A 121,896-nucleotide genomic window follows, 5' to 3' on the forward strand; every position below is an offset into this window, starting at 1 on the left:
TTTTTTTATAAGTCCAGACGAAGTTACAGACGTCTGTTAAACGTCAATTACAGCTGAATAAAGACGTCTGCTTGAGGCTTAGTTATGGCTCCTTTCAGCCACCGAGATTTTTCCAGGGCTGGCCCGGGATGCCTTCGGCAACCTAATTTGGAGATTGTAACTCTATAAACAGGCTCTGGCATTAATCAAGGCTGGTGAAAATGCAAATGACGGCATGGAGGGGTCTTGGGTACAGGACGGGGTCCTGTGCCTTGCAACGCAGGGCAGGGAGTAAAAAGAGGAAAGTAAAGGGGAGGAAGAAAGGGTCCGTGCAGAGGAGTGGGGATCCATAAATAGAGAGCTTGATGGGGTTTGCTGACGTTCCTCCTGGTGCTCTGGGAATCTGGTCCCATCATCTGTATCCGACTCTGCTTCCCGCTGTTTAACCCTTGTGGCGCTTCTGGCTGTACAAGTCTGTTTTTTCCCTGCAAGACCAAAGCCCAAACACCAACAAACCAGGCATTTAATGGTTCAAAATCCTGGAGGATTCCTGGGTGCTTTAGAGAGTCCAGACTACATAAGAGAGGGTGTCAGAACAGTGTGTAGACTGCAAGGAATCATTCCTTTTGGAAGGATGGCTCATGCTCTGCATGGCTCCCTGTTCCTTAATATGCCTTTTGTTGATGTCTCCTTTTGTCACAGGGGAAAGCCCCCTCACCCCTCTAGCTGGGTGAGAGGAGGATGAAGCCCCAGGTCAGTGTTTTCCACACCATTAAAAGTCATCCTGGTGACCATAAAGACCAAAGCACTCTTCAGACTGGAAAAGGTACCTAGGAAACTTCTTCCCCCTTGGATACATCCACGTTGAGAGGCTGAGGGCAAAGGGATGGAACTTCCTTTGGCCTCACTGGCAATACTGCATTGTGTCCTGGGACAAGTCAGCAACTGGTGAGGAGAACCAGGTCCTGTCATATATAACCATGTAATAGCCAGATGTTGAAACCCAGAATATAAAGAATAAGCCTGAAAGTCAGAGTGGAAACAGTGCTGATGCTGAGGGCAAACTGTGTCTGATGTGTACTATGGAGGAGGCTCACTCCTCACTCCCCTGACTCATGGAGTATCCTTTCCATGCTCTGCCCTGGGGCTCAGCAGTATGCTGAGCCATGCAGTGACTGTGGGATGGATGGTCCAAGGGAGCTCCAGTCTCCCTCCCTTCATCAGATCTTCTGGGAATCTTCTCTTTTGGAAACACTTGAGAGGACGGGTGAGGATTTTAGGGATAACAGTAACAAAGGAAGCCCCTTCCCATTCCTCTTCTTTGCAAAAGCATTTTCTCCTTCCATTTCCACTTTGTGGGGAGCATTCTCTTCCCATTCCAGCCTCTCTTTTTTTCTTCTCTATCATTCCCTTTCCCCACCTCATATGGGTACACATTTCCCTATATCCTCTCTATTTTCATATCAGAAAAATCAAACTGGGAGAGAGACACAGAAACTCTAAAGATACCCCACAGCCATTTCCTTGGAGAAACTGTATCTGTTGTACCTAAATTCAATAGACTCAGAGTACCAGGCTCTTCCTCAGTCCGCAGGGTTGGGGGTTGCAGTCACATCCACCTCACAGACCTTCATGGGACTGTTTTGAGGGGGTGACAGTAAGGGGGATTTATTGCAGAGCACTGAAATGTCAGAAATGTTCATCCCAGGTGCTTCCCCTTCAGGCCATGATCAAGAAGGAGCCTACCCTTCCCAAGCCATTATCCCAGCACTGCTGGAGACTGAAGATGTATTTTCCATCCACCCATAGCTTCACCACAATGGGCTGAGAAACCAACAGCATGCTTCTAGAAAACACCTGAAGGATTCCCTTCAACCCAAAGAGGATCTACAGGATGGATTTAGGACAGAAGACCTCCTTTTGTTTGTGGTTTCTAGATAGCTGAGCAGTTTTCCTGCTGTAGCATCTGAGAAACCCCTAGTTGGTCCTTGGGAAGTGTGAATGAATGAGGTGCTATGCCGAGGTTATGGGGATCCCTTGCAGGGATGTGGCACATGTTCACGGGTGTCTTTTGCAGGATTTGATTTTTTGCAGGAGGATGTGGTTCAGGGCAAAGCCAAGGGAAGGACAGGAGGATGCAGCTTCAGAGGGCTACAAACACTGGCTTAGACAGAGATGAAGAGCAGTGGTACCTGAACAGGCATCTTGTTTTATGGGCTGAACTGGGATTGCTGGCTCTCCAAGGCATTTGGCTGATGTTACTGTGCATTCACATCCTTTCCCCTTTCACCTGGGAAGAGGTATACAGGCAGCTTTTTGGGAAGCTGTCCTTACTTCCAAGGAAAGGAGGGCCAGACTTTGCACTGAAAAAGCATCACTGAACCCAGAAACCAAGAGACAAGAAACCAAGAAATCAAAAAAAGAAGGGATGGAAGTAGGAAGGAGGATGGAGATGAGAGGATAAAAAAGGGGAATGTGGATCAGGGCACAGAGCCAGCCCGGCAGACAACGCCCAGGGCTTCCCAAAAAAAAAAAAAAAAAAAAAAAAAAAAAAAAACAACAAAAAAAAACCACCACCACGGAGGATGGGGTGGACCAGCGACAGCTGGAAGATTTAATTGCTCCTCTCCACAGACCTGCTCGGCTCCCTCCCTCTCAGATCTGCATTTCAATATGAGAGCAGCAGTAAGTGGGATGCCGCTGGAAGGGGTTAGAATGATTAATCATTTAAAAAGCAAGATCTTAATTACAGGGTGCAATTTTTGCTATTTAAGGAGTCCATTAGTTTCCAGAAAGGAAAAAAAATATATATATACTGCAGGTTATTCTCCTTTTGAAGAAAAGGGGAGGGGGGGGGAAGTGGGGGGCCGTGGCACCCAGGCTGGCGTGGCCGCCCCTGCCTGGGCGAGGGCGTTGGTGTGCGAGGATGGCGAGGGGGAGGTGGTGTCATTTGTTCCCCGAGTGATATTTTTGAAGGGTGCTGGCTGCGAGCGTTCGCCGCGTTCAACCACGCGTTGGCACAATCTGTGCCGGAGCAGGCAGACGGCTTGTGCTCAGCCTCCCCCGGCACGGCTCCTCCTCCACCGGGAGGGAGCAAAGGGAGTATTCGGCCGCTGTCAGCGCCACTGACCCCTCGGCCAAAATAGCTCCCAAAGGATGTATTGTGGGGTAATTGCCATGATAACATCTTGTCTGCTGAGAGCCGGGCGGAGACCTGGGACGGCTTATCTTGCCCGCGGCTGGGGCAGCTCCGACCATGCCGGGGGACTGCAGAGCGCCATGGGCCACAGTGCTACCCCTGATGGGTGACACGGGACGTTGCGACACAAGGGGACACCAGCTCAGCTGATGCCCGGCCCGGCGGCTGCGGGCCCGGCCCCGTCACTCCCCGCGCCACAGCCTGGAGGGAGGTGACGGGGGTTAATCGCCCACCGCCTCCCCTCTGACCCCTCTGTGGGTTTTTCTCTTGTATGGTCATTTAGCCGTCCCCTGACACAAAAGGGAGCGATTAAACACAGCTCAGGCCCTTCATGCTTTAGTGGATTAATTTGCTGATCCCCCATGGATTAAAGGTCTCGACAGGATCAGCGGGAGCAGCGGGGCAGACCCCGGCGGGAGGAGGCCAGCGATAGTCCCGGGCAAGCCCCAGCCCGCAGCAATCCCCCTCTCCTGGGACCTCGTGGTGTCACCGAGCCGTGTCAGGGTTCAAGGCATCGGAAGCTCGCCTAAATACCGCACGCCCCAACCCTCCTGCTCGCGTTGCCGACTGCCGAGGGATGCAGGGTCGCTATCTCCCACCTCGCTCCAGGGAGCTGAGCCTGTTCCTCTGCACCCAGCAAAGGCGAATGGGGGCAGCGTGACCGGCTCTTCCAAAGGAAAGGGGGAACAGTGGTGACTTTGGGGGGCCGCACCGAAACGAGGCGGGAGCGCCGTTGCCCTCCCCAGGCCTGCGGGAAGCAGAGATTGCATCTGCCTTTAATTACTCCCTCTCTGCATATCAGATGCTCGTGCACCTTCTGCACATGAATGCTGATTAATTGCAGGGTTAGGCTCCGAGGCAGGCCGGACCACATTATTTCTGATGTTTGCTCTTTTCACGAGGAGAATAAATGCCATGAATCCACAGTAATCAGTGGCTTTTAGCTTGTCACTCTTATGACACTCTTTACTTAGACCAGGAAATGGCAAATGTGGTGGAAATAAGAACTTTATTATCTTTTTTTTTTTTTCTTTTCTCCCAAAAGGGAGGTGTGTGTGGTGAGGAGGGGGAAGAATGTGGTAGGGGCATCTTGAGGCAGAGGGAGAAAGCGGCTCCATTTTCCCTGTGCCTGAGGAGCTGTGCTTTGCCCTGTTCCATGAGGGAGAGAAGAAAAGCAGCAGCATCATCTTTGTGAAATGAGGACAGGGTGGCCCATCAGGTTGGGGCTGTCCTGGAGCAGTGGTGGCACTCTGGGTACAGTAGAGCTGCAAGGCAGAAGGGTCTCTGCCACCCTCTGTAGGGCCTGTGGCCTGGCCTGAAATGCCGAGCTTGGGCATGCCCTGTATGGCCACATCCCAGGACAGATGTCCACGTGTGCTGTATCCAGCCTAACTAGAGAGGAGGAAGGCCGGGGAAAAACCCAGAAGGATCATCTTAGAATGAGTTGGGTAGGAAGGGACCTTAGAAATCATCTAGTTCCAACCCCCTCATTCCAAGGATTCTGGGACTCCTGGCAGGAATGGGCTCTGGGGGACAAACAGCAGCATCCCACAGCATCTCTCACCACTCATCCCTTGCCTTCCCTTGCCAGCAAGCCCCGTTCTCCTCCCAGCAGAGCCCCATCGGCTCAGGTGGGAAACCCTTTCACCGCCTCCCTCAATGCCCTGCTACCGATCTCATTGCCACCGCTTAGCTCAGTGCGAGGGCAGCCCTCGGCTTTTCAGCAGCGAACATCTGGCGTGCGGCGGGCGGCTGGCCACCGGCCGCCCCAGCCCCCTCCCCGCGCCGCCCCGCCGGGGATGCCCGCAATTAGGCAGCCCCGAGCCCCTGGCCGTGGCCCCACTCAGGTGAGTGCCCGGTTCCGAGGATGGAGGTGTAATTAAGGTTAATCAGAGGGCCGGGGGTCAGGGTGGTGGTGGGGAGACCCAGCGAGCCTAATGGCGGCCATAATTAGGCAGCTGTGGAGAAGCGGTTAATGAAGACGGCAACCGTTAATAAAGCTCTTCCTGAGCAGCCTTCTGGCCCGGGTAATTGAGGGATTTGCAAGTGCCATCTCCCCCTTAACCCTGTAATGAGCAGACCCATGGCAGCCCGCGTTAACCCTTCCAGGGACAGAGGCGGTGGCGGCGGGGCCATCAGCCGCTTTGCGGGGGTGTGCCAGCAGGGCTGGGGTCGTGGGATGTGGGTTTGAGCATCTCTCCTTGCCACCGGGTCCCCAGGGCTCCCTCTGCCCCGTGGCTTCCCTGGGAGCCCTTTGAGCCATGCTCAAAGCGGCTGGCAGAGACTTTTCTCGCAGATGCTGTGGTTTCCCACGCCTGCCTCGGCATTATGCAATCCCCCAGCCCTCGCCGCCCCCCCGGCCCCACCACCCACCAGCGCCGGGATGTCATCATCAGCCCAGGCCCTGGGAACCCACATTGTTAGCTTAGTAAATAGAGAAATCCCCACTCAAGCATTGCAAATGAGGGCAGAGGGGGAGCCGGGGAACCGCGCCGGCCACGGCGGGCCGCAGGGTCTCTCCCCTCTCTCTCTCTCTTTGAGTTGTCAGATGAATTCAGTGGTTAACAAAGAGCAAGGGAGGGAGCTGAGCTGCCGTCGCAGCTGGGCAGGGCGGTAAGAGGAGGCAGGACTGCAATGCCACCACTCCAGCGAGCAGCTTCGGCCCTGCAATACCTGCTGCAGATGGGCAGGAGCCCGGTGTACCCCTGAGGCTGTGCTGGCCGTGTACCTGAGCATCAGTAACTCCTCACCCTGAGGCTTGTACTGCAACAGGGGGTGACATTTCAGGGCATGGGACAGCGGGGGAAAAGCAGAGGGGCCAGGGACACATCCCATCCTTGCTTTGGTTCTCTGCTGCTGGTTGTACCTGCATAGCTGCAATTCCCCAGCGAGTCCTGGGGACCCTGATGAGCTATGGGGACCCACAGTACCCAAATGCTTGTGAGCATCCTGAATGTGTCAATAAGGAAGTGAGGCAGATCAAAAGACACAGAAATGCTTTTATTTTGGTCTGAAATAGAAAACAAGCACAAAGAGGTTGTTTTTACAGAGTGGTGATTCTGCTTCTCTGAATGGGGCATGGAAATTACTCAGTGAGTGGCCCGGTGACCAGTGCCAGCTCTGGCAGCAGTGATGTTACTTTGACTGTAACACAGCAAAGCCTCCCTTGGCCCTACCAGGAGTTTTCCTTCATCTCTTACCAGGGATCCTCCTGTTTCCCTCTAGCTCTGGGTTTCTGCATACACAGGGAGGTGTTGAGAAGGGCACACCCCCGCCATGCAAGGTGCTCAAGGGCTGAGACCTGCTGTACGAGTACATCCCACTTGGCATTAGTGTCTGGAGCCAGAGTCCATGCTGACATCACTGCCTACCTGACTGCCCTGCAGCAGGCAGGGCAACCTGGGGGGAGTGGCGTCTTTAAAATCTTTATTAAGATGTGGAGCTGAGGGTGCCCTCCTCTGCCAGTTGCCTTAGCCTAGAGCTGGTGAAGGTTGTGGAAACGTGTCAGCTTCACAGACTTTCTGGTGCTGTGAGCAGCGGTGCCATTCCTGATGCCAAGCAGTGCTTGAGGTCCCACAGAGCCCACAGAGCTGCTGTCCAAAGGAATCCCAAGGGTTGGCACAGCCACAGGGTCAGGAGGAGCCATGAGATCCTGGCTGGGAGTGGACACCCAGAAGTGAGTGGGTGAGATGGAAGCACAACTTCAGGGCACTTCTCTCTCCTAATAAAAAGCTTTTGCTTTTTTCTGCATCCGTTACTGGATGGTCAGGGAACTCTGCCTAGAGGGCATGTTTTTCCAGGCCATGGTGATTTGTAAGGGGTTGGAGGATCTCAGTCTTTGGTTTCTAATGTTAATCTGGCTTTATTGAGCTGTTCTGTTAAACTCTTCAAATTGTGTGTTTCTATTTTAATAACGTGGTGGGGTTAAAATAAATAAATAAATTTTTAAAAGAGCTTTCTGAAAGTGGTAGAAAAAATGTTTCATTCTATATCTCTGCCCCTGGTTTCTGCTGCTGCAGCTGGACTAGCAGTGGATTCAGAAGGCTTGAGGAGCCCCTGAATACCTACCAGGTGGTTTGTCAGAGCAATGGCAGCTTGGCCACCCTGGTAACTTGTGCCATCAGCTTGTCAGGACCAAATCTTATCCCAGCATAAGCAAAGGCAATTGCTACAGCAATGAGGCAGCCAGAGGCAGAGCTGCTCCGATCCTGTACTTGGGAGTGAACCCCACACTCTGCCCTATTTCCAGAGGTACAACTGGTATCTGGCACCACTGTACCAAGGGTGCCAACCCTGTGCCTGTCCCCAGGCAGGAACAGCCAGGCGGGGAGCACATTAGCCCCTGTCTCCAGGGCTTTCCAGGATGTCACATGGTGCTGCAGCCTGAGGCTTGCTCACAATTCCGACCTCTCCCCAAATCTCTTGGACCTGGCTCAGGTCATCCTCTCCCACCAGATTTACTGCTGGTTATATTGGGGGCATTGGTAGAAGCCAAACCCAACCCCTGAGACAAACCCAAACAGTGGAGAGAGGTTTTCCCTGCCCTATACAACAGTGTGTATGGAGGGCTAAGAAAGAAGATGCTGTGATGAGAGAGCAGCTCCCAGGAATTTAGGGTGGATTTTCTTTTTTTTTTTTTTTTTTTTTGAGGAGAGCAAATTCCTATTAAATCATAGATAAATAAAGGGGAGGAAAAGACTCAGAGGAGACCAAGTGGTCTTCAATAGCTGGTGGCTGCTGGTGTTGAGCATCTCCAACACAGCCTGGTAACAAATATATCCTCTCACCAATAATTTACCAGAAAACCTGCTTTGGCAGATCCCACATCAAATAAAATACATAGATTTTTCATGAGACGGTTTATTTATTTTTTTTTTGGCTCTGTGTTCCATAAAACACATTTACTCAGTCACATACAAAATACATTTATCCAGTTTCTTTAAAACAAACAAAATAACCTCTCCTCTCCATCTGGCCCCTCTCTCTGCTCCTTTCTAGCCTGGTCTGCTTCCCTATTCCTCGCAATATGGAACATGACAGGGTATTTTCAATGCTATTTTTGTCCGTTGTGTCATAGCTTATATTTAAAATAGCATTTAAATCTGCCAAGTAGTGCGGTGTTTTAAACTGCTGTCAGACTGAATTTCTCCTCCTACATACCGCAGATTTCAGCTACGACTTAAAGACAGCTGAGGGAAGCTTTTGAGGAAGGGGGGAGGTGGAGGTGGTTGGGGACCAGATTGTCTGCAGGTGTGAGGACAGTCAAAGGATATTAATAGGGTAAAGGGAGGCTAGAGAGGGGACACAGCCCCAAAGAAAACCAGGGAAGGTGCATATGGGAGTGAAATTGCCTTCCCAAAGGCAGATCTCACTTGGGGCAAAAGGCTGTGGTGGTGGGACCAGGCGTGTGCACCCAGAAGCTGTGCAAATGGGGGCTCCCTGGTCTAAGGGCAAAATGAGAGCCCCCCTAGTATGGGGCATTTGCTCTGCTTTTGCTCACCTTGCAGGTTCCAAAAATAGGGGGGCCAATAGGCTGAGCCTTTAGTGAGAGAGCAGAGGAGGAGGCTGTGCTACCTTGCTTACATTGGGGTTTATTCTCCCTTTCTTCATCATTTATTTTTTGGGACACAGTTGATGTCTGGAAAGCCCTGTGGTGAAGTATTAGAAATGATTCAAGAAATTAGAAATGGTCCAAGGTCAATGCCTGGGAAAGGGCCCATTCCCTCTCTTTATGCCTGTGGGGAATCTAAAAGTCTGCTGGTCCCTTCCTTCCCCACCGTGAAAAAATATCACAGACATCCCCAGCAGAGCTGCCTTGGTTGCAATCACGTTAGAAACATCAGCCTAACTTCTCCCAGCCAAATCCTTGGCCAGTTCAAACCCCCACGGTCCCTCTGAAATCATCTCCCACTGGAGGAGGTCCCCCAGAAATGGGTCTTCTCTTACATCTGAGCCCAAACCACCTTTGCTTCCTATGTTCAGCCTTCAGCCCTTTACTATGGGTGTTGTTGTGCTCCCTTGGTGCCCACAGCTGTCCCCTTCACATGTCCCACTCTACCCATGGGAACATCCCAGTAACATGATGAGTCCTGAGTGACATCTCCCACCCTCTCTGCCTTTGCTCTGCTCTGCCCCATGAACATCCTGCTTGCGTGTCCGTGTCACAGGAAGATGCACCACGTCATTGTGCTCCCAGTTCCTGGCACACAAACAGCACAGGGATTCCCAGGCTGTGGTCCCTGTTACTGCAGCCTCTGCCACCTTCCTTCCTTTTCCACTTGTCTGGGCTCGACTCCCTGCACGGGAATTGTGGATAGCACAGGAAGGGCTAACGGGGGTGGGAGCAGCCCCACACCAAGCCTGGTGGGCATGAGTCACACCACCCTGCTGCAAAAGAGTTCAGTATCTCTTCTTCCCCACATCATTTTGGGCTGCAGTGGAGGTTTGGTGCAGCCCCACCAGAGCAGCTGATGTTCAGGAGGGGTCTACTCCTGCAACCCTCTCTGCTGGAAGATCTCCAGAGACAAGCAGTGTGAGGTCTCTCCAAGCTCTTTGCACAGCCCTGCACCTTCCCCAGTGCTGATGGGGACCACACCAGGCCCCAATGGCCACTCAGTCCTCTCCAGTGCCTGTAGGGATGGATGTTTGATGGGGTGCCTCCAGCCTGCAGCTGCCCTCCACTTTCCAAAGAGGGTTTGGGTTTCTCTCCTGCAGCCGTCCAAGGCTCATTTCTTGCTCCATCCCTGCTGGTGTTTCACCCTCTCCTGGGACACATGTGCCTGCCATTGGTATCTCCTACTCATCTTCTTCTGTCATCACCACCTAAGGAAGGGATAGATTTAATTTTTAGCAATGTGTCCTTTGTGTCAATAACTCCCCCTCGTCCTCTTCTGGGTGCCAGGGATATCTACTCACCCATCTTCTCCTTCCTGCTCTGCACGCAGATTTCACCTCCCTCTCCACCCTCTCTCCCCTTCACCTTTTTCACTTCTGCCCGGAGTTTTCCATCTCTCACCCTTGTTCCCAGAGGGAGAGGTGACCCTTCCCACTTGCTGTGTCATGCAGTGCCACATCCCTCAACACATCCCTGTGCGAGCCCCAAAACCAGCTCTACCACCCCTGTGACAGGATGGCAGAAGCGTCTCCATTACACCCCACAGCGTCAGGATCACCTCACACCTCCAGCTTGTTCCCATTCCCCAGCTCAGTTCAGAATACGATGATGCACCATGAGTGGGGGTGCCTAGTTGGGTTTGGTTATTTATTCCCCCAAAACGCAAGGCTAGGGGTACGACTGGCTCCACGATTGCATCGTGGCGCGTTAATCAGCCGCATTAAAATTCCGAGACAGCTCCTGCCAAAGTGGCTGCGTGCCGTGCAAGGTGGCTGGGAAACGCCGGGAGCCGTGACAGGCAGGCGCAGGCAGACAAAGAGCTCGCTCCGTCACTCCGGGTCTGCTCCTGGAGGAGAAAACCAACACGCACACACACACACACACACACACACACATACACACATCCCTCCACGCCACCACACAGCCCCACGCCGCCCGGCCACGGGGATGCCACCAGAGAGAGCTCACGGCGAGCAAGAGTGCAATGGCCAGCGAGCCTGCCAGCATCCCAGCACCACCCCAGGGGGATGTTTAAGCTGCTTGAGCAACCCGACTGACCCCACGGGGTTGCATGGTACCCATCACGGGGGACTGGCGTGTCACGGTGATGGGGACTACCCCCTGCTTGGCCCCCGGCATCCCATCCCTGCATGCGTGGAAGCGTGTGTCCCCGTGGGATGTGAGCCCCCAGGACGAGGGTCTCCCCAAGCCATGTTCCCCACCAGAGCCCCTGCCAGCTGTAGTAATGCGTTTTGCCACAGGGTGCCACTATGGCAAAGCTGTAAGGCCGCCGGGCCCTCAGCCCTGTTGTGTAAGGATACCTGGCGTTACCCGCCTTACTCGTGGTTTCCTTCTTCCCCTCTGTTCCCTTCTCTCCCCATGCCCCCCGCAAGGAAGCTGCGTCATGAGCCCCCCAAATATTCATCCGAAGGGGACAGTGCTGCCAGGTGACCCCTGTGCTGCAGGACAGAAGAGGGGATGCTGGATCCCCTCGGAGTAGTCCTGAGAATGACACAGTGAGGACTGACACATCAACATGGCATTGCTCTGTCTCCAGCAGAACTGGCAGGGAGGAGAGATTCTGGAGGCTCTGTGGGACCATGTGCAGTGCCCGTGAGTGAGGGGGGTGCTGTGTAACCCAGACATCCGGGAACAATGTGCTGACCCACCGCTCCTCTCCTTCATCTGCGGTGCTGCTCTCCGAGGATGCAGCTCCCCAATAAAGGGGGTCTGGCTCCACTGTTGGGAAGAAAGCAAAGGGCCTGGCAAGCCTACAGCCATTTATTTCCTCCAGCTTTCCTCCAAGGATGGATCTGGTCAGACCTGTCCTCCCACAGCCGGGCCTGTGAACTGCCCGCGGGAAAGGGGATGCTGCAGCTGGGGCACCCCATCCCACCCCAAAGAGCCAGCACTCTGGGATCAAGCAGGCTGGGTCCTACACCCTAAGTTTCTCACCTGCCTGGCACACTCCAGCCCCTTTCCTGCCTCTCCCAAAGATGAGGAGATGCCACAGGGCAGCTCAACCTTGCACCTGCAGCAACATCGCAGCAAACCCACTCTGCACCCGTGCGAGGGGGAGAGCACAGCTCAGCCCAGAAAACAGAGGTGATGAGAGCTATGCAGGATCAGGGCACAAACACAAGATTTTTTAGGGTGAAAAGTGCTCTGCAAATGGCAGGCGGTGGGATCCTGCGTGCTGCATCCGCCGCGGGCGGAGAGAGAAAGAAGATTCGCTTCTTCCCTCGCTAATAAAGTCTGGCTGAAATGACACAGTATAATCAGTGTTTACCTGGGAGTTTACATATGGTTTGTTGTAATTATAGTTTCAATTCCTGCTTTTGCATTTTTTTTTTTATTTTTTTTTCCTAACATCTATTTTTCAATCAGTAAAAGTAAATACTATTTTCAGCCCAATGTAATTCTTCCACTCCCGTGGCCACAAACACAGCGAGGAGAGCGATTCCATTTGCGCGCTGTGCAATTGAGCAGAGAGAGGAGCCCGGCGGCTGTGGGGCATCAGCGAAGCCACGGCCGAGCAGGGACGTGGGGACGAGACTCCCCTCCCCACCACCAGTCCCCCAGGGTCTCCACCCCACCTGGCAGGGCTACCTTTGCTGGTAAAAACCAGCACCAGGCCCAGATGCTGCTTCCCATCGCATCGGCATCGTTAAAACCCTAAAGCTGCCTGGTCGGAGGCAGCAGGGGAGGGATAAGAGCCATTAGGTGAAGCATCATTTTTTTCAGGGCTGGCAAAGCTTTGTTCCAGCTTGGCGACTGAGTTGGCACTAAAAGCACTGTGATCCCCGAGATTTAATTTCAAACCCCTCCATTTTTATGTGTGTGATTTATAACAAATCAAGGATGCCGGTGTCAGGTTCCCTTCTTCACCCAACTATTGTCACACACATACATGCTGATTAAAACCACCCGGCCCCTGCCGTTTCTCCTTGTCCATCCATCAGCTACTCTGGGTACAAACTTAGACATCCCAGTCCTAGCCCACACCTCCATGTTCTGGTGCCCTGGGTTTTAAGCCAATATTGAGTAATAATTTGGTTTGCTCATACACACATTAAATATATACAAATAAGTTTGTTTATTTATTTATGTCGTGCACCTAATTCCTTGTCGAAATAATCGGGAGCTCTGTCTTAGGGACGAATTGGGTATTATTTGGATACAGAATAAACATGTTGCCCTAGAGACACACAGAGGGTTTCTGCCTCGGCCACTCCGGTTGAATATTTGCCGGTTCAGACGCCGTCTGAACTCGGTGCCAAGGCAGAGCCGCTGCCGGAGGCCAGTGGGCAGCTGGGCAATGAAGAGGACTGAGGAGGGGACCCTTCTCCTGCTCAGAGCCTCAACCCCTCAGGGGCAGCTGAGGCCAGCAGTCCTGCCTGCACCCCATTACACCCCAACATCCTCATCATCCTCATTTTGGGGGTAAAAAACAGATGATGAGGATGCTTCTTCTGGAGCTGTGTTCTCGGCCTCCACCCTCCCACATGCCCTGCTGCCAGCCACAGGAATTTATTCTTTTTTTTAACCATCCCCAAAAAAGGGCTGTTTTCTCAACAGTGGCACAAGCTACCCTGAATATCCCTGGAACCAGAGGGGAATGTTTCAGCAAGGGGTTTGGGAGGGGACCCTTGCCCCCAAGACCCCAGCACGGCACGCAGGGATTTGGGCTGTGGCTGTGCAGGAGCAGAGCCTCCCTGCAGCAACCAGGGCTCCCCGGGCATTCAGAGTTTGGCTGCACCAAAAACATCCATCCCAAAGCACCCACAGCTTTGGCCAATGCATTCCAGAGGGGCTGAGTTTGGGTTTTCCAAAGATAGGAGGAAGGAGGGGGAATATTCACTGGGTCAAGAAAAGGATCCCTCTCCCGCCACTGCCTTACACTGAAAAGAAAATTAAAACCCAAGCAGTTTTAAAAAGATAAAATAAAACAAAATTGTTTTATCTCTCCCTTCCACAAAAAAAAAAAAATGCTCTTCTCACCAATCTCAAACATGAATATATTTTCTTAGTATATTTCTTTAAAGCCTACCACACTCAGCCTTTTTCCCCCCAAATTAAGAATGAGCTGGTTTAAACTCTCACCCAAAATATTTATTGCAAGGAACAAAGATATTGGAATTGTCTCTAGCATTGGATTTCAATTCTCCCTTTCAGGCTTTTATCTTTTCAATCCAAATTTCAGTGACAATAATCCAATTTTGATTGACATTAAAATTATTTATTGTCACATTGTAGCTGTTTAATAAATTGTGCCTGCTTTATTTTTTGGCTTATAAATACTGTATCTTTACTACCTTGGTGCTTAATTCAAGGGAAGAAACCACTTCTGAAGGTAGACAGCAATAGTCTTCGCCCAGGCAAGATATATAAATGCCTTTTTACACACATGAACCTGAAGAAAGAGCTGATTCCACCTTTTAACTAATTTCTGTATTTTAAATCTCTCTGGTTTATACAATTTTGCTTTATTTTCCAATGGTAAAATATGCTCCTGTGAGCTATGTGTAAAACGAAGATTATTTTAATCTCCTTTCAGATACAGAACAATTATTTGCCAGGAACACTTAAAAAATCAGGAAAACAATTCATGACACTTTCATGATCCAGATTTGAGAGATTTTTCACCATTCTGGGAGTGAGTTCATAAAAAAAAAAATTAAAACAAAGCCAGGCGACATCCATTTCAGAGTGCCATTAAAATCTGGGTCGCGTTGCAAATGATTTTCTTTTTTTTTTTTTTTTTTTAATTTCCACAAATTACTGAAAGTTAAAAGAACCATCATCCTCTTTTAAAAAAAAAAAAGAGAGACAGAAAATTAAAAAATAACATAGAAAAATGTAGCCCTTTTAGAATAAACCAAAAGCAGTTCCTTGACAGAAATATTTCCCTGGGTGGAAGATTTCAAGCCTGTGTCCCAGAGATGCTTTTTCCTGGAGGGGGGCCTGCCTTTTTGCACTGGGTGCCAGGTGTTGCTGAGGGGTGCCGAGGATTCCAGTGCCAAGGGGTGCTACAGGGACACAGCATCTCACTCCGTGCTTGCAGCAGGAAGAGGAGGCTGTTTGCTCAGTGTCTAAAATGCCCTGAAAACCCTTTTGGGGGGAGCCTGTTGGCAGATAAAGGAGGTGTCTGCCAGGGGAGGTGGGTTTGTTCCCTGTGCAAATCAGGGTGGAGGGGCCAGGGCCCCGGTTGGCCTTGTGGGACCCGGGAGGGATGCAGGGTAAGGCAGGGAGCAAGGATGCTCCGCAGGACTCAGTCTTGGGCACCTCTGCACCCGCTCCCCAATGCACAGACCCACTGCCACCCTCCCCTGCAGCACCCTCCCCTCCCCAAAACTATCCCAAAGCCCAAATCTACATCTTCTTACATCTACACAGGTTAGGTCCCTGCTCCATTATCGACGCTGCTATTTCAGGGTGGTGTTAGGGCGAGGCCTTCCCCACAGCAATGTGGGGTGTCCTGGGGACACAGACCCTCACCCAGTGCCAGGGGGGACAGTGGAGTTGCCCTGGGTCTCCCTGCTGATGTCCTGCACTGCCTCTCCCGGTGCCAGGCAGCCTCAATGGCTCTGGCAGCCACATTTGTTTACGGGCTGAATTTGTATTAGAACGGTTCATTATTTTCCTGACTGGCAGGTTTCCAGGGTCCGTGCTAGTTAATAATTGCTGCCAATTAAACCTTCACAAAATATGCATTGCAGGGATGGGGATGGGGGGGACACAACACGCGAGGATTTCTCCCAAGCCCACGGATGGCTCGTGCCGCCGTGGAGGAGCCCCATGGAGGGTTGGGGATGCTGTGTGGCATCGCTGCTCACCACGGGAACCTCCCGGGGATGGGACAGCTGAGCTCCCCAAGATGGGGATCCTTTCAAGGCTGTCACTGCAAAGGGGTTTTGTCTCTTTACGGGGTCCAAATTTGCAGCTGGTGGAGGGAACACAGCAGGATCCAGCCCAGCCCTGTGGATTGCAACCCCCTCGACCTTGCAGGTACCAACTTGCCCATCCCAAGCCTTGGCATGCCTGCTTGCCCTGGGGATGTATGTCTGCAGGGTGGGCAGGCAGGGCTTGGGACATTTATCCAACCCTAGACATCCCACTGCAGCTGCAATAACGTTTCTTTCAACGCACAACTCCCTCTTTCCCTGCCTTTCTACTTGTTCCCTTCCGCTGCTGGAACACCCTCTGTCTCCGCAGGCCAGCAGACCATCTCCCCCACATCCCACCCTGACCCCACTTCGCACCCAGATCCAGGCACAGCCTGGGAATAAAGCATTTCTCAGGGGTGAAACACAAACAAATCTCCATGGTCCAAAACCCACCTGGGGCTGGGGCTGCCCAGCTCCTTCCACCTGTGACTTCGGGTGTCTTTTACAAGCCGTGAAGACGCAAGCACGTTTCCCGACCACCACTTGAAAAGCAGCCAAAGAACAGGAATTCTTTAGAATCATTATTTAGCGAACGCTCACCCCGCTCTTTGAAGCTGGGAAGCTCGGCAGAGAGGCTGGGTGTTCAGGCGGGCTGTGGCTACGGGAAGGCTGGGGGGAATGTTTCTTGGATGCTAAAATCGCTCGGAGAGATGCAGGAGCGGGAGCGCGTTCGTGGGGAGGACGGCTGATGGGGAACCGCTGCCTTTCAGAAAGGCAAATAATCGCAGCCTAGGTTAGCTTTTCTGTCGAGAGAATAATTGTGCTTCTAAAGGCCCTGATATGATGAGCAGCACTGCTTTGAAATAGAAATAAATACATAAATAAATCAGGGATCTTGGACTGATTAAGGCAATTGCTTCCCTTGCTTTTGCAACCCCTTTGGGTCCTGGTTCCCAGAGCCAATTACATATTTAAAAAGTTTCTCTCTGGAAAAAAAAAAAAAAAAGAGGACTTGCAACTCTAAAATAAAGTTTCTTTGTGGTTGCCTAATGAACGGCAAGGGCCAGGGCAGTTTACAGTTATTAATTGGTTTTAAATGGCCCTAGCTCTGTCTCGGAGCATTATTTTGAGCTGGCCACAATGTGCCTGTGTCCTCCTGGCTGCCCGACACGGGGTCAGGGCACACTGGGCACAACTGGCCCGAGCCCCTTTGTGTGGGTGAGCAGCCAGCCCGCCTCCCCCATGGCCTCTCCTCCTCCTCCACCCCATGGTCAGCACTACAAAACCTCCCTGGGGACCTGGCAAGCTCCCACTGCATCAACCAGGGTATGGATGCAGCCAATGGGAAGAGGAACTAGGAAGATTCTGAGGATGCTCAGCCATTGCTTTTCCAAATGAATTCACAATTTCTCCAGCTCCCTTCTCCCTCCAGTATGACTATGGGGAAGATTTGCTTTGCTACCCACTTCCCACTTTATCCCCCACCTCAGCACACCACAAAACCCTCCTTGCTACCCAAACCCCAGCTTATTTCTAGGTTCTGCATGGCCACAACACATTGGGGCTCAGCAGCCAGCAGCAGCCCAGGCACTGCCTAAGCATCGCTTGGCACATCACATCTAACACCACCGTGCACCTTCAAGCATCAAGCAGGCAGAGAAAAGGCTCTATTCCTCACCCAAAAAACTCCCAGGAACTGAGCAAACAGTTTCCTTGCCATGAGGATGGGGAAAATAAATCTTTCTTCCAGCCCAAGGAGGTGCAGAAACCTCAATCCTAAAGAGAGGCAAGGCTTGAGCCATGGGCCTTCTTGGATGTCTTCTCCATGAAAATATTCATTATTGACAGCAGAAGTTATATTGGATTGGGTTTGGGATGTAAGGAAACTCTGGAGATTATTGATATTTTCCAGAGATGCTTCCAAACCTATTCTTGGGCTTGAACGCCGTTGCGTGTGTCATCTCCAATGAACAGTTTTAAGCTTTAATTCAAAAAATAGCATTATGTTTATAATACTATATAAGGTTTTCTCCTGGCTGTACGCACGGGACTATATATGTGTCGGTGTGTGGGTGCGGGTGTGTGTGCAGGGATGTAATGAGACAAACAACTCAATCTGGAGCCGGTGGGGAGGAGGAGCCGCACACGCAGCCCCGAGCAGCGGCTGGTTCCCTTTGGTACCAGTTCAGTTTCTATTTTACCAGCCAGGCAGAGTCATCTGAATAAACATGTTATCGTTGGGACCAATCTGTAGATAAACAGTCGGTGATGTTGTAGGTGCAGGAATACACCTGGGGGTGTGTGGAGGGGGGGTGTTCTCCAGCTGTTGAATGCTGGAGATGGGGCTGGTGCGTGACAAGATGCCAGACGGCTTTTCAGCACGTCAAATCCGTATCTCAGCATTTTTCACGGCGCAGAGAGGAAACAGTAATTAAGCGACAGGACTTACACGACTTCTGCGTTGGAGAACCCTTTCAGCCCTGTGCACGTGTGTGCTGACGTGCCCCACCCCACCAGGTGTGGCCTCACCGCTTTTTAAACACAATCCTGATGGGTTTGTGTCATAATGGATAAATTATTCAGCGGAAAAAGTGTTTCCCCTGTTCTGGGATTTTCCTGCTAACACCGCATTGGTCATTTCTGTTGGTCCCTGCCCAGCTCTACTGGTTTTACAAAATGCTCTGGAATAATACCGGGAATAGCAGCGTGTGGGAAGGAGAAAGGTTTTATCTGCATGGGGTCTTCCATCTCCAGCTCTGTTTCTATGGATATCTGCATGGAGTTTATATTTATCTCTCCCATTTGAGCCATGTGTGCAACTTCGGAGGAGGAGGAGGAGGCCAAGAGCAGAGCCGCTCCACTGCTGGCTCTGCTGAGCTCTGAATCCTTTGGGTCAACAGGGACAGATCACCCAGTTTGCCAACGCCAGCCAAAATGTCACTGAGAGGAGGAGAAGCTGCAGAAATACTTGGGCTAGAGCTTAACACAGCAGCAGACACTGTGTCCAGCAGGGAAGTGGCCCTTCTGCAGCCCCCAGACACCGGTCAGGGAAGTCAGGGCAGGAGCATCACTCCTGGTCCCCAGTCCCTCCCACAGCTGCCCTGTAGGTGTCCAAATTTCCTGGTAGCGAGAGATTTTCCATCTGTCACATTGTCCTTTGCTGTCAGGAGAGGAGTCGGCACAGCCCTGGTGCCGGGGGGAGCGTGCCGGGTGCCGGAGCAGGTAGGAGTGGGAAGGCGAGCACATGACTCGGCCTGGCCCCGGTGCACCAGCTCCCAGAGCATTACCATGATGGCTCCATCATTAATTGATCAATCACTGGATGACAGTTAATTAAGTAGAAAATAAAGCTACTCTGCCCAGCCTGGCATTAGTAGGCAGCGGCATTAAGATTTCTGGAGTACAAGGGGGAAATTAAAACACAAAGACACAGCTGGAGGAATAACCCCATTGCTGGTGGCTGGGGGTGGCAGCCTGGCATGATGCTCCCTGGGCCAGGAGATGCAGGCAGACCCTGCATGGCAGCAGTGGCTGTTCTTGGCTTCTCCCCTTCCCCAGAAGCTGGATCTCACCCTCCAGGCATAACCCCCATTATCCATGTGCCCCTTCCACAATGGCTCTGGTGCTGGGCACCGGCCACCAGCCGCTTACCAACCTACAGATCTGCAAAGGGGCTTTTCCTTTCAATCCTGTTTTCCCATCTCTCAGTCCTGCTCTGTGGACTAACCCACAGCCAGGTTGAGGAAAGAGAGAAAGCCAGATAGAAAGCATCCTCTTGCCCCCCGCCTTGTGTGCCTGGGATTGTCTTGATATGAAGAATTATGGGTTTTGTTAAAAACTATTACTAATGAGGCGTCTTTCCTGCCCTTAATTGTTGCCAAGGCGATGACCCCAGCCAGCCATCTTTAATTAACTTAGACTAGATCTCCTGAAATGAGTTCCTCGGGTAAATTGCTCACCACAGCTTTCAGGCACGGAGCCGTGTTTGCCAGGGCCACCCGCTCCGGCGCGCCACCACAACCACCGGCAGAGGTGATGGCATGGGCTGGTGTCCCCCCCTCTGCCTCCCCCTGCCACCACCAGGCCAGGCAATCCAAAAGCCAACGGGTAGAAACTCAGAGTAATACAGGGACAAGATGAAGGAGTGACTGATGCCTGATCACGGAGAGCGGGATGAATGTGGATTTCTCCATGAAAAGGGAATTCTCCCTGGCTGCTGGCTGCTCCCATCATGGGGGCTGTGGGACCAGCCGCATGGTGGCTGGCACCTCTCCAAGCAAAAATCACATTTCCTGCCTGACAGATAACGTCGGTCAAGAGAATGCCAAGGACGATTCCTGAAAATGCCATAATTGTTTTAATCTGATGGCGGATAAAAGATAATGATGCTAACAATATTTAAACGTAATTATAGTTTCCTGCGGCTGTTGGGCTCTCTGAATCCTCTCCACTCAAGTGGCTTTGTTTACGAGCAGCTCCAATAAGGCAGCGCCCGTTTTCCTCTTCTATCGCCTTCACACCTGCACCTCCATCGAGGCAGGGGGTGGACACATGCCAAGAGGCTGGATCTCCTCAGGAACGAGTGCTGGCCAGCTCTGCAGCCCCCCCGGCTCTCCTGGTTTTGGCCCACTATCACCCATCCTCTGTCTCCTGGGATGTGATGCCTGCCTTGGGAAAGGGAATGGGATGATGGTGCTTGGACCATGGCAACCCCAGAAGAGTAGGGATCTGTATGGGGGGTTTTAGGAACAGGTGGTAGGAGTAAATCCCCCCTCATTGGGATGGGAGAGGCATATGGTGGCTGGTTTATACCAGTCACCTGTGTCAGAGCTTTGCCCTCCCTATAGCCCCCAAATCCCATCCTCAGCTCCCCTCCAAGGTAAAATCCCCAATATCAACATAAAACAACAAAGCACGAAAAAAGGGAATTTTCAGGAATGATTTGCTGATGGCAAACAAATAAAAGGCACCGGAGGTGGATGTCTGGGGGCTTGCAATCTGCAGGAGAAGAAAATGGAGGAAGAAGAAAATGGGATGAATCCCTACATCGGAGACCCTCCTACATAGGGTACTTCTACCACCGTCTCAAAGGATTCCCCCCAGTCTTTGGGGGGGCTGAATGCGCTGGCAGCCCAGGTAGGGATAGAAGAGGTTGCAAACAGAGCTTGATCCAGTGCACAGAAACAAGTAGTGAGAAAAGACGGGATTTAGGCAAGGCTTTTAGAAGAACTTAAATATGAAATGGCTATTTCAGTAGCTGGAGTTTAGCCTCCTGTGTGAATCGGTCTTTGTAAATAGGAATGGAGGATAGCCAACTTCCCGAAAAGGGCTCTATGGGGGGTCCGGAAAACCACAACATCCCGAGTTTAATGGGGAAAACAGATAGAAATGGTAACAAAGAATGGGGAGAAACAGCAATAAACCTGATTGTTTGGTAAATAAGGCCGAGCCTGTTGCCGAGAAGTGAAGTTTGAAAAGCAGCTGGGGAATGAATAACCAGTTAAAAGTTAGGAGACAAAGTGGCATAACAAACCCAGGGGGTTCCCAGTGCTGAGGGGTCAGTGCAGGAGCCCTCGCAGCAGGCAGGAGCGCGAGCCTTCGGAAGTGCCAGGGAGGAGGGAGGAAGCAGCAACAGGACAATATCCACTGCTGCTCCAACACAGTAAAATCTGGCACTGTACAGAGGGGAAGGGTCTTGCTGTGCTGATGGACTTGGCCTTCAAATGAAGGAGGAATTCAGTGTTGAGTACAGAGAAAATCCACTGTAGGCACACAGCAATGAAACAGCTACGTCTGTTGAGGAAGAGCACTCCAAGGCATGGATATGACTTTGAAAAGATTGGCTTGGTCACTGGCAGGGGTAAAGAGGCACATGGCATGTCAGGAATGACTTGGGATAGACCAGAGAAGAGGGCATGCGATCGGTGAGGGAAGGGCAGGGATTGGCTCACCCTATGCCACGTGAGTCCCTGCCTCGCAGAGGGCATCTCATGAGACTGGGGAGACAGAGCAGCAGGAAAAGGAGGGCAGTTGGAATTGTGCAATAGGTGCCATCTGAGGAGGGATTAAATAGAATAGGACTCCAGCCTGCAGAAAGAGGGGCTTGGATGTGCCAGATGAATGTCTGGCACAGGGAGCTACTTTGGCAGCCACCTGGGAGAATGCAGGGACTAAAAGTTTGTAGGGGTTTGAAAAGTAATGGGGAAAGAGTAGAGAGGTGCCTGGCTGCTGGGAAGGCTGTGAGCCAGCTGGGGCTGAGGGCTCTGCAGAAAGTAAGGCAAGAGCAGGCAAGAGAGTGCCCTTTCCCTGCCACTGTCCCGTGCCTTGACCTGGCCTGGGACACCTCTGGGGAGGGAGTGACCCATCTCCGGAGCTGCCATTGCATTGGGCGTGGCCCGTGGTGCTCCACTCGTTCCTGGAGCATCTCTGCCCCGCAGAGCCGGGGATGCACCTCGAGAGGGGACCTCTTTGCTCTAGCACCAGGAAGGACGTCCTCCTTCCCAAAATGCACCTCCAGCTTTCCCAGCAGCTCGTTCCCACCCAGCCGGGGTGGGTTCTCACTAGTTAGCTGTATCTCCGTGGAAATCCACGAAAGACAGACAGGGACAATAGGGACGGGGACAGTTTAGACAATACCCCTTGCAACGATGCTTGCCCACCCTGCTCGCCCACGCAGGATCGAGTCGTGGATGGAGGGGGTGGGTCCCGGGGAAGCCCGGTCCCCGCCCTCCCCGGCCCCGCAGCCACGGCTCCAGCCAGACCCGCGGCCGCGGCCACGCGTGGCCGGCGCAGCGCGTCTCCACGGGCTCGGCGCAGCCCCGACGGGGCGCGTTGACATCTGTAACCAACACGCCGGCTCCGGCAAAGTCAGGGCTGCCCGGCCAGGCGGAAAATTAACACTGACATTGAGTTTAATTAAACAAAACAACCAGGCTGCGAGCTGGAGCGGGGACGTGGCGGCAGCTGGAGGAGCCGGGCTGGGCGCGGTTCGGGATCGACACCCGCCGCCGCCCCGCCGGGACGAGTCCACGTCGTCCGGACGGAGCCTGGCGAGGCTCGGGAAGCCGAGGCTGGCTGGGCGGCCCGGCTTCCCCGCCGACACTGCTGTCCAGGGCCGGGAAACACTGCTTTCCCTCCTCGTTTTGCCCGTCTCTTTACAAAAAAATGCGCGGGGCGCAGCAGGGCGGCCGAGGCCCACGCGTGTCTCTCCCCCGGCGTGGAGCAGGACGAGTGCCCAGCGGGCTGAGGCATGGGGGCGAGGCGAGGGGCTCTCCAAGGGGCGGATTTCGTTGAAAGGAATTTGGGGTGATGCAGACCGACTGACAACCATCCCCGCGTCGGCTGCTGCCCCGCGCCTATCCCCGGCCCTAAATACAAGAAGTTGGAAAAGCTCTGATGAGGGCAGGTAGAGCCTGACAGAGCATCCTGGCCCAGGTACTCCCCGCCAGGCACCAGTAGCACCAGTGACAGTGGCGTTTGCCGTGCCCTGGCGGAGGAGCGCCGGGCAGAACCGGCAGGGGGGAAGCCGTGCCCGAGGGGGCCGCTCTGCTTCGAGTTTGGTCGGACGAGGCAGAGCCTCCGTGCCCGCCCGATGCCCGCCGCCGACCGCTGCTCGCACCGCAAATACTCCGCGGAAGAGCTGAAATTAGGGCGCAGCCCCCACAAACCGAACCGGGGGCCGGGGGCCGGTGTTTAGGGCTGTTTCTGGCTGACCCCCTCCATCCCTCCGCCCCCTCCGAGAGCTCCCTACACCGTCAAAGACCCCTCGTGTTCCATCCAGCCCGCTGCGTCCGGGTCCTGGAAGCGAGGGGTGATCCCTCTACCGTCGGCCTTCTCCTCCTCTCAGTCCACAGCTTTGGGCCTTTTAGCCTGGTCATTTTATTTTATTTTATTTAACTTTTTTTTTTTTTCCTGAGTGGGGGGAGGGAGGGCGTGAAATGTCGGCTTTGAAGGATATTTGTAATAACATAACCAGCAAAATGAATGTCATATTTTTGCTCCAATGAATTGGATTTCCTGAAATATTGTCTCCGTAATGATGCCTTTAGGCTCCTCTGGATTAGATAACTCTCCAACCACATCAAGGAGGCTAATTATCCCAAAGCCACTTTTCCACATCTATTTCACACACCTATGTGTATCTTATGTTCAGAGACACGATACTCTCCCTAAACGCTGCAGGGACACTCACCGGGAGGGGATAGACACCCATCCCCGCGGTGTCCCGGAGCCGGGGGGAGCCCCGTCGAGCATCCGTGACGCCACCAAGCCCAAATCCCCTCCCAACCAATCCGGGAGGCCCGTCCGCACATCATCAGCCCGCGCTGGCCAATGAGGGGTGGCCTCGGTGGTATCCCCTCGACGGCTCGAGGCGCCCGCAGGGCTCTAAAGGGGCTCCACGGGACCCCCCGCCCGGTCGGGCACCCCGGGGTCGCACCCTCGGCAGGGGGGACAGGGTGGCAACCCCCGGGGAGCGCTGGGGCAGCTGCCCCCGAGGTCACACAGGGGGTTGTGGGAGGAGGTGAGACCCTCTCAGGGACGTTGAGGTGCAAGGGGCAGAGACCCAAACAAGAGGTGGGGGTTTGCCCCGACTCCAGCGAAACCCCAACGCCCCCGGGGGGGGTGTGGGAAAGTCACCCCCGCACACTTGCGGGCAGAGCCGAGGCAGCCCACGCGTGGGTGCCCCCTCCACCACGCACCCCCGCCCTGCTCCGCCCGGCGCGGGTCTCCGTCCCGGCTCTTTGGTTGGGCCGGGGAGTCTGTACTTCGGGATTATTCATCTCCTGCAAGTTTTTTGTTAGGCGGCCCTGAAAGGCCTCAAAGGCTGGGAACACCATTCTAATTACGGGGAAGCACAGCTTATTTAGAAGATAAAAAGAGACTTGTAGTCTCATAACAGCTTCTTATATCCGTCAAATAAGGATCTCTAATGACGGGGTGAGAGCCAGTGAATGCCTAAAACAAACTAAAAAAAAAGGAGCGAAAATAAAGCAGCCAGGGGCTTAAGATATATTAAATTACCCTGATTAGGAATTTAGGCCGTGGCTCGAGTCTGCTGGAGAGGCTGGCGAGGGGGGGGGACGGAAAGTGCTGCTATTCATTTCTGGGGAGAGGGGTCAGTAGGTCGGAGGAGTTCACAGGGCCTGGCTCTATTCTTATGCTAACAGAGAATACAAGCGCTGGCCTGGAAAATAGAAATGAATTTGCAATAATCCGAGCCCCTCTGTTTGCAAGGCGAGCGGCTCTATAGCTAATTGCAGCCCGGCCTCCCCCGCCTCATTGCGGACAGTTGTAACGATGCATGGGAGATTAGAGCCCGAGGGGCTGGGGGGGGGGAGATTTAAGCCGTCTCCCCCCCCCTCCCTTCCCTCTGCCCGACGGTGAAATATTCCGGGGCAGGCGGTGGTGTTTGGGCTGGCTCTGCTCGCAGCGAGAGGGGCCAGCCAACTTCTTGAACTTCCCCCAAGCCGCGCAGGGGAGCGGCCGCCGGGCAGCGCGATGTGCCGGGGGAGGGTAGGGGGTCGTCTCTGCGCGGCCCGGGGCCGGGGGGGGGCGAGAGTGGGGGAAGGCAGCGCAGGTCCCAGAGACGGGGGACCCCCATTGAGCTGCCGGTGACAAGCAGTAAATCGGGGAAGAATAGCGCATGGAAACGCGCCGTCGGGGCCGCTGGCCGGCCCTACAGCTGCCGCCCCGTCTCGCTGCCATCAGAGTTAGTCTCGCCGGTGGGATGCACTGCACACCAACGCCTCCCGCCCCGCACCTGAGGGGTCCCTCCCCGCACCCGAGGGGGTCCTTCCCGCACCCGAAGGGGCCTTTCCCGCACACGAAAGGTCCCTCCCGCAGACCACGGGGTCCCGCCGCCCCCCGCCCCGTCGGCGGCTCGGCGACTGCAGAGTGTTTCAGGACCCTGGACAGGGGCGGGGCCGCCGTCGGGGCGCGGTGCCACCGGGTCCCCACGCGTCCCCCGGCCACGTCCCGCCGAGCCGAAGGAGGGGGTCCTCCCTGGTCCGGCCCGATCTTGGCCTCTCGCCTCCTTTCCCCTGCATTACTGGACTGGGATCACCCCCACAGTGGGCGCCGAGCCCCGGGGCCGCGGGGTGGGCACGGGCCACGGTTTGGCAGCGGGTGGGAGCCCACGCTGACACAAACACACACGCCTGTGCTGGGAAACCGTGTACAGGGGACGAAAATGCAGCCGAAGGGTTGTTTTAATGAATATCGAGTGGCTCGGCCAGCCTACGCCGCCCTCGCCGGCATGCGGGCTGCTCCCGGGGCTGGGGATGGTGAGGACTTCCCGCCGTGCCCCGACGGTGAAACCGGGTGGCAGAGCCCGGGGGTGTCCCCGCCCGGTCCCACCGACAAAGAGCCGACCCTGCTGCCAGAAATAGAGCCCTCTTTCGTTAACCGACTCTTCCCCTTCTCCTCCTCGCCTGTGCCTGGCCCCATAGCTGGAACCAGAGATGCTCCGGGTAAGGGCTGTGCCTGTGGCTGGCGGCACAAGGAAGTGGCGGCACAAGGTGGTGATAACCCTGGACCTAGACTAGGACCGGCTCCGCAGAGCCGGGCCGGACCCTCCGCCCCGCAACACCCTTACAGCAATTCTGCCGAGCTCTACAAACTTTGCCCGGCAGCTCAGGGCTGTCCCCGCCATCCCGATCCTGGAGGAATCGGGCACAGGGGGATGGAGAGCGGATTCGGGGGCTGCTGTGAGCCGGGTCCGGGGCTACCGGGTCCGCTCCAGCGGCTGCAGGTCTCAGGGTCCGCATAAATCACTTTTTCAGACTCTTGAAATTCTCTCACTCGAAACTGAAATTAAAAGGATGATTCCCGTAAGTGGCACACGCCGGACAGAGTCATCCCTGCTCGGCATTGTCCGTGCCACGGGGATTCTCCTGAAGCCTTCGCTTAACACTTGTCGTTTTAAAAGGCAGAACCTCCGAATTTTATCCAGTGGGCTGTTCTGAAGGGCTGCCTAAACTTAAGAAAATTATGTTTCAGGAACATGTGAAAAAAAAAAAGAAAAGCTTAACACCCCCCCCACACACACACACATACACACACAAAACATACATACAATAATAATAATTAAAAAAAAAAAAAGACCAAACAACGATGTTTCTAGTTTCCAATTGTATATTGAATTGCTAAAAAAAGAGGCGGCATTATTTGCAATAATAATCTATTAACTGGATTTGGGTGGAATTTTCAGCGGAAAAAAAAATCATAACGGGGCTGCTCTGAATTTTCTCTCTCCCGAAGACATACGGGGAAAAGATATACCCGAGGTTTTAAAAATTATTTTGGAAAACAAATTCACTGATGCTTTTATTTCCTCTGCAGTGGGACACGGAAATAATATAGCGCGATTTTATTTCTCAGCGCTGGACGCAGTTTGGGTTCCCCCCTCCCCAAAACAATGCCCGGACCGGCCCCGCACCCTCTCCCTGCCTTGTCTTTCCCAGCCAGAAATAAACCACCGAGGCGGAGAAAAGCATGCTTTTTTTGCTAGAATAAAAATCGGGTTTATTTACAAGAGAAAAAAAAAAAAAAAAAAAAGGAAAGAAAGGGTTTATTTGCAAGAATAAAAAGTGTGTTTCTTTTCAAGAATAAAAATCAGATTTATTTACGAGACCAAAAATCTGGTTTCTTTGCAGAGCAGGGACCCGCTGTTCTGAGAGGTGTGGGACGAGGGGCTGTGGCGCGGTTCCGGGGCACGTAGAAGAAAGGGGGTGCTTTCCCTGCCGAGTGCACCCTAAATGGGGCTGGGGTTCATTCCCCAGCGGGTCCCCCCGTGCTGCGGAGCGGCTGCTGCGTGGGGCGCCGGGGGCCCGCACCCAGCCCCGCACCCACGGTGTCAGGGCGCTTCCCCACTGTCTCATGGCAGTCGTGCGGGGATTTGGGGGGCGTGGGGGGGCAAAGGTGCCCATGAAGTGTCCCCTCTTTCCCACTGAGGGTGGATTGCCCCACGGATGCGTTTTGCCCTGCCCGTGGCCCGTCGCAGGCTGTTCTCCTGCCCTTCTCGCAAGGACGGGAGAGCTGTTCCCCCTTCAACGAAAACCTGCGGGGGTGACAGCGGGGCACCCTGCGGTGCCCCCATCGCCGCAGGGCGGTCGGCGAGGAGGGGAAGCCCGGCCAGGGTGGATCCCTCCGTCTCAGCTGCGAGCGAGGGGCGGCGGCCTTCCCCGCACCCCCCGGCCGTGGGTGCTGTGCCCATCCCGCGGTCGGCTGCGCCCCAGGGATGCCTGGGGGGTGTGTGAACACCCCCCACTCGGGTACACACACGCGTGTGCGGGACACACACAGATCCCACTTACAGCCCCCCAGGTAGATTCCCCGCAGCGTGGCACACCCGCCCGGGCACGGTTCGGGGATGCAACACGCGTGTGCGGCACATGCAGAGGTCGCGGACACGCCCATGTCCACAGACGGACACGGACATGGGGTTCACACACGTCGTCTACAGACGCACCCCCATAGGCTGCACCCCGGCCGCCCCCCAGCTCCGGGAGCCGCGGGGACCCCTCAGCCCGAGCCATGCTCCCTCCCTACATTTTCCCTCCCCAAATCCACCGATTTTCTCTCTCCCTTTCCCCACTCCACCCACCCCACGAATTAAAGGCGGCGGCGGAGCGGGGCTGCAAGAGGCGGTGGCCGAGGGCCCTCCACCCACTCCCTTCTCTGCACCAGGTGAAAGAATATAGAAATAGGTGGAAAAAAAACCAGAAATAGCCCCAAAAGAACACTGCCCGAGGTTTGTCTTTATTTACTCCTGTGTGTCTTTGTGCCCTGCAGTCCCAGGCAGGGCTGGGCGACCCGGGTACCCGGAGGGACAGCCAAGGGCGGCCGCTTGGCGGGTCGGGGGATGACAGAGGGTGATGGGGTGCCACTGTCCGCGGCGGGGGGCGCGGGGAGCCGCAGGTGCTGCTGGCGGGAGAGACCCGCAATGGCTGTTTGGGTGTTGCATTAAAGCACGCTGCAGTGCGCACACTGCGGCCCCTCCCCCCGCAATCTGCCTGTATGCTAATGACATGCAAAGCGACTCATTTGCATGTTTATCTCTGTCAATGGGCAAGCGTGGCGGGCGCGGTAATACGTTTCCCACCGTGGCGTGGAGGCCTCCCCCCGCCCCGAGCCCCTCACGGCCCCGCCGGGCAGGGCAGGGCCGGGCAGGGCGCTACTCCAGCCCCGCCGCCCAGCCCTGGCACCACGGCAGGTACTGCCACAAAATGGCTGCCGGGGGGGCCCTGCAGCCGCCCAAGCGCCTAATTCTGCCCCCCAGCAGCCCCCGGCCCATCCGCGCCCCCTTCCCGCAAACCCATCGCCGGATTTTGTGCTTAGGCAGCCAATCGGGGGCGCGGCACCCTTCCCCCTCCATCTCTCCTTCCCCCCTCCATCCCTCCTTTTCCACCCTCCATTCCTCCTTCTCCCTCTCCATCCTTCCTTCTCTCGCCTCCATCCCTCTTTATCACATCTCTATCCTTCCTTTTCCATCCTTCATCCCCCTTCTTCCAACCTCCATTTCTTCTTTTCTACCCTTCATCCCTCCTTCTCCCCCTCCATCCCTCCATCTGTCCTTCTCCCCTTCCATCTCTCCATCCCCTCCTCCTGCTCTCCCTCTCCCGCTACATCCCTTTTTCGCCTCCATCCCTTCTTTTCACCTCTCCATCCTGCCTTCCCCACAACCAGAGCCAAATCCTGGCGGTTTCCACGAGCGGGGGTATTTCTTATTTCCCACCGACCGGAGGAAAAGTCTTTTCCCTCCTTCCTGGGGGCTTCAACACCTGCCCGGGTGCTGAGACCCCAGCAACTTGTGACGGCTGTGCGAGGTCCCCATGGGCGCAGAGCCGCGGGTGGGCTCCCCGGAGGGGCTCGCCTTTGGTTCATCTGCTGAGGGGGGTGAGGACACTAGCAGGGAGATGCAGCCGTGTGTACACACGCGTGCGGGCCCACGGAAAGGACGGACATAGGCACCGGTGCCGGTTTTTTTAAATAGCCACCAAAAAAAAAAAACAAAACAAAAAACAACAAAAGCGCGGCCTCTCCCACGGCCCCGAGGTGCGCCCACGCCGCTATTGTTAAACACGCCTGTGGGAGCGCAGGACTCTGTTTTGGGGAGAGGGGAGGAGATCTTGCTGCGACTCCAGCGCACCCTCGGCACAGCAAGGCGTGACCCCACACACACACGCTTCAAGGGGCCGTTTGGACGGGGGAAACCCGGGGACGGCTCACGTCTGCAATGCAATAGAATATACGCTCCATTCCATATATATATGTATAGAACACATATATTCTATGTTAAGCTATAATTTATGGCTTTGTATTATACTCCAAGATGCTGCGTGACGCGATGCGACGTGACAGCCCCGGTCCCGAGGCACGGCACGGCCCCCCGGTGTCCCCGTCCGCGGGGCCGCCCCGCCCCGAGGCGCTGGTGAAGGGCACCCGCCTCGCTGCGCTGGGCTCGAGGACGGGTTTGGGGGGATCCCCTCCTGCTTCCCCACCCGGTATCCCACCTCTTCCCTGTGTTTTCTCAGCCTCTTATCCCCTCCTTTCTTTTCCCCCGTCCCAAACCTTGCTCCTTTCCCCAGAGAAGGTGTGTTCGTTCCTTTCGTCCTTTATCTCTGTTTTAACAGCGAAAGGTGTGGGAGTGTTTGTGTTTACGCCTCCTTCTTCACCCGAAATTGTCTTCGGGGAAAAAAAAAAAAAAAATCAGCCGAACCCCCAAATCTGTCCGATGACCCCGGACCCGCCCTACCCCAGTTTATTCCAGCACTACCCAGCTGCAGGTGCTGGGAGGGGGTTTATTTGCGGGGTCACACAGCCCCCTCCCAGTCATCCTATGGCCTCCCCAATCCCATGGATCACACCTGTGCAGAGGGAGGTGTGACCCAGCTGGGATGCTGCTGCTGACCCCCGGCGCGGGCTTTGCCCCGAAGCCCCGTCCCGGAGGGCAGCGGACCCGGAGATGTCGGTGCTCGGGAGCCCCCGGGGCCCGCTGGGGTCCCCACCGGCCCGCTCCCCGTGTGGGTGTTCCCCTCGCGAGGGGGGCGGAGAGAGGCAGGCCGGGGCAGAGGCAGGTTTGGGAAGGCCCCCTCCCCTGGCTTTCGGGCTGCCCCCGCCAGGCAGTGTCCCCGTCGCACCCCGGCTGGGGGAGATCTGCACCCCCGGGGGAGGCCAGCTCGGGGCTCCGCATCAGCTTGCCCGAGTATGCGAAAACCCTTGCAGAGAGACCCCCCCATCTTTACTCTGAACCTGCTATGTCATCACGCCCCGCAGCAGAGGCAGCCCCCCAAAAGCAAATGGGGGTGTGTGTTTCCTTACCTGAGCGCTGGCCCGGGGGAGCCCCGCAGAGCGGGGGCTTCTGGATCCGGCTCGTTTTCTCCTGCCGTGTCCCGCAGCAGAAACTTCCTCCGGCCGGGGCCGGGGTCGGTGCGGGGGAGCCGGGCTGCGCCGGGGGGACCCCGCGGCCGGGGAGAGCCGCACACCCCGGGCCGTGTTTATATGTAGAAAGAAGGATAATTTGAGTGCTTATACCAAGAACTGGGGTTGTTAAGTTTGCAGGCAGACAGCTAAACGGTGCCAAGTGCGGGCAGGGAGGGGGGCGCCGGGGGGAGGCTGGGGGTGTGTAAGAAATAAAGAGCAATTGTCAGAGGCGAACAAAAGGCGGAGGATGGAAAGGAGCTGGGAATCCCGGGGCAGAGCCCCTCGGCGTGGACTTGAACTTGGGCTTTGACACCGTCTGCCAGGCGGAGAGCGGCTCTGGGCCGGGCGAGGCGGGCTGCGGGGTGAGTGACAACAGCCCCGGCGGCGCAGTGAGGGGGCATTACCCCCCCCCCAAACACCCACCTTTGCCGGGGGGGCACTTTGCTTCAGGATACGAGTGATCCGGGGAATAACCCAGACGGGCTGAGACCCGACAGGCTCAGCGCACCTCCCGGTGCGGAGGGGGGGCGGCGGCGGGGGGACCCCGTCGGGGCTGGCCGGGGCCAGACGGTCGGGGGGGCCGCCCGGTTCTCACAGTCTGCGCCCGAGCCTGGATTCTCTGCACGTCCCGGCCGGTCCCCCCTTTGCTACTATTCAGCACTTAATTGAACATTAATGGCAGCTGGGGATGAGGTCATTGGAGCCGGCTTTTCTCACACATTTTTCATGCAAATCCGCTAAACTCTAAACAAATTTGAATAAAACCCCCTTTGTGCGGGCCCTCCATGGTGTTTTTCCACGGGGCGCTCCGCCTGTCTCCGCACACTTCATCCGGGGAGGGGGGAGCGCCGGGGAGATGAGGGAGTGGGGGGGGGTCCCTGCTTGGGCCTGGAGCGCCGGGCAGACCCAAAGAGGCAGTGTCCTCTGCGAGGCTCCCAAACCCAGATCACCCCCTGGATGCACACTGCACTATCAGGGCCCTGTACTCTGCCATCATCCCCATTTGCAGCGCCCCCCCCCCCAGCACCAGTCCCCCCAGTCATACCCATTAGCAACACCAGTTCCCCTGATCCACCTCGATAACACCAGTCCATCCCCAGTAACACCAGTCCTGCAACTCACAGCAACCCCCCCACCCCGCCCCCAGCAACACCAGCTCCCTAAGTACCGTCAGCCCTCCAGCAAACCCAAGTTTCCCAGTGTCACCAGTGCCCCCAGCACCCCTCGCTGCACTGGGCAATCACGTCCCTTTGCCTCTCTGTGAGGTGGTTTTTGGGTGCTCGTGGCTGCACAGGATAACGGCACGCAGAGCCCCTGACCCCCCTGCTCTGCGGCCCCCGCGCAGCCCCCATTAGCATCCCCGCGCGCCCGGCCCCCTGCCCAGCCTTGAACTTGGCCATGCCGGGCTGCGCTCCTTCTGCCTGCCTGGGCTCGCACAATGCCGGCCTTGACCCATTGTTTGCTTTTTTCGGATTTCAGCTGGGAAAGCGGCCACCTCGCGCAGCCTGCCCCGAGCACGCCGGGAGCGGGGCACAATGGGGAACCCTGCTCTGCAGGCAGAAGGGCTCCAAATCATTTGAGAGACATATTCATTATATTCTTTCACGGGGGTCTGTTTGCATTGGGTTTAGCGGTTACTTCCCAGACGGGGTTCAGACCAAATAAAGATCATTGAGCGGCGAGGGATTCGCTTGGGCTTTCAGGGAAATGTGCCTGATGCGGGGCACGGCGCAGCCCGGCCGCTTGGCTCACGGCTGCTCCCGCTTCCCTGTTGGTTTGCCTGGGATTATTTTGTGCCCATTGCCGCCACCATCTCGAGATTGCACCAAATCACACGGCTCACTTTTTGCAAAAGGGAGAGTTTATTTTCAACAGTGCATGGGGGGGCGGGATTTGAATGGGAGATAAGTACAGGCAGTTCGTTTCTCTTACAGGAACAGAGAGGGTGCAGTACAACAGCAGCAGGGCTGTCTGGCCTGGAGAGGCTCATGGTCCTCCGAGCCACAAGCACAGCGCCTTCGGGAAGGCTGCGCTCCCACAGCTCCACAGACCCAGGGATTAAGAGCAGCAAGGGCCAAGCTCTGCTCCATGAGCAAAGCTGGGGGCTAAAAGCTCCCTCCAATCTTCACACACACCTGGTATTTCACCAGGTGTCACAGTGACTGGCTTGGGTCTCTCTGTCTAAGCGCTTTGGTCCTGCTCAGGGGTATTGAGGGCACTGAAGGCAACGTACAGGAGTGATGTGGGATGATCCCTTGTGTTTCCCTGGCTCCCTCCCCATGGGTGGACTGGCGTGATTCGAAGTGATGCAGAAACCCGCTGTGCTCATGAGTCAAAGCTGCCTCCTCTCTGGGGTCAATGGAGAAGCAGTTGAGACCCTCTTGGAGAAACTTGAAGAAGTCAGGTGGCAAGTCCGGGCAGGTAGTAGCCAACAGCGAAAAGGAACCCACAGGCTTGAAAAATCCCTTCTCCACTCACTGGGATCTAGGAAGGAAAGAAAAAAAATGGAGTGGTTACGACCTCTGTCAGGGAAACGGTCCAACAGCGCTCAGTTGAGAACAGACCAACTTGTCTCACTGATGGTGTGAAACTCCAATACTCTTTCCCTCCTCACCACACATTTCTCACAGCTCTGGCCCACTTTTCCCCCTTCCCAACTGGGAAAACCATGGTCCTCAAGACACCGAGCTTACCCTGCGCCCTCCTCAACCCTCTACCTCTGCCTGCCCCGCACACCACCAGCCAGGGGAGGGCTCACCGCTTGTCCTTCCTCCCTAGGCTTTGGGGCATGGGATTACTCTGCATGTCAGAGCCACTAAAGGCACAGCCCTCTGATGTTTTAATCTTCGTGTTAACTTTCCCTGCCCTCGGCGCCCTTGCCTGGCTGGAGAAAGTGATACCAAGACACCGAGCTGGAGCCAAAGCTGTGACACTCAGCAGAAGTCCCCTTCTCAGCTTTCCCTGCACCTCCCGTGCTTTGCCCCACACACCTCACACCTTGCAGCACGTTCTCATCCCTTTTTCCTGATTTTTTTCTCCATTTCCTTTACACTTTACTGATGTTGAGGGTATATTCCCTAGCCCCCAAACCAGTCCCATCCTTTTGCTGTTCTTGCTTTGCTTTGCCTATAAACTGTTACATTGGAAGGGGTAAAGAGTAATATAACTAATCCTTGAGCACACTTGGATCCAGAGTGCAAAAGGAACCATCAGCTGGCTAATTTATTCTTTCTATTGCACCAAATTGTAATTTTATAAAATATTGCAAATTTTATAAAATATTTGCAAGCCCATTTTAAGAGATAAATCTTCTGTGTGGCTCTCTAATGAGCCGCCCTGGGAGTAGCCGGCATGTGATCTGCTGTAGGTCGCACCACGACATTCCCGGGCTGTGACTGGATGAACCACCGTAACTCTTTGAACTGTGCAAATACTCTACACTCTGGGGTCCAGGCTGCAATTTTCATGGGTATTTTTTCTCTCTCTTAAAAATAGATCTTCTGTAACCCCTTTATTGCAATATTCATAAAGCACTTGATGGAAATCCAAGGAAAATCCCTTCCTTTTCGCAACTTTGAAGCAAGTCTAAAACTTAAGAGAGGCAGAGGCCAAACCCACTCCATGTGCATGTGTTTGGGGAAGGACGAAAGACTGTCTCTGGAGAATTAGGGTGCTGAGAGGAGGGACCTCATGCTGGCATGCGTGTAGGGAGACGCAGGCTGCAAGAAGCCAAGGCTCAGCACCTTCTTTATCCTATGTGAGATCAGGAGTCATCCCCAATGTCACCCCAAGGCTGGTAAGGATGCTGAGGTCAGGGCAGATGAGATCTGAATGGTGGTGGGTGCTTTTGCAAGCCCAGGAGAGGAGGAGGAGGCTGAACCCTTGTGCTCACCAGGGAAAAGCCTTTACCTGGCAGGTAAAGCTCCTTGCCTTCTGCAGGCACAGAGTGAGCTGGCTGTGGCTTACAGAGAAACTCCACTGTGGTGAAGATAGAGAGGATGCTCCTTGGTACCAGATACCAACCCACTCTGGAAATTACCCTTTGCCTGCCTGGTGGGTTTGCAGCTTCTGGCACTCAGTAACTGAGGGAAGGAGGGGATGGTCTGACCCAAATGATTTGACATAAGCTTTAGGAAAGCCCAGATCTCCTGCACGCACTTTCTCTATAGTCAGAGTTCAGCCTAGCACTGTGGGTGCCTGCAAAGATAGGGCTCCATCACGACCTGATCCCAGCCCAATGCTGCCTTCCCTCCCCAATGCCCAGCGCAGGGAAAATATCCCACAAACTAGCATGTGGAATTATTATCACTCTTTTTTAAAAAAGCAATGCATAAATAATTGAAATTACAGTTCAGCCTCTGCCCCAAGACTTGCTCCTGTGCCTCCTTGTGTCCTTACAAAGCCAGCACTGAGGTTTATAAGCTGACAAACTGCCCCGCCACAGCAATTCTGGACGGTGGGAAGGGGAAAAAAAACACCCTCAAATAATGGTAAATGGATGCAGAACACTCTGCCTAATCAGATTCCTATCCCCTATTGAGGCCAGGAAGGAGGGACCCCGCTCCTCCCCTGCCCTCAGCCCAGCCTCCGCTTCACCGGCTCACACGGAGAAACTTTCTGGACAATTTAATCTCGCCAGGGTGTTACTTAGAAAAACCTTTTTCACTGTCAATTTCCCCACCCCCCCCTTCCACCCCTCCCTTTTTTTTTTTTTCTTCCCTCCCAGCCTTGATTGAATTTTGCAAGCCCCTGATATCTTTCTTTTTTGTAGGGATGCACGCTGCTTATGCAAATACCAGCCTTTCATACCAGCCTCCCTGGCTCAAGCCCTCCAACTTGAATGTGACCAAAAGCTGTGCTCTCCCCTGCTAACTCCTTAGCACAATTACACCTCCATTCTGCTCCAGGGGCCCGGGGAGGGGGAAAAAAAAATCATTTTAAACTAATAACACGTGCTGTTTGCTTTGGATAATTACAAGGGAGCTTCGGCTTCTAAGAGCTATGAAATATTCCGTTCAGCGGGGTGGGAGGGAGGCTCCGTGTTACGCCTACGCTGCGAGTTTTATCTCCTGGCGGAGATGCTCACACGGCCTCTCGAGGCTCCCTCCATCTCGTGCTCATCCTCTGCACCTGGGCAAGCATTTACATTTCCTACGGAGGAACTTCCCAGCGCTTTGGGCTACAGGAGAGAGGAGAAGGCGGCTGACATTTTCCTTATCTCAAGTTACAATTTCCTGCAAGCATCAAGATAATAAAACATCGGCGATGGGCAAGATGAGTGAAATGAATGCGTCGGCTCTCCCGCGGCAGCGCAGGAAGGACCAGGGAGAAAGGACACCCGGGGGACGTGGCTGCTCCGCTGGTCCTCGTTTGCATCGTGGCCCTGACGTTATTGTCCTCCTGCCTTGTCTGCTGGGGAAGTTTATGTGGAGGGCTTTTGCTTGGGCGAGGAGGAGGAGGGGAGTTTTCCCCAAAAGCACCCAGGAATCTGTCAAAAGAGGGACAGAAAAGAGAAGAAGAAGAAGAAGGGAGACAGAGAGTGGGAACGTCAAGGACCCCTGACTAATGAATAGCAAGTTTGCCCTTGAACCTCCCTGGGCTTTGCCATTCCCAGGCTCCAAACAAGGGCTGATGCATGCTTGGGCCCAGCTGCAGGGGGACCGGGCTATGGTTCATCTCAGACACTTTGACAGCCCGGGCCTTTTCCCCACATAGCTCAGACTCGCCTAACTACTCCCCTGGCAACAGCTCAGTGCAGGAACCTGCGCTGAGGCCCTGCCTGCTGCATACAGAAGTACGAGGAGGAGGAGGAGGGGAGCTGCTGGGAGAAATTAGCTGGAGACCAGCTTAACCCATCAAATGCTGGGCAGCCATCACCAGCCCCAGCGCTGTTTGCTCAGCCCCGGCACCCTCCACTCAACCCTGGGTGCTCACTGGCAAGTATCCATGGTGGAGCTGGAGAGGGGCAGTGGTAGGTTAGATGTGCAGAGTCGCTCTGTATCACAAATCCCATGACCCGCTGCTTCACCATGACCCAGCCTGGTGAGACCTGGTGAGACTGAAGGTCCTCATGGCACCAAGGATGTAGGAGGGAGCCAAAATAGCCAGCTGGAAAAGACCACCAGACACCGAGAGGAAAGGGCATGGCCTCTCCCTGGTGCAGCAGGAGAGGGCATCTCTCCCTGCCAGCCAAAATGAGGGCAAGGGTGGGATGAGAGGCACAAACTTGCCCCAGCCACTCTTTCTGCATTGCAGATCAAAGGCTGGGGACGAGATGGCCTTGGGGGTCTGCACTGAATGGCCGGAGAGAACAAGCACGAGCACCCGGCGGCTCTAAAATGAGACTCAGAAACGTTCCCACATCCCAGCCCCATATAAATCAAGGGGGAAAAAAAGGGGGAGCTCTGTCCCAGCCTCTATTTTTACAGAGCATCTTTCATGTGCAGCCCCTGAGAGAGAGGGCTTTGCCGAGCTTGTTAAGGATGGCTCCAGCGCCAGGCAGAGAGGGGGACGCACCATATGGAGAGGAGAGAAAGAAAAGGGGACACTGAAAATGGAAAATTATGCAAAGCAGGAGGAGAGGCGCTGGGGGAAAAGGGGGAGGGAGGCAGCGAGGAGGTGGGGGATGGGGAGAGGGGAGGATGGAAGGGAGCCCTGACTTGGGGGACACCACAAGCTGGCATGGGGGCAGCAGGAAGGGACAGAAGTTTCCCGTGATCAGGTCAGGATAGCCCTTGGCACCCTTGGGTGCTGTCACCAGAGGCAGTTTTACAGCCTGGCCTTTCCTGAGCAGATTTGGGCTATGACAGGGTGATGCCTGGCTGGACTGTGGTGGGTGCACCCTGCTTCTGGAGCCATGCCATGCTGGGAGATGCAGCAAAATGGGGTCCATGGTGACCTACTTCAGAGGTGTCCTCAGGACCTCCGTTACTATGGCAATGAGGTTGCAAGCAAACGTGTTTTTTGGTCAAGATTTTTGCTTTTCATCAATCACAAAAACTGGATTAGCACACGGAGGTGCCAGGGCATTGTATGAAACAGTCCTGGCCAACAGCAATGATAGCAAGGGCCCAAATTGGCCCTGGGTCTCAGACACCAGTGGACACATGGTGGATGCTTGGGTGAGTCTAAGGAGAATCTGAATGCAGTTGCGAGAGCTCTTCCCTTCCTGTTGGACCCCACAGAGTCTGGGTGCCGCAGGGTGAGCTGCAGGCCCAGTACTGTTCAAAGATGCTGTGCAAGCATTCCAGTCCCTTGCATGTGTTACTGCCCAGCTTGTGCTCAAACTCCAGCACGTGGCCTAACACAGTGTTTGGAGAAAGGACTCAGCTCTTCCCAACCCAGCTGTGGAGCTCCTTTTGTCTATCCTGGAAACCTTGTTCACCTTTGGGAAACCGCCCACCCTGTCACTGTGACAGCTTCTTTATCCCAAAGCCACCCTGTGCCTCAAACTTGCAGGACTCTGCTGGCTCCCTGTCATGGGCCACGACCACCTTGCACATCCTCACTCAGTGCAAGCCTCCTTCTCCGGCCCATCTTTCAACCAGCATGGAAAGCCACCCAGTTGGTCCTCCAAAATCCCTACGATTCATGCTTGTTGTTCTGTGACCCCTGCTTCGTTCCCTCCATCCCATTCCCCTCTTCTTTTGTTCAGAGCATCCAGTGCTTTTCATTCACCCTCTTCAGCATCACCCGACACCCAGGAACAGAAGCTGCTCCTGGCTCCAGCCTCTCCTCCGACTTGGCCCTGTCACAGCCTTTGATCTCACACCCATATGTACCACATTGCTCCTTTTTTTAGCTCTTTGTTTGTTGCATCAGGTAACCTTCTCTTGATGAGAGAAGGATGAATCTTGATGAATCTCGAATGGATCTCTCCATTAATCCCATCTACTGTGCTTCCCTTCGTTTACCATTGGGAAATTTGCCATCAGCCGTCACAGTCTCCCCACGGCTCCAAACCCTCATTTCGGGCAGGTATGGGGCAGATTCACGTGGGGCCAGTGCACAGAGATGGGCTGGTGCAGAGACAGGCGTGGGACTGTGCCTGCAGAGATGGGCACGCTTGCCCTGGCATACACGTGTTCCTGCCTGCACATGCCAACACCTACATGTTCCTGCCCACGTTCCCGCTGCCGGATCCAAGGCTGTGGGGTTTCAAGGGAAGCTCTTGTTCTCCACTGGGGCACGGGCAACACGGCTGCAGGTTGGGATTTGGGCTGTTTGGTCTTACAGTCACCAGACTAAAAAGATGCTGTGTCCATCTAGTTTCTTCAAGAGCCATGCCCTGGAGTAAGGTTACATGTGCAGGCCAGATCCTCCGTAAAGCCCTGGAATAAGCTGTAGGCACTGAAGAGGATTCATCTAAGCAGCATACAAAGAAAAATAGCAAAAAATAAAGTTCACGGGGGCACAAGGAGAAGAGAGCTTCCACCCACAGAGCAGCTGTGTGGGGCTCCAGAGACAGGCAGGCAACGTGGGAGATGTTTCAGAGCTTGCTCTCAAGATGATGCATTTGCAACCGCTTCCCTTCTGCAACTACTGGAGGTAAACTGAGCTACTTGCCCTGCAGAGACACATTCTAATCCTCAGGCACAGGTACATGTCCTGGGCTGCTTTAAGGCTGGCTGGCCACTGTGGCAGAATGATGCAAAAATGAGATGTGCCTTCATGGGAGAGGAAGAAGAGCAAAATACTCTCTCCCTCACTATCCTGACACAGGCAAGAAACTGCCCCTCCAGGAATGAGCCCAGCCAAAGGGGCTGTTTGGTGTTCTTGCTGCAAATTACCCCCTGCTAAGAATGGGTGGGGTGGGGGGAGCAGATGGGATTCAGGGTGTCCTTTGGATCAGGCTGGCTTCAGCTGCCGTGCTGGAAGCTGAACCATTTCCAAGGAGGATACGGCAAGAACAGTGAGTCCTGCCCAAGTGACGGTCCAAAGAGCTGGCACTTCGTCCTGATTCAACCTTGCCCCAGATTCCCGCCCTTGGCATGCATCCAGGTTTCTTTCTCCTTGACCCATCTCCATCAAAAGAAGCGCTGTTACAAGTCTCTGCTCTGAGTTTCTAGTCTACAAATAGAAGCAAACCAGTGCCTGCTCCAGAGCTGAACATTTCCACTAAACCCTATTTTGATGCCTGTCCCAGCCAAAGAAGTCTTTGGGGACAGTGTCACTTGTAGGAGATGTTAAGTATTTAGGCCTCCAGCAATACAAGACACCGATATGATATTAAACTACACAATTGCTATATGTCCCTACACGCCTGCCTTGGCTGCAGAGATGCCCTGCAAGGGCCCATCTCCAGCAAATATTTCTCTGGACAGGGACAGGGAGTTGGCTGCCTTGAGTGCTGGGGCACGATGTGTTTATCGGGCAGCAAAGCTGGCCCTGCCATCTCTCCCGGGGGAAACTGTGCCATGGGAGCTGCTAAAACAGCATTTCATTTCCAAACAGGACCCCAGAGACCTCTTGTGTGAGGGATTCAACAGAGCGAGGCGTGGTAGCGCAGAACAAGGAGACACGACTCCAGGCTAAAAATAAGCCAGACCCCAGGTTGATGGACCCTATTGCTCTACACCAGGGTTCAGGCTGGCCTGTCCCCTTGAATCAGTGCCAATGTCTCCTACACCACCACTGATGGGGAAATGGTAAATTGGGATTTTTTCACCTCCCTCTTTCCCCCGTTTCCCTCCCCTAACTCCTTTTCCGCATCATAAGCAAAGTCCTAATAAAGCTCCCATCCCCACTGCCAGCCCTGCACCATGCTCCCAGCAGAAAAGAGATGCAAAGCCACGCTTGGAATCTGATTCCCCGGCTTTAAACGCTGCTCTGCCAGCAAAGTGCGACTTGAAAGCTCCCCTGTCACAGTTACAAAGCTCCGAACAGCCCTTCCTCGGATAATCACGCTTATCTCCAGATTAAGAAAGAGAGACCTGCAGCTGAGGCTGGTCACATGGGCTGGGATGTGGGCAAATCTCTTTTAAACAATCCCCATATAGCTGTGACCTCCACCGCAGTCCAAATACACTGTCCCTCAGTCCCACTCAAAAACCAGCTCTGGAGACATGACGGAGCATGTGAGAGAAGACCAGGCTGGAGGAGGGGGTGGGAGGGAAATCAGGGAGGAGGAGTGAGAAAGCAATGGAGAAGAGGAGGGTGAGAAAGACGGAAGAAGAAATAAGTAAAGGGAGGATGTGGGAGAGGGAGAGGAATAGGATGTGGTGGAGAGGGAATAAGAGTCCATGAATGGAGGGGGAGGATGATGAAGGACAGGGAGGTCTCTGCTACTCTTCCTGTAGGGGATTAGTTGTCTCTGCACTGTCCTCAGTTTAACTCTTCCCACTCTGTCCCCGGCTGGCAGCCCAGCCTGATTACGTGACTCCAGCTGTGCCAAGCAGCCTTGGCAGGGCGAGCATGTTACCTACTTTGCTGCCACGGATTCATTAAGAGGCTTTGCTGGTGTGGGAATAGTCCTCCCAACGGGGAAAGGGAAAAAACCCCTTCAGCAGATCAACATGGCGAAGAGCTCTGACAAAGCGTTTCCACAGCCCTGCCCAGAGTTTGGGAGCAGAATTAAGGAGAGATAGGGATGTGCAAATGGGAGACGAGGGCCAGAGCTGGAGGAGATCAGCTAGAAGGGGTCCCTCAGCTCAGGGACAAGGCAAGCACCAGACAGGGAGAGAACTGCAAGCCCTTTGCCTGGTTCTTCTTTGTGATTAAAGGCCACCTTGCATCTGGGTCAGGCACGAATGACACATTCACCCTCTGCATAAATGAAAGGTCCAAGCAACCACAGAGAGACTTTTTCTGACAGCAGGTTCCCCGCTTGCATCCATGTGGGATCAACACAATTACTTTGCAATGGAGGAGTCCAAACAGCTCTGAGATGGGCATAGAGGAAGAGCACTCGGGCTGCACCTCTCTGAGGATGCCCATGATCTGCTGGCACTGACTTGGGGCTTCCAGCCACGGCCACTGGCTGCAGCTCACAGAGGGACCGCAGTGCTGCCTCCCCGGCTGCTCATTATTCACCCTGAGCAATTAGGCACCGCTGATGTCACATGAAATTGCCTTTGTTCTCCAACTGAAGACCTGTGTTTCATGGGAGTCCCTTTTTCTTGCACATTAGTGATGAACTGCCCACTGTACCTACTGCTGGAATGGTAGTGAGGATTTTGGGGCACTCTTTGGGCTCCCTCAGAGATGCCCTATGCAGGTTGACGGGGAGGTGTAGCCTGGCCCTGACAATGTTCCTGGACTTCTCTGAGCACAAAGCAGAGCTGCTCCTCCTGCAACCCACTCTGTCCTGCTGCTCTGACCTGCTGGGGACTTGTCAGCTCTCCTCCAGACAGCTAGCTTTGTCACTTCCTGGCTACTCTACCATCTCTCCATGTCACCTCCCAGCTTCCCTCCCAGTAGCAGAGGAAAGCCCAGTGCAGCTGCAGAGCCACTAGGGGAAGAGGTGTCAGCCCTTCCCAATCCAAACCCTGCTGATGCCAATCATCACCTTACCTTGTTCATCAGGACCTTCCTTCTCCTCCCAAGCCAGCCCATCAGAAGGAGTCAACCCTGTGCTCTGCTGACCAGACCAAGCCATCTCCCACCTGGGCCATCTGCAGGACAAGCCCTGCTCTCCATCCCTTCACTGCACTAGGACCCAAGTATGGAATATAAGGCAAAGCAAATAGGAGCAAAGGTGAAACTGCGTGCCACCAAACTCCACAGCAGGCAAGTTGTGTTCCAACAAAACTTCCCAGAATGACCTCGATTTCAGAGCAGCCTTGGGCCATCTAACTCCCTCTTTTGGCATCCAGCAGCTGCTCAGACACAGACAGGACCACAGACAGAAAAGACATCTTGGCCAATTAAAGAGTTTTTTCCCGTTCTGCTCAAGAAATGTATGTGGGCCCTTAAGTATTGTTGATTTAAGGGAAAGGATGCAAAATTAATTTAGAAAGGAAATTAATTAGATGTGAACTGGTGTTTACATCCCTATGCATACAATGATTTCTTGTGTGAACCTACAGAATGCAGATGGATGGATGGATGGATGGATGGATGATAACAGCACTCTAGGAATGACATTATGTGCTGGTCCATACGCTGGGGATGTAGAAAGACTTTTCTCTGCATTGGTAATTAATAACTCTATCCTGAGCAAATGTTGATAAATCCTTTATAGCGCACGTTATCTCTGTCTCTCCAACTCCTGTTCTGCATTTCCATTTGCCTGTTTCCACTGCTCCACCCCTGGCACCCACACGCTTCACTTCCCTCCCGTATTTTGTAACTGGTAGCAGATTTGACTCCCTTGCTGGAGAAGCAGGCAAGGGTTTTGTTACTGGGGCTTTGTGTGAGTGATTGCATGTGTATGTGTGTATACAAAGATGGATATAAATCCAATGGAAATAAACACCTTTTAAGGGACTTGAGAGACAGACACCCAGGGCAGAGGAGAAGAAAGAGCCTACAGACCCTCAGCCAGACAATCAGCCAAGATGAAGAGAAAGAGCCAGTGAACCAAAAAAAGGCTCAGTTCTCTTTTAAACCCTCCATGATTTGCAAGGAAAGCAGCAGATCCCATTGCTGGGAAGCCCAGCTCTGCCGATGCAACCCTCACCCCTTCTTCTCCCAGCTCCACACAGCTCAATTACCCCAGGCTGCCAGGCTGCACTGAGCACACCCCCACCACCCCGCATCTCCCCCGCCGCTGAGACAGCTTTCGCCAATGGAAGGAGTACAAATATATTCATTGGCACCTTATCAGACATGCATGCAAAACTAATTAACATGGGGAGACATGCAAGCTGCCACCCAGCCACAAATACACACCCACGAGCATGCACACACACACGCACGCATGCACAAGGCAACCCTTGTCTAGGGGGGACATTCAAAAGGCTTTGTCACTAATTTAGGCATCTGTCTCAGTCTGGTCTGGTCCTCCTGGCTAGGCTGGAGTTGTGGTTTTTTTCCCACTCTGTTTGACAATGCTGGGAACATGCCCGGAGACCCCTCATTCAAATCACCCCTTGACAATGGTCTCATTGTGTGAGCATATAGAAAAGGGAAAGGATGGGGGAGAAGATGTGGAAGGGGGGTAAGGAATTAAAATGTGAACCCAAGGAAGTGTTTACTAACACAAGCCTCGCAGCTGCCCCGTCTCTCCTCCACCCCCTTCTTCCGCCCCTGGCCACTCCAATGGCCCAGCTTGTCCCCAGTGTGAGGGTGGGCAGCGGGAAGTCAGGACAGTGGAGCGGGAGCGGGAGCAGGGCTGCAGAGAGATGCATGGAGGGATGGCAGACTGGAGGGATGAAGCCTCAGGGCATTCAAGCCTTTGGCAGCAGGGGGGCAAGTACAGGTTAGAGAAGAGAAGATAGAGCCAGAGATGCCTTGGAGAGGATTAGGGACTTAAAATGTCCTGGGAAGGACATCTTCATGGAGGAGCAAGGGATTTATTGGTATAACCACTCCAAGGCTTTCCAGGCAGGAACAAAAAGTGTATAAACCTGGCCTCGTGGATTTAGAGCAAGTGAGCAGCCTCACTGCATGGTTTGGACTGCTCTCTTTGGTGCTGCTGGCAGACGTGATACAGTGTGAGAAGAAAGGGAGGGAGCAGCAGGGTGTCGGGACTGGGGGCTCAAGGGATAGACCAGACTCCCTTCAGGACCCCACTGTCTGCCTATTGCTAGTTATTAAATACCAGGAGTTAAAAAAAAAAGGAAAAAAATGCCCCAATGCCCTGACCACCCCCTAGCCACGCCTGGGGAAGGACATTGTGAAGGTACAGATGGGGGCTGTGAGCCCCCAGCCCCACCGCGCTTGGCTGGCCTTGGCAGATCTGTTCAGCTGGAAATGCCCATGAGCCAGCAGGGCAAAGGAACAGGAGCTGGGGAGGGGGAGAAGATGATGACAACGTTTTCCATATATGCAAATGCATCCGCACAAGATACCCAGAGGGAGACAAAACAAAGAGACCTCAAAGAGGCTGGCTCTGAGACCTGCACAAAGCCAGATACCTCTGTAAACCTGCAGTGTTTGCACGTGAGGACCTGTGCCATGCAAGATATGATGCTGCCCAGAGGTTCCCCCCCATCTGAGCAGATACCAGCCCAAAGATAGCCTGATTGAGGAGCCCAGTGAAAGCTGCGAAGACAAATGCCACATTCCCACATCCTCCTACACAAACAGATGCACCTTAGGAGTACAAAACTATTCCTGTCCATCAGCTTAGTCAGAGAAGAGAAAAGCTGTGATGCAAACCCACATGAGCCCTGCCTCGGTGGGCAGAGGTAGCCCAGCTCCTCCGACATTGCTCCTGCAACCAGATCCACCCCCTAGACCTTTGTTTGTTTTCCATAAGAGGAAAGCTAAGAGATTCCTGGACATTGCTATAAACAAGGCAGGGCAAAATGTCGCACAGAAACTCGAGAACACGCATGAGGCAAAACATTTCTTTCCCACAACCACTGCGACAAAACAAGTCACCTGTGCAAACATTTCTGTTTTAAAAAAGGGAAACTACTGCCAAGTAAGCAAATCTGTGCTTTTTATCCAAACAAGTGGTTGTGAGCAGTTTTACTGCCACATTCCTGTGCCCCAATACACAGGGATAAGCACTCGGCACACAGTGACATGCAGGGACTCGGGGACAGAGCTGTTTTTTTAATAGGGCAATGAAGACAGTGAATGAAATAAAACCCTACAGAGATCAGCTTGCAGGAGTCAAGGCTGAGAAAAGCTATTTGACGGTAAAGGGAAACAAGGACACTCATGATTCTGCTCTCATTTCCATGCTGTAAATTTGGGCAGCTTTTACTGAATGCAATTAAATCATCACTTAGGATTTAACTTGGTGAAGCTGAGGACAGACCTCGGTACAAGACCCACCTCTGGGCTCTTCCCCTCAACTTGCTTTGCAGAGGTCAGCAGGAGTCGTGGAAAAATTGAGTGACAAAGCAAAGGAATTCATAGATCCCTGCCACTGTAGCCATTTCAAAGGCCCCTCTAGCTCCTTCTTGGCTGTTCTCTCCTTCACCAGTGATTTGCTGCTTTGCTCATGGAGTTTTGGCTGCCGGGAAGAGTCAGTACCAACCTGGTAAGCACAAAGACTCAAAGGTATTTGGGCATCTCTTCCCCTTTGTCTCTAATGGGAGCTGAAGACCTCATCAATCCTTCAACACATCCATTCCCTGTCTCTGACAGCTGATCCTTCCTTTCCTGTATCCTTACAGTCCTCGTGTGTATCCCATGCATGACCCTTGTAAGAAACTCTGCAAGACTCTCTGTTATTAAAACCTATTTGACAATTCTTTAAATTTTCCTTTATTCTAAGACAGTGCATTTCAAAGGCTTTTGCTCACCAGAGCTTATGAAACTGTTTAACACTCTGAGTTTCATAAGCAACAAGTAATAAAACTCCTCACCTACTTGCACCACACAGGTAAGGTCACCTCACGGCTGTGACCTTAAATCTATACATGCTTTTCCCCTCAGACACTGAGAGGTGTAAATCTCAATATCTCATTAAACAGATCACTCAGAACAGATTGCCTCCCAACATAACTTTTCAGCTGGCCACTACCCACGAGCGGATGATTTTACATGACATTTATTCATGCAAATTGCAGAGGCTGTAGTCTGGTTACCCAGCAAGAGCGTAAAAAATTACAGTTTAGATGCATAAATGCTGGCACCATCAGGGAAGACACAATGAGACTGAAAACACATCCCTGGGTTTCACATACAGGGCAACAAAACTTAGAGCGAGTCCTCATCAGATGGAGGCTTATCAGGAACGACCCCCAAATGACCCAGGGGAGGCAGAGAAAGGCACGTGCGAGGCTGCAGGGGCTACGGAGAAATGAACTTCTCCTGCTGCATGTGCAGTAACCTGCCATGGGGAGAGCACACGCAACATTTTACGTCACTCACAAAGCCTACTCTGTCCAATAAACTGGAGAAGTAAAACAAAGCATGAAATCCAGGCATAAATTAGCATCCCTCTAGTCTAGCTTTATTTGTGCTGCTGCTGCTGTGGATTAGCATCTAGCTGGCTGACAGGCTGATAGGCAGACAGAAACAGGGAGAAAAAAATAAAAAAAAAAAAAAAAGGAAAAAAATCAGTAGGTGTCTTTTCTTCCCTATGGTTCCTGGGATGTCTGCCTTCAAAGTGCAGGCAGCGTTCATCCCTTTAGGACCAGAATTCTTCCATCTTCCTGTGAGAGCAGTAGGCTCTGCAGGAAAGCAAATCCCCCTGAGATGTTTGTGCCTGCACCCTGTGGAGCCGGCACCCGTCATCTAATGCGAGCCCTGTGCAAACCCGTCACATCCTCAGCCGGCATCCCTCTGGCATCCACAGCATCCCTCTACAGAGAGCCAGAGCCCTGGGAGCAGTTACGGTGTGGGGCTGGGAGACCTTGAGGATAGCACCTCGCCGCAGGCACACACAGGGAGCAGACACCTCGGGATTAGCTCTGGATCATGTTCACCATCGCTTGCGGCAGCTGCTTCCTTCACTGCTTGCAGCCACGGCTCGGTTTGGTACCTGATCCCAGATGACATGACCGGGATCTCATGCCGGCATCTCCTCTCAGTTTGTGTCAGAAATGTGTCACTGCCAGCTCCTCGGGCAGGAGGACCTGCAGAGAGCTTCCATCGGGCTGACACACAGCCTCCCGCTCCTCGGGGCTGCGTGGCAACATGAGTGGTCGTCACTGGAGACGTCCCTTCTCTCTGGGCTTGGTGGCCTTGTGCCCACACACCCTTTCCAAGCACAGCCAAGAGGGCACAGCACCAAAGAGGTGCTAGTCCAGTCCAGCCCTTCCCAAACAAGACAGCCCTGCCAAAGGACACATTTCTGCCCTAGCAACTTCAGGCAGCAGAGAGGAGCTGGGATGCTTGTCAACACAGCTCTTGTGCCCAAACTGGGGGAACAACAGCAGCAAAACTTCACTGTGTTCACAGCAAACTGCAAAGCCCATTTCTACCCTCACTGAGCCATTCACAGCTTGTCTAGGGTCTCAGGTCACAGGAGACTTCTAGTCCCTGCCTTTCATTTAAGGAGCCAAACACAGAGCTCAGTTTTTAGGCTACGGAAAGTAAATTTTCAGCCATTTTCAAAGGTGGCCTAGAAACCACAGACTAATTCTGCACAGCCATAAAGCAAGTCCCTCAGGAGCACAGCACGCAGGTCAAATACCCTGTGTCCCTGTCTGCACTACAACTCTTACTGAGTGGGTCTGATCAGAGGACACAAACGTGAACATGCCCCACAATGCAGAGGATTCCTCCTCGGCAGATCCTTGCAGCTCCCAGCCCCTCAGCCAAGTGCTCTGGCCCTGTTGAGCACTGGTGCCAGCAATCCCAGGCTGATCCTGGTGGTCAGGTGCTGCCTTTGGAGCATGGAGCAACCAAAGCCTTCCTTGCAGCAGGCATCTGTGGCTGTTTCTGCTTGCTCCATGCTCAAATGGGTCAACACAGGCAGCTCTTCCCCAAAGGAGGCACAGGGGCACTCTACAGGGCTTCAAGACAGCTGCAACTGGGAATAGCCCAAGCAGAGATGTTCTTCCACTCTTGCCTCCCCTAGGAGTGCTTGATGCAAGGCTGGAATAAAGCACGTCACCACCATCCTCATCCCAGTGCACACAGCAAGACAGTCCCCTCCACATCCCCACACCCAGAGAGGAATCTATGGAAACATCCTGTGGTATCAGTAGAGCAGCTTCTTCTATGGTTTAGGAAAGAAGGGAAGAAGAACGAAGAGAATGTAGAAATTGGAGCCTTTGTTTCCCAGCACTCAGTCATGCTGCTGATTAGGTAGCAAAGACCAGCCATTTCCTACCACATCCTCAAGCACTTGCAGCAATAGCAGGCACTCCTTTAACCTCTGGCATTTGGGGATGGGAAGGAGGCAAGGAGGCAGAAGTCAGTCAGAGCCTACAGAAACGGAATGAGCTGCAGGAAAGATCTTCCCTTTGTAAGGGAACAGGCCCCTCATGGACTCCCCAGCCAGCTCTTATCTATGTGAACTATTTGTTTCCTCCCCAAGCTCTCAGCTTGCTCTGACACATCACCCATCCACCTGATTGCAAGCAAAATGAGTCAGATGGGTCCCAGGCTCACACCCACTCATGAGCCTTCCATTTCTACTCTGCTTCTCAGTGCCAGGCCATGAAGAAGCCCAGTCTGGGGGCAGTGCAGGACCACAACTGCTTGAAATGCTTGTACAAGTCCAAACTCGTGCATGCAGTTTGCCCTTCATTTCGGAGAGCTCCAGTACTTCTGTGTAAGACATATTTAAACTCACACTGGTAATAGCACGTTCAGACAAGCAGCCACTGGGACCAGGGCAGTGCCTATGAAATGTATCACAAATGGACTGAAGGAGCACATTCCCTTGAGACACTGGTCCAAGTGGCAACTTGGGACATGTCTACGGCAGCCTGGGGAGATCTTGCACGGTCCCATGAGGACACCACAGAGACAGCATCTCCTCCTCTGGCTCTTAAGCAGTCTTCCACAGTGCTGCACACAGTACGTGACCTCTCAGTTAAAGCAAGGACCAAATAAATTTTAGAAGGCATTTTTATTCTGAGTACTGGCTGTGTGGAAGTCAAATACTGTTTTTCAAGCTGTTCCCAGAATGAGACAGAGCCATACATGTCCACAGGCACAGCAGTGTCTGCACAGCTTTATCCCCACCGCCTCCAGAAGCATGTACACAGATGTGCATCACTCACTTGGTCTCTTACAGAATAGGGTGCCAGGGACCAACAACACCAGTTATTACCTTCCAGACCACAGACCTCTGTGTTCAAGTTTCTAGGTGCCCAGGGCCACACAACAGTGGCTGGTATCTCTCCTGAGACCCAAGCCAGCCACTATTCAACCCAGTGTGATCCATGATGCTTTTGAATTGCCAGGCTCTCTTTCACTCCCTGTTCAGTGTTATGCAACATCCTGGACTGTCAGCCTTGAGCTTTGAGTCTCAATCCCCAAAATTGTTAAGCTTCATTCCAAAAAAGTCAAGTATATGGAGGGGTTTTTTTTCAGACTGGTAATGGCTAAGCCCTACAAGGTCTTTGACTTGTTTCCAGAGTTTTCCTTGCAATGTCCCTAAATACATTTCTTGTTACCATAATTCTATTACTTTTAAGTGAGAACTGAGACTTTTAAACAGTCCTTGATTACACTTGCTGTGGGTTTGCTACAGACACCCCAAATCCCAAGCTTTGTACTAAAACCCCTGTGAATTATTCTAGTTCAGCCTTGCCAGCTGCTCTTCTACCCAAAAGGCACCTCCCCATGAGAGAAGGATAGTAGAAGAAGGAAAGAAAGCTGGAAAACAGCCATTTCTGGGACTACAAATGAAATCAGAAGGAACAGTCCCAAAACAGTCTCCTAGCCTTGGCCACCAGCAGCAGCTACTCCTGAAGCTCCCACCAAGTGAGAGCCAAAGGAAGAGACACATTGATCCTGCCTTGCCAGATTTTATGCCAAGCTTGTCAGCAAGGCATGCTCAGCTTTGGCTGCCCAGGAAACACAAACCTCTCCTTTGTATGGCTTTCTGGACACCTCCCGCTGCCGTCCCTAAATCCCAAAGACAGTAGCATCCCTTGCAAGGTGCACACCATGCCAGAGACAGAAAAGACAAGCTCCTCACAGCCTCCCAGCCCCAGGCCTTCTGCCAACACCGTCCCAACATGGGGCACACAGGCAAAAGAGCTGCCGGAGGAATCCACGCCAAGCAGGGCTGAGCACGACCTTTCTGCTTTACAACAGTAACCTGAATCCTAAATACTGGATTTCTAGGCACGCATTAAAGCCATGAGACAATGGAGACAGCGAGGCTGGGGCTGGCTGCAAGCCAGCTCCGTGCCGGCCCCGCCAGCACCCGATGTTTCCTATTTCCTTCTTTTTTCGCCCTGGCAGATAAGCAAAGTCCCCCTAAGCCAGGAGGAAGGTGCATGCACAAGCTCACCCATGACCTGGGGACTGTGCAGGACTCACCCCCCACAGAAGGTGGATGCCCAAGAAGACCCTGAGAGGTGGTTGCCTTCCTCTCTCTCTCACTCTCTCATACAAGCATTGCTTCTTCTTTAATTGGTTTCATTCATGGCGGCCCTTTGCTAAATGTAATTATGCCAGGCTCTCTCCATCTGTCTGTGTTCAGGAAGAGCCATCGCTCTCACTGGTTTTATCTTCAATCTTTATTTCTGCATTAATCCTCCCTCTGCAGCTCACATGCACAACAATGTCCAGGACCTCCTGAAGACATTTAGGCACCGAATGAAAAGCAGGATTTGTCCCTGGGTCTCTCCTGGCTAGAGGACATTTTTCACAGGGAAAGCCCCATACCGTAGTCCCTGTCTGTAACATCTCCATCTCTCAATGATACATGCACAAGCCAGTCCTTTTGCAGACACTCAAGGGTTGTCTGGGAGCCCAGGCAAGAGGAGATGGCTTGATTTTGTCTGCACCACAGAGATATCTCTGTCCTTTCTTCCCAAGTCTGATACATAAAGATAGCAAGATGTCTGCTCAACTTGACATGGACCACTTTTTGCATTGGAGACGGCATTCAATCCTAAACTACCACATTCATTTTCCTTCCCAGGAATGCAGACAGGGTGAACACAGCTGAGCACAGGGATTAACAAACCTCAGCTCTGCAAGGGCAGCTCACAGCTGCATGGCCGAGGCTGCAAAGCGCCCAACGCACCCAGAAGGATTTCATCCTTTGGGGTGCATTACCCAAGGTCCTTACAACTTCCTCAGAGAGGGGAGGTAGATCTTGGGGGAAAACACAGTGCTAAAGAAGCTGTTGGTTTATCAAGAGACCAAACCCAGCGACACAGACCCTGGGCAACCAAGCACCATCTGGTGACCGCCGGCTCCTGACACAATAGCCCACGTTGGCATGTTTATGATAGAGACCAGAGGCGGATTCCCATTATCCCCATCAGATCCTGTGATGTGGTTTCAGGAGAAGGACCATGAGAAGCAGATGGGATGGCAGAAGAGAAAAGAACGCAGTGAGACAGACAGACAGGAGAGATTTATATGAAGCTAAAGCGCATACCCATAAACATGGGATAAGTAAATAGCATGTAAGTATGAAATTAAATGCAGGGAATCCATGGCATCCAGTAATCAGTCAAATATCTCCTTCACCTCTTTTTCAGTTTATCATTGGCATTTTAAAATGAGATATTTATGCCAATAAGTAAGCCAGTTGTATATTGTAACCTTGCAAATACGGGCTTGGATCTGAGAGATTCGTCCCGACAGACAATTCATTTTTACAGTTATTTTTGGACTCCCGGCTTTTGTGGAACACCGGCTCTCTGTGTTGGATTTTATGCCCCTGAAATGTATTTACAATGCATGGCATCTGTATTGTGCATTACACACTTAAATCATTGTATTTCATTCATCGCTTGTAAAAAAAAATATTGCAATATTCTGAAGCTCCAAATACTCAAATTCAAAATATTACTGCTGCGTTTTCAGAGTAATGCTATAAAATAATGTTGTATTTTTAGATAAAGGAGGGAAAATTGATCATGAGGAACATGGATTCCCAAGATATGGGAAGAAGGGGAGTCTGGATCTCACACCACGATAAATGGGAAAAAAAATAAAACTAAAAGCTGAAAAACCCACAAAGGTTTATTTTCTAAACAAGAACATAGAAACATTTTGTCACTTAAACAAAGGGAGGAGGGTGGGGGAGGCTCCGCATCCTTGGCTTGCTCTCTGCAACGGACAAATACTATCAGAAACAAAAAGCATGGCATAGTTAGCAGGAGCTCAGTGCTTTAGAATTAATGATATGTATTTAAGTTCCTTTTAGGGGGAAGCCTTCTGCAATCGTTGGGGGGGGGTGGAAATCATGGTTTTAAAGGCTTCTGTCATTGTTGCCTACGAGCCGAGGAGAAAGGCACTTTCTTTGTCATCCGGGGGTTTATGGCAACACCTTAATGTGTCCTTTTCATAGGTGAAGCAAGGCGCACAAAGCAGCCGCGTGCCAACGCGTCCCCCCCGCCACCAGCAAAATAAATAAATGGAGGAACGCGGGGACGGCGGCCGTCGTAATCCCTCAGCAAAGCGGCAGCGAGGATGGTCTGGCGGGGTAAATATCGCATGTCTCCTGCCAAACCCCGCGTGGGCTATTGTCCCACCACCCCTTTTAGATGTCATTAAGGATTTTTCGCATACAACCAAACAAGCGGAGGGGATGAACGCACTCGCTTCTTCCCCACCAGTTGGAGAAGCCATGACGAGGCGGCTGGGAGCCGGCGCAGGGAAAACACAGGGCAAATTAGGAAGTATGTTAATTCAGTTAATATCACAGAGGGGCTGGCAGGCGGGGGGGGGGAGGTGTGCGCGCAGATTTTCCGCCCGAGGAAGGAGGTGGCAGAGAAAGAACTGGGGCATGCCAGCTCCCGTTATTGTTCTGCCTTCATCGGTAATTAGCAAGATAAGGAGGGGACGGCGTGAGGGAGGCAGCGTGGCGAGGACAAGGCAGCGCTGCACCCCACCTCATGCCCATGCGGCCATCTTACAGGCGGCACTCGCCTCCCGCAAAATGGCCGCCAGGGCCCACACTGCCTCAGGCCCGCAGCTGGCCTGTCCCGGCGGGCTTCCTTCTGCCAGCCCTGAGGCGGTGGGCACCCGGGAGCAGCGGCAGCCGGGAAAGGGGGGGCCCCAGGAGAGAGGGAGTTGCCATGGTGGGCCAGAGTGTGATGGCGAGCGGCCATCTTAGCCTGGGCCCTCATGTGCCAAGGCGCCGGGCACGCAGCGCTCCCTCAGCTTTTTCCTCAGCCCTCCTGCCTGGAACAGTCTTGATACGCTTCTCCGTCACCAGGCAGCACATATTGCCCAGGCCCTGCTCATGGTCATGGAGGCAGCTGTGCCCTTTCCGTGGCATTCCCCTTGGACAGGAATGGCGTTATCCCCACACGGACAGCCATTGTCAGGGCACAGCTCCCTGCCTCAGTGTGTCCTGAGAGTCCTGGGCACTGGACTGGAAGACAAGGCCTGGACAGATGCAGCAGTCTGAGAGCTACAAGGCAAGATGTCACCTGTCCACCATTCTGAGAGTGAGTTATAAGCAAATTCTGCCTTTCTCCTAGCCAAAACAAAATAAATCCCAAAGCAAAACTGCAGAGATACCATTAAAGAAGAAGTGAGCTTCCTAAACCTTAATGTAACACAAATTTAAAACAAGGTCAGTAATAAAAGGATAAGACACAGTTACACAGAGAGCACAGACAAAGCTACAGCTACATTTCCACTCCACAGGAGCTCTGCAGTGGACACATCAGCATCGCTCAGTTCTCCAAATAAGCAACACCAAACGCCAACCAAGGAACCCTCATCCCTGATCTCAGGCTGTCTTCAGGAAAGGACCAGCAATTACTGACATTAAAGCAGTATTTGGGAAGTGTTTCACCTGTCCTTAGACATGACAAGGCTATTTCACATGGTGTGATAGGCACATGACACAGGTTGAAAATTCGGCATCTGCTCCAGTTCTCTGTAGAGAACCAGAGGGTGACTGCAACTGCACGCAGGCAGGGCCGTGTTATACATCTCAGTTAGACAGTGAAACATAAGGGATGGCAGGCTAGCTGCTCCGCTCCAGGGTTGTCTACATGGAAAACCACACCATTATAATGACAGCACTATAGGTCAACCGCTGCTGCTCCTCACCACGCTGGTTCACATCTCCACTCTTAAGCTGGCTTTCTCCAGTTCAGCTTAAACTGCTTCCAGTGTGACATAACTGGTATCTGGGAGAGTCCTGCCTTGTGCTAAAGTAAATATCCACGGAGGTTGTACACGTACAGCTCCTTGCTTTAAAATCCAGCCCCCAACCGTACGTCTGTAGCTAGACCTGCCCTTCGGCTAACCTTTCTGTACTCCGCACACTTCTGGGCTGTTCACAGTGCCCGTGAAACACTATTACACCCTGCTTCCCTTGGGTGCTAATCCTGCTTGTCAACCCAAAGGCAGAAGCAGACGGTGGCTTGGCATTTTGATTACGTTGTGATCTGTTTGAACCTTCCAGACTCTTTTGATGTCTGTGCAAATTTGAAAGGGGGAGCCTTCATCCCCCACAATGAAACTGTACTATGGCATGGTGAACCATCTCGGGACTCCTGTGTCCGTAGCCATCACTAGATTTGAAGCAGGGAGGGGAGTTGCAGCTCCTCCAGGAAGAGTCTGAATTTCAGACTAACCAGTTCTGGCCCTGAGCAGAGAACACCACGGGGACAGCGTGTTGCTCTTCAAACAAATGCATGCGTAGGGGAGTGTGCGCATGCACAGAGACACCAGATTTATACAAATAGATGCATTCATAGGAAAATGCAAATAGCATCCTCTTCCATCCCAGGCTCCCTTCGAGCTCCTGACATCCCAAGGTTTCAGAGGAGTACAACTGAGCCTCAGATCAAACATTAGCCCTGCGGGGGTTCCCTCAGGGAAGCAGCCATGCACTGGGGTCTTTTCCCCGCTTCCATGTGAGGTTTCCCGACCCAGCCTTCCGTGGGTGCTCAGTTCTGACACGCGTACGACACACGCGCCCGCATGCAGAGCCTTGCTAAAAGGTGTTCTGGGAATTGAGCTCCACTTCCTCTTTCTCCTGAATCAATTGTCATAAACCAGCTTTTGTTTTATTTTTAACAAAGCGACAGAAATAATCTCCATGCACAGCCCTTGCCACTCCCACGTCCCTGTCCTTTGGCAGAACAAGCTGCCCAGGGTCCCCGAGGACGTGGGCATGGGGAGACAGCAGGTTAAGAAAGACCAGGAGAGGCTGTTTTCTGGTGCACAGAAATCTGCTGCTCCTCTCTTGAACCCATGGCTTGGCAGGTAGCAAGACAGTGGGATGGGAAATGGGTTGGATGGTGTGCAAGGTACTTCCAACCTCCCCAACCCAATTTACAGCTTCACTGCCCCCTTCATCCCCAGCCCACTGAAGTACCCACTTTCAATCTTCTCTTTTACCTTTTACCAGAGAAACACTCTGGTTCTCTCGCTCTTTGGTACCAGCAAGAGGTGACTCCTGCAGCATCATTGCAGAAAACGATGGGTTGACATGCACCTTGTGACAACCCAAGCTCTGCCTGACTGTGGCACACCCCTGTCTCCAGCATGGCCAAGGACCCATCCCTCCTCCTCCTCCCATCCCACATATCCAGGTTACGGACTCAGACACATATGGAGACATTTCTAGATGAAACCTATCAGTGGGTGAGTGGCAGCTGAGCAGGTACCGAGCAAGACGTGGGGCCAGACAGCAGCCAGGGGGAAGGCAGCGGGTGGAGGGAACGTGCCTCGGGAGGAATACTCACAAAGGGCTGCTTTCATTAATAAAACATTCCCCCCTCAGTTGCCTTTTGATTTGGGTGTAAGAATTAACCCCATCTGCCCAACAGCACGCAACCTACCAAGTCATGTCTGCTGAGGAAGGCTGTCTGACGTGTCTGCCCAGTTGCCACAGTTCCCCTGCCCACACTCCTCAGCTGCCCAGACTCCTCCAAACAGCTCACCAGCCTCGCTGGGTCTGCCCTATTGAAGAGATCCTCTTCCCACAACATAGATTAGACCCAGTGAAAATAGGCTTAGAGAAAATACCATTTCACTATTAATGCCACCCACCCTGCCCCCCCTCCCCAGCCTTCACACTCTCTCACACCCAGAAAGATTATAACAAATCCCAGTCACCTTTTGCCCCTGTTAACTACTGCTCCAGTCTTTGCACTGCATGCCTTCAACCACGAGTAGAGAGCTGGGCACAGGGCGTACGTATATATATACACACACATCTATCTAGTCAGCACTGAAGGTGTTCAGCTGCACAATACACATCTCCCTGCACAGCATCTCGCCTTGTCACAACACCCCAACCCATCCCTCTCCACTGTAATTGCGGAGCCTGGTCCTTGGGCATCAGCAGAAAGTTGCAGCAAATCCTGTGTTGGTTTAAGCACAATCTGTCCGTTCAGAATCGGCGGGGGGTTGCTTTTACATCACTGAGACATTTCTATACCCTTTCTGTTTCAAGTAAAACTGAGATGCAGAGATGCCTTCGAACCGACAGCCCCTTCATTTTTCCAGAGGTGTGTTTTAATGAGTGACTCGCCTTCCAAAAAGGGGCCGGCAGAGGGGAAGGACGGCAGATTCTCCACACAAATTCAATAGCTGGTAGGTTGCCATGGGCTAAAGCATTTCTTTGCACACATGAAGGGAAGGGACTCCAGAGCACTAACTCCCATGAGTTATAGCTCTACCCTTCAAGAGCGGAATAAATGCTTTATCCCATTGCAGCCTGCGATGTATTCTACATAGATGGATTGATTTCCCCTATTGTTCTTAATAAATCCTGGCGCATGAAGAAACTCACTGCACAGCCATTTTTCCTGCCTTGTTCTACCTTGCAGAAGTAATAAGGGTCAGATGTGACTGCTGTGGGAAGCAAAGGCCATACACAAGGCAGTGCTTTGCTGGATGCAGTGGGTGTGCTTGCAGGGGTTTGGTGGGTGCAGGCAAGCAACTCCTTTTTCTTGGTTTATTCCCCCTTTGAGTCGAAGCCGAGGAAAACGGGAACAGTGGCTGGGTACTGCAGCATCAGCGTGGCTCTGAGAGGAGCAGCCACTCTACAAGCTGAGCCTGCACAACAAGCCCCCCAGATCTGCACAGGGAAAGGCAAGGCTCTGGCCCTCTCTGACTGGAGGTCTCAACTGCGAGAGATAAATACATACATTGTATTGTCTCATAAATACAGGGCTGAGTCCTGCACCACCACAGAGCTTTCCTGAGCACACCCAGCTCTCTGTCGTGCTCTGTCCATCAAATGTGACCTTGTCCATGTCTCAGTTGAGAGGAGCCCACACCACCAGCATGGGGGCTCCTCTGGTTTTTTGCTTTTTTTTTTCAATCAAAAAACAAACCAACCCACTCTCATTTGCTCCCAACTGCACAACTCAGACCCCCAGGGTGTTGTTGAAAGGCTCTCTCCCTACTGACTTTTTTCCTCACCAGGTTGATACCCATTCTCTTTCCCTGCCCCAGGAGGGTGCTTGCTCGCCACAGCTTCACCAGTGCCCAGCAAGGAGGCACTGCTGGGCTCCAAAAAGCAGGTGGCTCTACATGATCCTTCCTTGGCCACCTGCCTTCAGCTCCATCCCTGGGTTATTGCTGCTGGTCTTCTCTAGCAGCAGCTAACAACTGGCCCTGTTTCAAAACCTGGCTGGGAATTTGGTTGTGGGAAGGAGGGAGGGATCAGGTAAAAGAGCTGGTCTCCCATGCACGAGTTGGACTTGATCCTTCAGCAAGACTTCCAGGGACTCACCTCTCCTTGCTCAGGTGGAGACGTCCCTTCCCAAGGCATCCCACTCCAGGAACTCTCAGTCATGTCTGATTAAGGAAAAGAGAATTTGTCTCAATTAGAAAGAGGTTCCCATATGCATGGACGGATGTCAAGTAATTACCGCATGTCACTCACGGCTGGAAAAGAGACCTTAAATTTGGGACCGTGCAAACTCGCACACACAATTGGAAGTGAGTTACGGACCCTGGCATGCTCCAGAGCCTACCTTGTGCAGATGCTTTCAAGCCCATCCCTCGGCTGAAATACACCCAGCCACGTAAAATACAGCCAGACACGACCCCATTCTCTAATAAGGAAATAAAGCCGAGCGGACCTGCGTTGCCAGAGCCCAGAGAGCAACACTGTCTCTTTAATTTTCTCCCTGGCTATCTCATCCTTTGCACAAACTCTTTCCTCCCCGTGGCTTCTTCCAGCCTGGTGGGCAAAGTGGGAAAACATCATTAGGGAGGAAAAATAATTTAGTTTGTTAATCAGTATCCAGTGGTGGGAAACAAGAAAGACAGAGAGCTGGGCTGGCGGTTAGGGCTTAGGAAGGGCCAGCACAAAGCCCACCATTCATGACATCTGGGGCTGGGATTCTCATTGAATTAAACAGACACAAAGAGCAGAGGCATTTCATGCTCTCTTCACAAGAATTATCATATCTCCCTGGCACTAGGAAACCTTCAGCACGGGAGAGGGGGAGAGAGAGAGAGAGAGGGGAAAGCGGGCAGGCTGGGTAGAAATATGGGGCAGGGTAGAAGAGGCTTTGTTCCAGGGTTGGATTTATGGATGGGATGCGGCGCGTTGCTTTGCGGGGAGAGACAAGGCCCTGGCGCGCTGGGTCTAATAAGAATCAGCAAATGTGAAACAGGGGGCCCCTGTGTACCATGAAGCAGGGAAACCCGCGTTTGACAAGCCAACAGAATAACCGCTCGCGTCTCAAGGCTGTGGAAGGATGCTGACGTTCCTACGAGATGTGTCGTCTTGTGTGTGTGTCAGCGAGGAGGGGGAGAAGGGGAGCGGCGAGGAGTATAAACAAGAGACCAGGCAGCATCGTTCAGTCATGAAAATTAATTAGCTGATGTGCAAACCATGGCTGCCTCTTCCCACTGCCCTGCAAGCATTCCCCATAAAGCTATGGTGTGTGCAGAGCCTGTGACTGGGAATGACAGGGGCAGATTAGGCAGCTCCTTGGGACACAAGCCTGGCAGCAAGAAACCCACAGCCCGTGCAAAAGAGGTGAGGAGGGGATGATTAGGGTCCCTGGGGAAGGGGCAGAGCCCAGGGACCAGAAGAAAGAGAAAAAGGAGAGAGTGGACACCAAGCTGAGACCAGGAATCATGTTGCTGCAGTAGCATAAATTGGGCTGGATCTCAAAAACCAGCCATTAACAGGGTCTGGTGGACAGCAAAATCATTTAGAGTTTAGACCACAAGCTCTCTGGGGCAGGACCTGTCATCTCCTGCAGGCTCACACCACAGAGGCCTGTCCTACTTAGTCTCTGGGCATTACCAGAGGATCTGCTTTAAATACTAATTACTCCATGATCAAGACCTGTGAGCTGCTGGGAGCCTCACTACAGCATTACCTGTGGGAAGAGGGGACAGATCTCTGACCTCACGTCCCCAGGGTAATTTGACCCCGTGCACCAGTGCCACAAGCAAATATTACTACCTACTGATGAAGATGAGAAACTCCTGACCAACTTCACGTGTCCCATGCCCAAGCTTTCAAATCCTACTAGAATATCATGCTTATTCTTTGCCTGGAACAACTACAGGAGACTGAGGGTGCAGGGGAAAAGGGAAAAATGAGAGAATGAAGGGATGCAGAAAGTGATTGGTAGAGAAAAAATAAAGAGAGAAGCCTCTTTGACATGGGATGCGCACAGTGAACACAGAACGTGCTGGAAACAAAGGGATGCAAGGAGAGAGGAGAGACTGGGATGGGCATCTCGGCAGACATGTAGGTAAAAGTTGAAAAGGAAGCACTAATTAGCACCCAGACCATCACTTTCCATTAATAGCTTGTCACCATTTCCTTGATGTTGCTGAGAGCAGGGAAGTTGGTATGTGTGATGCTTACCTGTCTCTATCTCATTAACAGAAGTGAGGGTGAGAACAGATGTTTATTGCCTGCATCCAGATAGACAGGCCCTTTACTGAACTGAGAGGCAGGAGAGAGGGGGAAAGTTATGAAAGAGATGCTCAGGAAATACAAGCCAAGCCCAAATGATGGAAACCCAAATGTAGGACACTCAGATACCCGCGCTGATCCAGAAACAGCCCCAGGCAGGTATCAGGTTCCAGGAATCCACAAGGCAAAACTGCCAGGTCAAGTAATTATAACCCAGGGCAAATACATTGCTGGCCAGGGGAGAATGCTCTGGTATCAGCACAAGTATGTGCAAAGGGCTGTGACTGCATTACACCCAGGAAAGGAAAACAAAAGGCTGCTTACTTCCCAGATGAATTTGCTTAAGGTGTCCACTCCACTAGAAGACAGACAGCCAAGTACCTTATTGAGAGCCAGAATGGAGATACCCACCAGTAAACAAAGAAAAAAACAACAACAACAAAAAAGTGCTATTTCAAGCAAAGATAAATGTCCATTGCACATAACCACCTTCGGAGTAATTCTTCCAGCAGTTAAAAATGAGATTATCCCTCCTATGTAAAACACAAAGGCCTCTCCTTTCCCTCCAACGTGTGGAACAGCTCCTGATAGCGACATGGGAAAGAGGGAGTGTGCAGGGCAAGGACGCCAATCAGCAAGTATCTGTGAGCTGGTAGCACAGATCTGCTGGTGCAGTGATGGGACTGAGTATGTAGGTGCACATTCCCAGGGACACCCTCGCTTTCACAACCACACGAATTCACTACACAAGCCAAAGGTTCCTCCAGCACAGGAGCCCAAACCTCCCTAGGAGGGAACAAGGCAAAACCAAAGGCAAAGAAAACATCAAGGCTGGGACTGAAGGAACAAAGGCTTCCCCCTCTCAGCTTGGAGACATCATTTTGGCCATTTAGCTCAGATCAAGTGTAAGTTCTGTTGACTCCCTCATCTATTCAGACGAGCGCTTTCTATAGCCTGATAGGTCTTTTCTGCTCTAAGGCTTCTCTACCCCTGCATTTGACGTGCCTGGCCAACACAGTTAATGCCATATGCAGAAATACTGCCCTGAAGAGCCCTTGCTTAGATTGTGTGGTCAAGCACTTCGAAGTTAGGAAGTGTCCAATTTATGGCTGCCCATGTAACCTTAATTCCACCTCGCTGTGCAGCCACTCTGGACAGGAAAAGAGGGAATGAGCTAAAAATAGGCTGTGACCGTGTCGTCAGCCTCATAAGGGCACGGGCAGCGAGAGGCTGAATTAACGTCTCATGGTCAAAATGAAACCAGGTACCCCCTGACTTGCCAGCGCCTGCTTTGGTGCCTTCAACCATGTACATTTTTAATATACAGAAATCACGTGCATTCTAAACATACAGAAAAATGCATTATTTATAGCTAATAAATAATAGATTGTTTATATAAGCAAAAAGAAAAACAATTGTAGGCAAGTGTAACAAATTCCCCTTCCTCCACCCCGCACCCATCCCTGCTTCATCCTGTGCGGGCAGAGCGATTTCAAGCCCCAAGCCTCGGCACAGATTTCTGCCACTATGAAATACAGGACTAATGTTATCTGGCAGCGGCAGAAGGCTGCTCTCCCGGGGCCGGCGGGGAAGGGGACCACTGGGGCTGGCAGTGCCCAGGCCAACACACCCACACCCCCTACACTTTTTCCTTCTGGCTCCAGGACCCGAAGGAATTTTCTCCCAGGAGGTGGGGCCACGCTAGAAGGATAGGAGCTAAAGGTGGAAAGGGGTGATGGAGTTGGCTGTAAACATCCTCCCACCTTCCCTGGCTGGTCCAGAGCTCTGCAATAAAGTGGTGGGAGTCCATGGCTTCACCCTGCTCCTGATCCGTTATTATTCTTCCAGGGAAAAAATAAATTTTAATTTTCCCCCCACCCCACCCCAAGAGGCAACCAAAGGGAAATCGCGATTCTGAACAATTCATAATTCAGCTAAACCTGAAAGGAATTTAAGGGACAAAGAATAGGCATTTCTCGAGCCGAAGCGCTTCCCCCGGACGAATTTCAAGGGCCCGCAGCAAACAATGGGAGTGTCAGAGCTGCTCAAAAAGAAAAAAAAAGTTCAAGAATCTTTACAATAAAAAGTGTTAGGCAACACAGAGGTCAGAGCCAGCTCCTCCTATAATAAATAGCACGACTACCCTAGATTAACTATAGGAGACATTTTAATGCAGTGCCTCAGCTTCGTGCTAATTATACTTTTTCACCATATTTTGAACCTAAGAAAAAATGTCATCAGTTAATTATAACAGATGAGGGAGTGTGAAGACTTCCTCAATAAATAATGCCTTGATATCTCATATCCAACAAACTGCATGCTCTGCTCTGAAGGTGCCCAGAAATATGTCCTCTCAGGAAATATATCAAGAACTGATGGTCCCATAAGCTGGCTTTGTTTCCAAGCCTTGATTTTCAGCCTAATAATTAAGTGATTTTTATGGATCGAGGAGAGTAAAGGTCGTGGAACTGCTGGAATGGTGCCAGAGAGAGTCAATGTTTAAAAATAAATAAATTCCTAAATCAAAATGAGATACAAGAGACCTCAACAAATTCCCCCCATGGCTGCACAGGCGAGTACACAGAAGCAACTTGGTTTCTGGACCCAGGTCCCATCCTTCCTTCATTCCTGCCATCTCCACAGGAGTCTGGCATGCACTGAAAAAGCCTGGTTTTAATGAAACCAGGCCACCACTGCCAGAGTGCCACCGGGAGCCAGCCACTGCCGTCCACCTGCCCCGAGGAGGAGGGACATTGTCCCCCTGCTGCCGTGCTCCCCTGGGCACTGCCCCCCGCTGCACCCATCCCTGCTGAGCCTGGTGGGCGTCCGAGTCCTTACAGAGGTTCCTCAACTAAACCACCTTTCTTTCAGCTCCCTTCTCCACCCAGCACCCCTCACTTCCCCCTCTGAAGAGCTGGGATTTGGCGTGGGAAAGATGTCTTTGGGCTTTTCACAAATCCAGTATCCCCTTGAACCAAAACCAATTAGCCTGGCCCAAGGTCCTGCCATTGAAGGACTGTCCCTTCTTTTCAAACCCCCGCAGGCTCAATTGCTCTAAGGAGCCTGGATGTGAATGAGCAAAGCCCGCTTAAAGTGGTACTTAAGGCCAGACCAGGGTGAAGGAAAAGAGAAAGCCTCTATAGGAACAGCAAGCTGAGTTTCCAAGAGACAGCTAACTGCCAGAGATTGTGTTCTTTTGCTCCCCCCATTTTCTTTTTTTTACCCCCACTCCTCAGCTTTCCAGGCAAACGCTCCTAACCAAACCTGAGCCCCTGAATAAATATCAGAAAACACGAAAGCCAGAGCCTTGTCCTGACTCTTTGCAGATCCCAGGAGCATGCTGTGGGCAGTGTGATGGCCCAGTTTCATGTGCAAGCTCTGGTTCCAAACACGTGCACCCAGAGGGACAGAGGGATGGTGAAAAGCTTGAGATGGTGTTTTTCCAGCTTGGCTCTTGGCAAACATCTTCCCGAGGTGACTAGGCTTGTAGGCACAGAAATCCCTGACCTCGCCAGGGCAACTCCCTGTACCACATGATGGGGAAGCCAGCATGGGCAGCCATGCGTCCATCTTATGCTGGTGGCCCCCAAAGACACCCAGAGACTCAAGGAAACTGAGGGGCCGTGATGTGGGAGCACTGGTGACAGGGGTGACACGCGGTACCCACCCCACAAACAGCACATGTGCACTGCCACGTGCCAGGCACCAGCCCTCAGTGCTTGCGCCTGCACAGATGCCAAAGTACCACCTTCCCTCCATGCAGACATGAGAAAGTGTGTTTCCAGCAAGCAGCCACAATCCCTCCTTGGTGCACAAGCAGCACCCATCTGCAGCCACAGGTTGGATGTGCCCTCCAAGGCCCTGGGCTCTGCCCCTTCTCAGGCAGCACAGAAAAAGCCAGGGCAGAGCAGCAGGTAAAGGGAGGCACCATCCGCTGCGTCAGGGGTGTGGGGAGGGGTGGGAGCCAAGAGAGACAAAAGAAATGGCTGAGCCCGGCCCCAAGCATCGAAGACACCATTGCCAGGCAATTCCGCAAAAATGCCCATTGATGGGATTTCATCCATAACCAAGCGGGAGGGTTTGCATGGCCTGGCTTCCACGGCAGCTTCTACAAACTGTAGGGATGGAATATCCCATTCTCCATCTGCCCCTGAGCACAGGCAAGTTTGGCTTATCTGGTACAAACCCCCTTCACCTCATGCCTTGAGCCAAACCTCCTGCATGGTGGCCAACTCTTAGGAAAAGATCAGAAATCATGAGCTGGAGCACTCAATGCCACAGAGCATCATTTCCCCAAGGTGAAACCCACAAATTATATTTTCCATTTATCCCCCAATGGCACACACTGATTCTTCTCCTTCTGTCTCCCTCTGCCCATCCCCACCTCTGCCTGAAGAACAAAGACATCACGGCCCAGCTCCAGGAACCTCACCCATGTTTGGCCTATGTTGCATCCCATTGCTCCACCAGGAGAGTCCCACTGAGAAGAGAAAGAGTCGGGAATGCCAGGACGTTGGTGGGCTCTCCTCTCAGCACAGCCCAAAAAGACACCTTCCCTTTGGGTTTTGGCTACGCAGGGGAAAAGATCCATCCAAAGCCAACAGCTACACGAACAGTGCAAAAGGCTGAGCCACAAAGGGAACCATGTGTAGCCAAAATCCATCCCTGGTCCAAGGATGGACCCTTATGGACCTTTCTTCCACCATGGCACTTAAAAAAAAAAAAAAAAAAAAGACAGGAAGCAGAGACCTGTCGGTGGGCTGCCAGGGACTCTCTAAATGCAGCGGGTATGTCACAAGTAGGGATTTTCTGAGGGGCTTTATCTGCCTGCTCGCCCTCCACCCACACGCACAGGAGCTGGGGATTCTCGTGCCACTGTCCCCCATCACTCACTGCCACCTCCTTCGTTAACTGAGGGGGTGCCACCTCCACACCTCCCCCAAACGCCCGCGGGTTCATGTCAACAACGGGGGCAAAAGTGAAGAATTTAAGCACCAGGAAAAAATTCAACTGTAATTTCTCTCTCGGACACTAAAGGCCAAATCGCTCAGTCCCTGTCTCAATCCCCTTCGGGAACACTGCTCTGGGGTAAGTGAACCAAGTCCACAGCCTGAGAAAATACCTGAAAAATCAGCTCAGAACAGGCGATTTTGAGGAGAAAAAAAAATAGGAGAAGTCAAAGGTGGTTTCTGACCATCTGATCAAATAGCAAGGTGAAAAAGCTTGCATCAATCCTTTGTAAGAGTTCTCATGTAGACACAGATTTCCACACTTGCATTTTATTTCATGAAATTATATATATATATATGTATTTATATACACACACACAAAGACATTTATTATATGTGTGTATATTTTTTTTCCTCAGATCCTCTTTTTATATTTTCACCTTTTGCAATTACAAAAGCCAGGGACAGAAATACCTCCTGGGTTCTGCCAGTGCAGAAACACTCCCACCAAACAGATTTTCTCTAACACGCTGGTTGAATGATTCCTCCTGAATTATATTCATTAGGAATTTGAATGTTTCTTTCCTCCATCCCCCATCAAATCATTACTCCGGAATAAATGCATTCATCAACCACCTTGCTCAGTTCCCTCCTGCTTTGTTCAGTCTAGTTTTAAAGCATCTCCACTGAAACCGCTTGCACCTGACTCAATGCTGGCATACGAAAAGGGGAAAAAAATAAATAGGAGAAGAATTGAGCGCCACTCACAATATTGTGAAAATAATTGGAAAATTATTTCTTAAAAATAACCAACATAATAAAGGAGGGAAAGGACTACATTCCCTCCTCCCCACCTCCAATCTCTTCCACAATTTCTGGGATTGCATCGAGTATACATATTCCAGATGGGCTGGAGAGAAGGAGGATGGTTCTTAATGACACGTCTTTCGCTGCCTTTGGAATGAATGATTCATTCGGATCTTCCCGAGACTCGGTGCCACAGTTGAGTTACATTTCTAGAAAATCCGTATCTTTAATTCTGGCGCTGCGTGTGGGACCCAGCAAATCATGGAATTACTGCTGTAACTTCGGATTAGTAACGCTTTCTAAATGATAGTCTAATTCCAGGCCTTCATGCTTTTCAGCGTTCACACTCACACAGCCTTTTCCCTGGGAGGCTTCCTGCGGAATTAGTGCTGGCATCTTCGTCTTTCTCTGCCCTTTTTAATTTCTCCAATGACTTCTCATTAGAATATATAATAACAGCTCCTCAGAACTTTTCTTTCTCCTGGTATAGCCAAATTCAGGCTGAGATCCTTTTTCCTTACTGTGGTTATGGCGGTGCTTTGCTGGCCCTGGAAGGGTGCACAGGCATATTTAGCTTTGCGGGCCTACGTGGCATCTGACGCCATTACCCCGTGCAAGAGAAGGTGGAAAACCTGCCTCCGAGGTGCGGGGGGGCTCCCACCTCTCGCCATCCCTGCACGCCGGTGGGTACGGGTGGCTCGGCCCTGCTGTGCCACCCTTTCCCTCGGCAAGGGGTGCCCGCTGCGGAGAAAAGGATGTGGCAGGGTACCCGCACTCCACCTCGCCGAGCAGTGGGAACGCGGCAGCACCTTCCCCAGCCCTCCCCAGTCTCCTGCAGCATGTCCTGGAGGGCAGAGGGCCAGCAAACAGCCCACTCGTAACCCCAGTCACGGGAAGATTTTTCTCCGCAGCCTTCCCGGAGCTGTCACGGCCCGCGTGGGCTGGCGGCAGGGCGGGGATCATCCCTGCGGGATGCGAACCGCCAGCGCCGGGACAGGGGCTGGCGGCGATGCCCCCCGGCCTGCCCCAGGGTGCCGGGGGCCCCGGGAGACCCCGGCCCCGGCCAGGGGCGCTCGCCCCACGCCAGCTGGGAAAACGTGCCGGGAAGGCTCGGCAGAGAGCGCGGTGCTTTCTGTCGCCATGGGAACGGAATGCAGATGTGCCAATTGCTTTTCTTTTCTTTTCTTTTTCCCTCCCCCCCCCCTTTTTTTTTTATTATTATTTGCCAGACATTGTTATACACATTATGTTTCAACTTCTGGGGCTCTCAGCGGAGGTGAGGCAGGCTTTGTCCCTTGCCAAGCGCTCGGCTCCCAAAGAAGCCCCAGGGCCGGGAGGCTGCACGCCGGAGGGGTGCACTCAGCAGCGGGACCCCTTCCCCGGGCATCCCCCCGCAGCTACAGACAAAAGCAACAGCCACCGCGCAAGAAAAGTGGTCACATTATCACCAACTTGACCTTCCAAAGGGAGGCCAGGATCAAATCCAAAGCCGAAAAAAAAAAGAGAGGGAGAGAGAGAGAAGGGTAAATACCCAAAAGCTGCGGGTTTTCGAGGTCTGACCTGTAGGCTGGGATGGGGGGAGGATTTTTTGGGGGAGGGCTCTCGCTCTCTCTCCATACTCCTAGAGCCGCGACACCCCGCAGCCTAGGAGTGAATTTCGAGGTGCGTTTAACCAACAGTTAAACCCCGGGTTTCTTTGGCAATGGAAGAATTGGTGCAGTGCTCACCCCCCTGTCTCCGTCCCTCCCGCCTGCTGCCATGGAGCCCCGGGTTGCCCGGAGCGGCCCGACGGGGAGGTCGCGGAGCCGCAGCCCTTACCTGGAGCGCCAGGGCGGCGAGTCGGGCCGTCTCTGCACCGCCGGTCCTGGTGCGGCCGCTTCCCCCGGGCGAGCAGGTCTGGAAGTCATTTCTACTTTCGGTTATCTAGCTTTATGATGGCTCCACAACACTCATACAGCTAGATAACCAAAGACAGAAACATCCCTCCGTCGGGGATGCCGGCCATCTGTCTGTCCGTCCGTCCGTCCGTCCGCTCCAGGGTGCGGGCACGGCCGGGGCAGGGCGGCCGGGAGCTGCCACCGGGAACCACACACACATTTAAAAAAAAAAAAAAAAAAAAAAAGAGAGAGAGAGAAAGAGAGAGTAAGATAAACACGAAGCGGAGAGGACGAGAAGCGGGGCAAAGCCACGGGCGTACGGGCTGCCGCGGGGGCTCGGAGCCGAACCGCGCCGTACCGAGACAGGTCGGGCTGCGCTGAGCCGAGCAGAGCCGAGCAGAGCCGGGCCGGGCAGGGTAAGGCAAAACAAGGCAAGGCAAGGTAAGGCAGGGCAGGGTCGCGGTGGCCGATCCGAGCCCGTCGGTGCCCATCCCGCCGGCCCGGCCCGGCCCGGCGAGCGCCACTCGCGCTCCCGCCCCGCTGCCCAACTTCTACTCCCCTCGCATGGTAATCGCCCCCTTTGGGAAGTGACGTCACGCCGCGCCCAGCCAATCCCCTGGCCCTCATTTAAATCAGCGCCCCCTTTCCCGCGCTTTCCAGGACGGGATGGGCTTTCCAGCGGCTCGGGATGGGATGGGATGGGATGGGATGGGACGGGGCGGGCTCGGCACAGCTCGGTACGACACGGCACCGGGCGAGACTGGCCGCCCTCCTCCCGCCCGGCCTGTGCCGGGGGGCTGCGCCGAGCGTCGCTCTGCACCCCCCACCTCCTCCCACCCCGACGTGCCCCCGTGGCAGCTCCGCGGGGTCGGCAGCGGAGCAGGAGAGGCGGGCAGCACCCACTCCTGCACGACCCTGCACCTGCAACTAACTACCCTCTCCCTGTTCTTGGCACTCCCCTCTCTTTCTTTCCTCTCTCTCTCTTTTTCCTCTCTCCTTCTCCCTTTCCCCTCTCTCCCTTTTTCTTCCCCCCTTCCTCTCTCCCTTTTAGTCTCTCTCTTTCCCTGGCCTTTCCTTTCTCCCCACCTTTTCCCTTTTCGTCCGTTTTCTTTTCCTACACCCGACCCCTTTACTTCTCCCTTTTCCCATTTTTCCCTCTCCCAGCCATGCCCTCCTCCCCTCCTGCCCTCCCACGTTCAGCGCACCTCCCTCATATCTTCTCCTCCCCAAACAATGCCCTCCCAGTCCGGTCTCCGCACCTGGGGGCAGCCCGAAGGGCTCCTTTTCGCGCAGCCAAACGCGTGGCCCGCCCGTCCCGAGACGTGTCCCGGAGGCTGGGGACGCACCCGCTATCCCCCACTGATCCCCTCTGTTCCCCGTTTCCCCTCCGTTTAAATTATTTCGCCTCCACGATCTGCTATTTCCCGCACAGATTCGTAACGCGATATGCGTGTAGCGGCGAATCCGGCACGTACAAATAATAACAGCATCAATAATCAGATTAAAATGCCAGGAGGTAAATATAATTATGCGGGGTGTTTAACTGACCTGCTCTTCATTAAAAAAAAAAATAAATTAAAATTAAAATTGTAATCATCTCTGCTTCTGAACATCGCCTTCTTTAAATCCCGGGCAAGGGTAAAATGTGACCTGCTACAAAACGAGGGATCCGCGAAACGAAGCGATCGCGGCGGGAGCAGCCGCAGCAGAGCGCTGCCTGCCGGTCCCGCCGGCTCCGGCTCCCGGCGAGCTCTGCTCGGGTTATTTATTTCTGCCTCTCCACCCTCCCCCTCCCCGCCATTCCCTTAAAAAAAAAATTAAAAATTAAATAAATAAAATCTACCATCTCAATCAGGCTAAAAGCTAAAGGACGAGGGCTGCCAGCCCTTTGCGAGCCGGCGTTGATCCCGACGCCCAGGCGAGCCCGGCCGCCCCTGCCCTGCTCCCGGGAACTGCAGATTCCCTCCTGCTTCCTCCCTAACGAGAAACGGGCCTGGGGGTTCTCCGGCCGCCCCGAAGGCGCTGGGGAAGGTGGAGAGAAATATTTTCTTCGTCCCCAACCCCTCAGTGCCTTCCCCGCGGCCCGGAGCCGCTCGGGAGGGGTTTTGGCCGCCGTTTATTTTAATCTGCCCCGGAGACAGGGGAAAAAAAATTTGCCACGAATAGGATCTCCTTAATTTTCCGGCCTTGGATTTTCTCTTAATTTATCGGTTTTGCTGTTAGGGTGGTTGCTGTCAGTGTGCTCGCGGCTGGGGCGGGGGAAGGTGCCCGTCCGCCCCACTGCCTCCGAGGGCAGCCCGGGGGCGCAGGGACGGTACGAGCGGGCACGGGGGGCTCTCCTGGCCCAGGGGTTTCCCCCACGGAGGAGGCCCCCGTACTCACCGCGGGGCCCCGGCGGCGGGGAGTAGCTTGGGGTGCAGCCGGCAGCTTCCCCCGCTCCTGGGGCCGTTCTGGCGGCGATGCGGCCCCGCTCCAGACCCACCGCCCCTGCGGCAGCGGCTAGGGGGGCCGGGTGGGCAGAGCCAGCCCTGCTAAGCCGCAGCTCTGCCCGGCTGTCGCCGTGCAAGGTCTCCCGCCCGCCGCGACGAGTCCCCGGGCCGCCGTCTCGCTCAGGCGAGGATGCTGCGGGTGAACCACCGCACCTCGCCGGGCTGCTCGGGGTTGGAGACGGGATCCCTTCTCTCTGCCGGTCAAAGGAGGTGATTTTCTTGGAGGAAATATATCGGATAATATTTTTTCCCTGATCCTTTTCGGCAATGCCTTGATCTGCTCGGAGCTCTCGCCTTGACCCTCTCCGTGCAGGCAGAGCCCCAGCACCTAGGAGAAAATACCTGGCTCTTGGAGTATTTTGGTTGGTTTTAGGCTTTAGGTTTTGTAAGGGTTTTTGTTTGTTTGTTTGCTGTGGAGTGTTTTTTTTTTTTGTTTTGTTTTGTTTTTTCTATTTTGTTGGGTTTACGGGGTTTTTTTGCGGAGGGGGAAGGAGAGGTTGGGGCGCTTTTTTGGTACAGTTTTAGCAGGATGCCTACAAAATGGCTCCTTGACACAGGGCAAAGCACTAGCGAGCATCTTGGGGAGGAATCGGCAAGGGCTGCCCGTGCTCCGGAGCTCCGGTGGCTGCAGTGGGCATCGACCGGAGCCAGGCCCCGTCCTGCCTCACCTGGGTCGCCCACGCGGGCCGTAGGGACCGCGGGACCGTCCTTCCTCTGCTCGCACTCACGAGAGGAAACAACCCTCGGCCGCGGGCGGCCCGACGGGACGGGGAGGGGCGGCGGTGTTGGCGTGGCTCTGGCCATGGTGCTGCACCGGCCCCGGCGCCCCGCGGGCCTTCCGCGCCCACCCGCGGGCAGGACGGTCCCGGCGCCCGCTCCCTCCTCGGGTGACCCCGCGCCGGGCAAGGCCGGCGGCCCCGTCGGCCGCACCTCGGAAGAGCCCGGTCACCGGGCCACCCCTGAATTATTTAACGTGATCGCCCAGTAACGAGTCCGCTGCCTTCCCCTCTTCTACGTCCTTCACGTCTGACGTCACTTTTCTTTAATTAGGATAAGTTATTTTTAGCCAACCTGGAGTAACCCCCCGCGCCTCGCCTCCTCGAGCTGCATCCTCTCCTAATTGGTTTTTTTGGGGGGGGGGTTGTGTTCTTTTTTTTTTTTTTTTTTCTTTTCCCTCCACCATCGGGGTTTGGCAAAGAAGCGGCAGCTCCCGACGGGCGTGAGGGAAACGCGTCGCTTTGCTTAGCAATTAAAAGCCGCCTCTGAGCAAGCCCCGGCGCCGAAAAGGCAAAGCGGCGGCGTCTCACCCCCGGCTGCTCTTTTCTCTCCGGCCGTCGGGGCCGGAACCCAAGCGGGGACTGTCCCGGACCCTCCTCACTCTGCGGGGCGAGGTGCTGCGAGGCCGGGGGCCGGGGGTGGAGGCACGTCGAGGGGATCCGGCCAAGTACGGGCTCTCAGGCCACCTGCACTGCTATGATTCGGGTTTCCTTAAGGCTGAGGCCTAAAATGCGTTTCACTTCCAGGGTGATACGGGAAAAAAAACCAAACCAAAACAAAAAAAAAAAAAAAAAAAAAACCCACAACAACAAAACAAACCAAAAAAACCCAAACAAAAAACCCCAAGGAAATAAGCATTCGAGGGAAGGCAGGGAGGAGAAGGGAAAAATTAATGTGAGAAAAAAATGAAAAGAAAAAAAAAAAGAAAAATTCGAAACAAACAGAAAAAAAAGTAGAAAGAAAAATAAAATAATAATAAACAGGGATGAAATGAAATAAAATGTATTTTTTTTAAAAGCAAAGAAAAGGGAAACAGCAAATGAAAAATGAAATAAATCCTTCAGCACCAGAAGCCGTGCACGAGCAGCGGTAGCCACGCTGATGCTCCTCGGCGGTAATTCCGAGGAGGGGAGCGAGACGCCCCGGTACCCCCCTCCTCCCCACGAAAAACAGGCCCAGTAGCACCACCCGCTGCATCGGGAGGAAGAACTTCTCAGGGAACCCGAGATTTCTCTCACGGCCTAAAGCCTGAATGCCCGGGGAGGCTCGGCCTCATCAAGGCGTTTTGTCCGGAGCAGCTTCTCCGGCCGGCGAACGGGGAGGTTTGGGGGCACCTCGACAGCAGCCCGGCAGCGTTCTGCCCCGGCTCCCTGCCGCCCCGTCGGGACTCAGCCCTCCCCGGGCCCTACTCTCGAGCTGCAATGTCCCGGGCAGACAGGGAGAGGCTGCCAGAGCAAACGCGTCCCCGGCAGTAAAAGGTCCCCCGTGTCTCCCACTCGTCCCCCGCGAAGGGTGAGCCGCGGTCACGGTGCGGCGCGGGGCGGTCCCGGTCCCGCGTGGTGCCGGCACCTGGAGGCGCCCAACTTGCCGGCGGGGACCGGCCCAACTTCGTCTCCCCCTTCCCTTTCTCCCTGCCTCCCTCCTCCCCCTCCGGCAGCCGGTGTGTCCCCCCCGGAGCAAACGTCTCCCCCCGCGCCCTCCCGCCTCCCCGGGGTCGCCCCGCCGAGGCGGCGATGCCCGGCCGCGACACTCACTCTGCTGCCGTGCGGAGGGCAGGACGGCGGTCCGCGGGCGAAGCGGGTTGTGGGGCCATTCCCCTCCCCGGGGCGGGCGGAGGGGCGGGCAGGGCTGCCCCCGGCCGAGCGGTGTCCCCCGCAGCCCCCAGCCCCGGGCGCGGACCGGCGGGGGCGGCGGAGGCGGCTCTGCCCGCGTTCCGTGTGTCTTCCCGGCTGCTGCCGGTGCCGGCTCTGGCTCGCTGGCCGCGAGCTGCCGCCGCCGGCAGGCTCTGCCCGCACTGACGTCAGCCCGGCAGCCGCCTATTCACTCCAACCATGGCGGAGAGGAGGAGGAGGAGGGAGAGGGGGAGGGGAGGAGGCGGGGGGAGGGAGGGGGAGAGGAGGAGGACGGGAGGAAGGCGGCGGTGGCGGCGGGGGCTGGTGGCTGGCAGGCTCCGCCGAGCAGAAAGCGCAGCCCCTCCGCCTCACCCCTTAATTACTCGCCGAGGATGGGGCTGCTCGGGGGAGGGGGGCCATGTACCCCCCCTCCCCCCGGTGAGCCCCTCTGCCGCCCACTCCCTCGGGCCTAACGGGGCTTACCTGGCCGCCCCGCCGGGCACCCCACTCTGGTCCCGGTTCCGGGGAGCGCTTCTCCTGGGGAAGAGCCGGAGCTGGCCCCCCACCCCCGCCACCCGATCCCATGGTGGCGGTGCCCCTTTCTCTTGAGGAACAGCCCCCAGTCACGGCGGATAGAGAAAGAGCTGTGACCGCCCCTGCCCTCCGCCGCCCCGGGCACCTCCCAGCGCCCCGCAGCCACCTCCCCGGCCCCGCACCGCTGTCCAAATGCTGAACGGACCGGAGAGTGCCTGGCACGGCTCGGCTCGGCACGGCCCGGCACGGCACAGCCCGCCTGAGGCCGTCGGGCAGATCCCGGGCACGGGCTGTCTCCGGGCCGCAGCCCTGGCCCTGGAAAGGGGTTCCTCCTGGAGCCTTGCCGGGCCGACCCGTGCCGTGCCGTTCCAATGCTCTCCCCGAAGTACAGGCCGAGTCCTGGAGCCCAGTTCGCCCCAACAGCCGCAGCGCAGCGGCCGCAGCGAGCTGGGACCCGGGCGAGGGCACGCAGGTACCGCCAGAGCGTCCCCGCTCCGCTCCCCTCCGCCTCTACCTTCCTCACCGTCTTTACAGAATCACACACACACTGCACCACCTCTGCTGTAAGGCGAAAAAAGCCCTCCCTCAAAAAACACAACCCCCCCCACACACCCACCCCCACCCCAATCCCTCCTGGCACACCTTTACTTCGCTTCCGACCTCTCCTCCTCTTCCTTCCTGCGTTTAACCTGGCTCCTATTTTTTATCTCCGATTCACTCCACCGATGCCCCGGAGCGGCTCTGGGGAGTCTCTCGCCGCCCCGATGAATACACAGGGATCCCCAGACAGGTTTTCTATGTAGGAAAAAATAAACCGATCGAGCCCGAGAGATCTGCAACAGCCGAACATGCCGCCTCGCCTTTACATTCATGTTTTTAAATTCCCCCGTTATTTTCCTTTTTGCATCTGCGAGTTGCCACGAAAGGAAATACAACCCCAAACGCCACCGCCAGCAGAAACTGGAGCTCGTTGCCAAATTCCGTCGTATTTTATTTTAAAAGCAATTAACACCATTTAAAAAAAAAAAAAAAGGAAAGAAAAAGAAAGGGGAAAAAAAGCGCGTCTTCTCCTCTTCCCGGGGAGTGTAAGAAATCCTTTAGCTCACCCAGAGTCGAAAACCTGATGGCATTGTGGTTAAACACGAAAAGGAGAATATTAAGAAATTGCAACACTCCCTCCCGAGCTCTCCCCCCCTCCCAGTTTATTTGCCCTAATAATTAATTCACAAGAGCTTAACTTCGGTGTAACCCCGGCGGTCTTTTCATTAAAAAATCCCCGCGTTTCCTATTGAATTAGCTCTGCTCCATTGTCGCTGAAATGAAGACGCCAAACCAACTTTTACCCTGAGCATTTTCTCACCAACCCAAAGAAAAGTCTCTCTCCTTTTTCTTTTCTCCGATTTTTTTCTTTCTTTTCTCTCTCTCTCTCTTTTTTTTTTTTTTTTTTTTTTTTTTTTTTTTAATTCAAGCACCCAGGCGATGGACGTGTCCTGCAATTTAACTACTTTCAAATTCTTTGTTCGGGTCCCACCGGGGCTCTATTGTCACCCTATTGAGAGAGCTTATTGCCAAGTCAAGCCTGAGTGAATTGAGACACGCAAGGGAGGAGCCCCGGGGGCTGGGAGCGGGCTCCGTGGGCTGCTCGGCCCGGGGGGACCCCGGCCCAGCCCCGAGGGAGCGGGCAGGGCGTGGGGTAGGGGCTGCCTGCAGCCCCCGGGCCGGGATAACCGGCACCAATCTCCACAGAAGCCGCAGCCGCCAAAGCAGCCCCGGTCCCGCGGAGCCCGGCCCGTTGGCTGGGACGGAGCAGCCCCGGGGATGGGCATGCCTCCGGGATCGGGCTCCTTTGAACCCTCAAAGCATCCCCCGCAGCCGCGTCTGGGCTCAGGTACCACCGCTGCGGGCAGGAGAGGGACTTACCTCGGATGCCCGCGGTGCCGCCAGCCTCCTTCCTTCGCTGGTTCTCCCTTGATCCCGAAAAGGACGGTCCTCCCCTATTCTCATCCCACCCCAGACCCCTCCACCTCGGAGACGGCTCCCGCCCGTCTCCCGTCGCCCTCTTCTCCGCTCACTTTGGGAGCTCCGGTGCTCGCTGCCCGAGCAGGAAAAGAGCGGGATGTTGGGGAGTGCTTTTCTTTTCTCTTCTCTTTCGCTTCCCCCTCTCCCGACTTACCCCCCCAGCCTTGAAAGGGGGGTGCCAGCTGGAATAGGGGGGTGTGAGCTGCACGGAAGGGTTATTTCAGGAGAAAAAAGAGCAGTGCTGGGCACGGATTCTCACGTAAGCCCGTACGTCACCTATAAAAATTGCCCGTTTCTCTCCCGTTTCTTGGCTCCGGGGGGCAGCTAAGATATCTCTGCCTGTGGACGGAGGGGGTGAAACCCCGATAAAATCGGTACTCCGACAAAAACATCCTGCTCCAGCTGGGAGGGGAAGGCAGAGCCCGGGTTGCTGGAGGGCAGGGGCCGCTTCTTCGCATTCCCCTCTGCCCCGTGGTGATGTTTGACCGCCCCTTGCTCCCCCAAAACACCCACCTGGAGCCTTCCTCAGCCTCTCGATGCCGGGGAGACATGAAGGTTTGCGGGGTCCCACGCCGATCGCACGTGAGGGCCGCGGCGGGGCGGGGGGAACATTGCGGCCGTCACATCCCCCTCCCCGCCGCGGTCCTCGTGTTGTGACCGACGGCCTCTCTGCCATGTCCCGGGGGAAGAGGAAGCCCTTGACCCCTGGCCCCGGGGGCAACGGGGTTAAACAAAGTCCCACCGCCCCATTAGCCGACCGACAGCATCGAGTTCTCCGGCGGGGAATGGGGTCTCCAAGAAGTGGGGGTGAAGTCTCATGTCCCACCTCCCGTCCAGACCCCGACGGGGCGCACCAAAACGGGGATGCTTCCCCGACAGACAGACAGAAAAACAAAAAGCCTAGGAAACGGGAAAAAAAAAAAAAAAAGACTATACACACCACATTTCGACTTATGCATTACAGCCATGTCTGCTGAAACGGCGGCTTTTTGAGGTTATTTCGGGTTGTTTATGGCGGTGATTTTTTTAATACAGTGGTGCTGTGCCTTTCCGAACCTCCCTCCCTGCCCGCACCCGGGTGAAACATAGGTAGCACCGGCCCGGTCCTGCCTGTGGACAAGGCAGTGGAGTTCGTTGTCATCAACCCTCCCCAAGGCAATGCCGAGAGAAGTATTTCGAGAAGAATTAATTTTTTTTTTTTATTTCCGCTTTGAAGAGAGGGGGAATTTTTGTGATGCAGCGGGCTTGGATTTTTTTTTAATTTAATTTTTCTCGACCACGATAAAATAAGTAGATAAAAGACCCTAAATAAGAGAAATCGGCATTAACATAATGCAAACGAAGGGAGAACAAGTGCACCTAGGTCCTTCCCCAGAGCCACCCCGTAGCCCGGGGTTCCCAAATCCTTCCTTGCATCGTCCCAGGGCAGCTTTTCCCTTCTGACCAGAGCACCACTAGCCTTGGAGCATCCCTCCCGCCGGCTCTGCACCCCGCGCGCCCCCGAGCTCCCGCCGAAAGACCGGGAAACCTTAAGTTCCCAGTATGGAGGTGGTCGAGGACAGGCATCCTATGCGGGGCCGGCTTCTGCCAGGCTCAGGCAGCGAGTACCTTCCGCTGCCGGGTGAAATAGGGTGAAGCACAACCCCCCCCATCGAACCTTAGGCTGGGGGTCAGCAGGTACTTTGGGGTGCACCGGGGGGGCCGTGAAACGCATTCAAAGCCGCAGAACACAGGATCTCACTGTGTGCGTGTGCGTTTCTTACATCCCACACCGCGCCCATGCTGGCTCTGCCTTTGCGGAGACCGGGGTGCTGCGGTTCCTCACCCTCCACCCTCCCCAATCCTGCACCCACAAGGACAGTGTGGTGTGAAGCTGGAGCATTGGGGATGAGCCGCACTCCAGGTTTGGAGTTCCGCAGGGGCCAGGAGGGGCGAAGGGGAGGTCACAGTGCCCGGTGCCCCTGCCCGGTGCCCCGTGGGGAGCGCGGAGCGGGACAGGACCGGAGAGGTGTCCGCGCCCCGACGGCCCCACGGGGACCGGCCCGGCCCGGCCCGGGCGGCACCGGCGGGGCCGCAGCGCCACCTGGCGGCCCGGCCCGGCTCGACCCGGCTCGGTACGGCTCGGTATAGCCCAGCACGGCTCGGTATGGCCCGGCCTGGCACAGCGCCAGGCAATGCCAAGGCCGGGCTGCACTCTGCCAGGAGCCACCTTCCCGGCCAGGACAGCTCCTGCGGGGCTCAGGGAGTCTGCACTCACCTGCCCTGACCTCGGCACTTCCTATTTCCCTTCCCTTGCAATCTGCACCCCTTTCCTTGCGCTCTGAAATGCCTGTCCCGCACTCTGCATCCCATTCCACAAGTGCAGCACTTGTGGCCTTTTCTGTGAACCCTACATCCCATTCCTTGCATCTGCATCCCGTTCCTTGCAGCCTGTATCCCATAACCTGCACCTGTGGCCTTTTCCATGAATCCTGTGTCCCATTCCCCCTGCCCTACATCTCATTCCCTGCCTTTATGGCCTTATCCCCAAAGCCTGCATCCCATTTCCTGCACCCTAATCCCATTCCCTGCACCTGTGCCCTTTTCCCTGAACTGTGCAACCCATACCCTGCACCCTGCATCCTATTCCTCATACTCTACACCCTATTCTTTGCACGCTACATCCCATTCCCTTCACCCTCTGTCTCATTCCCTGTGCACTACATCCCCTTCCCTGTGCCATACACATCCATTCCCTGCACCCTACAGCCCATTACCACACACCCAGTGCTCATCCTTCCTCTCCAGCCACTGCTCCATCCCCAGTGGCCGAGATATCCCCATGTACACCCCATGCCCTGCTCTCACCTCTGGCCCCACAGACTCTGGTCCCCACGCTGTTCCCAACCCACCCGTGAGGCTCGGGGCTTTCAGGACGACAGAGACCAGGGCGGTGGGTGCTGATCTCGTCACGCCGGGCGCGGGGCCGAGGAGGTGGATGGAGCTCGTGTGGCTGCGGGACGCAGATGACAGAGTGCTCCACTCCCATCCCTGCCGAGGGCTGATCCCGTGGCCGCCATGCCCGGCTCGTGGTGCCGGCAGCCGACCCCCGCCTTCTTCCGAGCTCCGGTTGGAGACAGGAGCAAAACGCGACCGCTGGGTGCGGTGATCCCGGTACCGGCGGCGCGGCAGCCGCGGGGCCACGACACGGGCTGGCGGAGCAAAAAACACCCCACGCCAACAGGGCTCTGCACCACGACCGCGGCAGGACTCGAACCTGCAATCTTCTGATCCGAAGTCAGACGCCTTATCCATTAGGCCACGCGGCCGCCTCCACTCCCGCCTTCCCGCGGGCCCTACTCAGCGAATCCCGGGCGGGCCGGGCCGGCAGCGGGAGGGGGCGGGACGGGACGGGACGTCAGCGCGGCCGGAAACTCCCGGGAGCGCCCCTGTTTGGATCTGCCCGCCGAGCCAGGCCCGGGCGGCGCGGGAGGGACCAGGCGGGGGCCGGGCGTGAGTTGGGAGGGAAACATCTGTGTGGGGGACACGGCTGTAAAGGGAGTGTGGCTGTACAGGGGGCACGGGTGGATAGGGGTGTGGCTGTACAGGGGGATGGCTGTATAGAGGGGTGCGGCTGCACAGAGGGGTGCATGGCTGCACGGGGCAGTTCTGGGGGGCCTGCAGTGCTGGTCAGTGCCCAGCTCACCCCTCGCCGTTTCTCTCCCCGCAGCTCCAGCCGGGGCACACCCCGGAGCGGGGGGCCATGAGGCGCCTGCCCTGGAGGCGGTCGGTGAGGGGCTGCAGCCCCCAGCCCCAGCGATGCCCCTCCAGCTCCTCGGCCAGCCGCCCGCTGCCACAGGAGCCGAGCCAGGACACGGGCCAGCGGCGCATGAACCCCCTCAACATCCAGATGCTCTCCAGGACCCTCCACGAGCAAATCTTCCGCGGTGCCCAGGTGAGCTACTCGGCGGCGGACGTGCAGCGGAGCGTGGAGCACCTGCAGCGCCACGACCTGTGGGGCAAGGAGACCTCCACGCTGCCCGACGTGGACCTGCGGCTGCCCCGCATGTACGGGGACAACATCGACGAGCACTTTCGCCTCCTGGCGCAGAAGCAGAGCTTGCCCTACCTGGAGGCGGCCAACACGCTGCTGAGGTGTGAGCTGCCCCCGCTGCCCGCCCAGTGGGCATGGCAGCTGGGCTGGACCCGCTACGGCCCCGACGGGCGAGCGGAGCCTGTGGACTTCCCCGAGGAGCGGGCGATGGTGCTGGACGTGGAGGTGTGCGTGGCTGATGGCCACTGCCCGACGCTGGCTGTGGTGGTCTCGCCGAATGCCTGGTGAGATGTGGTGCCAGCAGTGATAGGGGAGTCACGGCAGCAGTGGGGGACACAGCTTTGGGACGATGGGATGCTTCCAAGTGGAGCCTTTTTTTTTGCAGTCCACTGCTGGCTTGCAGGGAAAACACAACGAAGCCCCAGAGCATGGTTCTGGGATGTGGGATGTGTATCCTGGTTACCAAGTGTAACACTCCCCAGGGTGGGTCACCTCCCTCCCACAGGTGGGATTGTGCTCAGCACCCCACAGCACAGCAGGTGCTTGTCGTCCCAGGAGCTCCTGCTTTATTTGTTACAGCTGTGTGTCCCCTGCAGGTACTCGTGGTGCAGCAGGCGGCTGCTGGAGCAGCGATATTCCTGGTCCAACCACCTCACCCTGGCCGACCTCATTCCCATGGAGAGCCCGGCAGGTGCCAGCTGTGCCGGCAAGGAGGACTGGAGGGAGAGAGTGGTGGTGGGGCACAACGTGGCCTTCGACCGGGCGTTCATCAAGGAGCAGTACCTTATCCAGGTGAACTGCCAAGCCATTGGTTTATGCCCAGCAGCTGCATTTTCTTACCCAGATAACTGTTTGCACTGGCTCTTGCGAGTTACTTTGCAAATCCTGTTTTGCACAGGTACCCCAGGGTTGTCTTCACTTTGTCCTGCAGAGTAGGCTGGGGCTGTATCTAGAGAGATACTCTTGCACCCCATTAAGGCTGCTGGAGGCTGCAGGTTGGCAGCTGGAGGTGTGACAGGAGGCTTTGAGCAGCTGACAGGCTGTGCTGGGGATGCTCTTGGCTCTCAAAAGATGGATATGGGAGACAAAGCCTTGTCTTGACAAAAGCAGCTTGAGCACAGGAGTTGCAGCTCCTCTAGCATTTCCCAAACCCTTTCTTTTCTCTCCCCTGTTGTGTCCCAGGGCTCTCAGATGCGTTTCCTGGACACTATGAGCATGCACATGGCCATCTCAGGGCTGACAGGCTTCCAGCGCAGCCTCTGGATGGCTGCCAAGCATGGCAAGAGGAAAGGGATGCAGCAGGTCAAGGAGCACATGAAGAAAACACGCAACAAAACGGAGGGGCCAGCGGTGAGTGAGGGAGCTGAGCCACTGGCAGTGGCCTGGGTGAGAGGGGGCTGTGTGCTCCTGTAATGGGACCATTTGCTCCTGTACTGGCAGAATGGGATCTGCTGGAGCAGCTCTGCTGAGTGAAGCTCTCCCAGCACCTTCCAGACGAGGTGGCCTTGATTTAAACTGGAGTAGCAACATCCTTTACCACTCCTGATTTCACCCATGGCCGGTCCTTGTCCCACACTGTCTGAGCCCCTGTTGTCCACAGATGACTTCGTGGGACTGGGTGCACGTCAGCAGCATCAACAACCTGGTGGACGTGCACGCGCTTTACGTCGGGGGGGAGCCGCTGGAGAAGGAGGCACGGGAGATCTTTGTGAAGGGGACCATGGCTGACATCAGGAGTAACTTCCAGGTGAGGGAGGCCGTCCCATCACATCCTGACAGTGGGAGCTGGAGGTGGGAGCAGGGTGGTAGCAGCTGCTGGGGTCGTTGCTCTGACATCCCCAGTGCTCCCGCAGCCCCGGTGCCTTGTCCTGTGCTGGCAGGGGAGTGGCTTCTTTGCCTGCTCCAACCTGCCACTGTCCCCAGGACCTGATGTCGTACTGTGCCCGTGATGTCCAGGCCACCCACGAGGTGTTTCAGGAGCAGCTGCCACTCTTCATGGAGAGGTGAGAGTTGCCAAGCTCTGGCTGATGTTGGCCAAGGGGCTGTGGGCTTAATGGGCAGCAGGGAGGGTCACAATCCCTCTGGGATTGGGATGTGATTCCTCTTGTCCTTAGGGTGTCCTGAAGCTCTTTTCAGAAGGGTTGTCAGACCTCCCCTGTGTAGGTGAGCAGGAATAAACAGCAGAACAGCAAGGCTGGAGGAGCTGAGCAGGTCTCCTGAGGCAGCTCAGAGCAGTACAGCTTTGGGGTTGTTGCACAGGGTTGTTTTTAGGGCAGCAATTGATGCACAGGGCAGGCAGAAGATACAGGGATCCTTGTGGGTTTAGGGGAAGAGCATCGAGGCTCTTGTGCGAGACGGGGAAACTCTGGGTGAAGACACGTTCATGGTCCATCATAGTCTGGTGCTTCCAGGGACAGTCCCCTCCATCAGATGTCTAATGCCCCTCTGCTTTGGGCTCTAGGTGCCCCCACCCTGTGACGTTTGCAGGGATGCTGGAGATGGGGGTGTCCTACCTGCCGGTCAATGGGAACTGGAAGAGGTACCTGGACGATGCTCAGGGTGTCTATGAGGAGCTGCAGAAGGAGATGAAGAAGTCTCTGATGAACCTGGCCAATGATGCCTGCCAGCTGCTGCATGAGCACAGGTACCAACGGGCTGGGGCTGCAGGTCCTGCTGCTCCCAGGAAGGAGCCCAGATGCCAAGTGGTCCATGGGGGGACTGTGGGTGGATGTGAGGGACAGGAGCAAAGCTGTGGTGTGACAGCAGTATGTCATCAGGTACAAGGATGACCCCTGGCTCTGGGATCTTGAGTGGGACACGCAGGAGTTTAAACAAAAGAAGAACCCAAAAAAGAAGAAGAAGAAAGATGAGGATGGGAACAGCCAAGCCTCCCCAGCAGCAATGGGTGCAGAAGGGTCAGCGCAGGAGTGGCAGGAGGGTGAGCACAGGTGATCCTTGGGGACAAGGGATGTTCCAGGGATGCCTTCCCAGGGGTGCCAAGAAAAAGGGACAAGGTTTGTTAGTGCTTCAGAGTGAAGCATTGCTGGCCTGTGTTCCTGTGTTGGGACGTGTGGTGGGGGGCTGGTTTGAGGTTCCTGTTTCCAGAGGAGTGTCATGGAGGGTTCTTTGGCAGCCAGTCCTCCTTGTCCCACCAGACCCTGGTCCCCCCAGCGAGGATGAAGATCTGAAAGTCCCTGAGAGCCAGCTCAGTCTGGAACGCCTGAAGGAGACAGTTGTGCTGCAACCCAAGAGACTCCAGCACCTGCCAGGCCACCCGGGGTGAGTTGGGGACCCTGGGTGTCCCCAGGGCTTGCCCTGTGCTCTCTGACCCATCCCTGCTGCTCCCCAGCTGGTACCGCAAGCTGTGCCCACGCCTGGAGGAGGCGGGGTGGGTGCCCGGACCCAGCCTCATCAGCCTGCAGATGAGGGTGACCCCGAAGCTGATGCGCCTGGCCTGGGATGGCTTCCCCCTCCATTACTCTGACAAGCATGGCTGGGGGTACCTGGTGCCAGGGCGGCAGGACAATTTGCCAGCAACGACCTCGGAGACTGATGAGCCTTCCTGCCCATACAGGTGAGAAGGATGTAGTAGCTTACTGAGCTGGGGGATGCTCCGTGGGGGTATTTGGGAGCTCCCTGGGACTCTGCCCAGGTGCTGACCCAGAGCCTCAGGCCCCATGTGGGTGTGTGAGCTCTGTCCTGTCCTCTGCCAGGGTGATTGAGAACCTGTACAAGCAGTACTGCATGGAGAAAGGCAAGGAGCAGCCCCCGGGGCTGGAGGCTGCCATGGAGGATGAGCTGCTGGTGATGGACGGCAGCACGATGTGGCAGAAGGTGAAGGAAGGGATTGGAGGGTCCCTTGGGGGGAAGGTGTAGGGCTGTGCTTCTTCCTCTATGCATGTGAAAACCAGCCCTGTGTGCAGCTCCAGGGGCTGCAAGTAAGAAATACCCTATAATAAGAGTTGCTGGAGAACTGTTGTTTGACCTGGCTTCCCCCACGGTCCCTCTCTGCCTCAGGTGGAGGAGCTGAGCCGTGTGGAATTGGATGCAGAGGAGAAAATGGGCAGGGTGGACCAGAGCCTGGTGCAGGTAAGGAGGGTTTCCTGTGGGATGGGGTGGTGGATTGGTCCCTCTTTCCTTGATTTCCCCTTCCAACCATGCCTGAAGGTGTTCCCAGCATCACCTCACATTGCTGGTCACAGGAGGAGATGGATGAATTTTGCGACAGGGCAGAGATGAGCCAGCCCTCGTACCACCATGGCAATGGTCCCTACAATGATGTCAACATCCCTGGGTGCTGGTTCTTCAAGCTGCCTCACAAGGCAAGTTGGGGCTCCTGGAGTTCTTCCTGTCACATCAGTGCTGCAGCACTCCTGGGGCCCATGTGATCTCATCTCCTGGGATTGGGTGGTGAAAACGTGTCTGTAGCTGGGACAGGAGGATGCACAGAGCTTTATTGCTGCAGAGTGGTGGTGGGCTGAGCCCTGACACCTCTTTTCCTGCTAAAGGACGGGAACGAAAACAATGTGGGAAGCCCTTTTGCTAAGGATTTCCTGCCCCAGATGGAGGATGGCACCCTGCGGGCTGCTGTGGGCCGCACCCACGGGACCAGGGCCCTTGAGATTAACAAAATGATCTCGTTTTGGAGGAATGCTCACAAGCGGATCAGGTGAGCAGCTGCTTTCACCGCGACATCCCTGTGGGTGGAGGCTGCTTTGTGACCACGGGAGTTTGTGTGGGTGGATGGGGGTCTCAGCATCTCACCTGCCTTGTGTCTCTGCAGTTCCCAGATAGTGGTGTGGCTGAAGAAGGGAGAGCTGCCTCGTGTGGTGACCAGGTACGAGGAGGAACACCTCAAATCTGGACTGTTGTTCCCTCTACCCTGTACTGGGAGGGCTCTCATAGGATGGTGCTCACCCTCACCTCTCTCCCAGACATCCTGACTATAACGAGGAAGAAAATTACGGAGCCATCCTGCCGCAGGTGGTGACTGCAGGCACCATCACCCGCCGGGCAGTGGAGCCCACCTGGCTGACAGCCAGCAATGCCCGGGTATGGCCCTACTTGGATCCTTAGGGGGTGTTTTGGGGTACTCTCTGTGTGTTTTGGACTGGTGGGAGCTACCTGTGTTGGAAATAGGAGTTGGGGATGGATGCTGGGATTTGAGGTGGCAGGACCCTTCTCTTGCCAATGTGCTGTGAGCTGGGGAGAAGGGAAGGAGTGAGCAGAGGGTCTGGGGCTTCAGAATTCGGTGAAAGGAGAAGAAAACACCCAAGTGCCTGATTCTGTCCTTCCTCAAGCTCCTCTTCTTTTGTGCTGGAGGGACTGACCAAGTGGGTGATGCCCCACGTGTGTTAAACCTGGTTTTGACATTGAGAGCAAAATTTAGGGACACGGAGAGTGCTGTGCCCATGCACTGCGGCTGCGGGACGAAGGCTCTGCCAGGGAGGAGGAGAGGGCTGTGCTGAGCTGTACATCATGTCCTGCAGGCCGACCGTGTGGGCAGCGAGCTGAAAGCCATGGTCCAGGTGCCGCCCGGCTACTCCCTGGTGGGCGCAGATGTGGATTCCCAGGAGCTCTGGATAGCGGCTGTCCTCGGCGAGGCGCACTTCGCCGGCATGCACGGTGAGCTGGGGCTGTGCTGCAGGGCAGTGGGTTTGCTGGGCGGTGGGGTGACCTCCCAGTCCCGATCCCGCTGGACGTCCAACCTCTGCTCCCCTCCCACAGGCTGCACAGCCTTCGGCTGGATGACCCTGCAGGGGAAGAAGAGCAACGCCACGGACCTGCACAGCAAGACGGCCGCCACGGTGGGGATCAGCCGGGAGCACGCCAAGGTCTTCAACTACGGGCGCATCTACGGGGCCGGGCAGCCCTTCGCCGAGCGGCTGCTGATGCAGTTCAACCACCGGCTGACACAGCAGCAGGCGCGCGAGAAGGCCCAGCAGATGTACGCGGTCACCAAGGGCATCCGCAGGTGGGTGCTGCCCGGGCTGAGCAGGGGCAGGGATGGTGGCAGTGTCCCATGGCAGCTGGGTTACTGGCTCTTCCCTCCAGGTTTCATCTGTCCGAGGAGGGGGAGTGGCTGGTAAGGCAGCTGGACCTGGCTGTGGACAGGGCAGAGGATGGATCGGTGTCAGCCCAGGATGTCCAGCGACTCCAGAGAGAAGCCACGAAAAGGTGAGATGGTCTGAGCCTGTGTGGCTCTGTGGCATCCATCAGGATGTGAGGCAGAGGGAGCTGCAGCCCGACAGGCAGGGGGCAGAGAAGGGAAATGGGGCTGGCTAGTACTGGTCCTCTCTGCTCCTCCAGGGCCAGGTAGGTTTGATCTGGGGGGCTCTCAGTTTCATCCACTCTCCCAGTGAACAATTAGCAGGGTCTCATCCAGCTGCCCCAAGCCAGGAGGGAGTGTTTGAGGTTCTCAAAAAGGGACCTGCAGCCTCCTCCCACACTTCCAGCAAACCTCCCCTCTGCCCCACAGGTCCCGGAAGAGGGGTAAGTGGAATGTGGTGGGTCACCGAGTGTGGGCTGGAGGCACTGAGTCCGAGATGTTCAACAAGCTGGAGAGCATCGCCTTATCCCCCACCCCGCAGACCCCGGTGCTGGGCTGTCACATCAGCAGGGCCCTGGAGCCCGCCATGGTCAAGGGCGAGGTAAGGATGCAGCTCTGGGCTGCTGGGCGTTTGGCTTTCCTCATCTTCTGCAAAATGGCAATTCCATGCTCAGCCCTTCTTAGGTGCTGGAAACCCAGTGGGCTCTTGCAGCCATTCAGGAAACCCTTTATCTCTGTGGGATCAAGAAAACCCAACAACCCTGAATTTTAACAGATTTCTCACAGGAGCTGTCCTGTAGGGGGACCATGCCCTGGACCCGGTGCTTTCTTACTATCCATCTGTGTTTCCTTTCACCAGTTTCTGACCAGCAGAGTGAACTGGGTGGTGCAGAGCTCAGCTGTTGACTACCTGCACCTCATGTTGGTTGCCATGAAGTGGCTCTTCGAGGAGTTTGACATCAAGGGACGCTTCTGCATCAGCATCCACGACGAGGTGCGTTACCTGGTCCAGCAGCAAGACCGCTACCGGGCAGCTCTGGCCCTGCAGATCACCAACCTCCTCACAAGGTGAGACCTGACGGCTGTGGTGTCTCCTGGGGAGGAGCAGCAGTGCCTCTGGGGTGGGGCAGGCGAGTTAAAGGGGCTGGGGTTGGCTTTGCCTACAGCAAACTGGTGCAGAGCAGTTTTCTTCTGCCCAGGGCAAGTTAGCAGCACTGGAGGCTGCAGTTCCTTCATGCGTGACTTAAGGTGGCTGTAAATGGACCTCGGCTTTGATTTCCAGTGATAATATGTTGGCAAGAGGGGGATATCCTCAGCTTTTGCCTCCTGCAGAGATGGGGCCAGTCACTGTGGTCTGTTGGGATGGGAACACATTGCCTCCTGCTCCCATCAGGTCTGCAGCCATCCTGTGGCAGCAGCCCTCAGGCTTGGCTGAGCAACTGGGAGCCTGCAACTGTCCCATCCCTCATTCCCTGCTGCCATCAGGGGAGAGCAAGGGGCAGGGCTTGTCTCTGCAGTCCCACTGCTCCCCTGCCCCATGCAAAACTAAGCTCAGCCTAGAAAGCTCCTGACCTCAAAGGGTTCCTGTTGATCCAGCTTGCAGCACAGCCAACTTTGCCAAATCCCCTTCCCGGCACTGTGGGGTACTTGGTGACACAGGAGCCGTCCAAGGCTGAGCTGTTTTCTCCTGTGCGGAGGCAGGGACACCACAAACAGCCTTTCTGTGCCAGTGCAGCAGGCGCAGCAGGGACAGGCACCCTGACGTTCCTGCCTTTGTGCCAGCTCCTGCAAGCACAGGGCTTCCTGCTGGGAAAATCCAGCATCTGCTCTGCCTGCCTGGGAGGATTAGCCAGCAGTGAAGGGCTGGTTTCTTCCTTTCTCCCGAGGAGGCTCCGCTACTTCTGAGGAGGCACTGTTACTCTGTTCCTCCCACACCCAGTGTAGCAATACTTGACCCTCCTGCTACCCAGGACTTTAAAAGCATCTTGTCCCTCACCTGCTTGGTGATGTGGGTGCAGAGTGACCTGTGAGGGGTGGGGCTGGCCAGTGTTTGGTGAAGCTGTGGCTGATTGGGACTGGGTGTGACAAGGCCAAGGGTGATGTCCAGCAGCGTCCCACCTGCTGTCTTGTTCTCCCAGGTGCATGTTTGCCTACAAACTGGGCCTCCAGGATCTGCCACAGTCAGTGGCTTTCTTCAGCGCCGTGGATATCGACCAGTGCCTAAGGAAAGAGGTGACCATGAACTGTGTGACGCCGTCAAATCCAATGGGGATGGAGAAGTACGGCATCCCTCAAGGTGAGTATGTCTGTGCAAGCTACGCCCTGTAATTCCCTCTGCATAGACCTCCCCAGCTTAGGCAGAGCACTTGGCCTTGGTAGTCATTCCCTGAGGGCTCCTCTGTTCGGCAGAGGCACCTCATGAGCCCCTTGCCTCCTGACTCCATTATCTGACCTGCAGGGCAACCACCGTGCTGGAGCCTGCCCCTCTTTCCTTCCTCAGTCCCCAAGCAGTTTGTGCTGCTCCTTCCAAATATTTCTGATAGTGATGAGCCAGGCCTGGCTCTGTTCTCACGTGCTCACATTTGCTTTGTGCCCCTTGGAGGAGCCCTCCTGTGCACTTTTAACACTACCCAAGGTTTAATTGCTCCTTCTCTCAAAGGAAGGTGCCTCAACAACCTTGTCTGTTTTGCCCTGCAGACCCAAACTTTTCCAGCCTTCATCCCTTTCTCTTCTTCCTCACTGTCCCTTATCCCAACACAGCTCTGTTCAGAGAACTGCTTTGGCATTGCTGGGTGCTTCCTCAGCAGTCCTAAGGCCTAGAGTAATCCCTACCTGCACTCAGTGTAACCTTCTAACTGCTCAAGCAAACATGTAACTCTTGGCTGGAAAGCATCTTCTCCTTGCTGTGCAGCAGTTCTTTCCCAGATAAGGGATGAACCTGCCCTCAAATTTGTTCTCTCAGTCATTGCACACGTCAGCCACTCCACCCTTGGGTAACCTTTATTATGAGTCTTATAGGCAAAGGGTGCTTTTAGAAACAGGATTTGTGCTCTGTGGGCAAAAAGGGCACTTGTGTTCTCACCACGAACAAGGCAAATTAAACAAGTGCATTGCAATCAGGGTCAGCAAAAACATAACAGCAAAAACGTAACGGCAAAACCAGCCTGGGCAGAGAAAGCTGTGGCCTCTCTCTGCTCAGGAGCTGCACACAGCAGCTTCAACTCCAAGGTGGAACAGCTCGTGTTCCCAGCTTCCTACTGGTGCTGGTTCTTGTGTTCTCACCACCACCCAAAACAGAAGTTTGAATAAATTTAAGGCTTTCTGTGCTACACGCTCTGAACTAAAGCAAACCACGACTATTGCTGTCCTATGCTGCAGAGTCTGAGTGTACTGCAGGGAACTGACTGTCCCTTGTCTTCCAGGGGAAGCACTGGATATATATCAGATAATTGAAATAACCAAAGGTTCACTGGAGAAGAAGTGATGACGCTAGAGTGCCAGAAGGACAATGGTCCGGACTGTGTGCCAGAGCCTCGCTGTCCTTTCAGAAGGAGGTCTTCTGGCTCGGACTGATCCCAGTCACTCCGTTTCCCTTTTGCTGTTAAGAAGGGATGTTGCTGGGGAAGAAGATTTTGGTAGCAGCACATTTGAATAGCAGAAGCGTTTCCAAGGGCAGCAGCCAGCTGTAAAACCTGAGACAGGGGCCAGAGTCGCTGCTTGCACTCCCGTGGACACAAAGGAAGAAGTCATAAGTATTTGACAAGAGAAACAATAAACCATCATCTCCATACATGCAGCTCTCCAAGACCAAGGCAAATCCACTGTGGAACAGGCATTGTGGGAGGAGGCAGCAGCAGCAGCCCCAGTTTATTTTTTTCGTCGTCTCTTCCTTTTGGGTTCCTGGTTCTCATCTGTCTGCTCTGCTGTGCTGCTCTGGAGAGGGGAGGGAGAGAGGACAGAGTGATTGTGTTTTTTTTTATTAGTCTAGGGAATGTTTATCTAAAGCAAGAAGCCAGATGTGCAGAACAGGATTTAGCTCTTTTTTTTCTCCCTAACTAAACGACCTTAATATGGGACTTCTGTCATCACTGAGACTTTCCCTGTGGGCCAACTGCCCTCTCCAATTCATGCTGGAACTTACATCACAGGCTACCAGTGGCACAGGACAGAGACTGTGTCCTGGGTTTTGGCTTGTTGAAATACTCAGGAAAATATGGACAGATGCACCAATAAAAACCCTGGACAATCAGCAAATAGCTTATTTTTCTTATCCAGCACAGGTTATGCTACCTTCACCAGCACTAGTTAGTAGAGATGGGTCTGAGGAGAATGGTGCCTTGCAGAGTTTGCCCTGCCAGGTCTTTATCTACAAAAGTTAACCTGGATGCAAAACTACTTTGCATCATGCTGCGAAGGCCTGATCCTGGCCAGGCAGTAGGTCCTCAGAGGGTAACACTGATAGACCTCTCTGCTTGCTGAGGCAAAGAACAAGGCCTTAAGAGCAGTTTCACTTCCCTAATACCATGAACACAGAGAGCTGGCACATGGAAAAAGGCCAACCAAGGCAGAGGGCTGGGGTATTGGAGCTGACCAGAGTAAGTTTTCCCTCCTTCCTATTAGTTGAGTATTAAACTGAGAGCTAACCCCAGGAAGACAGGCTGTCCCAATTTCACACATGCCTGCACAACTCACAAATACAGCTGGCCTCTAAAGAGAGGGAAACCTGTCAGTAAAAGCAGCTAAATGAATGCTAACCTGGTCGTTGTCTGGCTCGTTCTCAGCATCCTCAGTGTTGCGCTCCTGCAGGGCGCTGTCCAGCACGGACGCGTTGATGCGGAAGTCCCTGGAGGTGCTTAACTTCATGTACTGCATCAGGTTCACCTGCAGCAACCCAGGTGAAACCAGGGGGATAAGACATTGAGCCATTAGCATCTTAGTTTAGTTCTCTACCCTGCCTAGTCTCTTGTGCAGCACTGGGACTGAGCCCATGGCAGTAATAACGCAGGATTGAAGCGAAAGGCAGGTGAAAAAGCACCTGTGATCCAGTGGCCCATTTATGTGTTCCTAAAAGCCAAGTGCTTGCCAGTTGCTCTCGCTGTCACGTAGTACCCCACTGTGGCACATTTCATGACACAGCCTGGGAGAGAGGAGTGAGGAGAGCTGGCCTGAGGTGTGCATGCTTCTTCTCCACCAGAAACCACACAGGGTAAAGTCACAGGCAGGACTGACACTGACGTGGGCTGGTATCAGTATGGCAGCAATTCAGTAGTGCTGGGCCAGGAGTGTGGGCAAGGGCTGAAAAGTCCTTACACCTTTCTGATTCGAGCATTATTAAAGGTGGACCAGCTATAGCTGTCCACCATGCCCATCGATCCCACTGTTCCACTGAGTTCAGGTCACAGAAGAGCTCTGCTTTACATTACCTTTGACTTCTTGGAGAGATGGATAAGGAACTTCTCATATTGCTCTATTGCAAAAATCAGGTTTGGGATTGGCTTAGTCTCCCGAAGCACTTTGGCCTGAAATGCAGAGAAGAGTGTGATGGGTCAGATTTGGAAGGGAACAGTGGTGCTGTAGGATGACATGAAGACCACAACATTCCCAGTTTAGACAAGTGTGTTCAGTAGCCTTGTTCCTTATCAGTCCTGCCCCAGCAAGCCTTGCCAGCTTTCCTACTAGTTTTAAATTGACTCCTGTGATGGTTCTGCAGTGAGGCCTTCCCACGTGTTGCTCTGTGCTCTGCCTGCAGCCCAGAGTCCTTGATATCCCTGACAGCCATGGGAGCAGCAGTTCCTCTGCTCCAGCTCTCCCAAGGCATCACAAGCACAAGCTGTCCAGGCAAGGAGCACACTGACGTCTCACCACATTGTTCTGTTTATTTACCAGCACTGGTGTTTGTTCCCCATGGTGACAGAGTGGTAAAGGACATGCAGCATTTCAGCCCGTTTCCATACACTCAGGGAAGAGGTGGGAAGATCACGCTCTGTCTTTTAAACCCTTAACATCACAGGAATGTCTGGGACAACTGACAAGACAGAGGAAATGCTGTCTGGGAGCACAAACAAAGGACATCAAGGACCAGGAACCTGCCAGCCTGCTCGCTTGCTCCCAACCAAACAATCCAGTCAGTTTCAACTGCTTTACTTTAGTGCAATCCATTCCTTCATCTTTAAATGTACTGATAAAATTAAGAAACACTTAAAGAGAATGCAATAGTGGTTCAAATAAATTAGCCCATATCTCTAATATCATAGAACACAAGGCTATCCAGATTGACCTTTCCTTCATGTCTGCGAGCTTTTAGGCTGCATTTAGTGAAGGTGGCTTTTTCATTGTGGTTTTTTTTTGGTTGTATTTTGGTTTTGCTTTTTTAGACTTCTCTGAAGTTACAATAGATTAAATTTGATTTTTACCCAAAGGCCCAAATGACAGTTTGTCCCTGGTGATCTGTAAGAAGCCATCAGGTAACACAAGCCCCGAGGTATGATTCCAAGTTCAACTACAGCCCATGTTCTGACAGAGCGAGTCAGTCTTACCATGACTGTGGAAACTGCAGCAGCTTCATCCTCTTTCTTCTTCTTTTTCTTCTCTTCCATAAAGCTTAAGCTCTCACTGTGGATGTTCTGATGGAGGATGCCAAAAGATGTGTCATTACAGGGTTAGCAGGGAAGAAAGGCTAGCTGAGTAAGGCCAGAGAAGTCCTTGCTCTGGCCAGCAAACAGCATGATCAGCTACATGGCAGAAGGGTAGCGATACAAGAATCGAATTCAGGGTAAACACAAAAAAAAAAAAATAAGGAAAGAAAAACTAATTTCATAATTTATACATTCCAAAATACGCATGTCTGAGAAGTTCCCAGCAGTGACAGCTCTGCACACCATGACACCTTCCCCAATATGTTGTTCAATTCCTGTGGTCCTCACACAAGTACCCAGCTCCTCTCCAGGCAGATAAATCCCAGCTTCAGCACTGCAGTCTTTGGCACCCACATTACTTCACACTGTGATGACTGCAGTGTTGTTGACCTTTATTTGCCATTGTGGTTAACAGCAGTATTAATCTCATCCAAAAAAACCCATATGAACACAGGGGAAAAAAAAAAAAAACCAACTAAAAACCAGCTCCTTCCCTGCTCAAGCAGAAATCAGCATGCTCAGTCCCAGTGGTACTGAAATGTCTTATACTATTATTTGACACAGTAAAGCTTGAACTATAAGAAACTCAACTCATGTCAGGAAGATTAATAATCCCCAAAGGTGCCCATGTACTGCAGCTGATACACCACTCAGCATGAGATCGACTGACTGTGATTTTGCCAGTTAATTTAGGCCTTACCTGTACATAAGTAATGAATGAGTAACACTGTGGGGTCAAATGGGATCCCGAGAGCTTCACCTGCAAAGGAGCAGAGAGGTTGGTGTTACTCCTAACTCGAGGCAAGGAGCCATTTCCTCCAGCAATTTGCTCACACTCACCAGCTTTTCCAGCCTTCCTGGAATAGTATTCGAGGTGCTGCGGCAAGCTTGGATATACTGCAAGAAAAACATGAGTTTCTTCTAGGTATGCTGTTCTCATCCTGTATCCAGGCAGAGCTCAAAGCAGCTCATCCAACAGCACAGTGGGGAGGGCAGGATTTGCAACAACTATCCCCCACAGTGGCTTGCTATATCACATGTCTGCGTTCCAGAGCTGTGAGAGAAGAGCTCTGGGGCATTCACCACCTTGTCTCAAAGGAGCTCCACTGGCCTGTTTTCATGGCCCAGCTCCCCCAGGTCCTGCCTCAGGCCTTCAGTGGGAATGAGTGGCAAGGGCAGGATCGACGAGTACCGTGAGAACACTGTTAGTGCTGTTCATTCTGGCACAGAGCTGCACAGAGGAACCCACAAAATACACTGGGAAAAGCCACTCCAAGCCACGGGAAGCCAAGTTCAGCTGGAGAGAAGCTTTCCCTTATCTCCACTGGTACAACTATCACTGCTCAGAAAGGTCACAAAATTGAGGGCATGAAAGCCAACAGAATTAGGGCTCAGCTCCTGCAAGAGATCAACAGCCCAGCTCTGAGTGTAGCTGCTGAGGTCACTGTGAGCTTGCTGCAGCAGATGGGAAGAAAGTTTTTAGCTCATAGCCAGCCCACTGTCAGAGGAGCACACTCACATGTTTGATGAGGGAGGTGAGAATTGTGTATGTCTTGCTGAGGCTTCTCAGCAGTGTGTCCACACAGCTCCCTGCTGGGAGTGCAGTCTGCACCAGCTCATGATAGACTGTCAGCAGAGTTCCCAGCTGCAGAATTACACCTTTCTCTAGAGCCTGGGTTTGGTTTGATGGTTGAGAAAGGTCTTCTAGAAGAAAGAGATGAATACTTGGTGAATGTGTGTCTAATGAATCCAGTTATGCAGGTGGGAAGCACAGGACTCTCTTTGTGTCCGATGCACAAAGCACCTATGTGGCACAGGGAAAATAATCACTGGAGGGATTTTGTGACAACACCCTTATCTTACATTGTTCCTGTAGAACCATCTTAAGAGAGAGTTTAACCTGCCCTCAGATGATGGTGTCTTAAAATCCCAAGAGATCTTTTTTGCTCTCTGTCCTCATCTGGTTTTGACAAACGTGTAAGATTAAGAATTGGACTTTTGTTACCTGATGTGTCTGAGCCCAGACTGGTGAGTTTCTTGATAAGCCAATCCACCTCTTCAAGGACCTTATCCACCTGACCCAGAACCAGCAGCTAAGGCAGAAACACCAATAACAAAACAGGTTTTTGGAGGAGTTTGGCACAACAGGAACCTGCAAGCTGTTTGTAGCACAGTATCCCTGGACTCTACAGGTTGTTCCACACACAGAGTTTTGACTCACACAGACAGTGGGCGCTGCAGTCTTGGCATTCACTATGGCAAAATGACACCGACTCTCCACTTCTATGTCCTGGCCAGAGGAGAGAAAACAAATTCTGGTGAATAAAACTGTAGCTGCTGTCACATAGTTTACACCAGGGGTGCACTCAGTTCTGCCCTGACAGCACTGTGTGATGAAGGGCTAGGCTGCTTCTGCATCACACCTGATCTATGTCTCCCAGGCAAGCGTGGATGTCTTGTGCGAGTTCCCGCAGAAGACTGACCGGGCTCTTGTAGAGAACGTGGACACTGAAGAGCAGAGACAGCAAACCCTTGCAGCAAGAGACATCCTCTGTGGGGAAGAGAAAACAACACATTACCAGGCGCAGAGCTCCCCCAGCTACTTAGGAACACCAGACATCCAGCGAGGGGAAGTCTCAGATTCAGGGCGGATTTAACCGAAATGATCCACAGTAGGTGAAAATCCTATCAAAATACTGCAGCGACAGCAGCAGAGTTCAACACATCAGGCATCAGATGTAACAGTGCAAGGGGAAGTATGGCTCACTGGAGCCCTCAGCTCGTAGAAAAATTGTGACCAAGAGCACTGAGGAAGTGCAATACAAACCCTGGCAAAAGTACTATCTTTCCAGAGTATAAATCCTGATTTGAGCCTAACTAACAAGGGAGAAAATTCAAGTAAGTGAGTAGCTTCCTCTTCTTCAGCAACACTGATAGTTTTACTTCCTTCTCTAATACTCCTGCTAATAACCACAATGTCATGGCAATCTGCCACAGAATGGGACCTGAATGTATCTTAAAGAGGTAAAACCAGGACAGACAACACCAGAGCATCTAAGGGTCTAATATCAGACCTGACACATCCCACCTAAACATGCTCCCCAAAGCTTACTTACCAAGAGCATTTTCTTTGCAAACTTTGACTGTCCAAGTCAGGAACTGAAGGAACTACAGAAGAAAAGAAAAGATATCGTGACTTCAAAACAGAATTCAAAGCACAATACTGCTACTATGACTAATAATAAAAATTCAAGACAATGAATCACAGCAAAGAAAGATGAGTGAAGTCCCTTCCTGGCAGAAGGTAGCCAGCTGTGCTCTATGAAGTTTCACAGTGGACACTTTAACTACCAGCAAGTGAAAAGCTGAGATCCAGGACAGGGGAATGGCGATACACTCCCTTGGACAAAGTAACAGCTCCATTTAATTTAAGGTAAATGATGACTCCAGACTTCTGGCACACTTAGTGCAGTTCCTAGCTTGTAAAATTCGGGCACTTTAGAAAATGACTCCTTGCATGGAAGGAATTAGGCACTCAGCCAGTTTGGACTGGACACAAGTCTGCTGGCCTTTCTTGCCTCAATTCCCATGTGGAGACAATACTACAACTAGGCTCTGTTAGGAGTCCCTGCTCAGGCAAACAAGTCACTCAGGTGCCCAAAGCCACGACCAGAAGGTGCAGCAGTGGGACCAGAAGACAACTTGCTCTTGAGTGTCGTTGCAGGAGTGTGACAGGAGAAGCCTTGAGAACATAACAGAACTCTTCTTTTGACACGTGTGCCTATAGATCCCAACCCAACCTGATTATCTCCTTCCCACACCTACAGCTACAACACCCATCCCTGCCACCACGTGTAGGTTGTGGATTACCTGCTGCGAGGCTGGATCCAGGAGTTTGGACAATGTGGAGAGAACTGTGATGAGCGACTGTGTTTCCTTGGTGTTGAAGTCATCTTCAGCACTGCTGAGCTGGTTCACCAGGGACCTCTGGTCACGGGAAGGAAAACAGTCCCTGAGTGTGCATACGTGTTGCAGAGGCAAATAACCAGAAGCTGCAGCAGATAAAGGGATCAGCAGCAAGGAGAATGACAAAGAGTATAAAAAGAGGACTCTTCTAAAGCGTGAGTGCTGCTTTTTGTTAGGAGTGCTTGCACAGAGGCTGCATATGACTCAGTGTGACTTTTACAATACTCAGATAAGTTTATGCTGCACTGCAGAACCTATAGTTCTGTAAATACACAAGCACTTCCATCCAGCTCTGCACAGCACCCTGAAGAAGCTTTTCTTAGGGATCAGAAACTTTTCTGTACTGGTAATGAATCAGTGCTACAGTCGCTATCACATACTCAACCCCGTGGTCAAGCAAAAGAGAGCTAGCAGTGCTTTCTGCCAGGATTCCAAGTGCTTTGGAACACTTGCAGCACACAGTGGTACTTACCTGAAACTGTCGGATCTGGAAGGCAGCTTTCTCCGTGACATTAATATCCGTTTCTTCTGCGTCACCATCAGTAATATCTGGCAGAGACAGAGAGGTGCAGAAAAAAAAGCTAAATGCCAAGAGCAGAATACAGGATTTATTTCCAAAAGTGGGAAAGACTGCAACTGCTCACAGCTAGAGGAGGAATACAGACTGCAGAACCGTGGTTGAGCAGGGAAATGTGTTAAAAAGGCAAACTTCAAATAGATGAAGGCTGTATCAGACCCCAACTATCCCTGCTGATATAGACTTAGAGCTCTACAAAAGCAGGTAGAGATATCTCTGGAATTTGTGTCTGGTGTGAAAATCAGTGCTATGAAGCCCACCTTGTTACTGACAGACGAGGACCAGACCCCTCTCTCCCTTGTTATGGATAAAGAGTGCTAGGTCCCTACCTGCCCACACATGGGCTGGAACATGGAGGTCAGAAACCAGAGCAGAATTGTACCATGTGCCTACCCAGGGCTTGCAGAAACTGGGGGATCCTGGCAGTGTACAGGATCTGCACCGTGTTGAAGATCCGCAGCAAACCTTCCAAGCACAGGAGTGAAATGCTTTTGCCCTTCTTCTTCCCTGATTCTTCAACAACAGTGGGAATTGAAGTGTACCTCCAAAGCAGAACCCTGTGGGATGTGGGATGAGAGATGAGATTTAGTCCAGTAAAGCTGGATGCACAGGGGAAGAACTAGATTCTACTCTTAGGATTGTATTTTTAATATAACTAAATCGGAAGGTCTTTTTTTCTATAGGAAAGTTGTGGGAGAAGAGATCTGGTTTTAAGATTTTATTTCAATGTCAGCAAAACAGCTACTGCATTCTTCCTGCACAGTTAAATAATTTAATTCTTTCCAGGTGCCAAGGGACCTTCCAATCCCATTTCAAGTCCATCTTTATACACTCATTTCTTCCACCCAGCTTTCTTTCTTTCTCAGCCTACCCAAACCCTGACCACTAGTGTCAAATATGCCAGTGACAAAAAGAGCTTTTTTTTTGGCAGTTTGGATCTGTGAAATGTCAAAATTCACTACAGGGCTCTCTATAAATAAAATCAGAAATGTAAAGGCAGGCAAAGTAAAAAGCTGTGAGGAAAACAAAATTGTTTGGCCCAAAGGAGACTTTCCTATTTGTAGGCAAACATCTTTTTCCTGCTCCCCTAAGACCACTTCTTCCCTTTTTTGTTCCCTCTCCTTTCTTCTCATTAGTTCTGTCGCCTGCACAGATGATCTTATTCTATTTCAATGTCCAATCACGCAAAACATGTAGCTCACATGTAGTCCTAATGACTGCAACCAAAATAGCCTCTATTATTTGGGGCGAGACACAAAACCGGCATTATGCATGGCAGGGGTAATTTGCATTTTGTGCTCTCTGCTGACTGGGCTCTGAAAAGACCCCATGCAGATATGACCTAGATTCCAAAAGACATTTACATGGTTCACATTCTTGGATTTCCAAAGGATTAGATGCATGAATGTCTTCAAGCATCTTGCAGAAGTCCTGAAAAAAAAATGTTTTCTAAAGCTTGTGTCCCTCATACATCTGTTTTGTACTGTAGCTCAAAGTGATTTTAAACTTCACTGCATTCCAGAGGCCTCAAGAATCCAGCCTGTCACCATCCTACCTTCTCTGTGACAATGAGTGATGAACCAAGAGTCAGAGAGGGGCTGAAAATGGGAGTTTGATGGTGTTTGGTTCTTCCAGGCCAAGTGCCATTACTAGAGCTATATCACTCACTCTGGCACAGAAACCACAGTGCCTCCACTTGATTTCTCAGGAGCAAAGAAAGGCAATGACCTCAACCCAGGACCAATTACTGTTTGAAACAGTCATGGGCTGCATTCTTCTTTCAAAACCCTGAGAACCAAAAATCCCCAAAATGCATTGCCGATGTCTCCACCTGCCACAGCGACTCACTGCGTGATTTTGCAGAGGTTCTGAAACATCTTCTCCGGATTTTGTCCGTCTGGTCCATCAGTTTGTCCCGTCTCCTCCAGCTGCTGCACCTTCTGCAGAGCTACACTGACAGCATAGCGCAGGAACTCTGTGCTGGAGCGCAGAACTGCCAGGCTCTCCTCATGGCTTTGGGCGTTGTCCCTGAGGAACCAAGAGCACTGTCAGAGAACTGAGGGTGCACAGTAAAAGCCCAGGGGTGGCCTACGAGATTCAAACCCCAAACATTTGTTTACAAGTAAAATCATTGGCTCAACTCAGGGTGGAAAAGGTGCCTCGGGAGCTTGTGGTGAACACTTGGAGGGCACAGTTCCACCAGCATTCCCAAATACACTGACAGACATGGTTTGAATTGCTGTCTGGCTCTGCTCCACAGAGGGCTGGACACCTCCTCACCTGAACAGAGCTGTGAGCAGAGTAGATACAAAGCCCATGGACAGGAAGCTCCGTGCAGTTTTGTTGCCCAAGGTAGATTTGTTCTTTCCAGCTTTCTCCTTCAGGATTTCAGAGAGTTTGTTGTAACATGTAAACAGGCCTAGGACATCCTCAAACTTGTTCTTACTGCAATGAAGTAGTAGAAAGCATTAACAGAGAACATGCAGTCTTGGAGTTTCCCATTTGAATCTTCAGTTGCCAAATTACACAATGACACTCCCTGAATGATGAAATAATGACATATGACGTCTCCCCACCTCCCTAACAGTGTACACTTCATCCATTCCTCCTAGACCTGCTCTTCTTCAAAATGTCAGATCCCATCTCCCACATCACATGACATTCAAAAGGAAAACACTCCCCAAGGCTCTGTGAGTGGCTGTGCCACAAGGCACTCACCCTCAGAAAACATCACCGATTCTGTGTTTGCACTACCATCCTGTGCCTGCAATGAGGCTGTACTCCCCAAAGAGGTGGGCAAACAATAGCACAGCTAGTGCTGGAGGGTAAGATTTGATGTTTTACCTGAAATTCCCGATGTTGAAATTGTACTCAATCAGAACCTCACAAATTCCCATCACCTGAATGGCATAGATGTTGTTTTTCACACCAACACCAGAAGACAGAGAAAAATCTGCCGATTTATCCTAAGAGGCAAAGGAAACAAGTGAAAAATCTTTTCAAAACCTGACAAGAGCTCAGCATCTTCTTCCACTGAGTCAAACTGAAAATTTGATTTACCAGTTCAAAGTCTTCCAACTCGCTCTTGATCATTCGTCGTGTGACAGATTCGAGCATCTCTTCAAAGTTTTGCTCAAATCCCACACCCTCCTCCTCCTCATCGTCATCCTCAGATCCTTGGCACAGATTCACAGTGCTCTTATACCAGGCAAGACAGTGCTGGATACAGCAGAGCAGATGAGCCTGAAGGAAACAGCCACAGTCACACTCAGCCTGCAAGCTGGAGGTCCCTGGTAGAGGTGGACATGGGCCAGACTATTATAGTTGGATGCAAAGAGCTGTAGCTGCCTTCAGAGCTGCCTTGAGTCTCGAGAATATGCCTCATTCCTAGATTGAGGGGGGCAGTAATCCTACACAGAAGTACCCAGTTCTAGCTTCAATGTTCTTGCCTAGATGGGATGTATCCACCGAACTCCCACTGCTCCCTCCACCCAGCTACCTCAGCTGCTGAAGGAGATGCCAAAGGGGCTCTCACTCTAGCTGAAGTGTCTGCTCCATTCCTGCACGTGCTACTGCAGCACAGCACACAAGCTTCCTTAGGGGAAAACAAAGTGATTAATTCAAATTTGTTCCTTTGGAAGTCCAACGAGTTGCTGGGGTCTCATCTCCAACAATTTCAAAGGAGCAAAACCAAAGGCTAGATTCTTCCCCCTGCTACACACACACCGCACAACCATTTTATGTGGAATTAAGTTGAAGGAGGGAAAAAAACCCCGCAGGGTGAACTCAACAGTGGATAACAGAACTACACTATTCCTACAGCATTTTTCACACAGGTCCCCATAACCACTATGCTAGTGGAGCTCTAATAAATAGCCTGAGGCAGGGGTGAGATGCCCAGCTCTGTTGTCATTTAAAGAATAGCTCCGGGCTAGAAGAAGCTGAAGAAGCACAAGGTATTCAGCTCATGTAGCAGGACAACTAAAATGCTATGTAACAGATGAGCTTGCAGCTGTGGCCAGGCAATATAGCTCTTACCAGTGGTTCTTGCAGAAAGATTTGATCTCCTTGAGCCATAATACATCCTTCCAGTTTCAGTGGAGGCAGGAGGTCTGGTTGGGGCAAGTAATATTGCTTTATCTGTCACAGAAAACAAGAAATAAAAATAACTAGTTACTTGGTAACTGAGCCTCTTAGGATGTTTGAAAACAGAATACAATAGTCTTTGTATCCCACTTTAAAGAGCAGAAGCTGGCACTGCAATAATGGGACAGTACAAATACGTGAGCCACATCATCTGCTCTACTGGTTATTAAAATCCCTTCTTGAGTGGCTCAGGTATCTCTCAGCCAGGACACGTCACTGCCCTAAAATAATCTGACCACTTGCTGGTATGTTGCCTCAACATGTAACACCACTTGCACTCCACCTGCAGTGCTGCCCATCCTTTTGACAGCGAGGATCAACAACTGCTGCTGCTGCCCTGAGTGCCTGAGTGCCCTGTCCTGGCACCCACCTTGCTGGCCTAAGGGTGCAGACAGTTGTGGAGGCTACACTTGACATGAAAACAAACCCATGAGACCATGCTTGCACCAATTCCTGGTTGTTTGGCACCACACGGAGATATGCTCTGAGTACTGATACAGAACTGAACAGGGAAAGTTATAGATGTATAATGATGCCATAAAATTTTACACATTCACACCAACTTCCTGTTAAGTGCCCTCTGCTACCCAAAAGCTGTCTTAGCTCTGTTCACGTTCCGTCCCCAGACCCTGTACTGTCATGGGAAAGCTGGAATTAGTCAGCATGAACTCTATGGATGATTAAAGGGAAGAAAATTACTTGTCTCAAAGAAAGCACAGCCTGTCCAATGGATTGGGGAAATGTGATTGTCTTGTTGCCATGAGCAACACTGCTGGGGGATGAGTTAATCCTCCCAGAACCTACATGGACTTGGGTATTCTCCCCATGGGAGGACAGCAATAATAATTACTGTGTCAGCACACATCCTTAGGGAAGTATGGGAGGGTAACTGCTGTGCACTGCTCAGGAGCACGGAGAGCACAAAGCGCTTCTCTGGGCTCACACTTCCCACAGCACCTAAGAACTGAAGGGTTGGAAAGGGCTCCAAGAGGTCCTTCCTCTTCCACCCTGTGACAGGACATGAACCAGCCTCCAGTTTACCTAGTCTGTTCTTTCAACTTAGCAGGGATTTGAACACCTCCTTAGGGGAGTGTCGCAGCACTTAAGCATGTTTCCAGTGTATGAGAGAACTACTTTCCCAGTATTTAACCTGAATTGTTTGCTGTGCTGTTTGCAGTGCAGAATTCTTAAGAGTCCCTTACAGCCCCACCACGGAGCAGTTCTTTACCTGGGACAAGAGTGTTTCCATTATGGAGCTGGCCAGCTGGGAGTTCCTACGAAGGACATCATAAAAACCCTGTAGACAGGAAGGAAGGACAAGCTGGCTGACACAACACAGAAAATGAACCACAGGCATAATAAGTTGGCGTCATAAGACAGCAATGACACTTTGGCACTGCAAGGAACCATGAGGAAGTAACAATGTGCTCAGTGTACAGCTCCATACCTGGCAAAGCAAAGGCACCACAGAAAGAAGGTATGAATCAGAAAGAGTATGAATTTCCTCACAGGGGCCCTCTCACAAGCTGTATCTCCCTAGCACCGGTGGCATCAAGCCCAGAGTGACTTTCACTGCTATTTAACACTAGCACTAGATCCAACTTCAAACTGTGAAATCCTGCTTCAAAGGCAAAACAAGCCAGTGGGGAAACTGTAGGAGGCAACAAATCCTGCAGACTGAGAAAACTCAGTGGATGGATAAAGCAAGCACTCAAGTTTTCTAGCAACAGTGACAAACACACCTAAAACTTGCAGCTCACCAAAGGTCAATCCAACCAAATCAAGAAGGAAACAAAATCTCTCTGACCTAAACTGTTTGTGTTTTTTTTTCAAGGTAGAACTCCACAGTTATCTCAAATATCACAGTCATACACGCTCAAGAATGGCCCCTTATAGCAGGCCATGTGTCACAGGAGATCTAAGGGACATCCAAGCTTTTATAGAAACTTGGAAAGAAAGAGGAGAAAAGACAGCCTCTAAGGAAGTTTCTCCATACTCTACAGTCAGGGTTTTCTTTGGCACCCATAATTAGCTCTCAACAGCTCCACATCTATCCAGTGCCTTTATACCACTCCTCCTCACTGGGCATCAAACACATCTCCCTTTTTCCCAGGCCACATCAAAAAAGGAAGACAGACTTTGACACATTTCTGCTCTTAAGCAATGCATGAGCTGAGGAAGATACATCAACGTGTCCTTGGGCTTACAATAGTCCAAAATAAAAAGAAGCAGAAGGATTGAGAAAAAATCCACAGTCTTTGGTACAAGTGTCCAAAGAAGAACATAACTGAGCTGATAGGCTGTTTTCCACAATAACGTGATCATTATTTATCTGTGGCTGCAGCAGAACCTGACTCCAGAAGAGATGTTTAAAAGGAGACTGAAAAAACCATGTTTACCTCATATAACATGAGTCGAACATCCGCTTGCTGGCTCAAACATCGCCTCAGGCTGCCCAGGATTTCAAGGCAGAAGGCCTCATTAGCTGCAGAATTATAGCAGGCATGAACATCTGCCTGGATCTGAGAGGGAATATTAGTCACATTATACTGGGTATATTCTCAGATATCACAACACAGAAGCAAGGTGATAACAGGTCTGGCCCCTGAACAATCACTGAAATAGTCCTTAGGGTGCTTCCAGGCTCCTTATCATCAGCATGGAGCAGTGGGGATGCTCCCCAGAATACTTTGTGCTGTAAAGAATGACCCTGAGCAGCAACGTCCCTAGACCAGCTTCTCTTTGCACACTGCACTTCCCAAAGCTTTCCTTCCAGGACTAACCCTTACTGAAGTTGTATTTCCATTTGGGGAAACACTCCTCTCTTGAGTTTTTTCAAACAGTGCATGTTAGACATGAGACTGTCTCATATGCCCACAGCAAGGACTGCAGATCGGCACCTACCTGAGTGGCACCAATGGCCTGGCTGCACTGGGAAGAGGACAAGCTGCCCAGAACCTTAAAATTCCTTAACAGAAGCAAAAATCCAGCAACCGCAGCTTTACGAGCATCGAGCTGCCTGGGAATTGGGGCACAAAAGAGAAACATAAGGACACATGGAGGCAAGAAGCTCAGAATAAATACAAGATCAACTCAGCAATGAGAAAAAGACCAGAGATATGGAGTGGCTGGGCCCAGTAGAACTGCATTCCCCAAAAGGGGAGCACAGTCCCAAACAGTCAAGAGCTTGGCAGTTTGCTGGGAACTCCCTTGCTCTATACTCCCATAATATTCAATTCCCTTTCTGTCCTTGCAATGCTCACACTGAGGGAGAGCCCCAGGCCAAGGCCCAAGTATTAAATGTCCCTTGAAAGCTGGAATGGGAGTCTTACTGACCTCAGAGTAGGAAAATGCCTAGCAAAAACCTGGTGTTTTGCTTTGCTCACAGAAATCCCAGGTCTTTCCCAAGACCAAGTCTCTTGCCTTGAATTAAAATCCTAAATTCTGAATTCAGTATTCATAACCAGGCAGCCACGGCCCAACAAAATCCACGATCACAGCAGGATGGTTTGCTCAAAGCATTACTAAGATAACAAGGCTGCTTCTCCACCACCTTGTAAGGGATCAGAGGGAAAGGGGCAGCTCAGCATTCTGATCAGTGGTTCCTTCCAGACTCTCCCTAGCACCTGGATGTACTCAGCTGTGTAGACACACGTTGGAATTGGTTTTAATTTTGCCTGCTTATTTGGAGTTCCCAAAAGCTTTTTGAATTTGCAAAGCCCATTCAGCTGGGGCTTGGTTCAGTAGAGCTGTGACTGTATTACAGTCCTGGGATAAAGGGATAGGAGATGTCACTATCTAGTTGTGGAAGAACACAGCAAGAAGACACCTAGCCAAAACAAAAAAATATTTCTGCTCCAAAGCCATAAATGCGTTGTAGACATTTTTTCAAAGCATTCCCTTCCCAGCTTACCTGGAAAAATAGCTTTTTGGAGAACAAGTATCAGGGAGTCCCTCACCGACATGCTGACTTTGAGCAGAGGCTGGAAAGGAAAATAACCTTTGGAGAGAAAAGCACTAAGGCATGCCAAGCCCTCGGGGCATATGAGCTCATCTTCCTCAGGCCCATCTGGCCCTGCATTTCCAACACTGTCATCAGTACAGTAGGAGACCCAAAATGTTTTAAAATAGAAAAGGAAACCCATAGAGCTGTAGCAGTGAGACATCTTAGCAGGTGAGTGAGGACACAGTGCAAGGTTTGGGAAAACAAATGTTATCCCCAGGTTGGACAAAGCAGGTAAAAGTTTAACACCAGGGTAATATCTCTGCCCAGTCAAAGAGAAATACTGAGATGGAGCTTGGAAGGAGAAAAATCAACATGACAGCTACAGCTGTTCACCTAAACACTGTATACTTAGTTTTCTACAGGGTGCAGCATCTGGGCATCTTCCAGATGAAAGGTCAGCACGGAGCAGTTTCGGTCCCACGCCACACCGCACCATATGCTTTTTGCTAGAGGGCACATGCAAATCCATGCTTGAAGAACAGCTCCATGCTACACCACAGCACAGGATGAAGGCTTATTTTATAAGGAGGGTTATCAGATCATGCATATAATTGTGGCCCAGAGCTGTCGCTGAAACTGAACTAGCAAGGATGTTCACGGAGGAACGCAAAGCTTTACCTGCACTGCCCGGAGGAGCCCCTGCACTGTGTCGATGGGCAGAAAGGACAAGTTGTCAAAGGTCTCTGTGACTTTGGAGGATGAAGTCTGAAGCACAAGAGGAGCTGACACAACAATATTGGACAGCAATTCTGAAAAGTAAACGGACAAAAGGAGCAGCTGATGCCAAGGGACCAGAAAACTCTGAGCAAAAGATGTCTGTAGAGCTAAGAATTACAGACTAATTGAAGACCTTCCACTACACGGAGAGGTTGTGACAGAATGAGCTTGGAAAACCTGAGGTCTGCTGCAGGCAGCAAGTGTAAAACTCTCCCAGCCCGGCTGAAGGGCCTCACCCCACCAGAGGGCACTGAGGTGTAAGAGAAAAGGTTGCAGCACAGATATCTCAGCAGCCTCAGTGGCTCCCAAGCACTCGCCCAAGGACAAGGAGGAAGGCACAGCCAGGAAAGTGGAACAGGTTACTGACTGATGGATACAGACTTTCTGTGCGTCAGCTGTTCCATGGCAACTGCCTGCAAACGTGTTTTTCACCTGTGATGAATGCAAGGTAATCTGATGCAGCTGATACCTCAGTAAGAGGAGAAGGAGCAACAGATTTTCCTGGCTTCGGGTCATTTCAGCAGGAGCTTCAGAAACCCAACCACATCCCAGACTGCATCAAAAGCAGAGCAGGGTGAGGGAGGTGATTTTGCCCCTTCACTCCACTCTGGCAAGACCCTCCTGGGACTACTGTGTCCAGCTCTGGGGTCCTCAACACAAAAAGGACATAGATGAGTGGGTCCAGAGCAGGGGCACAGAAGTACTCAGAGGGCTGGAGCACATCTGCTACGGAACAGGCTGAGAGAACTGGGGTTGTTCGGCCTAGAGAAAAGAAGGCTCTGGGTGGAGACCTTTTTGCAGCCTTTTGGTACTCAAATGGGGCTTGTAAGAAAGCTGAGGACAGACTTTTTATCAGTATCTGTTGTGATAGGACAGGGGGTAATGGTTTTAAACTAAAAGAAAGTAGATTCAGACTAGATGTAAGGAAGAAATTTTTTACAAAGAGGGTGGTGAAACAGTGGCACAGGTTGCCCAAAGAGGGGGTGGGTGCCCCATCCCTGGAAACATTCAAGGTCAGGTTGGACAAGGCTCTGAACAACCTGGTCTGTTTGAAGATAATCCCTCTCATTACAGAGAAAGTTGGACTAGATGGCCTTTAGAGGTCCCTTCCAACCTAAACCATTCTATGATTCTCTAACATGTTCTGAGGAGCTATGTTGTGACTGCCCACAGAGCAGGGCACATTTTTCTCCCTTTCCTGTTACCTATGAAGTGAGTGACAGGAGATGCTGCTTTTGTGAGGACTCTGTTCAGGACCTGCTCAAGAATTTCACTTCTGATGGGCTCATGAACCTGAAATGAGAAGGAACAATAAATAAAAGTCAAAACTACATGAAGATATTCCTGTACCTCACAAGACAGATAAGCTGGGGTGGTCACCAGAAGTCCCTTTCAGATAAATCCCACACAGATCAATTCAGATTTCATCAGAACCAGCACATCAGAGAGGCACAGTCAGAACATAATGGGGCAAATCGTCTGTGGGATGCAAATTTACCAGCTCAGTGAAGAAGAATGTGTTTCAATCCCACCTTGTCAGATTTTATTTGTACCTCTGATTTTCTCTACTTTCTCCGTAGTTTCTTGGAAACTGTACTAGGGATTACACAAGTACCATAGTAGCTGGAACAGAGTAGGATTAGGTCTTTATGAGGATGGCCTCTTCCAGCTGGAGAGGGTCAAATAGGAGACTAAATCTAGTACTGTTTGCAAAACACTCATGATGGATACAGCAGGCAAGGTTTTGACACCACTTACCAAGAGAGAATAAGAACACAGTTCTCTCCCTGCTCAGAACTTCTCCAAAACATACACTACCTTAAATGTTTCCAGCAGGATACTTGCTCCCAGTTTGCAAGCCTGCTGGGCTGGCATTTTTGAAAGGCCATAACTGGTATCAGCAGCTTTTCCTCCGAAGGGCTTCTTTGGTTCATACGATTCCATTAGGCTGAAGCCGAGATCCACCAGGCCCTGAGTAACGTGGTCCCAGCCAAAGGCACTGAAGAAAACATTAAATGGGCCAGGGAAGAAAAACTTAGTCACAGGAAAGTTTAAATGAGAGCAGTCTGAGGTACAAATCTTCTGCAGTCAGTCCAGGTTGCAAAGCAGCAGTGAGACACGTGATGACAGCAGGGAGGATGACATCCCTCACAACCCCGTGACTGTCTTTAGGCTGAGGGACAGGTGCTCAGCACAACACCTCCTGCAGTCCTGGTTCTCCATCAGACTTCCTTTCCAGTTCAAAGGCTTCCTTGCTATGGGGAATGATGTGCACTCAGGCCTGATCTGAACATAACAGTAGGCCACAGTCAGGGTGCACAAGTATCCTACTGATCACAAGATCTTCAAGTTGGAGAAAAAGACAGAAGAGGAATGCCTCCCATCAAACTAAAGGACAACTGGTGACAGACCAGAGCTATCCCACAGCACGTTTAAAGGACTAACTATGTGGGGGATGAAAACAGAGAACATATCCCTCATCCCTTGATTGGAACACAAACTACAGCCAACAGCATGACTCACATTGTGTTTCAGTAAGAAAAACAGATCAGGTCCTGATTAGTTTAGTCCTTTGTACCACCAGATTCTGAGATTTGAGGTAAAAGGAGCAGATTTGTACAGCTACATTTTGTTGCCTTTTTGGTTTTGTTTTTTTTTTTTTTAATTCACCAACATAAAACGGGGATAAAAACTTTGGATTTTGACACTGATCCCTGGCAGCACATGGTATTTAGTATTTAGCATCCCAGAGTATTTCAGTAAGGCTGAAACTCTCCCCCCTCCCAAAGCCCATTGAATGTTCTGCAGCACGTGGCAACAACTCACCTATTTTTCACCACTTCCAGAATTACAGCGCTTACATCATATTGTTGAGGAAACAAATCCTGCAGAAACTTGGAGGCCTGAAGGAACTGCAGGTCCTTGCAGCTTCTTGTGATTGATGTTTTCAAGAAATCAAATATCTGCAACATAAAATCATTAGGTGTGAGGAAATGATCTTTGAAATGGGACCTGCATAGTCTTGGGTATGTTCCAGTAGGAGCACCGGCCAGGGCACAAGTTCCAGTACTGCCTGCCAAAAATCTCAACTCACTTCTTTTTCAGGACAAATACACTAGCCTCATTAAGTGCTTCAAGGAGGGTAACCTGCTGCCAGATGCTTTTCATGTGGCCAACACAGAGCCAAAACATTAGAAAAAGAAGACTGCTTTTCTTCTCATCCTACAATACCAGCCCTCAGGAATCACTGCTCCGTAAAATTGTGATATTGCTCTGGGGTCTTTTCTAGTGTTCAGTAAAGTACAGCATACCAATGATCTCACTGCCTCCCCACGAGCATCCTGAAACCATTTTAAGCCTAATTCTGATGGGACTACTACCTAACCAGGCTTCCTTTCCTTTACAAGGAGTGCAGAGTGTATCCCCATGGAAGTTCTCTGCAAGCTTACAACCCACATACCTGCTCTTGCAGCCTGTGTTTTACAGCAACCGACAGCAGAAGAGCCACACTGAAGGGACACAGGGCTCTACCAGGATCCTTCTGCTGCTCAGTCTAGAAAACAGCAAGGAACAATCAGAAAACTTGTTATCTTCAACTGAAGTGTCCTGCAAGTTCAGAAAGCCATCAGGTACATTTCTCTTCAAACATATCAAAACACTTGTTAAAGAGAACATGACCGTGATCATAAAAATTATTAAATCCCTTCTCCAGGTAACCAACTAAGTTTTTAAAACCCCTGCTTCAACATCTTCAAGAATAGTGCCAACAGGAAATGGCTTCATCCTGCCATACCTTCAGATGTTTGATTAGTTCCTCGCCCAGGTCCTGGTCCAGGTTGATGACAGAAACGATATGGAGAATAACGGTGCCTTCCACGTGGCGGAGCTGGTCCAGGGGCGTTGTGGCTACCTCAAGGTCCACTGACCTGTAAGTTTTATCAGAAAAAAAACCAAGCCATCCAAAGCCATAAATAATTTCTTATGGATTCAGGAGGATGTATCTGTACAAGGTTTAACAATTCAAATTCAAGGAACCTTGGACAGGACCAGGGTGACTACAAATACCCAGGTAGTAAAGAAAGGGGATGACAGAGCAGGAACTTACTGTGGTACCCTCTGTTCTTCCTTCTGCCTCTTATCCAGCTGATTGAAAAAACTGATGATTCCTTCCAAAACAGTCTTCTTACTGCCCTGCAAGGCAGAACATTACATTAAGCCATTGCAGGGCCTGCAGTATCCCAGAGAACTACACCCTATTCCCACACCTATCACAAATGTCATGGTATCCTTCATTTCCCTCCATAAATTGCTGAGGCAGGGGAGGACTCCTGTGTGGCTCATTTTCAGATTTCCAGTTTGCATATTTTTTTTGACTGCACTTACTGAAGAGCTGGAAGAAACTCAAGCTTTCAGATGCTCTGATTGTCTCTTTTTTTTTTAAGTTGTTACTAATTAGAAAGGATCCTTATGTTTTAATCAATTGAGAAGGCTTTCAAACTCCTAACTTTAAATCTAACAATACATTTTGGCCAGGGGACCCAAATGACCTCCTATAACACACATATAATTTGTCTTTGACTGGATCATTTTGGCACTGACTCGGTCACAAATGAAGTAAGAAAAAGAGGCAGATCACCCTGTCAAAGGGCAGAGATGTCCCTGGCAGTCTCTGCTCTGGAGGAAATGCACAGGAGATGGCACATTCCCAATACAAGTCAGACTACAGCCCAGAGGACAGTCACACTGCATGAGCCATTATTACAGTGTGCAGATCACAGACAGTGAGCAAAACCACACTTGAGAACAGTGAAAAAACCGATCCTCTCCACTGTCTGCTAGGTCTGTGCTCATCCATTATTTCCCAAAGGCTTCCTTCTTTTCCCACAAGGAAGATCAAGATCCTTTCTTTCCCTGAGCAGTCAGCTTTTTCAGGCTAGAGGCAGTTAGAGAAAACCTACTGATGTCCCACTGTGTCCCTACAGCATGATTTGGGAACAATCAGAATCCCTATCCAAATCCAGCCTATAGATCAGCCTGGACATTTTTTTTCTGATGGTATAAGCTTAGAGGAAATCCAGCTCCCATGAGCTTTTACCTTTGCAGAAAGCAGCAGCAGCTGATAGACCAGAGGGGGAATTTCCTGCAGGTCTAATTTGGAGAACATCCTGAGGACCTTTTCAACCACAAACTGCAGCTCCTCTCCTGATAGTGGAATATCCCTGTTGAATCAAAGATTCTTATTCATTAATATATTCTTAATTTTCCAAGGCTCACTCACACATGGAATAAAAACCACAATGCCATGCCCAGCCCTTGGGACATGCCTGCACAGCCAACCACCCATGGGGCTGGTCCTGCTATGGTCAGACCTATTCCTACTTGCCCCAAACTCCATGTGAAATAGGACATGGACATGACCACAGCACAAGGCAGTGCTGATGCTGAAGGGAAAAAGAATTACCTGAACATGTTGGCAAGATGTATTACACACTGAGGATCCCACCTGGTGAAACAATGATATGTTGGAAGACTGAATGCAAGCAGGATTATCATTTAGCTCTTCCCTCCTACACAATTATTCAGTGTCACCATTTCCCTGTTACATTCTGATATTAAGATTAGAAGCCAGATTTCTACCAGAACTCATCAGCACCACCCTAACCACCCACAATTACAATGGTTCTGAACTGGCCCAGCCCTTACAATAATAAATACCAAGAAAGGAATAAAAACAAGCACTTCCTGATACCAGTCCATGCAACAGTCTCACAGGATCTGGGAACCAGGTGCTGCCTTGCCTTCCCAGTCAGAGAAGACACTGTCACAGAGGGCACAGATTTAAAGATGACAGAACAGGACACACAGCTCATGGTGATGCCTTTTTCAAAACAGTGAAACACAATGTTTTGCCACATGACTAAGAGCTGGCAGAGGTACTTACTTGCTGGAGCAGAGGGTATTTATCAGCTGCTTCTTAAACTCTTCCCCATTCAGTTCACCTGAAAAACCAAAAGTCTTAGGAGCTGGTTCCAGAGGAAGGGAGGACAAAGGTGCAGGAGAAGGAGCTGCTGGGGGTTACCTTTCCCATAAGCCAGGTTCTCCTTCGAACTGGCCAGTACAGTGAGAATAGTGGAAAACAGCTCCAAGGATTTCCCATTAGAGAGGCTGCCGCCTTTAATAACATCCACAAACAGGTTGGCAAGCTCAGCCAACGCGTGGCCTGGCAGCTGGCGGGCCTGGGAGGACATGCAACAGGAAAGAGCCTGAGGCTGCGCACAGAATTTCACATATACATCCAAACTGTCACCAAAAACAGCTGAAGACAACATTTCTTACAGTGAAATGCTCCCCTTAAACAGGAATTCAGCCCTGAGTTCCCTGGTTTGTTCTGCCCTGAGTTCCCTGGTTTGTTCTGCCCTTTATAGAAACAGAGCAGTAAATCAAGATGATGCGATTATAGGTTTGGAGTTTTTAAGGCTACATACCCAAAGATAATCAAATTCTCACACAGAGCGAATTCCAACGCCAGCTAACTTAGCCCATGGAAGATTTGTGGAAAGGACACAACTAATTTTCCTCAGTGGCTTAGTGAAATATCTCAATCTACATACGAAATGGCACCCAGCAGAGCCCAGGAAAGCCAGCCCAAAGGAGCTTTACCTCCAGCATCAGCAGTCCTATGATTTCAGACACCTTGCCCAAATGCAGGTCTCCTGACTCCACCAGTGGGACGCAGTGCTTGTAAACCTGGAGCCTCCTGAGAACACCACTTCGCTGGGAGCAGGGGGAGCCTTACAGCAAGCAAATAATAGAGAGGAAAGAACAGGAAAAGAAGTGATGTGAGTAACAACATTTTGCTAAACTACAGGAAATCAGCAGGGATAAACTGTCACCTGGCTGCAAACCCCTATTTTATCTATCTGACACAAAACAAATAAATACAAATTAAAAAAAATAAAAACAGAGCACAGGAAATGAGAATCTCTTGGATAAAGTAGTCGAAGCACTCAACCCTGTTATCACACCCTGTGGATCACTCAGCCTGATGCCAGAGATCAGGAACTGCCAAAATGTCAAGAAGAACCAGGCTGGCAATTTAGTTTTCAGCTGGCCAGCTCAGTCCTACTCCAAGGTATCTAAGTGCTCCCAAAGTAAATCCCACTCACCACAAGCTCATTACAACACCATTAGTCCAGTTTGCTATCTGCCATGTTTTTTTCGGATGTCTATTTTCCCTGGGACAGCCCTGACGAGCGGGTTTTTACCCAAAAAAGTGACACCTCCGTGTGCTGTTCAGCACTGGCTGCACCCACCTGTTGTGAGCAGGGCTGGAGCCGCAGCCCCCAGAGAGCAGCTCAGACATCACCCACCTTTGAAGATCCCTCTCAGCAGAGCCGCCGTCTCCCTGCCCTTCAGGGCCTGCCTGGTCACCATCTCGCCCAGCTGCAAGAGAAGGGGACGCTGTGAGCCGCCCCCACCGCCCGTGGCGCTGCCCGGGCCGCGCATCCCCCGCTCCCCCCCGCACCTCGGCCTCGCCCAGGCCCTGCAGGGCCTCCTGCAGCCGCTCGGGGCCCTCCTCGGCCGCCAGCGACAGGATGCGCTGGGCCATGGGGACCAGGGACCCCCGGGACACCCCGGGCCGCGCCTCCTTCGCCCCGAAATTCCCGCCCGGAAGAGCGCGCTCGTCACCCGGGAAACAGCTCCCGCCCCCGGCCGCGCTTCCCCCGCCGCCCGCGGGGTGCGCCGGTTCGAGTCCCGCGGGGCGCGGGGTCACGGCGTGGGTCGGGTGCGAGGGGACCGCGGCGGGGTCATCCGGTCCGACCTCCCTGCTCGGGTTGGGTGATCCCAGAGCGCACGGCACAGGGCTGTGTCCAGGCGGTTCCGGAACGTCTCCAGCGAGGGAGACTCCGCTGCCTCTCTGGGCAATCTGTTCCCGGTGCGCGGTCACCGCGCGGCAATGTCAGTGGAGTTGAAGAAGTGTGGAATGGGGGTGCAGGCACGTGGGGTGCAGAGTGGGGTGCTGGGTGACGTGGGGTGCAGGCACGTGGGATGGACAGCTTGGGTGGGGGGCACTGGGGCTCTTGGCACAAAGTGCCCATTCAGGGCCAGCCCGCATCAGTGGCACCCGGCCCCGCGAGTGCCACGCACGTGGGGTGAGGATACATTCGAGTAAAACCCCTTAATTCCGGGGGGTGCGAGTGGTGGCCTTGGGTGTACCAGGAGGTTTAGCCCGCCTTTAAGCAGTGGGATTTAGCCAAAGGATCCGGTGCCAGCACAGCGTGGGAGCTTTTGCAAACCCCGTGCTCACGTGGAGTGCGAGCTGATGCTGCCGAGCAAGGGGAGCGGGTTTGCCCAGGGCCAGGGCCCGTGGGGAGGGGGATAACCGGACCTGGGAGAGAGATCCCCTTAGGGCTCCATCGCAACACGCCGGGGTATGTCCCCCTTGGGGCTGCCACCCCTTTCCTTGAGACCCCTTTTCCCAGGAGAAAGCACTCATTTGGTGATGCCAGGCGTTCTACATGTGTCTGCAAAACTACTTCATCTGTGATGAGCATGCATGGACCAGGGTGCCCAGGTGGCCCAAGGATCACTCTGGTGCTCTCTGCCACCCCAATAGAGCACTCTTGGGTCTGTTTGGGAACCCTCACACTGACGTCACTGCACTGTCTTGCCCGCTGGGCTGCAGACAGAGGTCCAACGAGCTGTAGGAGGGAGCTGAGCCTTGCACCAGGGCTGGTGTTAAAAGGGGTCAGGAGGGCTGAGGGTCTCCTCTGAAGGGTGGTGTCCAGTGCCTCTGGCTATTGTGCCTCTGGCCATGGCAGCATTGCTCAGGGTTTTGGCACAGGTCCCAGTTTTCCCTCAGCAGCACCCCCGCTTTTCATCTGGAGTCTCGTGCCTTCCTCCTCCTCCCTCCCTCACATTGGGGTCTCAGCTCTGTTTGCAGGACATCCCTGTGTGGAACCCAAATCCGTAAATCCCAGAGGCATTACAAAACATGCCTTGTGTAAGCTACTTCAGCCCTGTTCTGGTGCTTAGCCCGGCCCTGCCACCTCCCCAAAATCCCCATTGCTGTAAGAGCCCAGCTGAGCTCCTCTCCTGGGCTTGAGCACAGCTCTGTCCTCACCACATCCTCACCCAGTTCCCACAATCCTGGACCCAAAGAGTTAAGACTACAAGGGCTCTCCTGCTCTATGCAGCTCTAGCATGCTGGGGCATCCTAGAAAAACTTATTTTGCCATCCCGCTGCACCCCCATGTGGACTCACTGTGGTCCCTGCCACCTCCCAGGGCTCCCCTCCCTCACAGGTCTGTGGCATCACCCTGGGAGTGAAATGGGTTCCAGTTCCTAAAGATCCAAGCACTTGAGGATATTGTGAAAATTCTAGCCATGCTTTTTTACTGTAAAAGCTGAAAGGGGCCCCATGTGGATGCTGGTTTGGGTGGCCTCACTGGGGAGGAGTTGGAGAGCCCCAGGACAGACCAGTCCCAGGAACATCCTCTGCCATAGTCCCATCCCCACAGTTGGACTCTGCCCACACAGCCAAATCCACAGCAGGACCTTTCCAGGGCTTTTGGGGCAGAAGCTGGGGAAGAGACCTGTCCTGCTCTGCCCGGGGAGCAGGCTGGGATGGCAGGCTGCCCACCACCTGCCTCTGCCCCTGCCCTGTGCTAATGAGCGAGTTACACAACAAGGAGCTTTTATACTTTGTTAATCGGGTCCAGCATCCCAGCCCGCCTCTCCATGCATGCTCCTGCTGGCCGACCGAGCCCCAGCTCCCTCCTTCCCTCTCCTCAGCTGCCTTTTGTAATGTTTTAATGGGTTTTTTTGCCTGGGTTGTGCTGACTTAATTACAAAGCTGCAGTGAGTTGATGCCTTGTGACGGTCTAATCCCAACCCGGTGACTCTACAAAGCTTTCGTCCGGCTTTCTCACTGCTCCACTCCGGCCTCACCGTCCCTGTGTCCACCTCGGCCCTGTGCACTGACCTTCTGTGGACAGTTCAGCTTTTCTTCTCCTTGGTGAGTATCCAGAACTCTTTCCGCCAGAAAGGACTGCATTGAAGACTGTCATCTAACCCTCGCTTAACCTGGTACCTCCAGGGCTTGGATTGGTTTTACTGCCTGGAAAAAGGGGATGCCTGTCCCTTCTCCAGGAGCTGGAGGGAAAGAGAATGCCCCTGGGAAGTGGTTGAGCCAAGAATCCCTTGCACAGCCTGAGCTCAGAGCTGGTCCTACAGCCCAGCAGAGGCTGGGGGAGATGGTGGAAATAGAATGAAGGCAGTTCTCCTCCTCCTGAGGGATGGGAACAAGGTGTTTCACCCAGACTGCGCTGGCAAGATGCCGAGAGGCTCATGGTCCAGCCTTGCAACTGGTGATAGGCTCTGGGCTGGAGCAGTTGGACTCGAGGCTTTGGGAAACTCCTTGGGGCTAATTATTTATTTTGGGGATATTATTTATTTTGGTAGTAGAAGCAAAAGGCAATAAAAGGTTGAGCTGGCTGCCTGACCAAAGCTGGGTGCTCACCTCTGCCCCTGTGAAGGTGGTTTGAGACAGAACACTGCTGTGTGAGTGCAGGCTGTTGAGATGTCCCCAACCTCCAGAGGAAAGGCAGAGTGAGAAAAACATACGAAGGTATCAGATGATCAATACACCTATTTTCAAGCTGCTTTTGCAAACATCTGTGGTGTTTCTCCAGGCTGCTCAATCTCTGCAGGCAGGCAGAGATACAGACAGTAGGTGATGGAGCTGAGGAGGGTTGGGGTTGTTCTCTGAGCACCCAGCTCTACCCCTGTCTGAGCAGGAGGGACAGGGGATGGGGCACAGAAGCACTGCAGAGACCACTGGGATCACCAGTCACTGCTGATTTCTCCTTCCCTCTCACAGTGTCCTGCAGTTGACGGAGGACAGAGGACAACATGTCTGCAGTTGTGAGTACTGCCCCCACACCGCCCCATCCTTCAGGCTCTGAGCATCCCCTCCTTGCAGTGCTGGGATGGGGTTCACCCTGTGCACCCCTTGCCCCCTCAGCTGCTCTCAGCCCACAGTGGGGAGCCTGGGCAGCACACAGTCCATCCCCATCCCATTGCACCTTCTTGGGTCATGTGTGGAGGCTCTCCCTGCCCCAGGACACTTGCAGTGGGGCAGGGAGCTGGGGGCTGTCTGGGGAGACCCCTCATGCTCTCCTCACCCCTAGACGGGCACGTTCCGGATCGTCTCGGAGGAGGAGCAGGCCCTGCGCTCCAAGCTCGAGCGCCTCACCACCAAGGACCACGGCCCCGTCTTCGGGAAGTGCGAGAAGATCCCCCCACACACCCTGCAGAAGGTGAGGGTGGCTGTGGGGAGTGGGGGGGCAGCTACAGGCCAAGGCTCCTGCTCCTTCTCAGGGGCCAGAGGAGATCCTTGACCAGTTCTTACATTTGGGGATGCACTAACCCCAAAGTGACTCACTCCAAGCAGGGCACTTGGGTGAGCTTGCCCTCCCTGTGCTGAGATGCTGCAAGGAGCTTGACTGCCCTCCCTTGTTTTTTGGGTGCCTAAATGACCTCTGGGGTGTTCTAGAACCTGTGTGGGGCATCACTGAGCCGGGTGCCCTCTCTGCTCCCCCCAGGCGAAGGATGAGCTGAACGAGACGGAGGAGCAGAGGGAGGTGGCGGTGAAGGCGCTGCGGGAGCTGGTGCAGGAGCAGGCAAGCGGCGAGGATGTTTGCAAGGCGGTGGCCGAGAAGGTGCAGGGGAAGGACGACTCCTTCTTGCTCCGCTTCATCCGCGCCCGCAAGTTCGATGTCCACAGGGCCTATGAGCTGCTGAAAGGTGGGGAGGGGCCCAGGGCTGTGATGTTGGGTGAGGGTGGGGTACACATCCACCAGCAGCCTCCCCCCAGCTCTGTGCTGGTGCCTCCTAGGCCCCCAGTCTGAGCTGTGCTGGCAGAGCAGGACCCTGGCATGGGAAGGGGATGAAGAGAGAGGATAAACAGAAAAAGGGCTGGGGGGGCTCAGAAAGAGCTGTGATGGGGAAAGAAATAAGTGAGAGTGATGCCAGGTATCCTGCAACAGCAGAGCAATCCCATTCCTTGCCAATTTGCCAAACAAAACGGAAAAAAAAAATGCATTTGGTGGTGGCAGGATGTTTCATTTGTGCAGAAAACACAGATGGTTTGGGCTGCATCCCCTTGAGCTCCCTATGCTCTATACATGCCCTATAGTCACCCCTCTGTAAGGAGCCAGTCCTGCACCCCCCTGATGCTTCTGTGCACGGTGCCTGGGGGGTTCAGCATCCCTGGCATGCTGAACTTCAAGGGCTGGGGGCAGATTGGGGGGCTTGGGGCACCCCCTCCCATGTAGGGATGGATGGAGTGACACATAGGGATGGAGGCGAAGCAGGAAGGCAGCCTGGAGGGTGCCTGCTGACTGGGACCTGCCTGGCTCCAGCTCTGCTCTTCTTTGTGTCAGCTTGGGAGATAATGAGTTGTAATTATCAGTGCTGGCTCCCAAACGAGCTGTTTTGTTTGCCTGCATTTTCCCAGGACAAAATTCCTTATTTCATGCCTGCAGGGTACCAAGGGAGGGCAGCTGGGGGATGTCACCCAAATAGAGAGGAAGAACAGAAGGGAAACGAGGGGAAAAATTACTTTATCTGCTTGTTGAGGTGTTGAAGGGAAGGCAGGTATGGGAAGCTCCCAGCAAGGGGAGGATAATACTGAGCATGCCGGGGCTGGTCTGCTGCTGAGCTTCTTTCCCCTCGCTTTGGTGGAGGAGTTCTGACCTATGTGGACCCCATGCACAGCTCTGGGGCTCAGGACTGACATCTCACTGTTGCCAGTCCATCCCACCTGTGGCAGCTCCCCCAGCTTCCCGAGGCTGAGCAAGCAGCCCTTGTCCTCTCAATTTGTGCCTCTCCCCAGGCTACGTGAGCTTCCGCCAGCAGTACCCCGAGCTCTTTGAGAACCTGAGCCCCGAGGCCGTGCGCAGCACCATCGAGGCCGGCTATCCCGGCATCCTGTCCAGCAGGGACAAGCATGGGCGGGTAGTGATGCTTTTCAACATCGAGAACTGGGATTACGAGGAGATCACCTTTGACGAGGTCAGTTCACCTCGGACACTGCTCCCAGAGCAGGGCGGGGTCCCGCTCCAGGACTGGTCCTGCTTGGCAGGTCTGAGCACAGCATCCTTACACATACATGCACATGTCCACACACACGTCCAGGTTGAAGCCAATCTGTAGCCCTCTGAATTTACCATTTGAGGAAGCCTGGAAGAGCATGGTCCATCTGAAAGGGTTCCACTTCCTTCCCCTCCAGTGCAGTGCAAGGCGCAGACCATGGGCCAAATTCGGGGTGTACATCCCCCAGCATGGGGTGAAGGCACCACGCCATTAAATCAAGGTCCTTCAGAAAGGAGGGATGTACAGGGCAGAGGAGGAAACTGAGGCATGGGCCACAGAAAGGGCTTCTTGATGAAGAGGTCTCCAGGCATGTAACTCACTGCTTCTCTCAGCTCTGTTTTCTGCTCAGCTCTGAATTTGGTTGCAACATATCATTGATCCAGACCTGAGATGCTCCTACCTTGAAAGGGAATGTGGTGGTGGCTGAGCATCCCCTGAAATGCCCTCCCTGCTCTGAAGTTCTGGGGCTGGCTGTGACAAGCAGACCCTGGCTAACATTCCATGTGAATCTTCCTGGAACCTCCTGATTCCTATGGGAGGTTCCTGTCGGAGATGAGACCTCATACAAGACCCCGCTGTGTCTCTTCTCCATTAGATCCTTCGTGCCTATTGTATTATCTTGGAGAAGCTGCTGGAAAACGAAGAGACCCAGATCAATGGGTTCTGCATCATTGAGAACTTCAAGGGCTTTACTATGCAGCAGGCGTCAGGCATCAAACCCTCCGAGCTCAAGAAGATGGTGGACATGCTGCAGGTGAGGCGGCCAAGTCTGTGCCCAGCAGTGGCAGAGAGGGCCTTGATGGAGCAGAGAGCTCAGGGAAGCGAGGCAGCAGGGTTTGGGATTTCCACCACGTTGGCACAATGAGAAGGCATCATGGAGAGGCTGTTCCCCATCACCCTCTCCTTGCCTTGCCAGCTAATTGGCTTAATCCTTGCAAAATGGATCCTAATTTTCCCACCCCATCTCCCTGCCCTCTCAAAAGTCTGACCAGAAGCAATACCATCATTTGCAACATCCTATGGCATGGCTTGGAGGTCTTTCCTCACCAGCCTCTCAGCCCAACCCCATCCAGGCTGGATAGAGACTCACAGGCACTTCAGCATTTCTGTCCTCGGACCAGAGGCCAAAGACTCAGTTCTGCCCCAGGAAGGAGGACAGCAGAGATGTGATCCTTCTCATGGAGTGGGAACAATGAGCTATCTAGGAGGCTCTTCAGCTTCCTGGTGCTCCTGGGACGGCTGATCCTCCAGGGCCATTAAACAGAGAAGGGGAGATTGGGCAAGGAGAGCTACGGCAGTGCTGGGGTGACCACTGCTGCCTGCCCAGATCTGGGCGGACAGCACCATCTGTAACCATCTGTGTCTCGGTTTGGGATCCTAGGACTCCTTCCCAGCACGGTTCAAGGCCGTCCACTTCATCCACCAGCCTTGGTATTTCACCACCACCTACAACGTGGTCAAACCATTCCTGAAGAGCAAACTGCTGGAGAGGGTGAGTGTGGGAAAGGGACTTGGAGGCAAAGGCACATCCCTGGGTGAAACAGAGTGGTTGGGAAGAATGGCTCCAGTCCTCTGCTGAGGGTCACTTCCATCTTCCTCCAGGTCTTTGTGCACGGGGAGGAGCTGGAGTCCTTCTACCAGGAGATTGATGCTGACATCTTGCCGGCAGACTTTGGTGGCAACCTGCCCAAGTACGACGGCAAAGCAACTGCAGAGAAGCTCTTTGGGCCCCGCATCGAGTCTGAAGACACAGCTCTCTAGAGCAGGGGCCTGCTCCCCCTGCCCTGTACAGTAGCAGCAGAGGTGGCCCTCTAACCCCAGCCACCTCCTTTCTGTAGCATTGGTCGAGTGACTGCTCATGATGAGGCGCTCTGGGCGCGTTGCTCCACGCCTGTCCCTCCCCTCCCTGCTCCAGGCAGCGGGGCTGCCCAGCAGCTCTGTCCCTCGTGGGCAGAGCACCCTTCCTGTGGAAGCCAGAAGAGAAAGAAGGCCACCAGCCCCCTCCCACAGCATTCCCTGGAGCTGTGGGGGGAGGACAGGAGAGTGTCTGCTCTGGGAAGGGAGGGCTACAGCGAGGGAGAAATAAAGTGTTTAAAAACAGAGTTCTGGGGTCCCTCGTGGTAAGGAACACGGGCACAGCTTTTTGGGCACTGGTTGTGGTGGTGGTTTTGAGGAGGCCAGGAGCGTCAGCGTTTTGTTGGAGACCCCTGTCCCTCGTCATTGACTACCCTTTGGCACAAGGATCAAGGAGCTGTCTGTCTCCATTCTCCCTGCATCCCAGATCAAGTCCCACCCCTGCCTGAGCAAGGACCCCCAATTCTTAGTCACCTGCTCTAACCAGGAAGGAGTAAACAGCCCAAAAGATGCAAAGAAAAACAAAACCAGGGACCCAGGCAGAGCGGGCTGTGCCTAATTCCTACTCCACCAGGCAAGCAGGGAGGAGGAATGGAGGCTGCAGCAGCTAGAGACTAGGAGATGGATTTCAACGACAGAACAGTGAGAGACAAGCAGAAGGTACCCTCCTAAATCCTTCAAGAGCTGTTTCTCCTAGCACTGCATTCTGAGAGGGAGCTTAGTCAGAGAAGCCCCCCCAAAAGCCAGGGTGGAGGGCAGAGGAGGGTCCCTGCCCACTAAACAAGCTGTGCCTGATGTTACAGCAGAACCTGGGTGGGGAGGAGGGAGGTAGAAGTAGCTGTCCCAGG

At 53.0% G+C, this 121,896-nt stretch overlaps 4 protein-coding genes, 1 long non-coding RNA gene and 1 other non-coding gene across 9 annotated transcripts; 2 read left to right on the forward strand and 4 right to left on the reverse strand.

Moving 5' to 3' along the window:
* Nucleotides 1-8,022: 8,022 nt before the first annotated feature.
* LOC126636867 (uncharacterized) lies at nt 8,023-17,626 on the reverse strand. Of its 2 annotated transcripts, XR_007628150.1 has the most exons (3): nt 17,358-17,626; nt 16,133-16,221; nt 8,023-10,000 (listed from the first exon to the last, which is right to left on the reverse strand). It is a non-coding gene; the product is annotated as an uncharacterized LOC126636867 (long non-coding RNA). The 2 variants fall into 2 exon arrangements; XR_007628149.1 differs by lacking the exon at nt 17,358-17,626 and having other exon boundaries at nt 16,133-16,332.
* A 15,319-nt stretch (nt 17,627-32,945) lies between these two features.
* LOC126636950 (translation initiation factor IF-2-like) lies at nt 32,946-79,201 on the reverse strand. The gene is made up of 6 exons (XM_050309739.1): nt 78,799-79,201; nt 75,809-76,807; nt 74,531-74,683; nt 68,198-68,451; nt 58,467-58,531; nt 32,946-33,586 (listed from the first exon to the last, which is right to left on the reverse strand). Exons 1-2 carry the CDS (start codon nt 79,199-79,201, stop codon nt 76,128-76,130), a joined length of 1,083 nt encoding a protein of 360 aa, XP_050165696.1. The 3' UTR covers nt 32,946-33,586; nt 58,467-58,531; nt 68,198-68,451; nt 74,531-74,683; nt 75,809-76,127.
* Nucleotides 79,143-79,215, reverse strand: TRNAR-UCG (transfer RNA arginine (anticodon UCG)). The gene has a single exon. It is a non-coding gene; the product is annotated as a tRNA-Arg (tRNA).
* A 104-nt stretch (nt 79,216-79,319) lies between these two features.
* On the forward strand, nt 79,320-90,243 carry POLG (DNA polymerase gamma, catalytic subunit). Of its 2 annotated transcripts, XM_050309576.1 has the most exons (23): nt 79,320-79,399; nt 79,617-80,224; nt 80,537-80,732; nt 81,123-81,290; nt 81,541-81,687; nt 81,864-81,943; nt 82,402-82,584; nt 82,718-82,878; nt 83,096-83,219; nt 83,290-83,514; nt 83,654-83,774; nt 83,958-84,029; nt 84,143-84,262; nt 84,449-84,609; nt 84,724-84,777; nt 84,875-84,992; nt 85,430-85,565; nt 85,668-85,914; nt 85,995-86,117; nt 86,419-86,590; nt 86,849-87,057; nt 88,128-88,285; nt 89,412-90,243. In XM_050309576.1, the coding sequence occupies exons 2-23, from the start codon at nt 79,650-79,652 to the stop codon at nt 89,471-89,473; spliced, it is 3,612 nt and encodes a 1,203-aa protein (XP_050165533.1). In that variant the 5' UTR covers nt 79,320-79,399; nt 79,617-79,649; the 3' UTR covers nt 89,474-90,243. The 2 variants fall into 2 exon arrangements, with proteins under 2 accessions (XP_050165533.1, XP_050165534.1); XM_050309577.1 differs by lacking the exon at nt 79,320-79,399 and having other exon boundaries at nt 79,706-79,841.
* On the reverse strand, nt 89,785-113,695 carry FANCI (FA complementation group I). Of its 2 annotated transcripts, XM_050309575.1 has the most exons (37): nt 113,562-113,695; nt 113,407-113,479; nt 112,697-112,827; nt 112,116-112,272; nt 111,978-112,035; nt 111,498-111,539; nt 111,132-111,255; nt 110,142-110,227; nt 109,830-109,962; nt 109,497-109,589; nt 108,863-108,999; nt 107,855-108,035; nt 107,242-107,329; nt 105,938-106,068; nt 105,223-105,296; nt 104,218-104,332; nt 103,713-103,835; nt 102,542-102,610; nt 101,206-101,307; nt 100,228-100,410; nt 100,012-100,133; nt 99,448-99,612; nt 99,016-99,195; nt 97,561-97,724; nt 97,063-97,139; nt 96,495-96,611; nt 95,741-95,792; nt 95,048-95,175; nt 94,846-94,914; nt 94,630-94,717; nt 94,144-94,328; nt 93,465-93,521; nt 93,325-93,384; nt 92,526-92,612; nt 91,413-91,508; nt 90,745-90,870; nt 89,785-89,922 (listed from the first exon to the last, which is right to left on the reverse strand). In XM_050309575.1, the coding sequence occupies exons 1-37, from the start codon at nt 113,643-113,645 to the stop codon at nt 89,857-89,859; spliced, it is 4,023 nt and encodes a 1,340-aa protein (XP_050165532.1). In that variant the 5' UTR covers nt 113,646-113,695; the 3' UTR covers nt 89,785-89,856. The 2 variants fall into 2 exon arrangements, with proteins under 2 accessions (XP_050165532.1, XP_050165531.1); XM_050309574.1 differs by lacking the exon at nt 105,223-105,296 and having other exon boundaries at nt 104,218-104,328.
* A 2,190-nt stretch (nt 113,696-115,885) lies between these two features.
* Nucleotides 115,886-121,265, forward strand: RLBP1 (retinaldehyde binding protein 1). Its single transcript, XM_050309578.1, has 8 exons — nt 115,886-116,054; nt 116,919-116,962; nt 117,229-117,357; nt 117,643-117,844; nt 118,935-119,113; nt 119,790-119,948; nt 120,576-120,686; nt 120,797-121,265. The coding sequence occupies exons 2-8, from the start codon at nt 116,951-116,953 to the stop codon at nt 120,953-120,955; spliced, it is 951 nt and encodes a 316-aa protein (XP_050165535.1). The 5' UTR covers nt 115,886-116,054; nt 116,919-116,950; the 3' UTR covers nt 120,956-121,265.
* Nucleotides 121,266-121,896: the final 631 nt, after the last annotated feature.

The sequence above is a fragment of the Myiozetetes cayanensis genome, unplaced genomic scaffold (genome assembly GCF_022539395.1).
Source record: "Myiozetetes cayanensis isolate MyiCay16 unplaced genomic scaffold, myiCay2020 scf14, whole genome shotgun sequence".
NCBI lineage: Eukaryota > Metazoa > Chordata > Aves > Passeriformes > Tyrannidae > Myiozetetes > Myiozetetes cayanensis.

Excerpts from the sequence above, each read along its gene's own strand:
- LOC126636950 (XM_050309739.1), bottom strand. The coding sequence starts at position 79,201 with ATGGATAAGGCGTCTGACTTCGGATCAGAAGATTGCAGGTTCGAGTCC. Across the intron at positions 76,808-78,798 it reads GAAAGCCCCGAGCCTCACGG|GCTTTTTGTTTTTCTGTCTG; the intron begins GTGGGTTGGGAA and ends CCCGTTTCCTAG.
- POLG (XM_050309576.1), top strand. The coding sequence starts at position 79,650 with ATGAGGCGCCTGCCCTGGAGGCGGTCGGTGAGGGGCTGCAGCCCCCAG. Across the intron at positions 85,566-85,667 it reads GCACTTCGCCGGCATGCACG|GCTGCACAGCCTTCGGCTGG; the intron begins GTGAGCTGGGGC and ends CCCCTCCCACAG. Across the intron at positions 85,915-85,994 it reads GTCACCAAGGGCATCCGCAG|GTTTCATCTGTCCGAGGAGG; the intron begins GTGGGTGCTGCC and ends TCTTCCCTCCAG.
- FANCI (XM_050309575.1), bottom strand. The coding sequence starts at position 113,645 with ATGGCCCAGCGCATCCTGTCGCTGGCGGCCGAGGAGGGCCCCGAGCGG. Across the intron at positions 109,963-110,141 it reads GAAGAACAGAGGGTACCACA|GTCAGTGGACCTTGAGGTAG; the intron begins GTAAGTTCCTGC and ends TAAAACTTACAG. Across the intron at positions 105,297-105,937 it reads GGCTCCTCCGGGCAGTGCAG|CCTCTGCTCAAAGTCAGCAT; the intron begins GTAAAGCTTTGC and ends TTTCCTTTCCAG.
- RLBP1 (XM_050309578.1), top strand. Across the intron at positions 117,845-118,934 it reads GGCCTATGAGCTGCTGAAAG|GCTACGTGAGCTTCCGCCAG; the intron begins GTGGGGAGGGGC and ends GCCTCTCCCCAG. Across the intron at positions 120,687-120,796 it reads AGAGCAAACTGCTGGAGAGG|GTCTTTGTGCACGGGGAGGA; the intron begins GTGAGTGTGGGA and ends ATCTTCCTCCAG.